The following is a 133,539-nucleotide window of genomic DNA, read 5'->3' as shown; positions in this document are numbered from 1 at the left end:
ACTTGCCGTTTCGCGAGACTAAAGCTACACCTTGCAACTGGACGAAAACCTGTGAAGCAGTTTCTACGTGATGTGCAGTCAACCATAAATTTGCCTAGAAAATGTTGTAGACGAAATAAGCTGTAGGCGATATGAGATCAGACCGCCATATTTATTTCCTTATTAACTCCCCCTTACAGTACTGGTACAACAATCAACGTGTTTTAAAAATATTTACAGAATAACGGAAATGTTGCGGAGTGCGGCCCAAAATTATACTCACTCACTCACTGCTTTCGATCAAGTCTGTGCCTTGGCTGTATAAGCAGCATATTTACCTGGGTTCATTACCTTTGGCTCACTTCCGGTCTCGCCATGTCACGGGCGACTGGTTTTCAGCGAATGCAGACAACTCTTTGCGAGAACGCGGGGAACAGTTGGGTGGTACAGGATTCTCTACTTCATGTAGTCTCCAGGTGTATTACATACGCTATTTCCTGTTCCTAGTAAATGCACACTTTTACCTATTCTGTTTTTTTTTATCAGTTTGTGTGTGTCAATCAAGCAGTGATTGTTCCCGTTGATCCCGCTAAGGTCCATGGAGTTTTTTTTATGAACATAGTGCAAGCTCTGTTTGTGCAAGGAATTGTTAAACTTGTTGTACATTCAAGTCAGCGGTAACACGTCAATAGCTAATGTGCAGTTATTTGTGACTGTGCTACTCCTTTGTCTGTGGTTTGATTAAACATACCCGAATAAAATTGTTATTACGTTTGTTCCACCCTTGTCCTGATTTCTGAAGTGTTTTACGTGTGTATTTTCCCACGTTCGTACTTACTTGGAAAGGCTTTGTGAACCCTTGACAATGATGAAGTCACTTCTATCAGTGTTGCAGATTATCAATAGACGTCAAATATATCAGAGCCTGTAATTCGATGCCAGCTGCACTCACAGTGTATTGACTAGAACTTAATACTCCGCACTGACTGCCGGATTAATTGCAGATAGGCATTCATCAAAAAGAATTATAAAGGTGTTCTTAGTATGTATATGTATATAGCACTTTGATATTTTTCTGCATTATTACAGCATTTGAATGAATTTAAATTTCAAATCGTTTAGTACATCATATGTTGATTTTTATCAGATATATAATGTATGATGTCATAACTGTGCCATGACGTCAAAGTGCATGTGACGTCACAATCACAGGAAGGGTACAGTATAAATGTAGTCGAAATCATGACCTGTTACATACCATTCTCTTCCCAAAGTGGTTACTTGTTACATCTTCCTACGCAACCTCTGTTCTAATACGACCCTTTCATGGTGCGAGTATTCAAGACTCGTGATTGGAGGCAGTCAGATTTAGTAGTGCAATCTCGACCTTGTTTCAAAAGTGATCGTTCGAAAGATCTCGGAAAGTTCCGGATGCATCATGAAAACTAGAACCTCTTCTCGAGCGCGATACTCAAATATTTCTCCTAGACAGAACTCAGTCATGTCATTTTTGTTTCTCAACATTGCTTGCATTTGTTAAGTTGAATCTAAGTCGATGTAACACGTGTTCTGATTTCACAGAAAAAAGGGAGAAAAATCTGCTGCCATTTTTGCCGCTATGGGCTTTTATGAGAACTGCGAAATATGGCCGTATTAGAACAGGGGTTTGTAGGAAGCTTTGACAAGTAACCTATGTGGGAAGAGAATGGTTACATACGTAATGATGATGAATTTACGATAGAGTGATCATTATGTAATTAACAGGTCAACGACACCTTAACGTTGTGTGTTAAAGATTGAAAGAAGTTTTATCCATACAAGATCTTGGTCATATATAACAACTTCTAAATGCCAACTGAAAGATATCACTGTTGGTTTGTCTACAGCATTGGTTGGATCAAAATTGCCAAATATATTGTGGACTTGCAATTCGCAGTTGTGTGTTCGGCTTATAATAGCCAAGCCTACCGGTCAGACACCCTTTTACTTGTTAACTGGAAAAAAGCCCAAAAGTATTTGCATATCTTTGCTTCAGAGTGTTATGTATATGATAACTTACTAAAACAGAAGCTAGATCCTCGTACAACTAGGGAAGTCGAGTTTAATGAGTGTATTTTCCTGCGGCAAAGGTCGTTTAGTGATGTAGACTTGTTGAGTACAAGGACGACCGACGAGGCCGTTCCAAGGCCGAAACAGATGACGAGAGTTCAGAAATAGGTCACAACAATGTACATGATCACAAGTGTCATGACACAGATGATGATGATGTACATAAAGATCTACGTGACGACAAGGTAGAAGGAACTGGTGACGTGGGTGATGCTAAGGTCGACGATAGACGAAGGTGTCCTTGTAGACTAGCGAACTTGCCAACACGCATAGATGACTATGTGATGAATGAATCTGTGAGGGAGCTTTGTCGGCCCCAGATGCAAAGAAGTGGAGAAACCTATTCATGATGAAATGGAATGTTTGGTACACAATGACACATTCTCAGACACCACATTACCAGGAAATAGTGAAACAGTAGGCGGACGCTGGGTATATGAATTGAAGGACAACTCAGATGGATCAGTCAGATGCAAGACCAGGCTAGCAGTTCTCTAAACGTTCAGAGTCCCAAGAACTTCTTAAACCCATTCTTAACATACTGGCTACGATCATAGTTAAGAATTCCTAGAGCTACAAACGTTTCGAGAATAAGTGTCCAGGGTTATAGTTAGAAAGAAGGTGTAGATTACCATGACACATTTGCACCAACCGCTAGGATGACCTCAGTTAGGGCGATCATACAATTGACTGTACAGTATGATTTGTCTGAACACCAGATGGATGTTAAAACATAAGGTCACAATGCACCTGTACATGGAACAGCCAGGCGGTGGAAAGTCTGTGTTAGAAGTGTTTGACGCAGCAATTTTTAAAAGAGTATCTGTCAGACTTTGATGTCTTATGCTTTAATGAAACACGTTTGAATCTAGATGTTCATATGTTAATCTTCAGTGAAACAACTATCATTCGCCAATTCCTAAAAAACAGAAATTGTTTTGGATGTGGAGAAATCGTTTATGCGACCAAGAAATTAACTTTTAAAAGAATTATCCGCCCAGACAATTCATATGACGAATCAAGTTGGTGAAAGATATTTCTTCCACAAAAGACAAAGTGGTGTCAAAGTCAGTATTTTCTGTAGCCTCTGTTAGCAGCAAGTACTGCTCAACCCTGCATCTCCACAGAGTGGATAAGTCGACAAAGTCACTCTTCCACACTCTTGATGCAATGTGATGGTCACATGTGGAAGTACCCGGTGTAACTAAACACGCCAATCGAGTTCATACTTTAGTTCAGTCGAGTTCAGATCTGGTGATCATGGCAATTAATGAAGGTTATAACTGGCAAGGTATCGGACCGTGACGCGTGCTACATACCTTCAAACATGGGCGACAGCTGGAATTCTTGGTCGAATTCCACTTCACACAATGAATTCCTGACAGTTTAGTCGGGATTTGTTTTCAAACCAGGGATGAGTTGTGCAGTCTCCACAATTGTGGCAGGATGATGATGCAGTCCTGGCGTTGGGTGGTAACTCGTGCACGATCGCTTTTGGGGCGTTCCTGGCCGGAGTTAGTGTTCAATAAATGTTCCCAAAGGCAAGATATGGTGCTCTGATGGACATTGAAATGTGGAGCAACAACAGACTCCCAGCCTGTGGCGATGTTTAGACTGACAGCACTCAGTCGTGGCATAATGACAACATTAAAGACAAAGTTTGCATTTTTACAGTGATCGATGTTTTGGTGGTGACGTTTTGGAGAATTTTTTGTGCAATCGCCGCATTTTGGCTCAGACCTTGTGAACAATCACGTAATCACGTTTTGAAAAGTATGGATGAGAGTATTTTATTTTCAACATCACCCACTCACGCAGTCGATTCCTTACAGTTGAGTCGAACATTCTTTCCAAATCAGGGTGGCATATCAAATACTTGTTTCGCCTCCAGTACCCCTGCCGGTGTCCGATTCAACGGAGTGAAGGAACAAGAAAAAGCAAAAATTAAAAAGAAATGCCATATTGCCTAATGTTACCATGGAACTGTCGTTATTGTTAGACGTTTGGTTAAACACACCACTCTTGAATAAAAGCAATGGGGATAACTCCGCAAGAACCTATTTTTTGCGGACATGGGATTCACAAGTATCTTTTCTGTTCCTTTTCTCATTCGTCAACACTCTCCCCGTTCCATAAACACCACGGAGACTCGTTCCCTTTTAAGGATGTTGGTTATGTGCGAAAATACGACTAACCAAACAGAACGCTGTTATAATGATCACGACTACTTATGGTTATGGCTTTGTGTTATTGTTTTAAAAATCCTGAAAATATATTTTGTCATATAAGAACGTAGCTAATATAATTGCGCCTTCTAACGTGAAGCTTTTAATAAGAATGATGTGATTGATGGTAAAAGATTCAAACACACGAACGTGCGAATGTTGAGATAACGTCCCTCATGGGTATAACTGACCCTATTTCTGACGATCTTGCGGGTCTGCTTTGTAGATTGTATGTGCGTTTCCAACATTTTAGGCAATGTAATTATTAAACGGATTGCCCGTTTTCAAAATAAGGATACTATAATTACAATAAATCTATATGCAACTAATAACCTTTTCTCATTAACACCAGGGTTATATTTCACATCTTTGGGGATACTTCAGTCTGACGTTTTGGGTGTCTTTCATATTTGTTTCAGCGAGAGCATGGTTATACGAGTGTTGAGTTGAGATATATTTTAAAGTCATTCTGGATTATACCTGAAAAATAGATTTGCATTTTCATTAAAACAATTATTTGCTGACGTAGCACCTCTACACATGCGGTTATCCTTGTTTGGCCATCTGCCACCTGTGCATGAAAACATGTGAATAGTTCAGTTTGAATAGTTTATAATAGCATAGTTTGTTACGAAACTAACTCTTGGCTGTATACTAAAACATATTTCGAGGGGCAACATGTCCATGTTGTGTCAGCACTAGCTGATTGTGTTGACTAACACAATTATAATCTTTTGCATATGTGAGTGGGTTCTCAAACGCATTTATCAAAGCAAGTTAAAGTAGCATAATGAGAAAGAAGCCCCGCATTTCAAATAATCAAACACCCATAACGACGTTGGTTAGATAAAGGCTAAAGCATGGAATAATCCGAGGTCTCAAAGAGACTTAAATGATCGCACAAATATCGAGATTAACGATTACAATAAAGTGTATGGGTAATGAGTTATTCTTAATACAGTTACGGGAGACACAAAACGATTCTATTATAGATGTATGTACATGAATAAAATACAAAGAACGAAAGTTTAACACAGCATTCCTGCAACCCAAGCACTGAAATGGACGAAACCGAATGAAAGTCAACAGAATTCTAAATATCGCAAACTTTGAGAGGGAGGGAGTGAGCAAGTGAGCCGAGCTGAGCTGAGTTGAATGGAGTAAATATTAACGTAGAAACAGCTGGAAATTTTACATACATAACTAAGTGCGGAGCTGCCAGAATACACCAGACAAATATTGAACATATCCCCCAGTAACACTCAATTTAAGCCTTCATCACATTCTCTACTGCATGCTGATAGGTCTATCGCGTTGCTAAAGTTGAACAGTTACTGTCTATGCACATAATACCAAACATAATTGTGATTCATAGAGTCAGGACACAGGACCAAAAGCCGGATACCACACCGTTGCAAATGTAAATACAGAAGGAAATACACGCTATGGTCGGGTTTACGTATGTTTGCAGATGTTCCTGACCTTGAACTGTCGTAACTGGGGTTTGGATGTTAGTAAACCCTATTACCAGTTACGATGGCCGTTCTGCATTGTCGTGGGTGATGTAAGCTCTGGTTGCATACTCGCTTAGTTCGTCCGGGCTGCTACATCCAGGAATGAGTGGTCTGAAGATCGGGACTCCTAACTGACACATAGCTGGCATACACACCCTGGCATACAATGAACAACTCAACACAAGGTTCTATACACACATAGGTTTACTCGATCCCTCTCTTCATGACAAGCTGACGTGGCCTGGACAGGGTAGGGCAAGCTCTGAAAAATAGTTTTTATCGTGTAGTTTTTATTGTTTGTTCGGTTAAAGTGACGAGTGAGTGAGTTAATATTTAACGTCGACAGAAATAATAATAACTACTGTCATAAACCAATGCGCTCAACATTGTCAAATGCTTTCTGAAAATCAAAATAGCCATAGGCCTGATCTGAACAAGGGAACATATATCGTGTGAGGATGGCTTCTCCGACAGGGAGATTTACAGCAATGTAAAACCAAACTCAGTCACTCAAAACTGAAAACAACTTTGTCACCATTTATCCTTCAGTTTTTATGTTAGTGACATGATCTGCACACTGACAATTTAAAACATGTATATAAATAATAATTTCTGCAATGTTTACCTATTTATTTAGCAATGTTTAGTTTCTATTCCCTGGAAATTCTGTACGAAGGTGCATTTCACTCTTTCACCCAATAACAGTAAAGCACACAGACAATAAGTTTGGGTACAAACTATATTCCATGATATTAGGACGCTAAAATGATTAAGATAATTAAATGTATAACTTGGGTAGGTGCTCTTTGACTTGTAGAATAGCATGGGTGATTGTATATAAAATAAACATTGTACAAATTTCTTTTTCTGATAATTTTGTTGGTAACATATAGGATTTTCAAACTGTCGTATCTCTTTATTTCGGTTATGTATCTGAATCACGTTTCTCTGTGTAATGATATAAAAAGAGAATGGTATACATTTGATGGGATGAACATACAAACCGGTGTAAAGCTACAATGCAATAATTTATCAATATTGATGTATTCTTTGCTTAGTTTTGCAATGGTTTCACAAAACATGTTACATGCGATGGCAACGAACAAAACCAATATCCGGTTTTCATGACTGATTCTGTGGTGATTGAAGCGTGGCGTTAATAGTGAATTTCCCCCAAGTGTCTACTGATACAAAATATATCAACACGAGTTAGTAAAGTAACAAATACCCGAATTCTGCCGAGGATATTTTTACCTTTATTGACGAGTGTTGATATATTTGATATCAGTAGACACGTGGGTGAGTTTCTGTTTATCATCCAAAAACATTCTTCATTCCTCTATTTCATTGTCAGTCCACCAACAAAAAGTCAGAAATATTTCAAAAGTCCTGATGAACCCGATGAGATTTTGGTTCCCCCTTTTCAGGACATTTTCTGTTAATAATAAAATAAATAAAGATGTAATATAATTATATACAGTTGTGACCCAAGACTGGCGTTCCAGAGGTAACATATCTGTCACATGGTAAAATCGTCGGTCTGTTTTCGAGAGCGTGCATCATTAATGGTACGTGACGATATGGGCTTATCCTACCCTAAAACGAAACAAATTATTGAAATCGCAACTTTTGGACTTCGGCTTTGTTTAGCAAAGTTTTCAAGAATTCCCACTGGCGTTAGCCGATGTTCTATTCAGTCCAGAAATCCTGGTCAAAAACTGTTCATCTTATTTCCTCCACAACTGAAGATTACAAGGGTACAGTTATATTGGTTACGACAAATTTAATGTACGGGAAGGATACTACACAAATAGATGTAGTTCAATTATAAAGAAAAAAACATCTACAAGGAACATTATTTGTACCTGATATCAAAATCAATGTCATCAGTACATTCTGAAAAACCACCAAGAAGAAATGTGATCACAATGTCATCATCGTTTATCCATAAACAGGCAAAGTGTGGTGTCTCATTGACCTCTAAAAGACGGGTGCTCCGTTTTAACCTATTTTACAATCTTTTATATTTTGTTTTGTGTTTTATTATGCCATTTCTGCTATGTATTTGTATGAGCATGTGACATCGAAATAAAATATTTTTCTTTACCTCCGTAACTAGAAAGTAGTACAGCGTTTAAATATGCACACATGGATAGGGTGTCCATCAGTTTCTCCAAGGACAATTCTTTTCGGTGTAGACATTCGCAAACCAAGGGACCTTCTTACGTATACAAAGTAGTATCCTTTCCATGCAATCTTGTTTTTGAAAGCCTCATAATTCTGACTCGTTTAAAGACATTTTATTACATATATGCTAATACAACCGAACTTCACTGCACTGTTGTATTCATGCCTGTAATGACATCTCTGTACCACAAATTGACTTTATGATGAAGTAATGACCTCTGTTGCAGATTATCAACATGAGTCAAAGAGATCGGAACATGTAACTCGATGCTAACTGAAATTATAGTGTCTTTAATAGAACTTTATACCTCCCTTTGACTGCTAGGTTCATTACATATGAGTGCCCATGAAATGTTCAGGTTTCAATTTGTTGATACACATCGATTCATATGAAAGCCAGTCTCTAAACTGTAAGCCATAACAGGTTGATTTTCCCCACCTAAACCTGGCAGCCGTGGCGAGCCACCTCCTCGTGGTGGGTGCTGGGTAACGCTAAGAGTTTGCCAGCCCCCGTGTGGACCCGGGTCAGCAAGGTCCATTGCACCCCATTGCTGGTCGCAAGGAGCGGTCGAATTGGGCAACCCGTTTGCGTCCCGTGTCAGTGGAGGACGGGATCCTGGTGGTTGAGGGCAACTGGACCTTTAACCACGTTCTGTTTACCTAACACACCACTCCGGCCCTTACTTCACATAGACGGGTGGTTGAATGGGCCCGATTCAACCAATCTGCTGGTCATGCAAAGCCCTGTGCATGGATTATATATGTGTCATTGAACAAATTTTATTTGGACTTCTAATTTCGGTCTTGGCTGAATCATGCATCAATGTTTCTGGTTTTGGAATGTATGTTTGAATTTCTGAACTTTTGCCTAGAGTCTTATGCCCAGAAGGCGGTGGTTCATGGACCAATCTCGGGCATTAATTATTTATAATTCTCCTGCTGGAGTATACCATCAGGGTATCCTTGGTGCTGCAAGCCGGAGGCCCGCTTGCTTTAGCATTGTCCTCGTGATACTCCGTTGTGGGTGGGGAGCTCGGCTGATGAAACCTAAATAACTCACCATGGCTTACGAAAACCTCAGTAAAAAGAGCAAACATCCTCTTGAAAATGACCCCGTTGATGACCTCAGATCGTCCAGACACGTTGACTACTGGCCACGTTTTATTGTGATTGAGACCAACGATAATACACCTTTAAAGTTAAACCCTTTTGCGGTGATTGTGACAGTAATGTCACAAAATGCACCAGCTGCGCACCCATCTGGAATCACCCATCTTACTCTAAGCACTGTCCTGTATGGAAACAGCAAATGGCAATCAATAAAATAAAATTCACGCAAACATTAGTTTTGCAGAGTCCAAGTAGCTAGTACACAGCTCAGACCAGACAGCAAACCAACAGCTGATGCTTCAGCAAGTTGTCAGACAAATTTGACCTGGATCGAAACAGATTCTCCTGCACTTTTCTCGGTCGCTACATCTACCCAAACAGGTGACTCCCGTCCTGATACATCTGGAATACAATCAGAGAAATCCCGTGATCACGACCTTCCTTCTCAGTTATCAGCAAAGTCACAACAAGATCTTGTTAAGGTAACCAAAAGTAAAAAGGTGGATTCTTAAAAAAAGATCAGTGGCAGAGTCCAAAAAGGGTCAGAAAATAGAATTCAGTTATTCAACAGATACGGATCTCTTTAGGATATGGACGTATCCGAAAACGTCCGTTGTAGGGCACACAGCTTGTCGCCCACCTAAAAAGTCCGGGGTAAATCCCCAATAACCCCAATAATATTGCAGAAGACTAAGGACTCATTTTAACGAATTGCAGTATTTAATCCAGGATTTTACGCCGTCAGCAATCTGTCTGCAGGAAGCATTTTTAAAACAGACAGATACTCTTGACCTCCGTCATTTCAACGTGTATCAATATTTTTCACCTCCAGGTGCAGGGCAAGCGGAGGATCACCAATCTTGGTACGGCCATAACCCACTCTGGGGTGGTACTACTACAAACACCAAAGGTAAATTAATTGAGGATTTTCTTTCAAATAATGATCTCTGTATTTACAATGACGGGTCACATACATATTTGCATCCTGGCACAGGACCATATTCAGCTCTTGATTTATCAATTACTGACTCTAATCTTTTAAATGAATTTCAATGGTTGGTCAACGATGACCTATGTGGAAACGACCATTTCCCCACAATACTAAAGCCTGTGAACCCATCTGATGTACCCCCATCATCACGATGGAATTTTAAAAAGACCAACTGGACTATATATGAATCTCTCTGTATTGGCAAACTTAATCCTGAACGTTTTAGTACTGTTCCTGATTCTATTAAATGTTTTTCAGATGTACTCAGTGATATTGCTGACGAGTGTATCCCAAAGTCTTCTGCAGTTCAACACATACGAAAACCATGGTTCACTGATGAATGCAAACAGACTAGGAAGGCATGTAAGAAAGTTGAGCATTATTTTCGCCGCCATCCTATGGTGCATAATTTAAATAAATTTTAAATTTTAAATGCTAAAGCTCGGCGTACATTTAAACAGAATAAACGCCAATCTTGGAAAAATTATGTGTCCAAAATAAATTCTCGAACGCCTATGTCCAAGGTATGGGACATGGTCCAGAAAATCAAAGGTAAAGGTACTAAATCTAGCATCCAACATTTTAGACATGGAGATCAATTACTTACCGAGGAATCAGATATTGCAAATAAACTGGGTGAAACTCTGGCTGACCACCCTTCCTCTTCTAATTACGTGCCTAAATTCCAACAATATCAAAAACAACAAGAAAAGAAAACGTACATTATCAGCTCCTGAAGCATTTACCAGAATCCTGCATAGAAACTCTTCTAAATATTTTTGATGATATTTGGACATCGGGTAACTTTCCTCCCTCGTGGCGTGACACCATAGCAGCACCAATACCTAAACCTGGACGTGATCATATTATGGACCGATTTCATTAACTAACTGTGTTTGCAAGACCATGGAACTCGTGATAAATAACCGATTTGTTTGGTACTTGGAAACAAATAACCTTATACATATAATAGATATACAATGTGGTTTCCGTTAAAACACTTAGTCCGTTTGGAATCATTTGTGAAAAACGCGCTGATTAATAAACAACAAGCTGTGTCTATCTTTTTCGAACTTGAAAACGCATATGACACAACCTGGAAATATGGCATTTTAAGAGATTTACATGATTTCGGTTTGCGAGGTCGTTTGCCTGAATTCATAGCCACCTTTTTAAATAACAGACAATTTCAAGTTCGCATGGGTTCTACCCTGTCTGATCATTACAATCAGGATCAGGGTGTTCCACAAGGCAGTATGTTGTCTGTCACACTTTTTAGTATAAGGATAAATACTTTACCCACAGTTTTAAACGATTCAATTGATGGATCGTTATTTGTGGATGATTTTAATATTTCTTGCCGTGGTTAAAATATGCATACTATTAAACGGCAACTGCAGCTGTGTTGGAACAAAATAAATAAATGGTGTCTTGAAAACGGCTTTAAATTTTCTAAATCCAAAACTAATTGTATACATGTTTGCAGAAAATATAAGCCACATAAGTACTCAGAACTATCTCTAGATGGTACTCCCATCAAAGTTGTAAAGGAGGCCAAGTTCTTGGGCCTAATCTTTGACTCCCACTGAACATTTCTGCGTCATATTAAGTCCCTTAAAACTAAATGCCTGAAGGCTCTTGACCTCTTGAAAGTTGTATCCAACTCAAAGTGGGGAGGGGATCAAGCAACCCTCTTACACCTATATCGATCACTGGTCCGTCGATTATGGCTCTACGGTTTATGGTGGAGACTGCAAAAGCAACCTGAAACTTCTTGATTCTGTCCACCATCGGTCCACAACGTCGTATAAAATTGTCCTTACAATACATTACTAAACTATATTCTAATGAATCTAACCCTGCCTATAACCGTGTGTTCAATTCGCTTTATGAGAATGTGTATAACAAAAGGTCTTCTCTTCTTCCGCCTCTAGGACATAGAATTAAACCATTTATTTCTTCTGTCGGCATTGAGCTGGAAAGTATATCGCCTTCCCGTCTTCTTTCTTCTCCTCCTTGGCAATTGGTTAGGCCACAAGTTGACCTAACATTAACTACATTTACAAAATCAGAAACGAATGACTTACAGTATAAACAAGAATATCATCAATTAAAACATAAATATAGCAATTATAAATCCTTATTTACAGATGGGTCCAAGCACGGTGGCGCAGTGGCTTGTGCCACTGTCTTTGGATCCAGAACAATATCTTCTAGATTGCCGGACAACAGTTCTATTTTTACAGCTGAAGGTAACGCCATACTAACGGCTCTTAAATATATTCAAAGACACCCTAAACATAAACAGTATATAATATATTCCGACTCTCTTTCTTGCCTTTAGGCTATTAAAAATATTTCTTGTAAACATCCACTTTTAATTGACATTATTGAATTAGGAGATAAACATCATGTGTTGGCCAAGTTCCGGGTGTTATTGAGTATTTGAAGCACGAGAATGCATTTGGAACCGACAGCGTCAGCCGGAGGTTTCAAATGAAATATTCCCGTGCTTCAAATACTCAATAACACCCAGAAATTGGCCAACACATGGTGTTTATCGACTTTGTAAACAAAAAAGTAAACCAAAGGGGTTTTACTGTTTGCACTCGTTTACATCGAGTAGGGGTTCAGCAGTGAAGGGTCATCAGCTGACCGTTTCAGCTGGTTCCCATGGTAGCATCTGGAATTGCTCATTTGTGACGTCATTCTAACTTTACGTCACAATATGATTTGAATGACGTCACCACTGTTGATGACACAACAAAACAATTGTTTACGTGTCAATACGTAGTGAATTGTCTTGCAGTTTCCGGGAATCTAATACCATTTGATCATGTTTTTGTATAATAATCTTTCTACTGGCCAATACGACATCGTCTTCTGTTGGTTATCCAGCCACGTAGGCATTTCCGGTAATGCAATGGCCGATCTTGCTGCTAACGCAGCACTCAACAAATCAGTGACACCACTTCTTATTTCATACACTGATTATAAAGCTAGCATTAGAACTTACATCCGTGATCTGATGCAAAAGAAGTGGAACACCCATGTGGGCATAAATAAATTACATGAAATAAAACCGTATATTGGTTACACCTACTTGGGCTGTCAGTCCAGATTTGAAGAGGTTATTTTACGACGATGTCGTATTGGCCATACAAGATATACTCATGCATACCCATTTAAAGGTGAGGATCCTCCGTTTCGTATCCCTTGTGATGAAAGAGTCACAGTCAAGCATATCCTGTTTGACTGCGTTGAGTATTCCATCTCAAGGGATCAGTATTTTAATTCACGAACTATGAAGGATCTTTTTAATAACACAAGTTCTCATTTAATCATTGCATTTTAAAAAGGATTAGGTTTATTAACTGAACTTTAAATAGATAAATATTTTGTTATTGGAAGTTTAAATTCATAATTATAACCGTGCTTGTTAGTGGCTGTATCCTCAAGGGGGGTTGAAGTACCGTAAAACTATTATCCTCCCGAGAGGGTACGTAAGGCCACAAACATTCAAAGTAAATTCTAAATTTCCAGGTTTTTATTCGTAGAATTGGTGTCTTTTTATTGTATGGCTACATTTCCCAAATTGCTGACGGCTGAGGGGATAATGTAAATCCAGCTAGGGTCCATGCAGGTAGCAAAAGTACTGTAAGTCCCAATGGTCCCTAGTATGGTGATCTACCTTCAGTTGTTAGCAATCTATAGCCCATTTTTATATTGCATTGTCCTCTATAGATAATGTTTAGGTATAGTTACTAGTTTTACATTCTTTTCTGTGACATTCTAGTTGTTTTACTGTCCTTTGTTGACAGGTTTTTATAATACACATGTATTCCATTTCAGTGTTTCGTTCCCGTCACGATATGGCTGCAATATTGCCGATATGACGTCAAGTATTAACTCACTCACTCACCCAACTAAACCTAATAAGTTCCCTAATTTAATTTAACGCATCTGTATACAGTCCCATTTTAGGACACATTTGCAGTGTAAAACAACATGGACATTTTTCTACTGGTAAAATGACACCTTATTCCATTTATTGCTTGCCAAAAGAAACCGGCTCACAAAATTTGATAACAATCTAAGACCCTATGAGTTAATGAGTTCACAGCCGTAAAATATTTTAATAAACATCCCATATATAATCAATATGTAATATATTAAGACTCAGGTTCTTGAGAGGCATTTAGAAGTCGGTATTTTAACATACGACAAGCTGTTATGGATGTCAACTTCTTATTTATTGTTTTCACAACGTTTCTGGGCTATTCCTTGCCCCTTCGTCAGGTGGATCCTAACTAACAGTTAAACAGGGCACATATACACTAGTAATGTACATGAAACCAGAGTGATGATTATAAGCATGTATATACAATTAAAACATAAAAGCAGATAAAAAGAGATTTAAACCATACAGGGCTGACTTTAGATCTGATTTCTCTACTGAAGTTTTGTGCTCTTTCAGCCAAATGTCAATGAGGCGAGATGTCTCTCCTACATAGCTGCTGCCACAGTCACACATACGCTTGTAGATGTTTGTGAGTGGTCCTGGTTGGTTTACATCTGCCACTGGCCTTCAGAATGGTGTTCAGTGTATTGTCAGACCTGAAGGTCACATCTATACCGCGAGGTTTCTTGAACAGTCGACTGATGTGGTGGCTAATCTGACCTTGGTAGGGAATGTTAATTCTAACTGGAGAAGGCTCAGGTTTTGGTTGACGTTCTTGCTGTTGCAGGGTCGATGCTATGGTTCTGTCTACAAGTTGTTTCGGATAGCCGTTGAGGTTGATGAATGTAGTGTTTAGATGGTCTGTTTCAGTTTGGAGATGGTCAGAATCGCAGATGGATTTGGCTCGTCTGGTTAGGGTGGAGACAATTGCATGTTTGATGTGGGGGTGATGGTTGGAGAGGTAGTGAATATACTGGTCAGTGTGGGTGGGTTTTCCGTAGACGGAGAAGGTAATGTTGTTGAGGGAGTTCTGCAAGGACACATCTAGGAACAGTAGTTTCTGTTGGTCTTCTATTTCCACCGTGAAGTGGATGCGCAGGTGCTGCTTGTTGAGATGGTCGAGGAGGGTGGTGAAGGTGTTATCCACCTGCCTATATCATCAGAGTGGTAGGAAAGGGGATGTAGTCAGGGTTGTCTCTTCAGTGCTGGTCATGAAGATCTCGGTGATTAGCTGTGACAAAGGTGAACTCATGGGGAGCCCATGGATTTGCTGGTAGATGTTGTCTTGCCAGTTGAAGTAGGACGTCTGAAAACTGCTAGAAACTAATTTGAGGATGTTGTCTGCTGTGAGTCTTGCGTCCAGGCTACTGATACAAGAGTCAAGTTTGTGGAATGTTGGTGAACAGGTCATTAACGTCGTAGCTAACCATTGTGCCAGTAGCCTGGACACCAGACTCGCGTTGTACTCTTCATCACAAGGGATAAAACTTTACTGTAAAAATAGTTAAGGGTCTTTTTACCACCGGATCAATGTAGAAAGGTATAATACTTTAAAATACTTTAAAATGCCAATCAAACAGAACTGACCGGATTACTTGTGTTGTATGTAGTTGTATTTTAATGATTAGTAGGTAAGATTAGTAACTTCAGTTGTTAGTGGCTGTCTCCTCGAAGGTGGTAAAACTACTGTACAAATATTGTCCTCCTAATTCCTAACACTTTCAAAGTCTATTCAGCTTTAAACCCCTTTTTAATTGCAGAATTTTTGTGGTTTTATGATGGCTAACTATAAGTAAATCGCCAACGGTTAAAGGGCTGATATAGTTTCAGCTGGGCTCCAAGCAGGTAGCCAAAATACTGTAAGTCTCCATGGTCCCAAGAGTAGTGGACTCTTCAGTTGTTGGTGCTCCTCAGCCTTTTTATATTGCATAGTCCTAATTTCTTTTATTTCTTAATATTGTGATAGTCTAGTCGGTGTTACTGTACTTCGATGGCAGGTTTAAATAAATTACCGTAAATTACTATGTAAGACAATTAAATGTTCTCGTGATGATATGGATGAAATATTGCCGATGTGACGATAAATTGTAACTCACTCACTCACAAACCTGTATTCAAATAAGTCCAACCCTGCATATAAGTGTGCCTTCTATGAGGATATAAACAATGGGAAGTCTTGTTCAGCCTCTTGGACTAAGAGTGGACCCTTTTCATTCTGCAGGTGGCACTGAGCTGGAACATATGACTCCTTCCCACTTGCTTTCTTTTCCTCCTTGGACCCGAAACTAATGACTTACATTATAAACAAGAATATAATCAAATGCAAAGTTAATATAATACATACAAATCCTTATGGGTCCAAGATGGGTCCTGATCATTTGTCTTGTGGCTTGTGCCACTGTCATTGGACAATATCTTGGACAGCAGCTCTATTTTCACTGCAGAAGGAAACGACATATTAACAGCCTCAAACTATATTGAATATTAACACCATAAATATGAACAATATATCATCTATTCAGATCCTCCTTCGATCCTTCAGGCTGTTAAAGCATCTTGCAAACACATACTTTTAATAGAAATATAAATATATACTTATATTGCTACTGGCCATTACAACATCATCCCCTGTTGATTACCAACCCACGTTTGAATCTCTGGTAACACGCTGGCCGTTGTCGCTGCTAAGGTAAAACTCAACAAAAATCTGTGATACCATATCTTATTCCATACTCTGCTTGCAAAGCTGTAATTAGAACGTACATCCGTGATCTGATGGAGAAGTGGGACACCCAAGTAGGTATCAAGAAATCACATGCAATTAAGCTAACTATCAGTAGCACTCACTTAGGCTGACATGCCAGATTTGAAGAGGTCATCATGCGACGATGTTGAACTGGTCATACTATGTATACGTATAAGGATTTGTTAACAATGTTGATACTGCATGTTGTTAAATTATAATAGCATTTTTGACAAAGGATTCTATGCGTACTAAAGTATCAATAGTGCTTCTTCCGAAAACTACATTGAATATTTGTACGGCGGTTATTGATTTCCAGGTACCAACTTAACCTGTTTTTACCCTTCGTTTCGTGGGCCATACTGCGCAGAAAGTAAGTTCAAATAATTTAGAATCGCGTCGCCTTTTCAATTCTATAATACATGTTCTTTTATTTGCATGTTCATTCATATCAAGGTACAAACTATTTCCGCATCTTCAGCAAACCATTGTGCTTTTTGAACTAGCAAAATGTTTATGAAAATTACAGTTTAACGGTTCGATTTCTACCTTATTTCTTCTTCATCGGCGAGAGGCAAAGCAGCGAAGGTTTTGTTCCTAATTGCAGACAGATGGAAACATGGGGTGGGGAGGCACAAAGATCTGATTTCGTGGTGGTTCAGGGGGAATTTGACAACAAATCGACAGTTCACTTTCTTCTATTATGGATCGACAGAAGGAGTTGTTAACCAAGACACGCATGCCGGCGTTATACTCTCTGACAGGTTTAAATCAATGGAAAGGATATTAGATGCTTGCACTGGGATTAGATTCTTTGCCTACATAATATCAGGGAAAGGACTGAATCCATTCTTTGTATCTCCAAGGCTTTGTCTGAAACTGTTCCAGACAGTAGCTCTACCAAAGGACGAGACCTCCCAAAGACAACTAGGTAAGCTGTGTCTCCTGGTCTCCTGGGTTTACTACCACTGGAAGCAGAGATAGATAAAAAGGAACTCTTGTTTGCCGGAAACGTAATAAATATGAACACATCCTATAGTCTGGCAGCAAATGTTTCAGGACGGTGTTTGGTAACTTTACTTTAAAGCTATAAGTGCTATCCGTTTCCAATTTGGAATGAGGCTTTATAATTCTTCTACCATTGAGGATTTTAATTGTCATAATTTATCACTCGATAATAAGAAAGTTGTCTATAAGAGCTGTGATTATTTCAAGTCACAACAACACCTGACATGTCAAGGGTGTTGAGCTACTTACCGGAACAGTGACCCGGTCAAGCAAATAGGCAGGTCACATGTCACATTCTTACATTATGTTCGGCAGATCATGTCACGTGACTTAAAGCACGTGCATTTGCATTAGTTAACGGTGTCAATACCGGTGTAGGGCAGAAGGGGTCATGTCAAAATCAAATAATTTATATGATGTTTTCAAATTGCTATTGCAATGTCTTTCCATGCACATGTACATAACGGAGAATTTTGATTGTTTAGTTTCCATGAAAATATTTTGAGCTTGGAAGTAATTAGTGGACAGGTTTATTTTCTAGGCATTATTCACAGTCCGTTAATCATATTTCTGTGAAACTATGCATGTACACATTACTGAAGTGGGTCTTTGATTTGTATTATGAGGGTTGATCACTTACTTGTTTTCCTCGATTTTATCAAGATTTTCCAATCACAAAGCATCTCTTCTTCGGACTGATTCATCTCGAAGATGTATTAAGATTGGTGGGATGGCCTCTTCTCCAATACCATCTAGTTTCCAGTACTCATTTTCAACTGCCAATATATGTTTGACACACGCTTCCCACCGACTGATATCAATCTCCCCTTTTGCCGTGTGAACATTTGAATGTCGTGTTGTAGCGTGATACCTTCCCCTTGAAATCCCCCCATATCAGTTCAATTGGATTCAAATCGCAATGGTATGGCGGTAGTCGTAGAACCTCGTGACCAGCGTTCTTCAACATATTGTCGATATGTATAGTGGAAGGTGGCGATTTGTACTTTAACACAAACTCATACAACACCGGTTTTGTTGCTTTGTGAGGTCTTACGACGTTGTTTCTGTGAAGCCATTCAATTATCTCTGCCTTAGAGAATTGGATGTTGGACACCGATTGTCGGACTCATGGCAACTTTGGTATGAAGTGTTGTCCATGACTACCAAGAACTTTTCTGGAAGGGCTGTGATCAGTTGTTCTTCTACATACTGTGCAAAGACAACCCCGTTAATTTCCGTATGGCAGTCTCTCCCGTCGGTGGACTTAGATTTGAATACCAAATCACACCCAGGCAGAAATCCTTTGTGTGAGTCAGCATGCAGAATTATAAGTCTATGTCCCCTACCAGCTGGTAGCCTCCGCTTCGGCTCCTGTCTGTCAGGATGCTGCCATTGGTAAGATGTTGTATGGGAGGCATTTACCCATGTCGTGTCTAGGTACACCGGTTCGTAACCATCACCGCGTTTTTTTCCGAATTGTTCTCAAGTAATTTATTCTTGATTTTACGATGTCGTGCCGTTCACACATGGCAAGTTTTATCCCCTGATATGACCACTTTTATATTTGTAACCAAATTTCAGCAACAATTTGCAAATAGTATAACGAGAGACATCAAGCTGGAGGTCTTGAGCAAGGATTTGTTTCCATCGCCGTACCGACACATGCTCATTATCACGTGTTAGTTATCTAATTGTGTCCCTGACAAGCCTTTGATCAAAACTATCCAGTTTTAATTTCCTACCAACTTTTGAGATGGTCCCTGGAATGTCCGTAGACGACGCATGGATAATTCCACTCAACACGCCCTTTGAGAGATCCAAGGCATGTTGGGCCCGTTTGAAATACTTTTCAGGAGCAACAATTGGACGGCCCCTTTCACTTTCTCGTTTGAAATAATTATAGATTTTTCTAATAATGTCTTTTGCGTCAGCCGAGAAATAGGACATTTCCCTATGTGTAGATGTGTGTGCACTTCGTGAAATGCACGTGCTTTAAGTCACGTGACATGATCTGCCGAACATAATGTAAGAATGTGACATGTGACCTGCCTATTTGCATGACCGGGTCACTGTTCCGGTAAGTAGCTCAACACCCTTGACATATCAGGTGTTGTTGTGACTTGAAATAATGACAGCTCTTATAGACAACTTTCATATTATCAAGTGGTAAATTAAAATCCTCAATGGTAGAAGAATTATAAAGCCTCATTCCAAATTGGAAAGGAATAGCACTTACAGTTTTAAAGTAAAGTTACCAAACACCGTCCTGAAACATTTGCTGCCAGACTATATCTTCCACACCAGGTGTTTTTGACAAGACTTTTGTGCTTTGTTCATGGTACATGTACACAAACGGGAGGTTTCATTCCTTAACTGATCAGACTCCTCCAGAAGTATGAGTTGACAAGTGTGCTAGAAGACTACTTGTCATCTGGTATATTTTCACATAAGGCACCGCAGTAAGAAAGTGTGAAAGCCGATTTTAGGAAGTTTCATTCCATTTCTTGGATTAACAGGATAACAGCTGATCCAGATCTCCAGTTGATCAATCTGAGTGTTCATCCATCATGGACATTGTCTCGAGAAGACCACCTTCATCAGAGGCATTAAAGATGCCGTGAACCTGTTTGAAAAGTGTGGACGGAAATATAGTGATCTGTGTCTTCATGCAGTGTGATGCCTTGTACCAGTTGTGGTGTGAACTAATCAGTATTGGTCCTGTGGACTTCAGTGTATGGTTTCACAACTTGTTAGACAGTGAGATATTGTTTTGTCTTCTGTCATGCAGACTGCAGTATGGATGCGGAAGACCAAAGAAAATTCACCAGCATGGCAGAAAGATATATTTTATATTCATCTATAGTGCAGAGAAGTGCCACAACTCTAAGCAGTGCAGCCAACTTTTAGAGAGACTTTTTGTTACGTAACGATGTGACAGAGATGTATATATCACCTGTTGCCATGGGTACTTTATACTCTCTCAACTTAGAGGCTAAATAAAGAATATATGTGTATATCTAAATCTGTTCTTGAAACTTCTTTGCCCACACTGAAAGTCAGGTGCCGTAAATTGTGCCAAAGTGCATGTAAATTGCAATAACAGATGCGGTTAATTGTAATAAATTGTGGTAAATTGTAATACCATCTCTCATTTCTTCTATTCTCCAAAGAAAGTCGAATTCGAGCCTTTGTTCGTCTTCATCACGGTCACATCGCACCACTAACATGTATGCAAATGTCAGTCAGTAGTGTGTAATTTGAAAAGTGTGTAATTTGAAAACGGAAGAGCCCGCCTTTCACCCAGACTACACGACATACTGCTTATGAGTCTCCCAACAGCCTTTTGGGGGAGTCTGTTCCATTCATCCTGTAGTGCAAGGCCGAGCTCATCCAGCGTCTCCCTATTATGTCCCAGACGTGTTCGATGGGTGAAAGGTCAGGGCTCAATGCTGGTCATGCCATACCATAGATGTTGTGTTGCTCGAGGTGATCATTGACGATACTGTTATAAGGTGAAAATTGTATTCGTATACAAGAAAGGAATTATACATACATCATTGAGATTTGCGGTTAGTTCGGCATAGCACCAATGCTATTGCTACTGGGTAATAGATTAAGGGATAGAAAACAGGGCATAACCGTCCAGCAACAGAACAGAATAGATTCGTCAAGTAGCAATATAAGCTGAGTCACTGATTAGAATTAAGGGAGATTTCCAATCACGAGGTACGACATGAGACCAGGGAATGATGTAACTTCTAACGAATCAGAGAGATTGTAGAGGGTCATGTGATAAGGGTGGAGCAGGCTCGAACACCTTAAAAAGATACCGTCAGCACTAAAACGGGTGCGGTGCGGGTTGAAGAGTCAGCAGAGGGTTCACATCCCGATTGATCAGTAAAGAGCTTGCCCTACCCTGTCCAGACCAAGTCAGATTGTTATGAAGAGAGGGATCGAGTAAACCGATGTGAGTACAGAACCTTGTGTTGAGTTATTCATTGAATGCCATAGTGCCAGTACATGAATAGTATGTCTTAGTTAGAAGTCCCGGTCGTCAGACCACTCATTCCTAGATGTAGCAACCCGGACGGACCAAGCGAGTATGCCACCAGAGCTTACAATCCCCACCCCCACCCACCACTGTGACCCTTCCTTGCACAACATGAAGGGGGATTCGGTTAGTCATTGTGATACCACCCCTTAGCATTCGTGTGGTCTTGCGCTCATGTTAGTAAGGCGTTCATTTCTTCTTCGCCAGACCCGACCATGCCTGTCAAGGAGGTCCAAGGTGAATCTTGACACGTCTGAAAACATGCCACGTGACTAACGACGATTTCTCCAGTGTCTACGTGCCTACACTGCTTTCGTCTTTGAGCCATGTGACGATCAGTCAAGTGGGGTACAACACGGGGCCGTCGAACATGCAGATGAGTTGCATAGAGGCGGTTCCTAAACGTCTGACCAGAAACTCGAACACCAGTAGCCTGATTCAGATTGGCTGCAATTTGCTTTACCGTGTGAGCTCGATTCCTTAAAACCTGGTTACGAATGAAACGGTCGTGTATTCTTGTTGTTGACCTTGGACGATCTGACCGGGGTCCAAGGCTCCCACGTTGTGCACGTGTTTTCCATACATTGTGTTTGCGTGTGGTGATAACGTGAAATGATGCTGCATACACAAGAAGCATGTCATTGTAACGTTCCCCAGACTTCAAAGTTAAGGTTCGCTTACTTTTTTCTTTCCTTCATTTTTTTATGAGTATATAACACATAGTTCTAAAGATGAAATTTTGAAAATATGAGATATTACTACCATTTCGTGCACCTGTTATTACAATTTACCGCAGTGCATGCATTATGATATTTTACCGCAGTTTCGTACAATTTACAGCACCTGATTTTCAGTGTGGACTACAGAAATTTCAAAACAGTGGTGGGGTGTGACAGTGATGACGACCGCTGGAATTCGACTTTCTTTAGAGACTAAAAGGAATGAGAGATGTTATTAGATTTTACCGCAGTTTATTACAATTTACCACACCCTTTGTAACAATATGCCGCAGTTTCGCACAGCAGCGTGGAGTACAGAAATTTCTAAAGAACATTTTTGTTTCTCGTTTCTTATAACATGTCAATGATGAGATGTGACGTGATGAAGACGAACAGAGACTGGAATTCGACTTTCTTTGAAATGTAAAAGGAATGGGAGATGTTTTTACAATTTCCCACAGTTTGTTTCAATTTTCGGTTCCTGCCTCATAAGTGTGATATTATCACTGACCTGGTTGTGCTTTCTATAAAATCTTTTCTTCTCATATTTTAATATTGTGAATGTTTCCTTGCATAATAGGCAATTGAATGTATTTTATTCACTTTACCGCAGTAGTTATTACAATTTACCGCAGTTTCGGTTGTTAATATTTGCCGCAGTTTTATTCCAATTTACCGCGGGGCAGTTGTTACATTTTATCGCACTTTTTATTACAATTTACCGCGGTGTTTTTACTATTTGCCGCAGTTTATTACATTTACGGTCTTATTACAATTTACGTCGTAACAGTATTTCCTGTAAGGTGCGCTTTATTGTATCCCAAATGTGTAAGTCGATGTTCATGCTGTTGATCACTGGACTGTGTAGTCCAGACTCGATTATTTACAAAAAGCCGCCATTTAACTGGAATATTGCCGAGATACTCACTCACTCTAAATTTCACGCTGTTTACGTTACCACTACTTCGCTCTTTAAACAATTTGCTGCTACTTACCTGGAAACAATATTTTGTATCACGTAACATGAGTCGAAACAATATGAGCTTCCACTTTAGAGATTGAGAGGTTTCATGGTTATAAACAGATTCTAAAACTCTGTTGCTCTTGTATTTTCATGAGTTGTAATGATTTAACTTGAAAAGTAGACACTTATCTATTTACATAAATCAGAGCCTATTCCCCACCTTTCAGTGACTTAAACAGTCTGAGTTTTGCCACCGTATGACAAACTAAATTAAGCAGAGGAAGTTATAGGAGTGTCCATGTTTCACTGTGTTTACGACAAGGGTGCCAAAATGTTACTAATAGTATTTCCCGAGCAAGATCGAGTGTTGTAAAAATAGTATGACATGGAGTTGGCTATGATATCTGTTTATTGCCGAAGGAATATTTATCATAAACGCAAAACGAAAGGTCTGCTTACATAAGGCCGCATCACCCATAGCAGCGGCGGAAGATATATCAAAGTAATCAGACAAAGATCTCATGACAATAACCGTTCGCGTATGTAAAACAAGTGCACAATTTCATCAACAGTTACTTGTCAACCTTGAGTTTAAATAGCAAGAGAAAAATATATTCAGTCGTAAATATGTTTGTTCACAACGTTTTTTTCTTCCATAAATACTCATTTTGTTTGAAAGAGTAACTTTAAAACGTAGTGCAAAGTCATCACAAGACAGTCAGATTACCAGCCAGACGTGACAGTCTCATGGAGAACTTGAAGGTGGTCGTAGAGCTTGTTTCACACATGTCCATGTCCATGAAATGTCCATGAAGCTGGCCTTTTTGTTTTTTTACCTTGTTTACCGTCTGCAGATATATCTGTTGATGTAACACGTATGTAGATAAAAGTTAAACGAATTTTCCTTGTTTATGTATTTCATTGAAAGATATATTCAACTGAACAACTTTGTGTCAATATCAATAATATTGCAAGCGAATCTCGAGGTCACGTTACATGTAGATCTCTGAAATGCTAATCTGTAAAGCATAGTAAAAAGGTCCTGAATAACAACAAATAGTTCCCTTCAATATCTAGGCTTGCCACGGAACACTTCCTCGTAGAGTGATATTTGACCCAAGGGAATCGAGGGAAAATGTGTTAACCTTCGTAGGTAATAACAAGAGAAATGCCGAAGAAAAACCCTCAGATTTGACGCTTTCTCCCTAAATTACTCTGTGGTATCATAAAGCTTATTGTCTGTTTGCTGTCCTCAAGGGATGCTGAAGGATTTCACGCATATACCTCTTACAGCGGTACACATTGTAACATGGGGATGAGTACATTAAACGAAACACCGAGAACAAGTAGGGTTGGTCTAAGTTAACGCTCATCACGTTCCGCACGTGCATTTGTTTCACTGTTCCAACTACCACGCTTAGCTACTTCTAATACAAGCCGGTAATAGCGATTTGAAACCATGATCGTTCGTTAAACAACTTTTATCCTAAGTTGAAAAAATTCTGTGATTTAAACGTGCAACTGGCAAGGTAAAATTATGAAGATATGCAATTTTAATTTCACTTTATTTGATATACGTTTTTGTGAAAAGTGAAATTCATCGGTGCGTTAACAGGGCAAAGAGATTATAGCCTTGACATGTTCTCTCTTCTTCTGTTGGAACAGCATGCATCCTCGTAGTTGTTTCTGTACCTATATTAACCACATTTTGTCAAAGTAGCCTTGGTTGGATACAACCTTCGGGAAACTTCTGTAAGAGGTATGTACGTTGTGGATATACTTCGGCATCCTTTGAGGACTGAAATTTGTTCTGACAACAGCGACATATCTCCTATGCGTTGCTTAAACAGATCCAAAGTTACTTTTCACTTAAATGATGACAGTTCTGAATATCTGCATATCTCCTTGTACATTTTTCATGTCCTTTCCAGTACAGAAACATATGCAAATCAATCGAAATATAGAAATTCATCTTAAGCACCTTTCCAGACACGTGCATCAAATTGCCCACAAAGACCATCGTGTACCGACGAACTATCATTGGAGTGTACACACGCACCTGTTATGGCCTGGTTATGTGGCCTAGCAAAGTAGATGCTCATGCGGCTCTGATACAGACCGTGTTATCTAATCTGCCTTGATAAGCTGAGTACTGTTGCCTGTGGTGGAACAACTAACAACTCCTCATTCACTCATTCGTCTAGAAACAAGTTCCTTTTGGATGTTCTCCAACGTGTTCTGTATCTGCTGTAAATGGTCTTTAAAGTCATCATCCAGAGCATCGATTCTCTGAGTCAGCATCTGCTCAAGGGTCAGGTCGACTTTCTGTGTTAACCTAGGTTCCTTTACTTGTCTTCGTGGAACCTGCATATACCACAATTGCCCGTCTTTCTGTTCTACAAACCGTTTCATGTCATTGTCAAATTTGCCACGTCTTATAAGCGCTTTGTTGAAAAGTTTTGTCAAAAAAGGGACAGCTCTTTCAAGTTGAATCGAGCGTTTGAATGTTTCAATCCTTCGGGACAGCTTCAGATTTGTAAGAATGTCCGCGTATGATGTATTCATCATTGCAATGAGCAGGTTCAGCAGGATGATAGTAGCAAGAACGATATATGTTACGAAAAGGATGATTGGCAGAGCAAGAGAACCACCAGCTTTCTTTATGTTGGTGTCAAAGTTATTATCAAAAAGCTCACTCATTCCAAACATAAGTCTAAACACGAGGAACATTGTATGAAATGGGGTTGGATAGATCTGAACGATTGGTGTCGAGATCTGAAAAAGAACATGCAAGGCAAATGAAAAACTCAGAAGCACAAAGGCATACACGAACAAGATCTTGTAGACATCCACCATTATCATATGTAGGATCATCCGCCAAAAGAACCTGATAGGCTTGAGTCCTTGAGTGAAACTAAGAGTTGTCAGCCATCCAATCAGCAATGTTATAGACAGTGTGTTACGCATACTGTACAGTTCCAGAGTATAGTATTGGTAAAGCATTGCAGTAACCAAAAGAGAATATATGACATGATGAATTATGGAGAAACACTCCATGAGAAATGTGCCCGTTGCCTGAAATTTTGACCCAGACCATGGGTGCTTTGAGCAATGGAACCTATGTACCAACTCTATGATGAAGCACACAGGCTCGATAGGTGTCACGCCGTAGAAGATGATGGTAGTAATGTCCATGGAATGGTCATTTGGTGATGTCCTCAGCTTGTCCATGAGGACTGTGCTGGAATAGCTAAACACCGACATGTAGACGGTATGGAGGAAGATGAGTATAAAGTAAATGAGTGTCGTGGTTGAAGTGTAAACTTTCTCAATTTTCCTCATGGGTTCTATGTCAAGAACCTGCGCTATGGTTTCATGGGAGTTGTTATCAAGTAGCAGCTCAAGGCATGACCCTCTTGATTTATCTGATCCTTTAGTAATGGGTGTGATGTCTGTAATGTCGTATTGTTCCAGTGAAGGATGTTTCATGTTGGTCGTTCCCTGGATAAATAAAAGCTTCTTAATTACTTCAACTGCTCCCACCTCAAACGCAAGAGACATGGGACTTTCTTGATTTTCATTTTTTGTCCATCTGATGAGACTGTAAACTGCTTGTCTCCTGTGTTCTTCAAGGTCATGGTGGGTACTTCCCATCAAGTACCACTTAGTCCATTTGTCAAGCAATATATCGAAAACTTGTCCATCTTTCTCGTCCTGTCCCTGGATGACAGCTGTTGCTCTTATAAAACAATGCAACCCTGAATCCCCAACACTGTTCTGAAGACGGGGATTTGCTCTCTCGTTTAGCAAGGCGATTATGGTATCATGGTGTCTTTCCCTGCACGCCACGTGGAGGGCAGTATCACCTTCCCTGTTCTGCACATTGATGTCTAAATGTTGACTGAACTTCACTATGACTTCTTCCCGGTCCGCCTTTGCTGCATAGTGGAACGCGGTATTCCCACCTTCGTCGCAAACATTCAGGCTTGGTTTGAATTTCAAGAAGACTTCAATTTTGTCAATCAAACCAAGGGTAGCTGCTTTGGCAAAAGCGGATGCAATGGCCTTTGCTACCTGGCTTGTTTGATCCTCTGCTGAAACGTTCTTTGTGGCATGGAGGAGTGTTTCCAAAACACTGATCTGACCTTGAGTTGTAACAGCAATGTGGAACACATCTTCTTCTTCGCTATTGATATGACAAACATTAGACTGTTTGCCCATTAGGAATATCATTATTTCACTGTGTCCACATCTTGCTGCAATCATGAGAGCTGTATCGCCATGTTCGTCCGGTTCATTGATATCAGCATTTTCATCTACTAGCCTCTGCAGTGCGGATAGGTTGCCCGTCCTTGCATGTCTGTGGAGGGGACGTTCAACGACAGAAACACCGTGTTTGTATTTCGGCGCCGTCACATCGAGTGTCATATCAAAGGAAGGATTTTCCACTGCCATTGTAGAAATTGTGTATATTCTGAAAAGAGATCACTAAATGAAACAGTGTGTTAAAGAAGAGTGGTTAATGAGCGTTTATTCCATGTCAAACGTGAACATTATTCAAGCTATATATTTTGTTTCGTTGCTGTTTAACGTCGCTCTCAGCAATATTCCCGGTGTATGTTTGCCTTGTGATAACAAACCAGTGACTAACGTCATGATCATCTACCCACAAAGTGCAAGCTTTGGGGGAATGGATATTTTCAAATGGAAACTTTCTTTTGTCTAGCTGTTCACGTTATCTCATCTTACTCATATTAATTGAGGCAAAGATGGTGCAACGAGAAAGCATCATCACCCAAGGCCTAGATTTTCGAAGCTCTCTTAGCGCTTTGATGGTCGTAAGTTAAAGTTGATGTGTGGCACTTACGACTTTCTTACCGCTAAGAATGCCTCGAAAATCTGGGCCTTGCATGTAAGTGTGTTATCTTTGGGGCCTCGTGAGATCAGCTGCTTTACCTTCTTATGGAAGAACTTTTTCTGTCTGGTCCAGGCTCGATGTACAGTTACATGTCTGAAATATTGCTGACTGCAACTCATTAATCTACTCACAATATATAAGGTTGCATAAAAATAATTAAATGTTTCTCGAGCATATTTTTTTTCAAAAGTGACGAGGGTTTTTTTTACCAAAAATATTTCATGGCAAAAAGTGACGATGGAGGAACACATATGTATTTTTGTTCTCTCAGAAATAGAGCTTGGGGCGTTTAGCACGTGTTAATAATGAGTTGTAGATTCAGGCACACTCGTTGTTATAGACACTCAGTCTTATAGTGGACAAATGGATGCTCGGGACGCGGCCAAATCAAATTATATTGTATATAATTTATCTATATTTAAATGGCAGCGAAAAATTGTTACGCGCACAAATGAAAGTGACACGCCCATGTCCGAGAATCGTTTCACGTTGTACTTTTTTATTTAGCCTAACGGCATAACGGATGGTGATCTAGGTTGTTTATATCTCAGTGTGACGAACAACATTTATGCATACTTAATCAACAGGCTTGTATATCAGACACATAACAATCCACCCATTGACGACATTACTAAAGCTTATGATCTGATTGAAAATTTATGAATACTGATCCGTCAGAATGTACTTCGAGCAAATATGTGTTGACCTACCTTCAACACCAGTCTGGCTGCAAGTAACTGTCACGAGGGTCTTGATGTAAGCTGATAACTGCGTTGACATCCTAGGACTTTGCTATTTACTATCCAGATAACGTACAAAGCAAAGGTTGATCTGCCCTTGTATTCAGGGTTTTGATTGCTTTGTTATGGCACCCGGTAAGGGAAGTGTACAGCGTGGAAAAGCCGTCCTGTTGGTAGAGGGCCTGCTATCCGCTGACGTCGTATTTCATATCCGGGTATTGCAAATATCGTAATGTTGATAACAATAGCTGACATATTTCGGTTGTTGTGGACTGGTATTGTGGAGGGTTTGAGGTGGAGATAGCTGAGGGATTCTGTTTGTGTCGAAGGGACTGTATAGAGGCGAGAATACATTGGCGTTGTAGTTGAGACATGTCGATGATGTTGAGTGGAAATGTTGTAGTTTTGGGGGTATAGTTGTGTGTGGTGTGTATATGTGATATGATGGTGGTTTATGGATATGGTTGTGTTATGTGATATGGTGATGGTGTGTGGATACGGTGGTTATGTTATGTGATATGTTTGTAGTGTAGGGATATGGTGGTGAGGCGTTGTTATGGTTGTGGTATGTGGATATGGTGGTGCTATGTGATATATGGTGGTGGTGTGTGGATATGGTGATGGCGTTATGTGATATGGTGGTGGAGCGGGGATATTGGCGTTGTTGTTATGTTTCTATGGTGGTGGCGTGTGGATATGGCGTCGGTGTTATGTGATATGGTGGTGTTATGTAATATGGTGGTGTTATGTAACATAGTGGCGTTATGTGATATGGTGGTGGTGTGGGGATATGGTGGTTTTGTCTTCGTATGGTGGTGGTGTGTGGGTATATGGTGGTTTAGGTGACATAGTGGCCTTTTGTGGATGCGGTAGTGGTGTGCGGATATGGAGGTGGTGTGTAATACGGTAGTGGTTTGTGGATATGGAGGTGGTGTGTGATACGGTGGTGGTTTGTGGACATGTTGGTGGTGTGTAATACGGTGGTGTAATGCGGATATGGTGGCGTTGTGTGGATACAATGGTGGTGTGTGGATATGGATTTGGTGTGTAATACGGTGATGGCGTGTGAATATGGTGGTGTTATGTAATATAGTGGTGTTACGTGATGCTGTGGTGGTGTGTGGATATGGTGGTTATGTTATGTGATGTTGTGGTGGTGTTATGTGATATGGAGGTGATGTGTGATACGTTGGTGTTATGTGATATGGTGGTGTTATGTGATATGGTGGTGGTGTGGGGATATGGTGGTTTTGTCTTCGTATGGCGGTGGTGTGTGGGTATACGGTGGTTTATGTGATTATGTGATATTATTATGTGATATGGTGTGACATAGTGTTGTTATGTGATATGGTGATGTTCTCTGTTATGGTGATGTTATGTGATATGGTGTTATGTGATAGGGTGGTGTTATGCGATATAGTGGTGTTATGTGATATGGTGGCGCTGTGTGGATACGGTGCTGCTTTGTGGATATGGAGGTGATGTGTGATACGGTGGTGTTACGTGATATGGTGGTGTTATGTGATTTGGTGGTGTTTCGTGATATAGTGGTGTTATGCGATATGCTGGTGGTGTTATGTGATATGTTGTGTTGTGTGATGCAGTGGTGGTGTGTGGATATGGAGGTGATGTGTGATATGTTGGTGTTGTGTGATACGGTGGTGGTGTGTGGATATGGAGGTGATGTGTGATATGTTGGTGTTGTGTGATATGTTGGTGTTGTGTGATATGTTGGTGTTGTGTGATACGGTGGTGGTGTGTGGATATGGAGGTGATGTGTGATATGTTGGTGTTGTGTGATACGGTGGTGGTGTGTGGATATGGAGGTGATGTGTGATGCGGTGGTGGTGTGTGGATATGGAGGTGATGTGTGATATGTAGGTGTTGTGTGACACGGTGGTGGTGTGTGGATATGGAGGTGATGTGTGATATGTTGGTGTTGTGTGATATGTTAGTGTTGTGTGATATGGTGGTGGTGTGTGGATATGGAGGTGATGTGTGATATGTTGGTGTTGTGTGATACGGTGGTGGTGTGTGGATATGGAGGTGATGTGTGATATGTTGGTGTTGTGTGATATGTTAGTGTTGTGTGATATGGTGGTGGTGTGTGGATATGGAGGTGATGTGTGATATGTTGATGTTGTGTGATACGGTGGTGGTGTGTGGATATGGAGGTGTTGTGTGATATGTTGGTGTTGTGTGATATGTTGGTGTTGTGTGATACGGTGGTGGTGTGTGGATATGGAGGTGATGTGTGATATGTTGGTGTTGTGTGATACGGTGGTGGTGTGTGGATATGGAGGTGTTGTGTGATACGGTGGTGTTGTGTGATACGGTGGTGGTGTGTGGATATGGAGGTGATGTGTGATATGTTGGTGTTGTGTGATATGTTAGTGTTGTGTGATATGGTGGTGGTGTGTGGATATGGAGGTGATGTGTGATATGTTGATGTTGTGTGATACGGTGGTGGTGTGTGGATATGGAGGTGATGTGTGATATGTTGGTGTTGTGTGATATGTTAGTGTTGTGTGATATGGTGGTGGTGTGTGGATATGGAGGTGATGTGTGATAAAGGTTGGTGTTGTGTGATACGGTGGTGGTGTGTGGATATGGAGGTGATGTGTGATATGTTGGTGTTGTGTGATATGTTAGTGTTGTGTGATATGGTGGTGGTGTGTGGATATGGAGGTGATGTGTGATATGTTGATGTTGTGTGATACGGTGGTGGTGTGTGGATATGGAGGTGATGTGTGATATGTTGGTGTTGTGTGATATGTTGGTGTTGTGTGATACGGTGGTGGTGTGTGGATATGGAGGTGATGTGTGATATGTTGGTGTTGTGTGATACGGTGGTGGTGTGTGGATATGGAGGTGTTGTGTGATACGGTGGTGTTGTGTGATACGGTGGTGGTGTGTGGATATGGAGGTGATGTGTGATATGTTGGTGTTGTGTGATGCGGTGGTGGTGTGTGTATGGTGGTGGTGTCGAGGGAAATAATCGTCGCAATCTACCTTCCGCCCTGTTGTGATGCTTTGTAACAGACATTACCAGCACCACATTAGCTGCAGTGGTGGATCGCAGAAAACTATATCCGATCTTTATGGGGGATACACGCTTTTTCTTGGAAAATAAATGTTGATGTTTGTATTAAACATATATAAGCATAAAAACACGCCCCAGGACACCAACAGCATTTCATCTGACACTGATGCACTGATTCCCGGTATCCAAATATCTGCTTGTTCTGTAAACTCTTCCGTTTGGACGAATGGTATTGAGATCGTTATTTAATCAAGAGCCAAGTCCAGGAAGCCGATAATCCAGTCTGCTATACGGATGTATTCCATCAACAGGAAGTAAATCATTTCATGATCGATAAACAGGCTGAACTTGTTGAATAACCTCAACAGGTTAAACAATGAGGTGTGCATTCCAAGGTTCATGTCACCATTAGTTGGGGGTAAGAGAGAAGTAAGTCAGCACAGTAAGTATATGCAGGCCCTCGTGTCGTTGTGCAAGGATTAAAGATTTCTTGACGCTTCGGAGTACCTCACCCGCCTGCTTTCCCGACCGCAACGCTGATGTGGCATGCAAGCGATTAAAACTTTATTTAAACATAATCGTGGGTGGATGGCCTACCGATCACCACTCATGAACCTACCAGTTCTTTATTGTTATTTCTACAATTCGACTGACAGCCGATTTTGACCCACAACTAAACGATCCTGACACAAATGGCGGACGATAACAAGGACGATAAGGACCATAAGGAGGTGTAGTCAAAGCAAGCCCTCTCACTGGTAGAGGCTTATGTGCCGTGAAATCTTCATTGCAACACTCATAGACATCAGTCACTTATCAGCATTCCATGGAATCCTGGCTGGTGGTAGGGGTGATATAGTTTTAGGGCGACTTGGACCAGAAGTAGGATCTTCTTCAGCCCATATCATTAAGTGAAGTTGAACTATTTGACGCTGACGCACACATACACACACACACTACCAAACTGTGGTACGGTTGCCAGTTATACGGTATTACCACAATACCAATTTGCAAATCGCTCTGTTGTGCCATTGAATATTTGTTTCCCATTAGTATGTGTTTTGTTTCTAAAGAAAGAATAAGTGAGAGTGTTCCCTTTAGGATTACATTGTTACAGTGTTGCTTCAGTCTTCATCGGTGGTATGTGCGTTCATTTGTTATGCTAAAAAGCATTTCATTTTCGAACGTCTTTACAGTCATTGAGACTGTTATGTTGATATATTTACGTTTTTGGATTTACTCGTTCAAGTTGGAGAAAAATCTTTATTGAATTAAATTCCTGAGTGTTCTTTGGGTTTTGTTAAACGCAAAGCAAACTAGATGCAAAAGCAATCACTCTTTCCGATGCAACCATCAATATCTATATAGAAGCGAATAGAAGCGATAAAACCCCTTATATTCCCATAACAGATATCTGCTTAACGCAGAGTCGATTGCACCATTGTGACTTTATCATAAGCATTCATTTCTTTCATCAGATTGCAGCTGCACGATGTTGCTTGTATACAAGTCGAATCTGAACCAGACAATCCAATGATTGTAACCACGCGATACGATTACAGAGCATGTGTTTATGATTCAGGGTGGCGTTGTACAAAACACCCTTTCGCTAACTTAAGTCTGTATTTAGCTACTGATGGAATCGGGTTGTCAGTGAGTGAGTTAAACATTAATTTTACGGCGCACTCAGCAATATTCCAGCTATATAGTGGCAGTCTGTAAATAATCGAGTCTGGACCACACAATCCAGTGATCAACATCATGATCATCTATCTGCGCAATTGGGAACCGATCACATGCGCCAACCAAGTAAGCAAGCCTCACCACCCGATCCCGTTAGTCGCCTCTTTCGAAAAGCATGGGTTGCTGAAGGCCTATTCTACCCCGTACCTTCATGGGTCTCGGGTTGTCAGGCTCACTGAGTGGGTTGGCACACATCATCGGTTTCCAATTGTGTAGATCGATGCTCATGCTGTTGATCACCGGATTGCCTTGTCCAGACCCGACCCGTCTCCATATAGATGGATTATTGCAGAGTGTGGATTTAACCTAAACTCACTCCCTCACGCACTCACGCACTCACGCACTCACGCACTTACGCACTCACTCATGCACTCACACACTCACTCACTCACTCACTCACTCAGTCACACACTCACTCACTCACTCACTCACTCACTCACGCACTCACTCACTCTGATAAGGTGTGGGAGTTACGTCCTCCCTGGTCCTAAGATTCAGGTTCACTGACTTGCTGGTGCATGTTATCGTATTCCATAGGCGGCCATAATGCCAATCACTGGATTGTCTGGACAGACTGGATTATAACAGAACATCGCTGAGGGCGGTGATAAACAAACATCCAGAGGTTCTTATACCTGGATATTGCTCAGAGGGGCGTACACAAGAAATCATTGGCTGTGTTTCTCATCCGTTACTTACATGTTCCCGTCGTTTTATAGAGGGGTATTTCCGATGTAACGTAAAATTTGACCCACTCACTCAGCCACCAAACCTCACTCACTCACTCACTCACTCACTCACTGGTACAATATGTCAGTGTATAATTGAGTAAACATTCGAGAACTGTTCACATTTCATTCATTTTATCTCAGTCCAGTCTATTGTGGACAGTATGTACATCCGGAACAGTCACGATGGCCAACCCGGAGTATCTGCGTCTTCAGAGGCACGTTGCACGGACCCGGTTCAACACAACTCACGTCAGGACACGATGCAAGCTGGTTATATAGAACATAAAAGGTTCATGTCACGCCATCTGTTCACCTCTCCCCTCCTGTGCACATAGTATCATCCACCACCCCTACAATCCCGACCCTCCGTTATAAATCTCTAATAACGGCATCCTGTTGTTTTAAGGCGATTTCTCATTACAGAGCAACCACGTTTTCTAACGTGGCCTGAGGAATACTCTACACATTTCTTTTTTTTCAAGTTTATTATTTAATGCCGCATTCAGCATTGTTCCAGCTACATGAAGGCGGTCTGTATAAACAATTCATCGAGTGTGATATAAATCACACTAAAGCAAATAAACTAAAAAAATCTGAGGGTGTCTTTCTAAAACATTTCAGCAAATAAACAACTGACAACATTTTCGCCATTACTTCCAGTTCAAACTAAATTTGCCTAGGAGACGATTAACGATTTTCACGAAATGGACTTTCTAAAGATTCTGAAGATTATTTTGTTTTACAGTTCCTTGACGGCAGGTTTTGATATCCTACTTATATTCTTTTTTCCTGTCATATTTGTTCTCGTCACAATATGGCTGAAATATTGTCTATGTGATATTTAAATCTTGCTCACTCTGAGGACGATCCAAATCTTCTAATTCCAATTCCAACGATGCAACAGTGTAAATTCATTTCTAAACTGTGTTACCTAAGGAAGTTTCATAAAATCATCAACCACCCCGACGACCATGCCGTCCAAGAACGAAACGATCTGAAAGCTGTCGATCAAGCCACCTAGCCTGACTCTCGGATGGGGTGTGTGGTGTGTGGAGGTGGAATCGAACCCTGTTCTTCAGCATGACGGGCGAACCCTTTAACCACTAACCTAACCAGCCGACCCCCATAGAGTAAGGTTTTGACTGCTTGGTTGGTTGAGGGGACTTACTAAGCCTTTGAGGTCACTGGGCTCTGATGGACAGTACGGGCATCCTGGACATGTGTGTGGTACTCCCTGCATGGTCACTTGGTGGACCGAGTAGGGCCTGTCACATGGGCCAGGGGCCAGACACTTGAACATGGGACACTGGTGGTGAATCTGGGGACAGAACAAATGCTCAAACCTTTCATAAACATTAAAATATTTGTTTGTATATTGTTTAACTCAGCAGTCACCGATATTCAAACTATATGGCGGTTAGCTGAAAAAGAATCCAGTCCAGACAATTGCGGGATAAAGAGCATGGACGTTGATCTATGTAACTGGAATACGATAAGATGTGTCAGCCAAGCAGGCTTGTCTGAAAAACCCAAATTCGTAGGTCGAATCTCATCAGGGATTGGTTGAAAATCAATTCTTACCCGGATTTTCACGGGAAGAATACTACCTGGAAAATATTGTTTATAAAATATCACGGCATGGTGAGTGAGTACGATTTTACTTCACTTTTCTTTTTGACAATTATGAGCAACGAAATTACAAATGAGCCCAATTTGTATATATGGGAACGCCCTCCAGAACATTCCATTTAATGCCCGATCTACCCCTTGTACCTATAGCAACCAAGTGTATTCGTCTACATTCCCTGCCCCGCCCACTTGTTACAGACGCGTTTACTGCGCAGGCAGTGCAGAAAGGGGCATACAGCTAGAAAGATCGTTTTAGAAAATATATATTTACATGATTTGGCAGATGTTTGTAATAAGTGTCAGAAGATATTTCAATATAGTAAGAGCAATACTGCCCGGATACAAGTCAGCTCACTCAGCTATTTCGTTGTCATTTTCTAATGTTGACAGTAATAAAAATACTATAATTAAACACACCCCTGCTTTATGATACATATTTTAAGAAACTAGAAGGAAATACTGGAAGAAACTTCGTAGGTCGAATCTTCCAATGTTAACTGTAATAAAGATACTATAGTTAAATACATTCCTGCTTTATGATACATATTATAACAAACTAGAAAGAAATACTGGAAGAAACTAAAAAATGATATGCTTGAGATATTATTAATACAGAAAACAGTAATGGTGTCAATCTTAAGCTAAGCATTTCAACTTTTCCTTGAAACTATTCTGATGATACAAGGTAAATTTCATACGTCATATTTAAAAACAAAACGTGACAAATCAAATAAACTAGAAGAGGAAATCCAAATGTTAGAGGATGAAATTCCAGAATACGTGTTAATAATACCTCTTTCTAACGAAGAGAAGGGCCTTTTGACTGATGGAAGAGATGTTCAAAATGAACAAAAACAAATCAATCACAAATTATATGCTGGAACTGATATTGAATCTGCTCAGGAAATTTTAGACACCATCAACACTCCTTCACTTCATAGTTCTTGACAAACCAATTGAAATAAAAGAGCTGTCGTTAACAGTTAATGCCAAGAAATGCAACAGGAGCCAAGGTCTAGATGGCTTTCATGTGGAATACTATATGGTTTTGGAGAGAGCTCAATTATTAGTTCTACAAATATGTTCAAGAAGCTTTTGATAATAACTAGTTATCTTTTACTATTAACAGAGGTGTCATAACATGTATTCCAAAACAAGATACAGACAGAAGGTATGTGAAAAACTAGCGACTTATTTCTCTCTTAAACACCATGTACAAAATGATACGCTCCTACATTGCAAGCAGACTGAAAAAGACATAAGATGTACTGATGGATTCTGATCAGACAGTATTTAGCCAAGCAGCCAAGCAGATGCATAAGTAACACTTCCACACTAATGCATGAGATCATGTATGAACTGAAAAGGAATAAACAAGCAGATCTTCCGATGCTGATCGATTTCAAGAAAGCTATTGGTAGTGTCTCAAAAACATTTAATACATGAGTTCAAAACAGAATTCGCTTTGGGCCCAATATGATAAAGTGGATAAATATACTCATGGACAACGCGTCCTCGTGTGGTTTTCAAAATGGCTATCTCTTCTCATTTTTCCTACTGCTCACTGTTGTTGACAGGGGCACCAAGTATTGCCATACGTTTTCATTTTTGTTACTGAAACTCTATGATAAGAGATGGGAAGATTAGTCTGGAAAACATTGGCATATTACTTTTGTTACCATCACCCCCAAAGGAATTTCTAAATCAACTGAACAATATTGTATATTATTTGATTTCGGATGGTAAGAAGGATAAATCAAGAAAACAACCATATATAGAAAACATGAAGAAAGTGGATTAAGAATGACATATATGAAATCATTTAAAAATGCCCTAAAGTTATCCTGCTTCAGGAGCTATGTGAAAAAAAACCCGCCACCTGACAATAATTCTTCACATATTCACAGTCATGCAAGGATTTATAACCAATTATGAAATTATGGTTTATTGATCTATTTGGTGTGAATATTGTTAACAACAAAAATACTATGATAAATACTTGTCACATTTTAGCTGAGCCTTTGTTATTGAATCATGAATTTAGAAATAGAAATCTCTTAATGGTAGGTTGGTTTAACAGAGGTACCATTGCAATACGAGATATATGAGGTGAAACTGTTCAAATTATTTTAAATATTCGCAAGTCTTTGGAAAATGCACTTTTATCTCAGCACTCAAAACTTCTCACTGCACTCGCCTCTTCTGAACATACTTTCTCAAATGAAGGGATATTAGACTAGATTAGACTGGATATTTATATAGCGCACATATCCACGCACCAGTGCATGCTCAAGGCGCTGGTATTTTTCCCTCGATCACCGGATGTCAATCTCAACAGCATATCGTATTTCAATCTCAACTCCCTGGGGAGTATACAACTCTTGCTGCCACTAGGCGCACCGAGTTTATTGTGGCTCTCTCATCCTATAGAAGTTTCTATGTTATGGAAAATGATACCCCACCGGCCGTTTGTGAGAAATAGCAGAATCAATTAAATACAGACATTTCATGGAATATTATGTTTAAAAAATATAGAAAGTGTAGAAAGTATGTAAGGTTTTTTTTGATTCATAAACAGAGCAATTTATACTAGAAAAGAGTTGGTGCAAATGAGGATAATGGAAACATATATTTGCTCTTTTTGTCAGTCTGAACCAGAAAACTTCCAGCATGTATTCATAAAATGTAAGCTTGTACATGAATTTTGGCGAACGGATGAAAATGTTATTAATCCTACACATTAAAGTGTTCCCATTTCTGAGCAAGACATTCTCTTTTGCATAGTTCAGTTAGTCTATTGACAACACATATCATCCTACTGGTCAAAACTATATTCATACTTCAAGTATGAAACTGATTGTCTGGTACATTGATTGTCTGGTTAATATCGTCAAAGGATGTGTACAACGTAAAAAGAACCATAGCGTGTAAGAATAAAGGTTCGCGTAAATTTCACTTCAAATGAAAACCTTTCGACAATGTTCCATAAATATAATGATCTCTTTATTAACATTTCAATTAATATTTATACTAATTTAATCAATTACTACTATACTAGTATATAAAAAGAATTTGAAAAATTATGCTAAGTATATTGCCACAGCAAGAGATTAGTATGGTTGAGCACCGATCGATTTTATCGAGTTTATCACTATGTCGATACCATAGTGATGTCTAAGCGTATAATTAACGTGAGATACCAAAGTTAAATAAAATAATCATCTTGAAAAGTTGGCAAATTGTTAATCGAAACGTTTTGTTTGGCTCATCTCATCCTATGATAGTGCAATTCAACGACAACTCAAGTAGCCGTATGTTTCCCAGTCGTCACAGAACATCTTATCGCCTGTTGTCTGAAGCCGAACCAATTTCCTATATGCCAAAGGTAGGTAAATAGACAAGTCTAAACAAGACACAGGAGCCATATATTTTGATCATATGGTTGGAATATTGCAGGAACTGAAAAAAATGATCATGTCTCGATGTAAATTTTTTATCATGTCTCAGGATGTAAATCGACATAATTCATATAACTGAGCAGTTAAAGAATGTCATTAAAAGCGTTATACTCACACATTCCTGGTCAGGACATGAATCTTTTCAGTAGCCGGTATTTATGGGAAAAGTAAGCGTGTGGCTTAAATCGGTGGTAAATAACTGAGACCGAGGTGACTCGGGAATATTTTGATAACGTGCCATGATATAGCTTGGATATTGTAAAATACGGTGATAAACTTAACTCATGCATTTTCACAATCGGAAATGTGATGGACACTTCTACTCATAAAGTCCGGATTAACGAGTGAGTGAGTCTGGTGTTAAGCCGTTTTAGCAATCCTTCAGCAATATCACGGTGGGGGACAGCGGAAATGCACTTCACACATTGTACACGCCAGAGTAATCAAACCCGGATCTTCGGCGCAAAGAGCAAACGCTTTAACCGTAAGAGTACCCTACCATCCAATTAAAAAGGAAGTACCAGGGAGTTGGGAGCCTGTGAAAATCTATACTTACTTCATTTTTAGGTTAAGCTTTGCAGAAACGGCGGAAGGGAAAATAATGTGGTTCAGGAAATGTGAGACAGTCAAGGACCAAGCCATAGCCTCGATACAACCTTAACTTCGTTATAACGGGTTTATTGCTCCTTCCACTGGGGATTCGAACACGTGTTTTCTGTCTAACGAGTGAACATTAACCACTAGGCTACCCCAGCGCCCACCGGTTTAGTTGTTCATTGTACTAATGATCATTCCATGTCATGCCTGACCTGCGAGGGTTCGAGTAAGAATATTGGTCTTCACTAACTCACGCTTGTCGTAACGGGCGACAAACGGGATCGGGTTGTCAGGCTTGCTGCCTTAGATGACACGTCACTGGTTCCCAATTCACAATGATGCCCATGCTGTTGATCATGGGATTGTCTGGTCCAGACTCGATTTTTTCAGACCGCCTCCATAAAGCTGTAATATTGCTTATTGCGGCGTAAAAGTAAACTCACTCAGTCAGTCAACATGTCCTACCTGCCTGGTAGCCACCTTGGATATGTTCCAGTAGACACACATCTGACACCCTTTGCACACTTTGCCCTCATACTTGAAATGAGTCCATTCAAACCGGGCACAATTCGGGAAAGGGGGTGGGCAGGGTAGGTGCGGACAAGTTGGACCCGTCTGAAAATATGAGAAATATCAAGGTTTCTGTAAAAGAATAATACATGCACTCTCGTTTTCATTCTTTCATTCATTCAGGCGCTGGTAGTTTTCCCTCGATCAGTGGATGTCATTCTCAACGAAACATCGGGTTATCATCTCAACTCCCAAGGGATCATAAACTATTGCTGCCACAAGGCGCACTGAGTTACTGTACCTTTCCATCCTTACGAGGTACCCATTCACATACGAGTACACTTGGACAGTCCAAGTTTACTGCATGTTGCTGTACCCGCAACTCTGTGTTTGCCCGTATTCATATGGCCACCATCTGGTCATATACCAAAGGATTCGTGCGTTCTTAAAGCGCAGATATCAACGCACTAGTGCATACAGTACACTACGGGTTGTGACGTCACTGAAAGACTCTGCACAAAAAGCTGACTCCAAGGTTTTTTATCTCGTCACCTCATGCCCACTGAATCACTAGCCTGGCTCCTTAAACACCTCACCACGCCACTAACATATACAAAACCAATGAAACCAAACAGATTGAAAATCAACTCGCTCCCACTGATTGTGACAACCCAGTTTGTTTTTTAGTGGTTCAGCTCTATTGAAGGATGCCCTTCACTGCATCATTGACCATGAATTCTCATTAACATCCCTCCTGGTTGAAACATCATGTCCTCAGACACCAATGGGCGACAGATACTTCGTATCATTATTTCCACCAATGCTGGTCACGATCTTTAATTCTGATTTCAATGTGGTCAGGATATCAGCCATATTGAAGCGTCGACTAGTATAGCCAAAGTGAGGCCATGTGGTTACTGCGAATAAAGTGGCTTTATAATAGTTTGGTCTGTTCTGGGTTTTTTCCGCCATTTTTTTCGGCATTGTTATTAACCTTAATCTTGTTTGGCATAGTTCTCTGAAATCAGAGCCGCCATATAGCTGGAATGTTGCTGGGTGCGGTGTAAAAGTAAACTCACTCACTCACTCTGAAATCAGTTGAACGTTCGACTGTTTCCTGTCTGTATTTATTTGTGTGTCTTTGAACGCATATGTCTGTGTGTATTTTTGTGCCAGTGTGTGCCTGCGTGCATGTGTCCACGTGTCTGTGGAATGCATGTGTCTGTGTGTGCATGTATCTACGTGTGTCTCCGTGTATGAATGCATACGCATGGGTCTGTGTGTACATGCATGTGTGTCTGTAAATGCACGTGTCTGTGTGGGCATGTGTCTGTCTATAAATGCATGTGTCTGTGTACGTGTCTGAGTGTACATGCATCTGCGTGTCAGTGGGTGCACGTATTAACTTGTATCTGTGTCTGCACTTACATGCATCTGTGTTTTTGTGAGCGAATGCATCTGCGTGAGTCTGTCTGTGTCTCCTTGTATGTTTGTCAGCATGTACACACGGGAGTACAACGTAGGCTAACATTACAGAACTTGAACACAAATACAAATAGATTCAAGATTCTAATTTCACCAGCTTTCAGCCTCTGGCATAGAAACAAAGATTTCATAGAAACAGATACGGTTTCTTACAACTGTGTTTGCTTTCTTATGAACTCAAAACCCACTTTTTCCATTTCACTTTAGTTTTTAGCTTCAGAAACCGGAACACCGACATCCTAATGGAGTTTTCCTGTCCTTAGGCTTTCACTTTGATGTCAACAGACTGGCTGAGGGTTGACAACAATTTTCACATCAAACCGTTCCCCTTTTTTGATGTCTTGGAATGAAGACATCTTGCCTCAGAGTGTTATTATGTTGTCAGTGATAGCCAACCTCCCTTTTTAAGGAATTGATCTAATCGCTTACGGTGTAAATGTAATTATTTCCGATGGTGGGTCTGCCATTTTTTTTCTGAGTAAACGAAGCGTTTTGTTAGTTAGTCCTTTTAAACATTCATTCTGAGTGTGGCTTGTTATCATCGTGGAAGAAAAAACGGAAGTCTTCGTAATATAACAAACAAAGGGTTCTAAAGGTTAAATCTTTGGAATTTGGAAGATCATAGAATGATATGACTTATTGTTGTTTGAAATGTTTTCTTTTCAATTACAACTGAGATGGCGAGTGAGTAAAGTTTTGCGCCGCGTTTACCAACATCCCTGCAACGTCACGACAGTGACGCCAGAAATCACACATTCACACGTTTTACTCCTATGGAATATGGAACAAGTTTCTTCGGCGTGACACGCAAGGCAGCCCAAGCTGAGATGAAGTGGTAAAGGGTTTTGCGTTGCAAACAAGAACACGTCACTAGTACAGCAACATGCATGTGCGCATGTCTGTTTGTACTACTCCGATACTTACGTCAGTGACGGCATCGTCTGATGCCGTGCCGGTGACGTTGACACAGTACTGACATCCCTTGCAGAGTTTCCCGTGGTACCAGAAATGACTCCACACCTTGTGGGTGCAGTTGCCAGGAAACGGACAAGGAAGATGCGGACATTTCACATCCTGCAATGTATTTGCAACATGGAACTTAACTAAACAATGTGAAGTAACGTGTTTATGCAAGTAATTCTCCCGCACGTTTACACAGGCGCGACCAGATTCAGCTTCTATCTAAGGCTTTTTACCGTGTTGGGGTCTTCTGTTAAGCCTCACACGAAGATGTTTGCAACATGGAACTTAAAGGTCACATGCAACCAAAAAATGAAACATAATTAAAACACATTTATCACTTATTCATGACATATAATATACATTGCTGCTTTTAAAAAACAAATAAACACAATTATAAGCGTATAATCGCGATTCAAAAGTGCAATATTTTGTACTTGGGCTTACCTCCCCCGAAACGAAGCCCCCGGGAGACCGAACCCAGTCATAGCGAGTGGATATGCACTCAAGTGTAACGACGGTTTCCGATTGGCTGTTTCATTTGCTGATATGCTGAGGGTTCATTGTGTGTACAGAAAGATGATCTGTTTGATGGGCATTTTAGAAGTATAGCCAGTCACAAGAAAGTAAGATTCTTTATGGATAACAACTTCTTTTTGTGTACTTGATGCGTCGTTTCAATATGGATTCATATACTGTTCATATACACTAGAAGAAGTCGTTATCCATGAAGAATGTATATAGAGATGTTGGGTTTGGAAAATATCTGTTCTCTGAATTTGTGCTCGATCCAATCAAAAATCATGTCAGTAAAGATGGTAAACTACTGGGTGGCTGGAATCTGTCATTCGTCCAAGTACAAAGCAGGACTTGAAACTGACAAGAGTTTGCACCGGTTTCCGTCAGATCCAGTCATCCGAAAAAAATGAATGTAGTTTGTTTGCAACCAACAGACATAAAAACATGTCATGTGTATCACACGTGCCTAATTACATAATGTGGCAGACACGGGACTCGGGTGCACGAGTCATAAATCAACATATTTTCTTTATGTCGTATAGTTCGATAGGTGTTAAGTTCAAATTGCACGTGGTCAGTGATTGAAGCTGTGTATTGCATGTTGTGTTTAGCAGACATGCAGGTGTGAATAAACCAGACACTGAGCTTTCTCTGTGACAGAGACTGCTTACCACAATCAACAAGTTTGTTTACGCTACAAGTAGATTATTTACTTGTTTGTGTACACAACCAAGACTAGACTACTGCTCACGACCTCAGACGCTGGGCATGCATATTGTTTCAAGCTCCGCGAACCTATTCACTGCGCATGCGTTATGGTCGCAGCGCAGCGCAGCTGTTGAAACCAGTTTTCCCCCCAGCGCTGGGGGGAATTTAGTGAAACGTTTGAACTCCGATTTCGCGGGCTTATTTTTCATCTCGTTTTTTTTCAACTTTATAGGTTGAATTGGCATTTTTTATGATTTGTTTCGGTAAGTGCACACCGAAAGGTACCAGAATCTGCAAAGTTGTGTTTTACGTTGCATGTGACCTTTAACTAAACAATGTGAAGTAACGTGTTTATGCAAGTAATTCTCCCGCACGTTTACACAGGCGCGACCAGATTCAGCTTCTATCTAAGGCTTTAAACCGTGTTGGGGTCGTCTGTTAAGCCTCACACAAAGATGTTTGAACTTAAACCACAAACGGCTCATAGTTTTATTGTATCTTTTGCAAAGTCTGTTTGTTGTTTAACGCTATGCTCAACTCAACACTATTCCAGTTAATAATCTGTAATTAATAACGTCTGGACCAGACAATCCACTGATCAACAACATGGACATCGATCGACGCAATTAGGATACAATGATAAGTCACCTGGCCTGATCGCTCATGTCGTTATTCGCTTCTTATGAAAAGCATGGCATAGTACGTCTTAATTTTGGTTGGAGAAACACGCCCTCTGGCAAATCTTCTACTAAGAAGAAAGTTTCATGTTGTTTCAACGCCCAATCAAGTCTATCAAGCCGACGTCCCGTTTCTCCAACAAAACAGGGTGAGACACAAAACGTAAACATTTGCTCTGACCATGGAAGACGCCAGTCGCTATAAAGAGGCTTAGCCATTCACTGCAAAAGATTCGAGTCAAGTGGCCAAGGAAATGGAACGTATCTATCAACGGAGCCCTTTGACGCGGCCTACCGAAATACAAGTCGATCCTGGACTCCCGAGTTCATGGACTCCGTCTCACAGCTGTTACCTAAACATGACGTCGAAGTCAGACGCAGGACGGTGGGAGTTCATCGCAGCCAGTCCATTGAGATATTCAGCAGTACCTTAGTTGAACGTTTGCTCGGGCACCAGTGCACCAAAGAAATAGCGACGCCCGAAAAACGATCGACGGAATGGGTGACTCGTTTATCCCGAGTGGTGTCAGCGATCGACGAAGAAGCAACGACACTCATTGATAAAACATACTGTCGCTGCCATTAAAATGAAATCCGTGACGGCTGAATCAACCGCACCGTCATAAAAGAGTGAAAAACCCAACAAGAAACTTTCGTGTCGGACCAGTGTGAGGTATTTGTACTAGTCCGGTGAACTCGATGGAAGGATCGACGTCGTGCCACGAGCCTCGTATGGTCTCTGAATGGTCCTCATCGATTGGGTGGATATGAAACAGGATGAACCCCATATGTAGTGCTTGAAAGACGGACCAGGTACAGGATTCGTGCGGGAAGAATTGCTCGTCGTACTCCGCCATGCGGTATTACCCGCAAATTCAAGACTTGAAACCTTTATATATATCGAAGGGCCCGATATTTACTCAGCCTGACGTCGAGTGATTAAAGGTCAGTTCACGACGAGCAAGTATTAGATGAGCCACGACCTGACAAATACCTCCAATTTGCATACATGGGAACGCCCTTTAGAACATTCCATTTTAAACAAGAGGGAATCTGGTTGTCGTCTAAATATTAAAAAGTTCAGTTTCCTTGTGTCGTGATGGTGTTTCACAAAACTACATCGCTCTACGAGATACGTGTTAAACAGTAGTGGTATTGATTTCACGCCACGGTCAGCATGTATTACACGTGCTTAATCGCCAATCTACCTGTAGCAACCAAGTGTATTTGTCCAGATTACTTGCCCCGCCTGCATGTCACAAACGCGTTCACTGCGCTGGCTCATCTAACACTTGTCAAGCAGTACTACTTTAAAAATAAATGTGCGGGGATGGAATAAAGCCATTAGGATACGCCGGTATTCGTACCCCACGACAAATACTACTCATTGCTTCTATTTCGTATCTTCACGGGTAGTGTTTTGCTTTTGAACGAGAACAGTTCAATCTTAACGGGGTCCCGTTATTCAACCTAACTGTGAATCTCACATTGCAAGGTTGATTACTTGTGACGTATGGAGAGACTTATCGAATCTGTCAATATCACAGACACATGCCTTTTGATTATAAGTTGACATAATCAGACGTATTTCAGACACTAGTATTAAAGCATCGGCGACCTAGAAGTACACATGTCGCAGTATATAAATTGCACTGAGCAACGCTCGAATCACCGGAGTTTCTGGTACATGTGATTATTTTTAAAGACTGTCGTCATTTAGTGAAGAGCGAGTAGTGGAAGAAGAGAGTAGTAGGTGGGAACACTTCACGTCCTATGCATTTGAGATGCAGAGACAGTCAAACATGTATCTGCAGTTCATTATTTAACAGAGCTACGGTGTCGCAAATGCCATATACAGTGGAAACTATCTAAGCCGGCACTCACCCGGACTGAAGAAATAGACCGGTTTAGACAACTTGCCGGATTGGACAGATGCCGGCTTTGACAATGCGAGTTTGGTATGCGACTGTAAACTTTAAGGTTTTTAGATGGGCATTTATAATGCGCTAAATTCCATTCACTAGGTGAATGCTAATAGCACTAGCAATCAAAGCACAGCACATTATTACCCCCGATAACCCAAGATGACGTTGGAAGGTTAATAGACGTTTTTCTGGCGGGGCAAAAGAGGCAATTGTGAACAAACTCACTTGTCTGATTTGAGACCACATATGTTATATATACTCATGGAAGAATTTAAGGGAACGCATGAAATAGTTGTGAATTTGAATCTTTGAGTCAGTAAGAGAAACGTTCATACAGATGAATAGGCTTATGTCAAGTGATGAAAACCAATATATGGTGTGTCCCCCATGTCTCTGGAGAACTGCTTGGCATCGTCGTGGCATGCTGCGAATGACTGTACGGGTGGTACCAATGGGAATTCTACGCCATTCTTCCTGGAGAGCCACGAAACGTTCATCAAAATTGTTGGGTTGAACAGGCCTCTCCCGAACATTGCGCCTAAGAACATCCCAAAGATGTTCGATGGGGTTATAGTCAGGACTTTTAGCCAGCCATTGGAACACCCGGACACCTGCAGCCGTCAGTCTGTCCCGACAAACATGAGCGATGTGAGGGCGGGCATTGTCATGCTGGAAGTCGAACATTTGACCTGCTGTACGCGCAAAGGGGATCACACTCGGGTTCAAGATCTCGTCACTATATCGTACACCTGTTATCCTGCCATCAACACGCACAAGATCTGTTTAGTGGTTAAAGGGAAACCCGCCCCACACTAAAACAGAGCCTTCCATAACGATCATGCTGTTTGATGGTGCAGGCACTGCGACGTTCCCCAACGTGTCGCGAATTCGAATTCGACCGTCATTATGGTCTAGTGTGTACCTGCTCTCATCACTACACAGGGTGTTTTTCCATTGACGTACGGTTCTTCCTCCATGGTTCCGTGCCCACTGCAGTCTCAAGCGCTTGTGTTGCTCAGTCATGTTGATTCCAACCAATGGACGGCGGCTTTTTAGACCAGTCGATTTAGGACGATTACGCACTGTACGTGTAGAAATTCTGACGTTTGTTCTTCGCCTGAATTCCGTATTGATTTTGGAGGAGGATTCAAACCTGTCTCACAGAGCAATAAAACGTAGGGTCCGGTCATCTCGTGGGGAGGTTTTCTTTTTCCGTCCCCGACCACGCCTCATAGTCGCTCTATAGAGATTCGAAAGTCTGGATATCACGCTAGCAGACTTGTGAAAAGTTGTTGCAACCTGTCGTAATGAGCTTCTACCATTAACCATGATGCCAATTGCCTCCCATTTCTGTGCCAGAGTTAAGTACTGTCTCACCATGTTAACAATGTTTTTAACCGTTGTGTTTGACAGTGCACATACATATAACGTGTAAATCTAAGTGCATGTAACTTCAGGAGCATGTAGTGCACGTGCATGGAAAGCATTATGGTGAGTTTGAGGAACTGCTCTTCACGAAAACGCTAATACACGGCTCTGAAGTTAGTAAACAGAAATTTTGAATTGCCTTAAGAAACATGCGTTCCCTTAAATTTTTCCATGAGTATATATTTCGTTGTGGGGCAGGAACAAAGTCATAAAAATTCTCAGGGGTCATGCTGCCAAACACGGTCACCCATACGTATGTTTTACTGGGTACGACATAGTCATTTAAGTACCTCTGACAAGCTGTCTCTGGGATCGGGTCCGTGACTGATGACGCAATACTGACAACCCTTGCAAAGCTTCCCCTGGTACCAGAAGAAGCTCCAAGCTGTGCGGGTACAGTTGGGGCGAGGTGGTGGGGGACAAGGAAGCCGAGGACACTTCACATCCTGTTACGCATGTTTATTCAGACGTTCACTATAAGTCTTTGGAAAGCATAACTGCACCTGTAATGTCTCAGAGTGTGGGGTGCACTGTCTAGTGTATGCATATTTGCCGAATAAAAGCAGCAAGTCTTCCACGTTGTTGGCATATACTTCATCCTAAATATCAGGTGCCTCTGTGGTGTAGTTATTCTATAGCTAAATAAATAGATAAAACAAGTCTGGACCATGCACACTGGTGATTATAGAAAACAGTCCTATCATACTGGGATGTCTTTTAGAGACAATCAGCTATTTTCTGGGGGCGCAGTCTTTACCTGATTGCCATAGTTAATCATTTTGTTAAGTGTGATATGTCATGAAATCATTGTTCAAATTTAACTCCAGGAGCTTGTGAACCATGCCGCACGTAATGGCGTACTCCTGTCCAGGTCAAGAATTGGTTTCACTTGAACAGTTTGAGTGACAGGCCGCAGTTATGAAGCTGTCATATGGTATCAGAAAGAGACAAAGATGCGAATCTTCACCAATCCAAATATGTAATTGCCTTCAAATGCAATCCCCATAAGGCCGCAGTTATTGTATTTCGGGATGAAACAGTGAGGGGTGGGATTATAGTTGAGGACAAGCAATTAATGTTCTGTAATACAGGGGCTTCATTATTTGGTTCGATTCATACATTCCTGTAGATTATCTGAGTGAGTGTTTAGTTTTACGTCGCTCTAAGAAACATTCCTGCTATATAGGTTCGATCTGTAAATAATCGAGTCTGGACCAGAAGCTCTAATGCTCAACAGCATGAACATCGATCTGCGAAGCTGGGTACCGTTGTCTGCGAGCCTGACCACCCGATCCCGATTGGTCCCTCTTACAAGCATTGTCGCTTTTTGTGGCAAGCATGGGTATCCTGAAGACCTATTCTATCCTCAGTTTCACGTGTCTGTAGATTGTCCGGATTTCTATGTTCATCGGCTGATTTACTGAAGCGAGCAACGTTTTCTTCAAAGAGGCATCATTCTATTGCCCTAAAGCGCTTTTCAACGTAATGTTTTAACCAAGGGTTATGTTCGACAGAATATGATACAAAGTGCTCGCACCATTGAAACTTAAGCACAGCTTCCACACTACTGAATGTTATTTTAACTATTTAACAAGTATTAAGAAAAATACCTTGAGGTCTTTCTTAAGAATCACGTGGTACGTTACCTCAAAAGGAACTCACCTCATCGGCACTCATATTTGTGCTGGTGGCGTTGACACAGTACTGACATCCCTTGCAGAGTTTCCCGTGGTACCAAAAATGACTCCATACCTTGTGGGTGCAGTTGCCAGGAAACGGACAAGGAAGATGCGGACATTTCACATCCTGAACATCCTGCAATGTAGCCTGAGATAGTTTTTTCGGATAAGGAAATTTGTTTGGTTATTTGTGATATAATGATAGGCTTATCAGTTTACGACCCTTCCTCCCGTTTGAAAATGACAAGACCATATAGAAGATTTTAATATTGTGTTGACGGAACAAGTGGTTCTGAGGGTTCGAATCTTCCGACTACTTGACCACTCGGCATCCCCACCCCCATCCCCACCCCGACTTTACTACACACACGTTCAACTGGATCCTCCCATGGTCGTAGTGTTGTTTTCTCCATCGGCAATATCTAAATTCTTATCGCAATGATAGCAGTTAATATGAAACCATTACTTCAGAAAATGATCAACTTCCCATCGACACTGTTTCCTTTGGGCGATACAATGAAACTGAATGGATCATTGAAGTCAGTGATGGCATGAAGTGTCCCGAAAGGGCAAACAGGTCTTGTCCATGTTACTCAATCATTGTAAGAATCTGAAATAATCATTCCCTTCAGAAAACCCGAGCTGGCATCAACTTGTGTCTCATTTGTAGAATCAATCAATCAGTGCACATCTACATAATGCCTAAAAGTTAATGGAGACATGCTCCAAACATTTTGCATGTGAGAGTGAAGGCATGAGTGGGTGAAACATGCTCTATAGGGATTAAACTTTCTCAGTAAATTCTAGCAATCTTTATTGTGTTGAATCACATCCTGGATTCGAACCGAGGCACCTAATTTTTATTGTGTTGAATCACATCCTGGATTAGAATCGAGGCACCTAATCGTCAGCATACAAAATCAGCTGTCTAACCCAATCAGCCATTGAGACAATATAACTTCAAATGTAGCATAATTATTATGTTATATTTGATCACTTTCATAATGCCATTAAGCATTCATCGTGAGTGAGTTCAGGTTGACGGCGGTTATGTCAGTATTCCATTCATATCACGGTGTTTCAGCATAATGTGAGAAAGAATGTCAGAACTGATGCAGGTCTCAGCCGTGTACCACCGTTGAATACTTTACATTAAACTAGAATAAGAAATTTTAGATTGACACCTTTTCTGCTGTAGTTTCTTCATTCGCCAGGCCCTCTGAAAATTCAGAAATGAACAATTTCAAAGTTATGCTCGTTGTTATTATCAAGTCAAATCACAAAGAAAGGAAAAAATAAAAATACATTTGACACTAAACAAAGACGAAGAATGACGATAATTGTATCACTTCTTCATTATGAGAAAATCAACCTTTCGACATAGATTCTATTGTCGTTGTCAAAAGACTCGTCAAAGAAATAGCCGAAGGTGATTACGAAATCAGAATTATCACTTTTTGTCTTTAATCGGATGGGTCAAGGGTTCTAATTTCCATGACACGGCTGTTTTTGTATCGCAGTCGTGGTTTAGTGTTCATGCTATCGATCACTGGATTATCTCTGCCACGTGTCGTTATTTAGAGACCGCTGTGAAATCGTTGAATTATTGGTGAGAATGGCGTTAAACATGGACTCAACTAAAGACGGTTCAATGTTAGATGTAGATTTCGGTAACGAAGTAAACGGTATTGTGTATGTCGTTTTCCTACTCAGAAAAGGGAAAAATCAATTCATTTGCAATCGGAATGATCGAGGATTTTCTTTATCAAGCAGTTTAGATTTAATCACGAACATGTCGGTTTTGGGCTCTGTCATCAGCGATCACTATCTTATATTCAGTGAACTATGGTTCACCCGAAGACACCGGTTCTGGTGAATTGCCAGTATTAATTCCGCACAATGATCTTTGTTTCATGCCGCATTCAACACCATTGCTGTCATTTTGTACGGCTGACCGTAAATAATTGAGGCTAGACAATAGAGTGGTTGACATCATGAGCATCAAGATAGCGAGAGAGTAAGTAAGTAAGTGAAGCTTTCTTCAATAATGGCTTAAGCTTTTAGCAATATTCCACGAATATCACAGTGGGGAAGACCAGAAATGGGCTTCACAAATTGTACCCATGTGGGGAATCGAACCCGTGTCTTCGGCGTGAAGAGGGGAGGCTTTGACCACTAGGCTACTCCACCGTCACTCATTACGACAGGGATACGACCACATTACTGAACATATACATTCCACCACCTTAAGAAGAGCATAGGTTAATCAGATCAAATTTTAATCGGGATCAACTCCATGTCACGAATATTGGCTATATGTATATAGTTATGTCAGTGTTAAATATAACTGTGTATAAAATAATTGTCTGTAAAAACGACTGTCCGGAATAACAGGAGTTTGAACTGATGTGGTTACATAGCAGTGAAACGTCGCGTCGCAGTAGAAGGTGAAGGAATGGACAAGGCAGGTCATGTCGTCGCTGGCGCTGACCTGCACACAGGTGTAGCCTCTCTTGATAAGAACACAAGTGATAGACATATGGTAAACTCCTGAAGAAAAGACATGCATCTGAAGTCGACATCTTTCCAATAATGTTTTGGACATAACCCATATCTGTTTGTTCTGAAGATTACTGAATCAGTATGTTTGGTTTGACAATACCTACCTGTGTGGTGAGCAGTTAACGAAAAGAAGATTACGGCCACCAAAACGCTATGGGACAACATCGTTGTCGGTGATAAAGTTAAATGACCTATTTGACGTGTTTAGCCAAGGGCAGATTACTCGTGTGTGTTTACTACATGATCCTGTAGGTAAATATTTGTTCGACGCTGTTACAAGGGATCATATTAAAGGAGTACGAACGAATGAACGTAACGATTGATAACCCTGACGAACTTACGGCTGCGTCGACGAAAAGTCTTGGTCCTTATCTGTCTCACAGTCCCTGAACCGCATTATTTTCCCTTCCGCCCAGCTGTGCCTGCTATGATGAAGCCCAACATGAAGCAAATCAATAGTCTGTTTGCGATGAATTTTATTTTAAACAAAAAATGTGAAAAAAAATGAAGAGAAATAAAGACTGCGAATCCTCATAATTTTAACTTGCCCTTTGAAATTCTCAGAATTTTATTCAATTTAAGGTAAAAGTTGATCCAAAAACGATCATAGATTCAAATCGTTATTATTGGTTTGTATTACAAGGGGGTAAGGCAGCAGTTGGAACAGTGAAACAAATGCATGTGCGGCACGTGGTGAGGCCAAGCCTACTTGTTCACGGTGTTTCATTTAATGTGCACGTCCTCTTGTAATACAAACAAATAACGCAATGTTAAATTATGATCGTTTGTTAAACAACTTTTATCCTATGCTGAATAATATTCTGAAACTTAAATGTTCAGTTGGCAAGGACGAATTATGAGGATTCCTAGTCTTAATTTCACTTTATTCGATTTACTTTTTTTGTTTAAAGTGAAATTCATCGGTAAATTTTCAATGCAAACAGACTATAAACTTCCAAATCCCTGAGAGTCCTGTATAATTTAACATGAGTTGTTAACATTTAGAGTGAGTAGGGCTTTAAGCCGCTTTTAAGCAATATTCCAACAATATCATGGCAGGGACATCCGAAGTAGGCTTCACATATTGCACCCATGTGAGAAATCTTTGGCGTGATGAACTAACGCTTTAACCAGTCGGCTATCAAATTGAAAAGGAGTCCAAGGTGAGAGCATGTGGAAATGTAAGCTTTGAAGAAACGACTGGGCGGAAGAGAAAATAATGTGGTTCAGGGACTATGAGACTGTTTACCCATGTGGGGGATTGAACCCAGGTCGTCGGCGTGATGAGGCAACGCTTTAAACACTAAGCTAGCCTACGGCTCCCAACTTTTAGACACTAAGCTGCAACCTAGCTTGGTCCATGCGTATCCCTTCAGTCGCCAGTTTTCGCCTGTGTCGAACCTTGGATAATTCGAAGTATACACGTAGCAACCTTCTACTTCTAAACAGTGGTGTTTATGAGTATGTGAGCAAGTGTGGGATATTTGAACATCACATTTGAAGACTGCATTGAGAAGACTTTCAGGAATATCACAGGCAGCGCTTTTCATATGTTTCTTCTTTCAGAATAGTATATCGTGATATGCAAATCTCCCTGTGTAGAACTCGCATATGTCGAATTCCCGTTTTCTCGCACTCGCATTCCACTTCCTGAGAGAACTACCCATATACATGTAGTTTCCTCACGACGGAAGACCCCGCCTGTTGCATGCCTATATGTTTCATCATATTAACGCGAAGCTGTGTTGAATTCGTGGTTGTCATCGACTCATTTAGTTCTCCAAAGTATTACACAAAAATAATTTAGTTACCATGTTTCGTTTCCGGAAATTTATTTTGATCTCTTAAACTTCAGAAAACTAACTCTTAAATGTTCAGTTGGCAAGGACGAATTATGAGGATTCCTAGTCTTAATTTCACTTTATTCGATTTACTTTTTTGTTTAAAAAGAAATTCATCGGTAAATTTTCAATGCAAACAGACTGTAAACTTCCAAATCCCTGAGAGTCCTGTATAATTTAACATGAGTTGTTAACATTTAGAGTGAGTAGGGGTTTACGCCACTTTTAAGCAATATTCCAACAATATCATGGCGAAAAACAAAATCTGCAATAAATGCATCACAAACTTCAGGAAACAAACATGCAAGAAACTTTTAGTGTTTTTGAGTCCGCATAACTCAAGCATTTATATTAAAGTGCGAGAAAACATTCTACCCTACAAAATGATTAAGAAATGAGGTTGTCCTTAACCCATCCCACCCCATCCGAACACCTCCACGACCCTCGAAATATTATACCACAATGTGTTGTGATGACTAACATCTCGTTAACCACATTGCCACATATATGAAATTTTAGATATGACTTTGCTAATGGTTCCTTAGAAATGAAATGGAAATGGCCGACTACTCTTGACCGATCCTCGTATTGGCATGTTTCACACAGTTTGTGAGAGTTGCCCAATATTTTCATTTACTGAGTTTCCTGGTGAACATTTGATAACTGTTTTTTTTTCTGAAATATCGAAATGTGGTCAACTTTCAACACCCCGACTGTGTGTTATATTAAAAGCAGAACAACGACGCTGCGAGCTACAACTTCCGGGAAGATCCGTGGTTAGTTTCCAACTACCTATGCATATCATAAGATAAGATCCGGCTTAAAACTGAGGCGAGTAAGGGGATCGGGTGGTCAGGTTCGCTGCCTTGGTTGACACGTCATCGTATCCCAATTGCGTAAATGGATGCAACGATCACTGCGTTGTCTGGTCTAGACTCGATTATCTACTCTTCTTAAAAAGCAGGGTTTGGATTGCAACTGACTAGAACCGCATATCCAATTCGGTTTCATTTCTCATTTCGCCAACCGATCTAACAATCTTGAAAGAAAATATGTATCCTAATTTAAAGGTTGGTCTTGTGATAATGATATGCGTTTATGGTATTTGCTTTAAAGGAATCATGTCCCAAGGGAACGTGCATGGAGAGCATTATGGTGAGTTTGAGGAACTGCTCTTCACGAAAACGCTAATACACGGCTCTGAAGTTAGTAAACAGAAATTTTGAATTGCCTTAAGAAACATGCGTTCCCTTAAATTTTTCCATGAGTATATATTTCGTTGTGGGGCAGGAACAAAGTCATAAAAATTCTCAGGGGTCATGCTGCCAAACACGGTCACCCATACGTATGTTTTACTGGGTACGACATAGTCATTTAAGTACCTCTGACAAGCTGTCTCTGGGATCGGGTCCGTGACTGATGACGCAATACTGACAACCCTTGCAAAGCTTCCCCTGGTACCAGAAGAAGCTCCAAGCTGTGCGGGTACAGTTGGGGCGAGGTGGTGGGGGACAAGGAAGCCGAGGACACTTCACATCCTGTTACGCATGTTTATTCAGACGTTCACTATAAGTCTTTGGAAAGCATAACTGCACCTGTAATGTCTCAGAGTGTGGGGTGCACTGTCTAGTGTATGCATATTTGCCGAATAAAAGCAGCAAGTCTTCCACGTTGTTGGCATATACTTCATCCTAAATATCAGGTGCCTCTGTGGTGTAGTTATTCTATAGCTAAATAAATAGATAAAACAAGTCTGGACCATGCACACTGGTGATTATAGAAAACAGTCCTATCATACTGGGATGTCTTTTAGAGACAATCAGCTATTTTCTGGGGGCGCAGTCTTTACCTGATTGCCATAGTTAATCATTTTGTTAAGTGTGATATGTCATGAAATCATTGTTCAAATTTAACTCCATGAGCTTGTGAACCATGCCGCACGTAATGGCGTACTCCTGTCCAGGTCAAGAATTGGTTTCACTTGAACAGTTTGAGTGACAGGCCGCAGTTATGAAGCTGTCATATGGTATCAGAAAGAGACAAAGATGCGAATCTTCACCAATCCAAATATGTAATTGCCTTCAAATGCAATCCCCATAAGGCCGCAGTTATTGTATTTCGGGATGAAACAGTGAGGGGTGGGATTATAGTTGAGGACAAGCAATTAATGTTCTGTAATACAGGGGCTTCATTATTTGGTTCGATTCATACATTCCTGTAGATTATCTGAGTGAGTGTTTAGTTTTACGTCGCTCTAAGAAACATTCCTGCTATATAGGTTCGATCTGTAAATAATCGAGTCTGGACCAGAAGCTCTAATGCTCAACAGCATGAACATCGATCTGCGAAGCTGGGTACCGTTGTCTGCGAGCCTGACCACCCGATCCCGATTGGTCCCTCTTACAAGCATTGTCGCTTTTTGTGGCAAGCATGGGTATCCTGAAGACCTATTCTATCCTCAGTTTCACGTGTCTGTAGATTGTCCGGATTTCTATGTTCATCGGCTGATCTACTGAAGCGAGCAACGTTTTCTTCAAAGAGGCATCATTCTATTGCCCTAAAGCGCTTTTCAACGTAATGTTTTAACCAAGGGTTATGTTCGACAGAATATGATACAAAGTGCTCGCACCATTGAAACTTAAGCACAGCTTCCACACTACTGAATGTTATTTTAACTATTTAACAAGTATTAAGAAAAATACCTTGAGGTCTTTCTTAAGAATCACGTGGTACGTTACCTCAAAAGGAACTCACCTCATCGGCACTCATATTTGTGCTGGTGGCGTTGACACAGTACTGACATCCCTTGCAGAGTTTCCCGTGGTACCAAAAATGACTCCATACCTTGTGGGTGCAGTTGCCAGGAAACGGACAAGGAAGATGCGGACATTTCACATCCTGAACATCCTGCAATGTAGCCTGAGATAGTTTTTTCGGATAAGGAAATTTGTTTGGTTATTTGTGATATAATGATAGGCTTATCAGTTTACGACCCTTCCTCCCGTTTGAAAATGACAAGACCATATAGAAGATTTTAATATTGTGTTGACGGAACAAGTGGTTCTGAGGGTTCGAATCTTCCGACTACTTGACCACTCGGCATCCCCACCCCCATCCCCACCCCGACTTTACTACACACACGTTCAACTGGATCCTCCCATGGTCGTAGTGTTGTTTTCTCCATCGGCAATATCTAAATTCTTATCGCAATGATAGCAGTTAATATGAAACCATTACTTCAGAAAATGATCAACTTCCCATCGACACTGTTTCCTTTGGGCGATACAATGAAACTGAATGGATCATTGAAGTCAGTGATGGCATGAAGTGTCCCGAAAGGGCAAACAGGTCTTGTCCATGTTACTCAATCATTGTAAGAATCTGAAATAATCATTCCCTTCAGAAAACCCGAGCTGGCATCAACTTGTGTCTCATTTGTAGAATCAATCAATCAGTGCACATCTACATAATGCCTAAAAGTTAATGGAGACATGCTCCAAACATTTTGCATGTGAGAGTGAAGGCATGAGTGGGTGAAACATGCTCTATAGGGATTAAACTTTCTCAGTAAATTCTAGCAATCTTTATTGTGTTGAATCACATCCTGGATTCGAACCGAGGCACCTAATTTTTATTGTGTTGAATCACATCCTGGATTAGAATCGAGGCACCTAATCGTCAGCATACAAAATCAGCTGTTTAACCCAATCAGCCATTGAGACAATATAACTTCAAATGTAGCATAATTATTATGTTATATTTGATCACTTTCATAATGCCATTAAGCATTCATCGTGAGTGAGTTCAGGTTGACGGCGGTTATGTCAGTATTCCATTCATATCACGGTGTTTCAGCATAATGTGAGAAAGAATGTCAGAACTGATGCAGGTCTCAGCCGTGTACCACCGTTGAATACTTTACATTAAACTAGAATAAGAAATTTTAGATTGACACCTTTTCTGCTGTAGTTTCTTCATTCGCCAGGCCCTCTGAAAATTCAGAAATGAACAATTTCAAAGTTATGCTCGTTGTTATTATCAAGTCAAATCACAAAGAAAGGAAAAAATAAAAATACATTTGACACTAAACAAAGACGAAGAATGACGATAATTGTATCACTTCTTCATTATGAGAAAATCAACCTTTCGACATAGATTCTATTGTCGTTGTCAAAAGACTCGTCAAAGAAATAGCCGAAGGTGATTACGAAATCAGAATTATCACTTTTTGTCTTTAATCGGATGGGTCAAGGGTTCTAATTTCCATGACACGGCTGTTTTTGTATCGCAGTCGTGGTTTAGTGTTCATGCTATCGATCACTGGATTATCTCTGCCACGTGTCGTTATTTAGAGACCGCTGTGAAATCGTTGAATTATTGGTGAGAATGGCGTTAAACATGGACTCAACTAAAGACGGTTCAATGTTAGATGTAGATTTCGGTAACGAAGTAAACGGTATTGTGTATGTCGTTTTCCTACTCAGAAAAGGGAAAAATCAATTCATTTGCAATCGGAATGATCGAGGATTTTCTTTATCAAGCAGTTTAGATTTAATCACGAACATGTCGGTTTTGGGCTCTGTCATCAGCGATCACTATCTTATATTCAGTGAACTATGGTTCACCCGAAGACACCGGTTCTGGTGAATTGCCAGTATTAATTCCGCACAATGATCTTTGTTTCATGCCGCATTCAACACCATTGCTGTCATTTTGTACGGCTGACCGTAAATAATTGAGGCTAGACAATAGAGTGGTTGACATCATGTGCATCAAGATAGCGAGAGAGTAAGTAAGTAAGTGAAGCTTTCTTCAATAATGGCTTAAGCTTTTAGCAATATTCCACGAATATCACAGTGGGGAAGACCAGAAATGGGCTTCACAAATTGTACCCATGTGGGGAATCGAACCCGTGTCTTCGGCGTGAAGAGGGGAGGCTTTGACCACTAGGCTACTCCACCGTCACTCATTACGACAGGGATACGACCACATTACTGAACATATACATTCCACCACCTTAAGAAGAGCATAGGTTAATCAGATCAAATTTTAATCGGGATCAACTCCATGTCACGAATATTGGCTATATGTATATAGTTATGTCAGTGTTAAATATAACTGTGTATAAAATAATTGTCTGTAAAAACGACTGTCCGGAATAACAGGAGTTTGAACTGATGTGGTTACATAGCAGTGAAACGTCGCGTCGCAGTAGAAGGTGAAGGAATGGACAAGGCAGGTCATGTCGTCGCTGGCGCTGACCTGCACACAGGTGTAGCCTCTCTTGATAAGAACACAAGTGATAGACATATGGTAAACTCCTGAAGAAAAGACATGCATCTGAAGTCGACATCTTTCCAATAATGTTTTGGACATAACCCATATCTGTTTGTTCTGAAGATTACTGAATCAGTATGTTTGGTTTGACAATACCTACCTGTGTGGTGAGCAGTTAACGAAAAGAAGATTACGGCCACCAAAACGCTATGGGACAACATCGTTGTCGGTGATAAAGTTAAATGACCTATTTGACGTGTTTAGCCAAGGGCAGATTACTCGTGTGTGTTTACTACATGATCCTGTAGGTAAATATTTGTTCGACGCTGTTACAAGGGATCATATTAAAGGAGTACGAACGAATGAACGTAACGATTGATAACCCTGACGAACTTACGGCTGCGTCGACGAAAAGTCTTGGTCCTTATCTGTCTCACAGTCCCTGAACCGCATTATTTTCCCTTCCGCCCAGCTGTGCCTGCTATGATGAAGCCCAACATGAAGCAAATCAATAGTCTGTTTGCGATGAATTTTATTTTAAACAAAAAATGTGAAAAAAAATGAAGAGAAATAAAGACTGCGAATCCTCATAATTTTAACTTGCCCTTTGAAATTCTCAGAATTTTATTCAATTTAAGGTAAAAGTTGATCCAAAAACGATCATAGATTCAAATCGTTATTATTGGTTTGTATTACAAGGGGGTAAGGCAGCAGTTGGAACAGTGAAACAAATGCATGTGCGGCACGTGGTGAGGCCAAGCCTACTTGTTCACGGTGTTTCATTTAATGTGCACGTCCTCTTGTAATACAAACAAATAACGCAATGTTAAATTATGATCGTTTGTTAAACAACTTTTATCCTATGCTGAATAATATTCTGAAACTTAAATGTTCAGTTGGCAAGGACGAATTATGAGGATTCCTAGTCTTAATTTCACTTTATTCGATTTACTTTTTTTGTTTAAAGTGAAATTCATCGGTAAATTTTCAATGCAAACAGACTATAAACTTCCAAATCCCTGAGAGTCCTGTATAATTTAACATGAGTTGTTAACATTTAGAGTGAGTAGGGCTTTAAGCCGCTTTTAAGCAATATTCCAACAATATCATGGCAGGGACATCCGAAGTAGGCTTCACATATTGCACCCATGTGAGAAATCTTTGGCGTGATGAACTAACGCTTTAACCAGTCGGCTATCAAATTGAAAAGGAGTCCAAGGTGAGAGCATGTGGAAATGTAAGCTTTGAAGAAACGACTGGGCGGAAGAGAAAATAATGTGGTTCAGGGACTATGAGACTGTTTACCCATGTGGGGGATTGAACCCAGGTCGTCGGCGTGATGAGGCAACGCTTTAAACACTAAGCTAGCCTACGGCTCCCAACTTTTAGACACTAAGCTGCAACCTAGCTTGGTCCATGCGTATCCCTTCAGTCGCCAGTTTTCGCCTGTGTCGAACCTTGGATAATTCGAAGTATACACGTAGCAACCTTCTACTTCTAAACAGTGGTGTTTATGAGTATGTGAGCAAGTGTGGGATATTTGAACATCACATTTGAAGACTGCATTGAGAAGACTTTCAGGAATATCACAGGCAGCGCTTTTCATATGTTTCTTCTTTCAGAATAGTATATCGTGATATGCAAATCTCCCTGTGTAGAACTCGCATATGTCGAATTCCCGTTTTCTCGCACTCGCATTCCACTTCCTGAGAGAACTACCCATATACATGTAGTTTCCTCACGACGGAAGACCCCGCCTGTTGCATGCCTATATGTTTCATCATATTAACGCGAAGCTGTGTTGAATCCGTGGTTGTCATCGACTCATTTAGTTCTCCAAAGTATTACACAAAAATAATTTAGTTACCATGTTTCGTTTCCGGAAATTTATTTTGATCTCTTAAACTTCAGAAAACTAACTCTTAAATGTTCAGTTGGCAAGGACGAATTATGAGGATTCCTAGTCTTAATTTCACTTTATTCGATTTACTTTTTTGTTTAAAAAGAAATTCATCGGTAAATTTTCAATGCAAACAGACTGTAAACTTCCAAATCCCTGAGAGTCCTGTATAATTTAACATGAGTTGTTAACATTTAGAGTGAGTAGGGGTTTACGCCACTTTTAAGCAATATTCCAACAATATCATGGCGAAAAACAAAATCTGCAATAAATGCATCACAAACTTCAGGAAACAAACATGCAAGAAACTTTTAGTGTTTTTGAGTCCGCATAACTCAAGCATTTATATTAAAGTGCGAGAAAACATTCTACCCTACAAAATGATTAAGAAATGAGGTTGTCCTTAACCCATCCCACCCCATCCGAACACCTCCACGACCCTCGAAATATTATACCACAATGTGTTGTGATGACTAACATCTCGTTAACCACATTGCCACATATATGAAATTTTAGATATGACTTTGCTAATGGTTCCTTAGAAATGAAATGGAAATGGCCGACTACTCTTGACCGATCCTCGTATTGGCATGTTTCACACAGTTTGTGAGAGTTGCCCAATATTTTCATTTACTGAGTTTCCTGGTGAACATTTGATAACTGTTTTTTTTTCTGAAATATCGAAATGTGGTCAACTTTCAACACCCCGACTGTATGTTATATTAAAAGCAGAACAACGACGCTGCGAGCTACAACTTCCGGGAAGATCCGTGGTTAGTTTCCAACTACCTATGCATATCATAAGATAAGATCCGGCTTAAAACTGAGGCGAGTAAGGGGATCGGGTGGTCAGGTTCGCTGCTTTGGTTGACACGTCATCGTATCCCAATTGCGTAAATGGATGCAACGATCACTGCGTTGTCTGGTCTAGACTCGATTATCTACTCTTCTTAAGAAGCAGGGTTTGGATTGCAACTGACTAGAACCGCATATCCAATTCGGTTTCATTTTTCATTTCGCCAACCGATCTAACAATCTTGAAAGAAAATATGTATCCTAATTTAAAGGTTGGTCTTGTGATAATGATATGCGTTTATGGTATTTGCTTTAAAGGAATCATGTCCCAAGGGAATGGTTTCTATGTCTGATGTCTGACTATTATGACTCGGATATTTAGGTAGTGTTAAATTAGGTATCTCTCTGCCCTCTGAATTTGCACCGTGAATATAATATTATATTTCAAACTGAATAGATTGCTGGGCTGATTTTGGAACAGTGTGACTGGTTCGTTGTTTAATACAACACCCTGCAACATTCCAGCTATATAACTGAAAACAACTGACGATAAATAATCAAGATCGGACCAGACAATCTATTGATCAACTGCCTGAACATCGATCTACGTAACTGTGATATGATGACATGTGCCAACCAAAATCAGCGACCCTAACCATCCGATCCCGTTAGTCGCCTCTGACCACAAACAAGGGCTACTGAAGACCAATTGTAACCCGGATCTTTCCATAATGTCTCCTGAGAACGGGTAACAAAGTCGGCAACAGCTTTTATGTATAGTATATGTGTAATATCGTTGTTATCTGTAAATCTTTGAGACCTATTGATCTAACAGTGAAAATAGATATGTTCATGATTGTTCAGAACAGAGCTGTTCACTGTCAGTTGATCCACGAGGCCTAATTTACCAGGAGGTGTTCAGATACTGTGGTTCATGTAACACATATATGTCATATGTAGGGTTGTAATTTGTTGGTAAAATGCATATGCTAGCACTTTTGTTGCTTTGAGTCGGGAAGCCGCAGTGGCTAAGAGGGCTAGACGGCCGACTTTGTGTGCTGGCATTTAGGTGCCAGAGTCTGAGTCTAAGAGTGGGTTGGGATGCCAAATGGGACTCAACCCAACAAAAATTTTGAGTCTGTACATTACTGAGAAAGTGCGATCCCAGATATACTATGTTTTACTTTTGACCACTTTCTAAATGTTTTTGACTATTATGTTGTTACTAGGCGATCGAGGAAAGTGAGATGTCCAGTTTTGTATTATTCTTCATATGATCTGCTGGTTGTGAATCACGTTGTCTTCTACATATTTCGGAATATTCATTAATACCCGTATTTAAGTAATTCAACACATTCCACATAAAATGACGTTAAACTAAAGGAATACGATTCAGCTCTCAAGTCACAATAAATGCCAAAATGTCACAATACATCGAAACATGATAGAATTAATTTGCGGATTATTATCACTCGGTATTTGAAGAGCGACCAACACTCCTGGACTCGGATAGCCACCTTTGTGCATGTTTAGCATTTAGATGCATTTGAATACACCATGAACCAGTTTGGTAAAATATCTCGAAAGTAATTACCAGTCATCTGATGTGATAGTAATATTGACATGTAGCCAAAGAAAGTGTTTGAAAGGTGACCTGTGCAAATTGGCACTGTGGAACAGAATGCCAGTTTAATTAAACCGATTTATATGTTGTTAATCTTGCACATGACTCTGTCTTTTACTACAGGCACATTACACTTGATCATTGAACAAGATGCCTACAATGATCTTTGGAGTTATTCAGTCAGCAGGATGTTTATTTACAGTAGTATCTGAGAACTTCACAGGCACATGCCTACAGCGCTATTAATGCCAGTGAGCGAAAGTAATCCCATTAGAAGTGAAGTTGGCGAGGTCGAGAAACTCAACCAGTAGTAGTGACGTGGGCTTTGTCAGCAGCTTAGTCTTTAGCAAACAATGAGAGGCGACTAACGGGATCAGGTGGTCTGACTCGCTGACTTGCTTGACTCATCGTTTCCAGTTGTGTAAATCGATGCTCATGCTGTTGATCACTCACCCATTAACATGTCATATTTTCGGATGCTTTGGTGTACTAGGAGCAAGGATACAATCGTTTCGATGAATAGAAACTTAACCTATTTCCCCAAATAGTAAGGTCGGTCTTTTCACGAGTGCTGTAGCTTACGTATAAGTGGTTCTGACAAAAATGTCCTTTCTCTTTATATAAACTATCAAACAGATACATAAGCCTATGTCACGCGAGGAACGAACTCGCGTAGATCGGCGTCAGAATTCGTCTAACTCTGTCAAGCGAGTTTGTACTTATCTGAGTAACCATGACACTTGGAGTTTTGCCTTTTTATGCCGGACTTCTTTATGCCATATTCTAGCTGTATGACAGTTGCGAGTGAATAGCCAATTCGTTAACGATTAACTTAACTTAGAACCGGTCGAAAGTAGTGGTTCCGTTAAACAAAGCCACATTTACTTATTTTATCCCCTTTTTATCACACATATGGGGTAGAATTGGTCTTCAGCAGCCCGTGCTGAAAGAACTAACGGGATGGGGTGGCCAGGGTCGTTGACAAATGTCAGTGCATCTCATTTGTGTAGGTCTGTGCTATTGATCACCGGTTGCTCTGGTACGGACTGGATTATTAACAGATTGTTGCCATATTGCTAAATGCTGCGTTAAACAACACGCAAACCTACTCAGCCCCCAGCCCCTACTCATGAATATTCCACAGCATACTTTTCCACACTACCTTCATATACTTGCCAAAACGATTTTCTACCTCTAAATGTCAAAATGTAAATCAATATATTAATACAACACCATGTGGATGTCACAAACCGGTGAATCACACAGTTTGGGATCTGACCATTTTCTGGACCCAATTGCTTCCGCACAATTTATCCTCTCAGAAGCATTCACACCGCGGTGGTACAAGTTTGACGCTGAATGCCCTGGAAACGGCGATGTTTAATAGTCCACTTGCGAGGTGCCCACATGTTGGGAAGGCTAAAACATATCCGTGAATGCGTCTCTCACTGAATTACTGAATATTAGACTAGGACATTAAAGTGACTTTTAGCTTAGAAAGAAAACTTAAGCATTACCAATACCCAAAAAGAATCAAAACTGGAACCTCTTAGAAAGTCGGTTTGCACAGTATTTCACATATACCATGGGCTTCGTGTATTTCCTCTCTCCAACCTCATGTAACAAAACCCGTGAACTGATGAAGGAGTAAGTATATACATGAAGTTCACGTCCATAACAACCTTGTCTTCTGGCAGCAATCAATTTAGCTATGACAAAGTTAATGTACATGAAAACTTAGTCAAACACGATCTAGATCTTGTCATTAATGAACGTTTACAATTTTGCATCATGAAAATGATATCCTTATGTACTCTTCAGTCATATGTATACATAGTACCAAAAGACTCTATAAATGTATGTAATTACCGGGTTCCCTATCCAAAAAACGTTCGTAGTGCTTGGACATTCGTAAGACAGGTCGTAACGTTATGATTACTTTGCATGTCATTCGTGAGCCTATGGTAAACTGTAGAGTTATGACAGGTCGCAATGTTACCGACGCTGGGCAATAAATACATATTCTGCGACCAAATGAGACGTATAATTCAAGCGTTGGTCCTAGAAGCCTCGGATGACACATTTACGTCCTGACATGTTATGGTTAAATTTCATCATCATTCATGATGTCGATCAAGCGCCTTTACTTCCGAAAGACTTTTTGTATGCATAAGATGTAGAAGTTAATTCCTCGGTTTTTATGAGTCTGCAGGGTAAGAGCTGTGTTATCACATCAGGGCATACACGTCTACAACGGCGGAAATTTAAGATAAAGAACGTTGAGATAAAATCACAGCGGGAGATGATGAACAGAAAAATATCGAACGCCTAAACCCCACGGACACAGGGTAATATTCTAAATCGACGTTGATCAGCAGTTCATACTATAATATGGTATCATTAAGTTCATGGGTGAGTGAGTGAGTTTAGTTTTACTCCACGTCTAGAAAATAAAGCATTATCAAGGCGGGGGACACTAACAATGGCGTTTACACATTGTACCTATGTGGGGAATAGAACCTGGGCCCTCGGCGTGGCGAACAAACTCTTTAACCACTAGGCTACCCAACCGCCTCAGTTTCATTGTGCATATATATAGCTGTACGTGTACGTGTTTATAATAGTGGATATAGCGTCTGTCCTGTGACACTGGGATTCGATTCCAAAGGTCTGGTCCGCAAAACATGGTACGTGTTGTTACCCTGCCTGAAGCTCGACATGAAGGGAATAAATTAAGGATTGTATACTGTCTTTTAGAGAGGCAGTTTGTCACTTGTTTTCTGATATTGTTAATCAGCTAAGTGATGTTCGTGCTGTCAATCACTAGATCTGGAGAGTTACTGAAGTTACAGACCGCCGTCATGGAATATAGATAAATGTAGCGTTAAACAACCAACCATCCATCCATCCATGCATCCATCCATCCATCAACGGAGGGAGATGGTGTAAAATTGGTGGATAAAGTGTTTACTCGTCACGGCGACGACTAGAGCGCCACCCTCCACGTGTGAACGTGGTAATCCTGGATTACAGCTCAAAGCGGCGTGAAACCATATTCATTTATTCACCAACTCATTCTTTGTGAATCCTTTACTATCAAAGAGTGAATGATTTTACACCGCTTTAAGCAACATCCCAACGGGAGACACCAGAAATAACGTTTCACAAATTATGTCCAAATGTGGAACTGAACCGGGTCTTCAGCTTGACGAACAAACGCCTTAACAACTATGATATCTCAACGCCACTTAATATCAAAGAGTGTACAAAACGTTTTCCAGAAATGTTGTGTTTACAGGAAAAAGTGCATTGGCTGGACGAACTACAGATCATCGTTGAAACAGATTTATTTGTGTTTGCCATAACTGAACTGAACAACGCGTGAATGTAAGAACTTTCACACGTTGGATAAGGTGGCTGTTAGAGATCACATGTTTGACTGTGTTAATGTCTTCGGGAACAGACAGGCACAAGGATTACTTTGTCAATTTTCGAACTCGTATGAGATCGTGAGATGAAGTCAGTCTGTCAATTTCAATGTACTTCTCTAATTTGACCAGACTTTTTAGCAAATGAAAGACGAAGGGGCGGAAGAACTTTAACTTTATGGTGTGGACAAAATTGAAAAAAATGGACTTGCTGTAATGTTGTAATAGGTAAAACTCTATTCCCGATCGCCTGCAATAACTGTGTGGCATAAAATCACTATAACTCTCTCCGGATTTCATATTAGCTATATTAGCTAAAAGGAAAACAGTGGCTCACTTACTTTCGGCTGTCATTGACTGTGGCGTATCTCCGTGTCGTATAAAACAAACTGGATGTTTCTGTACCAGCGATGCTAAAAAAGTCAAGTCATTGACAGGAATTCAAACTGATTACTCCCGGAGTTGTTTTTGGGAGTATTTTTCTCCGCGGATGTCTGAACCCTGCAGCAACTCTTCCCGTCTCCTGGATTGCCTCATCAAACTCGCTCAGCTGAGAATTGCATCTTATTCCCACCATGATTGCTTTCTGTGTCGTTACAAGCTGAATTCAGATTTGGCATTGGGTGTAACTCCTTTGGAAAGGGATAATAACAATCACCATTCGAGCACATAGATTTCACTGAACAGTCGTTAAATTTGGCACATATACGTTATTGGCTTGAATGCAGTCGTGCAGTCCTATATTGTATTTCTTTACTGACCTGTGACGGATCCCCGGAAGACTCCGGCTGGAGTTCGTCTTCAGCAGTCTTTGATTGTGGTAAGAAGCCACTAACAGGATCAGAGATGAACAAGTTTGCTGACTTAGCTCACGCATATCAATGTATCTCTGAAAATTAATCTCTCTCTTAGTATTTTTTCCTGTTCAAAATCTTTTGGATTCTCAGTAGCGTTGACAAATGTAATGCTGCCTTACGATGTAATGTTGCCTTAAGCTTGTTACAGTTGCTCTTTAGGTCCTGAAGGGGCTAGTACTTCGTATCGTATGCCAGGGGGTTGTTTACAGTTGTTGATGGAGTCTACAGTTAGGAGGGGTTTGCAGTACGTCACAAATATTTAAGAACTGCCTTATGACGTGGCTTAGCATGTCATAGCGCTAAGAGGATTTCAGAAAATGTCTCCCTGTATTGTAGATCAATCCTCATGATATCAACCACTTATTGTAAAAATGCAAAAATATGGAGTGCGGCGGTAAAGGCACCATTTCACACCCCATTTATCTGAAAATACATAATTCTTTTCACTCAATAATACAACCTATCAAACCCCCAGGAAGATTCCATACAATCTGTTGTTTAAAAAAAAGTGACACTTTCTAGATTACAATAGTAAATTAAAGAGATTGAATGAAATCATGCAACGTTGCATTAAATCGACTTTACCGGCCTGAGGCTATTTATGACAATAGTAATAAATTCATATTAATACACTCTATTTACGCTAGAGTTTTACAACTGAAATTATCAGTAATATGGTGAGAGAAGTGTGGACTTACAAATGTCAATTGTGTCAGAGCTTTTATTGGCACATGGGGGAGAGTTTCAAACCACATGTACCGAGTACGAGAGAGATCGGTATCCAAAGGATTTAAGTTTGTAGGATGGGATGAAGTGTAGATTTCATGTGTTTGAGCTCAAGTTGTGTGCGGGGACATACGGTTGTAGAAGTTCAGACAAGTAGGAGGGAGCCAAATCATTGAGGCACTTGTATGTCAGAGAAAGGATCTCAAAGTCAATTTTGTCCCAAATCGGTAGCCAATGCAATTCTGTCAACACGGGTCTTAGTCTTTGTACCAATGAGAACTGGTTCTGTTTTTTTGTGGCATCTGTAGGAAGTTATTTAGAGAGTGCGTATGCCCACCAAATCTATAATATAGGCCAACAGTGGGAAAGTTGGTAAATTGTGCCTTTACCAACATCCCAAGGACTCAGAGGCGAAAAAACTGACCTTTACAAAATGTTATTGCTGCACATAGAAGACGGTCATACGGGAAGAGTTGAGTTCCTTATCTTTCAATGCACAATGTAATCACCACTTACAGCAACCTAAACACAGCCTGAGAAACGTGGTCATTTTGAATGAAATAAATATAGAAAGGGAGACCCTTCTCACATGCGATCGATGACACTACAATATTTTTTGCACTTGGTTAACACATTCTACTTGGTGGAAGGACTAAAGCGCCTATATCATTTCAGACATTCCCAACTGATGCAGACAAATGATTTTAACCAGCGGAAGTCGGCGTATTGTGCTTCTGTAAAAAGTCTCTGTGAAAGGCAATGTTAGAAGAAAACATATTCTGCCCAAGTCTACAATTTCTTATTTAGGAGCCCAAGCCTAGTTTAGGAGCATCATTGATCATCTAATATATTGATTTCCATTGTTGTTCGACATATGTTTGGACAATTCGTCGCCGTGGATTTCTTTTGGACACAACATTGACGACAAGTGTAAGAACAGGACATGTCGTTGTTCCTCCATCGTTGAATCAGATGGCGACTGCTGCCCTACTTCATTCATTTTGTTGAATGTGAGTGAGCTGAGTCACACCGGCAATATTTCAGCCATATCGTGATAAACCATGTTTTTTACTTCATCAAAAACACATGGAAATCACAAAAACACTGTCAAAGGAAGTAAAATATCCCAGACGCAAAACATAAAACAAGAATCTGTCTCTAAGTGACAAAATTAGGACAATGCAATATAAAACGAGCTATAGATGGCCAACAACCGAAGGTAGATCACCATACTAGTCACCATAGGGACTGATAGTAACTTTGCCACCTGCATGGACCCTGGCTGAATTTATGCTTCCCTTCTGGGGCTGGCGATTGTAGGAAAGTTGAGACACAACTTATTATCAAACAAATGATACGTTTAAACTTCTGATAGGTCGTCTTGTTAAGAGGTCGTCTTGTTAGTTTCAAATACAGGTTCGAATGTCTTGCATCATAAAGACTCCCGGGTCTGTCTTAAAACTGCTAATATATAAGGAAAATGAATTTTTTTATCGGTCTGCTGATGTTATTAATCTCTCTCATAAAAATGCATCTCAGAATGCGGCATGGTATCTAGTGAGCTAGCATGTTATAACCAGCTTAAGTCTGTGATAGTAAAGGCAGTCACACATACACATCCATTCACGTTCTCATATAAGGGAAACATATTTAAGTGTGACGAAAGCCCCATTTTGCCTCACCTCTTAGAACGAATAACAAAGTCTCAACAACAGATTGTGGATAACAGCATGTTTAACAGCATGTTATTACCGTCGTTATCTGTAAACATTTGCATACCGTTCAAACGCACATGTATAATAAATATTTTCTTCGTTTTGCAGAATGAGTTGCTCACTGTCAGTGGACTCATTAGGCCTAATTTACCAGGAGTTGTCCAAATACTGTGGTTGGTGTAACACAGGTTATATTTACGTTCTCAGGAAAGTACAAATTGGAGTACAATGTACTTCTGGGTTGAGCAATATCCGGTACTCCATGGTGGCTGAGTGGGCTAGACGGCCAGTTTCTGGGAGGCTCGAGTTAAGTGCCTGAGTCTTAGAGTGGACCTCAGCCCAACAAAAGAATTTAAAAAGAGAAACTTTTGACCACTTTCTAAATGGCATTGTGTATTTACTGTGGGTAATCTATGAAAGTGATATGCTCAATTTTGTATCACACTTCATGAGTTCTGCTGATTGGGAATCTTCTAGCTACATATTTCTGAATATTCATTGATACCCATATTGGAGTAATTCAACACATTCCGCATAAAAGGACGTTAAACTAAAGGAATAATATTCAGGTCTCAAGAGACAATTAAGTTTCGAAAAGTCACAATACATCGAAACATGATGGAATTAATTCGCAGATTACTATCACGACATTTGAAGAGCGACCAACGCTCCTCGATTCGGATAGCCACCTTTGTGCATGTTTAGCATTTAGATGTATTTGAATACACCATGAACCAGTTCGGTAAAATATCTCGATAGTAATTACCAGTCATCTGATGTGATAGTAATATTGATATGTTATAGCTGAAGAAAGTGGTTGAAAGGTGACCTGTGCAAACTGGTACTGTGGAACAGGTTGTCAATTTAATTAAACTGACTTGTATGTCACCATCGTTAATCTTACACATGGCTCTTATACTAGAGGTACATTACACTTGACCATTGATCAGTTGCTCAGTCAGCATAAATTGTATTTACAGTAACATTCTAGAAGTTAAGTTCATGCCCTACAGCGGTATTAATACCAGTCAAAAACAAAAACAAAACAAAAAAACAAAAACAAACAAAACAACAACGATGATTCCATTACCAGTGACGTTGGCGAGGTTGAAGAAAATCAACCAGCTGTAGTGATATAGACTTTGTCTTTAGCAAACAATGAGAGGCAACTAATGGGATCAGGTGATCAGACTCGCTGACTTGGTTGTCAACGTATTCCAGTTGTGAAAGTTGATACTCATTCTGTTGATCACAGGATCATTTGGCCCAGACTGGATTATGTACACATAGCCCCCAACTAGCTGGAATATTGCTAAAAACGCCAAAGAACTAACATTAATATCGTTCGTTGAATTAAACGCAACGATATAATCATTGCAATGAACAGAAACTTAACCTATTTCCCCAAATAGTAAGGTCGGTCTTTTCACCAGTGCTGTACGTATCTTACGTATAAGTGGTACTTTAAAAAAAAATATCCTCTCTGTTTATATAAACTATCAAACAGACAGATGAGCCGATTCCTTGCGAGGAACTTGAACGTGCGTAGACAGAATTCGTCTCTGTCATGCCAACATGCACTGACCTGCGCAAACATGACATTTAAAGTTTCGCCTTGTTTCATACCGCACTAGGTAATATTCCAGCTTTATGACAGTTGTGAGTGGATAGCCAATACGTTAACGACTAACTTTTATAACCAATTAAAACTAGTATTAGAGGTTGAACAAACCCACATTTACGTATTTGATATCATATTCATCCTGTTAGAATTGGTCTTCAGGAACGGGTGCTTGTCGTGAAAAAGGGAATAACAGGATGGAGTGGTCTGGGTCTTTCACTTGGTTGTATTTGTATCGCAGTTGTGTAGGTTTGTGCTCATGATGTTGATCACTGGATTATTTACAGAACGCCTCCATATAGCTAAATGCGGCGTTAAACAACCAGCAAACCTTCCTAGCCTCCTGCATCTGGTCCCCAGTCCCCAGTCCCCAGTCCCCAGTCCCCCCGACGGATATTCCACCGCTTCCTTTTCCCTTCCCCACGTACGTTTATCTAAAGGAGTTTCTACTTCCGAAAGTTAACTCTGAGATGGAGTTGACGTGTGGTTAAAGTGTTCGCTCGTCACAACGAATATTCAGGCACCATTTCCTGAACGTGTTCCTTGAATATTGCCAAAAGCAACGTCTTCACTAACTCATTTTTAAAATGCAAATCCTCTACTATCAATGAGTGAATGAATGATTGTTACCTTCTTTTAAGCAGCATATATGCAATATCACGGCTGGGGACTCCAGAAATAAAGTTTCATAAACTATGCCCAAATGTGGAACTGAAACAGGTCATCGACTTGACGAACGAAAGACTTAACAACTAGAATGTCCCACCGGCAATTGCTATCAAAGAGTGGACAAAAAGTTTACAGAAATGTTGTGTTTACAGGTAAAAGTACATTGACTGGACGAACTACAGAACATCGCTGAAACAGATTTATTTTTGTTTGTCACAACTGAACTGAAGAACGCGTGAACGTGAGAACTTTCACATGTTTCACTGTGTTAATGTCTTCGAGAACAGACAGGCACAAGGATTACTTTGTCAATTTTCGAACTCGAATGAGATCGTGACCTGAAGTCAATGTGTACATTTCAGTTTACTTCTCTAATGTATTTGAGTGGCATTTTAGAAGGTGGGAAGTACAAGATTGACAAACTTTATGGATAACACTACTTACTTCTCTAATTTGAACAGACGTTTTAGCAAATGAAAGACGAAGGGGCGGAAGAACTTTAGTTTTATGGTGTGGACAAAATTGAAAAATGGACTTGCTGTAATGTTGCAATTGGTAAAACTCTATTCCCGATCGCCTACAGAAACTGTGTGGCATAAAAACACTATAACTCTCTCCGGAATTCGTATTTGTTATTTTAGCTGAAAGGAAAACAACGGCTCACTTACTTTCGGCTGTCATTGACTGTGGCGTATCTCAGTGTCGTATAAAACAAACTGGATGTTTCTGTACCAGCGATGCTAAAAAAGTCAAGTCATTGACAGGAATTCAAACTGATTACTCCCGGAGTTGTTTTTGAGAGTATTTTTCTCCGCGGATGTCTGAACCCTGCAGCAACTCTTCCCGTCTCCTGGATTGCCTCATCAAATTCGCTCAGCTGAGAATTGCATCTTATTCCCACCATGATTGCATTCTGTGTCATTTCAAGTTGAATTCAGATTTGGCATTGAGTATAACTCCTTTGGAAAGGGATAATAACAATCACCCTTCGAGCACATAGATTTCACTGAACAGTCAACAAATTGGCACATATACGTTATTGGCTTGAATTTTGTAAAATGTGCAGTCCTATATTGTATTTCTTTACCGACCTGTGACGGAAATAATCTTGCAGGCAACGTAAAATCCCATTCACTTTATTTCAGTTGGGGTAGGCAAGTAGTCAAAGCGTTCACTCGTCACGCCGAAGACCCAAGTTCGATTCCCCACATGGGTACAGTGTGTGAGGCCCATGTCAGGTGTTCCCGTTATGATATTGCTTGAAAATTGCTAAAAGCGTCGTAAGACTAAATTAAACTCACTCACTCAGTATGACCATTCCATTTCCCTGAGGTATTATGAAGCTGGCTCTGTCTCACTGATTGTTACAGCCACTGATATTTGTCGTGAGTCATGACTTGATTGTTGTTTTGCTGTTTGTTGTAATAGGACCCTCACGGGATCAGGTGGGCAAACTCACTGACTTGCTCGATGCGTCATATCTACACAAATGTAGATCGATGTTCGTGAGGTCAATGATTATATGGTTAAGGTTCGATGCTTTCCACCTCGCCGTCATATAGCTGAATAATTAACATTACCCGGCAACCAACTTATGTATCTCAGCGAATTGCGTTTTCTGATGGCATTAGTAAGCTCAGTATAATGAATATTTCTTGAAACAAGATTTTGTATTGATTCGAGCAGATACAGGCCAGTCAGTGAATCAAGCAGTCTATATCACCGTACGCCTTGAAGAAATCTATGGGTATTGGCAACGGTATTGCTTCCATTATAAACATGTCTGTGTGTGATAATTTCATCAATTTCATACAGTGAGCTGCAGACATCCTTGAAGACAACTGCCGTATGGAGAATTCAATCTGTACGACTTACATGAAGGAATGTTGCAAAAACGTTGGTTCATAACACCCCCTTCCTTTATAGTATAGTTCGGCAAATGTTTGTATCTATCGTCTAACAAAGGCTCTTCGATTCAGAATCTTTATAAAAACCAACTATCCCGATTTTTTAATAACAGTTACAAAGTATCGCTGGTGTCGCTTTCCAAAAAGATTTCTGTTTTGTAAATAAGTATATTACTGACTTGTCCAAGTGATCACTGATTTAATTGGACGACGACATTTCATCATGAGTTTAGTTTTATGCCGTGGTCTGTAAAAATCATGTCTGGACCAGACAATCCAGTGATCAACAGCATACGATTCAATCTGCATAAGTGGCAACCGATGACATGCGTCAACCAAGTCAGCGAGCCTGACCACCCAATCCCGTTAGTCGTCTCTTAGGACAAGTATAGTCGTCTTTTTGGAAACCATGAGTTGGTGAAGGCCTGTTCTACCTGGTCCTTCACGGGTCACTTATGACATGAAGATAGTTGTAAAGACATCGGTCTCATCGCGCTACTCATTCTGGGAACTACAGTCTGTTTGGCTCAAAAGCGGACCGACGAATTGCTAATCTAACTAAAAACTAATAAACATATAATACTCAGTGAAACGCTTATCATAATCAAAACATCACACCAACTCTGAGAAGATTTTGCAGACTGCATGTCCTAAAACTTAGAAAAAACTTTTTAACAGTCAGTATAATGTGTCTGAATGATATTCGTGCTTAACTGTGGCATGGTATTTCAGTGAGCTGGCACTACAAAACCAACTGAAGTCTGATCTAGCCACACATACACACACCGGTGACACGTGTCAACCAAGTCAGCGAGCCTAACCACCTGATCCCGTTAGTCGCCTCTCACGACGAAGGCCTATTCTCCCCCGGGACCTTCACGGGTATCGTACATTGGAGATTCATTACTAAGGATAGTGAAAGGTTACACATAGGTAAATCGAGAATCGGACATTATACCAATAATAACCACTAAGAGACATTCTCTGGTTGACTCAGCTGATCTAGAATTTCACGACCCCAATCGAATCTTTTGCGTATGTATAATTATGTAATGGATAAAGATTCAGCTTAAGATATACCACACCTACCCCCTACACCCAACCCCATACCATCACCTTCCCCAAACTATCAGGAAGACCCCAATGCCATGATAACTTGCCTGCGTGAAAAGGATTATTTCAGATGCAGTCGTTACTGAGTCACATTTTACGCCGTCTTCAACAATATTCCAGCACTATAACGTCGGGGAGTCCGGATTTGGGCTTCTCTCATTGTACCTATGTGGGGAATCAACCCTGGTCTTTAGCGTGGCACGCGGGCGCTTTTTCCTCTAGGAGATCCCTGCAAGTAAGCAAGTCCTTTTTACAGAAGAACATGTACTTGCTCGGAGGGTAACCTACGAAGCTCTATTGAAGCTTTCTGAATCTTACGGACTTAATGACATTTCCAAATTTAACAAATAAATTACTCAAATGCTGTAAACTTCAGTTACCTGTTTTGACTTTAAACTGACCGGCCTCTGCATGTGTTTCTGACAGCTTTGGAAGGTACGTCTTCACGAACATCCGGTATCGCCAGCAGTGAACACTGACTCGGAAAGTAAGTAAGTAAGTCGGATTACCGGATTAAGTCGGATCACTGAACTCTGAAGTCTTTCCCGAAACTTCATGATATTACTGATATGGTTTTCTTGCTTATATCCTTACAACAAAAGGTTTGTATGACTTGGCGATACTTGTTTCGGAATTTCATATGTGTATCAAATGTTGCGACTTTATATTAGAAACTCTGAAAACTCTTATATTAGAAAATGTCTGAAAACGTATCGTCACGAGTCCAATTCGTGATCGTATAAAATTGAAATGTGTATGTTTGGAACATAATATTAAAATTCGAAACAGAATCTTATAAAACAGTCATAGAACGCAGTAGACTTTGTGATCGAATTCCATTTAACGCCGCTGTAAGCAATATCCCAGTTGATTTCAGCAGTAAATAGCAAATATTAAACTTGTAAATATCTTCAGTCGGTTCGTAAGTGAAGGAAAGGGACAGTCGGTTGTGTGAGATAGGATGTCACAGCACAGGTTAATGAATCAATAACTTTGTCGGCACTTGAGCATATGCTTTTCTAACACCTGACTGTCCCTTTCTCTGCACTCCTCCTCTGAAACAAATAGTGAACTGTGTCAATATTTAATCATTTTAATCACATGCATTCTGCAAAATCTTCTCAGAGTTTTTGTGATGTTTTGATTATGATAAGCGTTTCACTGAGTATTATATGTTTATTAGTTTTTAGTTAGATTAGCAATTCGTCGGTCCGCTTTTGAGCCAAACAGACTGTAGTTCCCAGAATGAGTAGCGCGATGAGACCCATATCTTTACAACTATGTTCATGTCATAAGTGACCCGTGAAGGACCAGGTAGAACAGGCCTTCACCAACTCATGGTTTCCAAAAAGACGACTATACTTGTCCTAAGAGACGACTAACGGGATCGGGTGGTCAGGCTCGCTGACTTGGTTGACGCATGTCATCGGTTGCCACTTATGCAGATTGAATCGTATGCTGTTGATCACTGGATTGTCTGGTCCAGACATAATTTTTACAGACCACGGCAAAAAACTAAACTCATGATGAAATGTCGTCGTCCAATTAAATCAGTGAATCAGCTCGAATCAATACAAAATCTTGTTTCAAGAAATATTCATCATACTGAGCTTACTAATGCCATCAGAAAACGCAATTCGCTGAGATACATAAGTTGGTTGCCGGGTAATGTTAATTATTCAGCTATATGACGGCGAGGTGGAAAGCATCGAACCTTAACCATATAATCATTGACCTCACGAACATCGATCTACATTTGTGTAGATATGACGCATCGAGCAAGTCAGTGAGTTTGCCCACCTGATCCCGTGAGGGTCCTATTACAACAAACAGCAAAACAACAATCAAGTCATGACTCACGACAAATATCAGTGGCTGTAACAATCAGTGAGACAGAGCCAGCTTCATAATACCTCAGGGAAATGGAATGGTCATACTGAGTGAGTGAGTTTAATTTAGTCTTACGACGCTTTTAGCAATTTTCAAGCAATATCATAACGGGAACACCTGACATGGGCCTCACACACTGTACCCATGTGGGGAATCGAACTTGGGTCTTCGGCGTGACGAGTGAACGCTTTGACTACTTGCCTACCCCAACTGAAATAAAGTGAATGGGATTTTACGTTGCCTGCAAGATTATTTCCGTCACAGGTCGGTAAAGAAATACAATATAGGACTGCACATTTTACAAAATTCAAGCCAATAACGTATATGTGCCAATTTGTTGACTGTTCAGTGAAATCTATGTGCTCGAAGGGTGATTGTTATTATCCCTTTCCAAAGGAGTTATACTCAATGCCAAATCTGAATTCAACTTGAAATGACACAGAATGCAATCATGGTGGGAATAAGGTGCAATTCTCAGCTGAGCGAGTTTGATGAGGCAATCCAGGAGACGGGAAGAGTTGCTGCAGGGTTCAGACATCCGCGGAGAAAAATACTCCCAGGAACAACTCCGGGAGTAATCAGTTTGAATTCCTGTCAATGACTTGACTTTTTTAGCATCGCTGGTACAGAAACATCCAGTTTGTTTTATACGACACGGAGATACGCCAGAGTCAATGACAGCCGAAAGTAAGTGAGCCGTTGTTTTCCTTTCAGCTAAGATAACAAATACGAATTCCGGAGAGAGTTATAGTGTTTTTATGCCACACAGTTACTGTAGGCGATCGGGAATAGAGTTTTACTAATTGCAACATTACAGCAAGTCCATTTTTCAATTTTGTCCACACCATAAAGCTAAAGTTCTTCCGCCCCTTCGTCTTTCATTTGCTAAAACGTCTGTTCAAATTAGTGAAGTAAACTGAAATTGACAGACTGACTTCATCTCACGATCTCATACGAGTTCGAAAATTGACAAAATAATCCTTGTGCCTGTCTGTTCCCGAAGACATTAACACAGTCAAACATGTGATCTCTAACAGCCACCTTATCCAATGTGCGAAAGTTGTTACATTCACGCGTTGTTCAGTTCAGTTATGGCAAACACAAATATATCTGTTTCAACGATGATCTGTAGTTCGTCCAGCCAATGTACTTTTACCTGTAAACACAACATTTCTGGTAAACGTTTCGTCCACCCTTTGATATTAAGTGGCGTTGAGATATGATAGTGGTTAAGGCGTTTGTTCGGAATGCCAAAGACCCGGTTCAGTTCCACATTTGGACATAATTTGTGAAACTTTATTTCTGGTGTCTCCCGCTGGGATGTTGCATAAAGTGGCGTAAAATCTTTTACTCATTTGATAGTAAAGGATTCACAAAGAATGAGTTGGTGAATAAATGAATATAGTTTCACGCCACTTTTAGCGGTAATCCAGGATAACCACGTTCACACGTGTTGGGTGGGGCTCTGATCTTCGCCGTGACGAGTAAACACTTTATCCACAAGTTTACACCATTTCCCTGCATTGATGGATGGATGGATGCATGGATGGATGGATGGTTGGTTGTTTAACACTACATTTATCTATATTCCATGACGGCGGTCTGTAACTTCAGTAACTCTCCAGATCTAGTGATCGACAGCACGAACATCACTTAGCTGATTGACAATAACAGATCACATGTGACAAACTGCCTCTCTAAAAGACAGTATACAGTCCTTAATTTATTCCTTTCATGTCGAGCTTCAGGCAGGGTAACAACACGTACCATGTTTTACGGACCAGACCTTTGGAATGGCATCCCAATGTCACAGGACAGACGCTATATCCACTATTATAAATACGTACACGTACAGCTATATATATGCACAATGAAACTGAGGCGGTTGGGTAGCCTAGTGGTTAAAGAGTTTGTTCGCCACGCCGAGGGCCCAGGTTCTATTCCCCACATGGGTACAATTGTTAGTGTCCCCCGCCTTGATAATGCTTTATTTTCTAGAAGTGGCGTAAAACTAAACTCACTCACTCACCCACGAACTTAATGATACCATGTTACAGTATGAACTTCTGGTCAATGTCGATTTAGAATATTACCCTGTGTCCGTGGGGTTTATGCGCGTCCTATTCTTCAAAACCAAGACCTCTCACGAGGCTTTCGATATTTTTCTGTTCATCATCTCCCGCTGTGATTTTATCTCAACGTTCTTTATCTTAAATTTCCGCCATTGTAGACGTGTATGCCCTGATGTGATAACACAGCTCTTACCCTGCAGACTCATAAAAAACCGAGGTTAATTCTTCTACATCTTATGCATACAAAAAGTCTTTCGGAAGTAAAGGCGCTTGATCGACATCATGAATGAGGGAACAGTATTTCCTAAATTTAACCGTAAATGTGTCATCCGGGGCTTCTGGGACCAACGTTTGAATTATACGTCTCATTTGGTCGCAGAATATGTATTTATTGCCCAGCGTCGGTAACATTGCGACCTGTCATTACTCTACTGTTTACCATAGGCTTACGAATGACATGCAAAGTAGTCATAACGTTACGACCTGTCTTACGAATGTCGAAGCGCTACGAACTTTTTTTTGGATAGGGAACCCGGTAATTATATACATTTTGGTACACATGTGACTGAAGAGTACATAAGGATATCATTTTCATGATGCAAAATTGTAAACGTTCATTAATGACAAGATCTAGATCGTGTTTGACTAAGTTTTCAGGTACATTAACTTTGTCATAGCTAAATTGATTGCTGCCAGAAGACAAGGTTGTTATGGACGTGAACTTCATGTATATACTTACTCCTTCATCATTTCACGGGTTTTGTTACATGAGGTTGGAGAGAGGAAATACACAAAGCCCATGGTATATGTGAAATACTGTGCAAACCGACTTTCTAAGAGGTTCCGGTTTTGATTCTTTTTGGGTATTGGTAATGCTTAAGTTTTCTTTCTAAGCTAAAAGTCACTTTAATGTCCTAGTCTAATATTCAGTAATTCAGTGAGAGACGCATTCACGGATATGTTTCAGCCTTCTCAACATGTGGGCACCTCGAAAGTGGACAATTAAACATCGCCGTTTCCAGGGCATTCAGCGTCAAACTTGTACCACCACGGTGTGAATGCTTCTGAGAGGATAAATTGTGCGGAAGCAATTGGGTCCAGAAAATGGTCAGATCCCACACTGTGTGATTCACCGGGTTGTGGCATCCACATGGTGTTTTATTAATATATCGATTTACATTTTGACATTTAGAGGTAGAAAATCGTTTTGGCAAGTATATGAAGGTAGTGTGGAAAAGTATGCTGTGGAATATTCATTAGTAGGGACTGGGGGCTGAGTAGGTTTGCGTGTTGTTTAACACCGCATTTAGCAATATGGCAACAATCTGTTAATAATCCAGTCCGGACCAGAGCAACCGGTGATCAATAGCACAGACCTACACAACTGAGACGCACTGACATTTGACAACGACCCTGGCCACCTCATCCTGTTAGTTCTTTCAGCACGGGCTGCTGAAGACCAGTTCTACCCCATATGTGTGATAAAAAGGGGATAAAATAAGTAAATGTGGCTTTGTTTAACGCAGTGATCAACAGCATGAGCATCGATTTACACAACTGGAAACGATGAGTCAAGCAAGTCAGCGAGTCCGACCACCTGATCCCGTTAGTCGCCTCTCATTGTTTGCTAAAGACTAAGCTACAGACAAAGTTCATGTCACTACAACTGGTTGAGTTTCTCGAACCTCGCCAACTTCACTTGTAATGGGATTACTTTCGCTCACTGTCATTAATAACGCTGTAGGGCATGTGCCTGTGAAGTTCTCAGATGCTACTGTAAATAAACATCCTGCTGACTGAGTAACTCCAAAGATGATTGTAGGCATCTTGTTCAATGATCAAGGGTAATGTGCCTGTAGTAAAAGACAGAGTCATGTGCAAGATTAACAACATATAAATCGGTTTAATTAAACTGGCATTCTGTTCCACAGTGCCAATTTGCACAGGTCACCTTTCAAACACTTTCTTTGGCTACATGTCAATATTACTATCACATCAGATGACTGGTAATTACTTTCGAGATATTTTACCAAACTGGTTCATGGTGTATTCAAATGCATCTAAATGCTAAACATGCACAAAGGTGGCTATCCGAGTCCAGGAGCGTTGGTCGCTCTTCAAATACCGAGTGATAATAATCCGCAAATTAATTCCATCATGTTTCAATGTATTGTGACATTTTGACATTTATTGTGACTTGAGAACTGAATCGTATTCCTTTAGTTTAACGTCATTTTATGTGGAATGTGTTGAATTACTTAAATACGGGTATTAATGAATATTCCGAAATATGTAGAAGACAACGTGATTCACAACCAGCAGATCATATGATGAATAATACAAAACTGGACATCTTACTTTCCTCGATCACCTAGTAACAACATAATAGTCAATACCATTTAGAAAGTGGTCAAAAGTAAAACATAGTATATCTGGGATTGCACTTTCTCAGTAATGTACAGACTCAAGATTTTTGTTGGGTTGAGTCCCATTTGGCATCCCAAACCACTCTTAGACTCAGACTCTGGCACCTAAATGCCAGCACACAACGTCGGCTGTCTAGCCCACTTAGCCACTGCGGCTTCTCGACTCAAAGCAACAAAAGTGCTAGCATATGCATTTTACCAGCAAATTACAACCCTACATATGACATGTATGTGTTACATGAACCACAATATCTGAACACCTCCTGGTAAATTAGGCCTCGTGGATCAACTGACAGTGAACAGCTCTGTTCTGAACAATCATGAACATATCTATTTTCACTGTTAGATCGATAGGTCTCAAAGATTTACAGATAACAACTATATTACACATATATTATACATAAAAGCTGTTGCCGACTTTGTTACCCGTTCTCAGGAGACATTATGGAAAGATCCGGGTTACAATTGGTCTTCAGTAGCCCTTGTTTGTGGTCAGAGGCGACTAACGGGATCAGATGGTCAGGGTCGCTGATTTTGGTTGGCACATGTCATCATATCACAGTTACGTAGATCGATGTTCATGCAGTTGATCAATACATTGTCTGGTCCGATCTTGATTATTTACAGTCTGTTGTTGTCAGTTATATAGCTGGAATGTTGCAGAGTGTTGTATTAAACAACGAACCAGTCACACTGTTCCAAAATCAGCCCAGCAATCTATTCAGTTTGAAATATAATATTATATTCACGGTGCAAATTCAGAGGGCAGAGAGATACCTAATTTAAAACTACCTAAATATCCGAGTCATAATACTCAGACATCTGACATAGAAACCATTCTCTTGGGACATGATTCCTTTAAAGCAAATACCATAAACGCATATCATTATCAAAAGACCAACCTTTAAATTAGGATACATATTTTCTTTCAAGATTGTTAGATCGGTTGGCGAAATGAAAAGTGAAACCGAATTGGATATGCGGTTCTAGTCACTTGCAATCCAAACCCTGCTTCTTAAGAAGAGTCTGTAGATAATCGAGTCTAGACCAGACAACGCAGTGATCGTTGCATCCATTTACGCAATTGGGATACGATGACGTGTCAACCAAGTCAGCGAACCTGACCACCCGATCCCCTTACTCGCCTCAATTGTAAGCCAGATCTTATCTTACGATATGCATAGGTTGTTGAAAACTAACCTCGGATCTTCCCGGAAGTTGTAGCTGGCAGCATCGTTGTTCTGCTTTTATTATAACACACAGTCGGTGTGTCGAAAGTTGACCACATTTCGATATTTCAGGAAAAAAAACAGTTATCAAGTGTTCACCAGGAAACTCAGTAAATGAAAATATTGGGCAACTCTCACAAACTGTGTGAAACATGCCAATACGAGGATCGGTCAAGAGTAGTCGGCCATTTCCATTTCATTTCTAAGGAACCATTAGCAAAGTCATATCTAAAATTGCATATATGTGGCAATGTGGTTAACGAGATGTTAGTCATCACAACACATTGTGGTATAATATTTCGAGGGTCGTGGAGGTGTTCGGATGGGGTGGGATGGGTTAAGGACAACCCCATTTCTTAATCATTTTGTAGGGAAGAATGTTTTCTCGCACTTTAATATAAATGCTTGAGTCATGCGGACTCAAAAACAAAAGTTTCTTGCACGTTTGTTTCCTGAAGTTTGTGATGCATTTATTGCAGATTTTGTTTTTCGCCATGATATTGTTGGAATATTGCTTAAAAGCGGCGTAAAACCCTACTCACTCTAAATGTTAACAACTCATGTTAAATTATAAAGGACTCTCAGGGATTTGGAAGTTTATAGTCTGTTTGCATTGAAAATTTACCGATGAATTTCACTTTAAACAAAAATGTAAATCGAATAAAGTGAAATTAAGACTAAGAATCCTCATAATTCGTCCTTGCCAACTGAACATTTAAGTTTCAGAATATTATTCAGCATAGGATAAAAGTTGTTTAACAAACGATCATAATTTAACATTGCGTTATTTGTTTGTATTACAAGGGGACGTGCACATTAAATGAAACACCGTGAACAAGTAGGCTTGGCCTCACCACGTGCCGCACATGCATTTGTTTCACTGTTCCAACTGCTGCCTTACCCCCTTGTAATACAAACCAATAATAACGATTTGAATCTATGATCGTTTTTGGATCAACTTTTACCTTAAGTTGAATAAAATTCTGAGAATTTCAAAGGGCAAGTTAAAATTATGAGGATTCGCAGTCTTTATTTCTCTTCATTTTTTTTCACAATTTTTGTTTAAAATAAAATTCATCGCAAACAGACTATTGATTTGCTTCATGTTGGGCTTCATCATAGCAGGCACAGCTGGGCGGAAGGGAAAATAATGCGGTTCAGGGACTGTGAGACAGATAAGGACCAAGACTTTCCGTCGATGCAGCCGTAAGTTCGTCAGGGTTATCAGTCGTTACATTCATTCGTTCCTACGCCTTTAATATGATCCCTTGTAATAGCGTCGAACAAATATGTACATACAGGATCATGTAGCATAAACACACACGAGTAATCTGCCCTTGGCTAAACACGTCAAATAGGTCATTTAACTTTATCACCGACAACGATGTTGTCCCATAGCGTTTTGGTGGCCGTAATCTTCTTTTCGTTAACTGCTCACCACACAGGTAGGTATTGTCAAACCAAACATACTGATTCAGTAATCTCCAGAACAAACAGATATGTGTTATGTCCAAAACATTATTGGAAAAGCGCTGAGACTTAAATACCTCAGGATATTGGCTGGGTATAATTTGACGAAGACGTGACTATCTATATGACATATGAATGTTATTTTTGTATCAAATCTGGGTTGGATCCATCTCCTTGTTGCATGAGAATGTCGATGGCACGTGAAATTACCCACGCGTCATACACATTTCGTATAATACTCAACATTCTGGATGTGGAGTGGTAGAATCACATTTCTGATATAGGGTTTGTGACCATGGAGAGGTCAATTTGAAACCCCTAATTTGGTTATGAACATTTTTTGTGTCTTTGAATTGTAAAGAGTAACGTTTCAGAGGACTTTGACTTGGTAGTGTGCCATTTTGTCATTTTGATCTTGTTATTGAAAAAAATGTTGCTTTTTCAAGGTCAAGATTATTCATTTTCAAAATAAATGGTGACGCTTATTACACAGAGATGATGTCATGACCGTCAAGATTGTTGAGGTGTGCATAGATGTCAGGTCACAAATTAATTGATATTAAGCAACATTGAGCGCGAAAGGTCCCACCTAAGGATTTCTAGGACTTCAGTCCTGTCCCACGACGAGACATACGTCATACATGTGGTCTCACTTTAGACAAGTGAGTTTGTTCAAAATTGCCTCTGTCCTCCCAAAAGACAATGGGTACCCTGTGGGATATGTATATTAACCTTCCAATGCCACACTAACAGCTTGGGGTATATACTAGGCACTAAAAGAAACCGTGCATACAAAACAATTTATCAAACTTTATCAAGATTTAAACTCAGAGATTAGTGACATTTATCCAGCATGCATGCACGTGCAATGCTCGACAACGACAAGTTGCTGCACATTTCCACTGCCACCGGAACACCTTTTCTGCACTGGTGAGACACTACCAGAACACAAATGACGTCATCGATCGGCCTCGTTCTGGATGTGCACGTGTGACAGGACAGATGGATAAGGACGATCCATCTTCGCCACAGGTTTCAGACTGCCGTGAAGACTGAGGGACCATCCCGACTTCGACGTATTCACCCAAACACAGTTCAACAACGTTTACGTCATCTTGGGATCAGACCACGACGTCCCGCCATACGACCTATCCTGACACAACGTCATCGACAAGCTCGCCGAATGTGGTGCCGAAATCATGTCCGCAGACCCTTGTTTGGTGGAGAAATGTTGTTTTTTACAGATGAGTCCATGTTTTACATTTCCATTAGTGATGGACATCAACGTACCTATAGACTTTATGCAGAGCCCCGTGTCTTGGAGAGAAATCCCTTTGGTGGTGATTCCACTGGTGTGGGCTACAAGGATCAGATTCTTCGACCTCTGGCAGCTCGCTTTTTGCAACGTCATGGCCCTGGGTTAACATTCCAACAGGACAATGCCCGTCCTCATACGGAAAGGGTTGCCATGAATTTCTTGCAACACCACAACGGTGACTTACTGCATCAGCCTGAAACTTCACCGGATCTCTCCCCGATAGCGCATGTTTGGGACGAGAGGGGTCGACGTCTGCGCCGTCTTCCTCATCCGCCAGATAACATCCTTGACCTTGCAACAGAACTTAAGAGAATCCGTGACATCCCACAAGCCTTCCCTGCATGTTTCACAGGCTCTATGCATTTTCGATGCACTGCTGTTCTCAATGCCGATGGTGGGTATACCCGTTATTGAGCTTGTGATATCGTCGTTAGGCCCCTGTCTCGCTTGTGGACTCGTGACGCCATTGTGATTGACTTTTCAACTGAAATTCTCCCGACTTGTTATGGTCTCATGATCCCAATATTAAACATTAGAATCATGTACCTTTGACATTGTTATCGTACTTATCAACTGGGATAATATATTGACAATGCGGTTTTTTATGTGGCTAGAAAATGTTTTAATAATAATATGGCAATAAATAGCTTATGTATTATTCGTTAATATAGTGATTCATGTAAGGATTGGTCTTCGGAAACACGCAAGTCTAAACAGGCGTTAACCTGATGGATTGGTTATCAAACCTGTGACACACGCGAACAGTCAGACGTGGCGCCACCGATATGACGGAGACATGAAGTGTGCTACATAAATAGAAATAATGAATTATAAATAATAGAATAAATAGAATGAAAAAATCCCCAAAGAAAAAAACTACGAAGACAGGAGACAGACTGATCAGGAGAGAGGTGAATTAAGAATTACGGTATATTCGAGTGAATCCTACAAAGTGTGGACACAGATAGCGGGTTTAAAGCCACTGTCAATGCTTAATCGAAAAACATTTCGGTTCACCAATTCGGCCATTCTCATACCTAAAGCTATTTTCCACAAAATGTTCACTCAGTTAATTTCGAGAAATTTCCTGAATATCCCATACCTCGATTCGTTTAATTCCACAGACAGATAGATTGTCATGGTTTCAGTTCTGTGGCGTTTCCTTGCGGTCGTTTCCAGCTTCATTTTCTCGCAGAAAACTGGCAATGTCTGAATTTTCTACATGAACGATTCTTTGATATTCCTAGAGATGTCTTGATCAGGTGCACACTGCGACACAGCTTTAGACCTAGACGGTGCCAGTGAGACGTCTCCGGTAGAATTAAATTGTAGTAACTGTATTTCTTAAGAAATATTTCATCGCATGCATGAAATGTATTTGAAGGTTGAAACACAAATTAGATTTACTTTCCTTCCAAACTGCAGTTTACTTCCACCAAATCGTTTACATTTGTTGCCAGAATTGGTACATGTGGCATCTCTGTCCACAAATTCTTACGGATGACAATCAGACTACCAATTGTCCAGAGAGAAAGGGTTCTCATACGATATTCCTCCAGAGGTCTGGAGCTTCGGCAAAGGGATTTTCCACTAACCAGGTTTCGAGAATGAAATTTAATGGGCAAGTTGCAAGTCACATTCAACGGAAAACCTGCACCGTGAGAAACGTCAACAGCATTAGCTTCGAGGTCTAAAAATTGAGCATTGTCTCCAGGTAAAAGCTTGGTTTCTGTGTATTAACTCTTTAATCTTCATTTTGCGTTTCTGTCACACATTGTATATCTAGAAGTATTTACGTACTCGCTGACTCGCTGCGTTGATGGATGCTCACGATGTTGACCACTGGATTGTCTGGTCCAGACTCGAACATTTAAAGACCGACTACATAGAGCAGGAATATTGCTGAGTGCGGCGTAAAACAACAATCAAATCAGAGATACTGATTAAAGACATACTTTAGGCAGGCCATCTGTGATAAAGGGTGATCTGCCGAAAGCATTAGTTGCTACATTTGGCCTACTTTATACCAAGTGAAAAATACAGAAAAAAATGAAAATTATTTCAGACATGAACATCGTTGATAGTTGATGATTTACATGTCTATTTCAATAGCGAAACGATAGGGCGACAGAAACTTTTGATATTGGCGCCTGTTAATGGAGAATGAATGATCAAGGTAACTATTATTAACATGGAACATTGGCGTCAGTTAGTAGAGAATGGCCGGGGTGTTCAAGAGAACGGTTATTAACCTGGAACAGGAGAACATTCCTGCAGCAAAACTGCAACGACATTCATGTGGGTAGGTGGGTTTGAAATCAAAGCGAGTGAGCGTGTTTAGTTTTACATTGCACTGAGCAATAATCTTGCTACATGACGGCGTACTGTAAATTATAGTTTGGACTCATCAACAGCGTGAGGATCGATTATTGGGATACGATGTCATGTATCAAGCAAGTCAGCGACCCCGATCCCGTTAGCTACCTCTTACGACAAGCTGTCAAACAGGCCTAGACTGCATATACTGGTGCAAGCAAATACCTTCACACATGCTCTGGTGACCCTCGAAGATCCAAGTTAAAATTTGCCTTCAGCAGCCCATACGACTAGGGGGCGACTAACGGGGTCGGGTGGTAAGGCTCGCTGACTTAGTTGACAGTTCATCGCACCCCAGTTGCGTGGATCACCGGATTGTCTGACCCAGACTCCCTTATTTACACACTGTTGTCATATAGCTGGAATATTGCTGAATACGTTAAACAACAAACCTACACGCTCTGGTCTTGATGTAATGTGAAATGACAGGGCTGGCCACTGGAATTTCATGTAGCTGTTCTTGACGATATTAAATTACGATTGAGTATAAAGAGGCGTTGGGAAAGCTTTCGCTCGTCAAACAGACGGAGCGGATTCGATTCCCCACATGGGTACAATGTGTGAAGCACATTTCTGGTGACCCCATCCGTGATATTGCTGAAAACCGTACTCACTCACACATAGAGTATACCAATATAGTCACTCTCACAACCAACCCTAACGAAGGACAATAAATTTTGTTTACTAATGACAACTGAAATTTATCAAAATTAATGCATTTTATTACCATACAATGAAATGAAGATCAGATATTTGACGATTACATTTGTAGTTACTATCCGATTCAGCCACGTCAGACAATACTATACAACGTAGTGATTTTTAGCATGCACCTACAGACATGTACGAGAACCACTACACACATGCAGACTAACGTCCTAAAACAGCAATTACACAGGTTCCATGATGTATATTTGACGTTTATGACCTGAGGATAACTTGGAGTAATTTGTACCTGGGCCTCATTTCACAAAGCATTAAGATGATCGTAAGTCACTAAGATGATGGTAAGTCACTGAGTTGATCGTAAGTGACTAAGGTAACATCAACTAATGTTAAAGAGTTTGACTTTAGGTAGACAGTAGCAAACGTTGTTTCCTAAAAGGAGACCCCTGTTAGATTCAGACGTCAAAAGGAATGACATTTAACTCAGTCAAAAAGTCAAAAAGAGGGTGAAAAATGAAATTCTAGTCTGGGTAGGTTGGTTTAGCAAATGTACACAAATTTAAAAAGGATTATACTCCAAGCATACACCACATTCACGTTAACCTAAGTGATAATACACCCTTTAAAACAACTGATGAAGCACCCTGAACAAAAATTGATAAGAAAACGTACTCGATGCATACAACACATTCCTTTCAAAACAACTGATGAAGCACTTTAACCAAAAATTGATAAGAAAACGAATTCCATGCACACAACACATATACCTTAATACAACCGAAACGGCAATTAGAAGAATTATTCAATTCACGCATTACAATAGGTACCCAGAAAGACGAAGGACTCTCAAAAAGTCAAATGTTAGAAAGTGTAACTATGGCACCAACATAAGTGTTCTCGGAATATGATGAGAATATGTATATACAATACGTTTATTAAATAGATGGCATTTCATTTATATGTAAGACTCGAAAAAATTGAGTTGTTCATATAATTCCGTTTTATCAGAACCACTTCGAATATTACTTACAAGGTTTTCGGTTCCTGTGTACTACCCACATCGATTTTCCTACACACCACGCATCATTATAATAGGATAGTGATTCATACACACGTTTTTAGCACAGTCGGGTTGACGTTCGTACGACGGATTCTGATTCTAACACAGGTTCTAGTGATTATGGAAGCGACTAGTGTCACTGGCAGTATCAAACAAAGGTAATTAGTGATGAAAGTAGATGGATCAGTATGATTGCTGCCAGGCTTTGGGAGAAGAAAACCTGTCATGCCACAAAGAAGGGACAAGGTGAAGAAATTATCATGCATTATCAGCGCGTATATTTTGGCAGGATTGGTTGTATTTGTTTTATCAAATGCCACACTCAGCAATTTTCCAGCTATAATGATAATAATAATGTGTAGGTGCAGACATCGGAATCTATTCCAATCAGAAGGGGAATATTTCAGGGGGACTCCTTCAGTCATTTGCTTTTTTGTCTGTCTTTAAATCCTTTGAGTTTTCTGCTGAGTAGGGAGGGGAGGTTACCATCCCGGACCTCCTCAGCACAGATCCCCAACACCTCTTACTCATCTCCTCTACATGGATGACATCGAGCTCCTTTCCAAAGGAGATACCAATTTGAAAGAACAAGTTCTCCTTGTCGAGTCCTTTTCTAATGATATTGGCATGACATTTGGACTCGACAAATGTAATACTCTTCATTTGAAACGGGGCAAGGTAACTAATGGTGAATCAGTCAAGTTACAAGGGAGAGGAGTTATTGAACATCTTGTGGAAGATCAGGCATACACCTATCTTGGAATGCAAGTTTGAAACAAGCTCCAGAATGGCCATATTCAGGACAAAATTCTGGCCGAGTATAAATCTCGTTTAAAGAAAGTCTGGAGTTCAGGGCTAAATGCGCGAAACAAGGTCAAAGCCACCAATACTTTTGCTGTGCCAGCCATCTCCTATTCCTTTGGAGTAGTTGATTGGGCAAAACAAGACATCCAGCGTATTGACCGCTGTCCAGAAAGAATCATGTCTGATAACAGAGCACACCACCCTCGTTCCTCTCTTAATCGTTTAGGTATGCCAGTCAGTTCTGGAGGTCGGGGTTTGAATAATGTGGAGGTTCTTCATGATAGAATTTTATTGTGTACTTTCGTACATATTTACTTGGTGATCCAATCACTTGGTGATCCTCTGGTGATGCATGTCAAGACTCACGATGAAAGCAAGGAATTCCACATCTATTTTAAGCATGCCAAGGTTGTTGGACACAATCTGAAATTTGACGTTGATTTTGTTGATGGTGATGTACTGCTGGACGGTACAGCGATGGGAGTAAACCAGGTGAAGTCCTTTACCAAGCCTCCCCAGAGTCGGTCCTTTGTGGAGACGCTTAATCAAAATGTCAACATGAAATGTCGACTATGCAATGAATTTACACAGACTGCCCAACACCTTGTCAGTGGATACCCTTCACTGGCAGAAACAGCATATCTTAAAAGACGTGGATACGGTGACGTAGGACGAGGGGAACATGAACAAACAACGAGGGTACGTGGATACGGTGACGTAGGACGAGGGGAACATGAACAAACAACGAGGGTACATCAACCTATGGGCCCTGAGGGACCAGTGAACAACGTATTTATCTTACCGAACACATCAATGTTAATTTTGAACTGTTTTAAGCACGGGTATCGGATCGTACACTTCAACAAACCTGCGTGAATGAAACAATTTGAATCTAGCATCTTGCTGTTTTTCCCGCAAGTATTGTCTTAGTAAAGTCGCTGGGGTGTAATTTCTCTTCGTACTATTAACATGGACTACATTTGAACGTTTTGTCAAAATTTATTTATTGTAGTGAAAGAAGATTTTTTTCGAAGCCATCTCTAGATTTTGCAGACGACACAAGAAAAAACAACAAATTTAGAGTTATCTCCCTTCCATCGATTTCCATTCGCAAAGCATCCGTAATTTCTGTACATCAGACGTCAGTCAATTAATGTTATTATAGATAACGAAGTACAACCACGAAGTACTTAATAGGTTGCCATTGGCAGCGGGGTGCATTGCAATACACCTCACTTGTAAGCAGGGAACACTGACAATAATAGAAGAGCGCTCAGTGAATCAGAAAACGGCATATATGTGTGAGGTAAGATGACACACAATGCTGCTGTAATTACTCTAGATTAGATTACAATGTACAGATGTAGAAGATATTCATGAAATCTACACGAATGTCACGGTCAGTGTGCGAGATAGCCACTGGCCAGCTAGCTCTTAGCTAATAATAAAAATCCAGTCAAGCCAGTAAATGTCAACAGTCACTGGTCCGAATGGCTAGTGAATTTTCTTGGGATAATTTTGTTAAAATATCACTCTCTCCGACTTGATAAGTAATAATACACTTTCCAAATATTAGATTATGTATGTTCAATAATTTAATTAGAGAGATTTGGAAAACGGCAAAATCTCCTGGGGTAAAGACTTCGCCGATAACCCCCGTTGTTTTCCGACTTGTTTAGTGATAATACTCTCTCCAAATATTATATTACAATATGTTCTATAAGACAACGTGACAGCATTGAATCTAGTTGTCGGTCAGGTCAGAGGAGTTCCAACTCAACCAAGAAATCTTACTTGCACTAGCATCCTGCTTGGACAACTGAACTTCCTGACAATATAGATATAAATACATAAAAGACAACATTGGACAAACAATTATCAAGGATAGACAATTTTCAATTTGGCATGATGTCAATGATAGATTAGTCATTTTACATTCCTCAAGTTGTGAATGGTAGGACGTATTTAAAACTTCTCAACATTTATCGTAATCCTAATTAAATGTTTATTTAGCCATAACAAACAAGCTTAAGTTCCAATGACATTCTTTGTGATTAAAACACAAATTAACCTTTGAATATTTGGTGTTAAAAACTTTAAAATCCACATACTGTCAACATTAATGACCTAAAGATGGAAGGGCAAGGACTAACGTGCTCCCAAACGTAAATGTCTTTAAACCTTCATCAACTATTTTTTTATGAGGAAAACTACTTGATGGACAATAGAACGCGGAATCTAGTCAGACTGAATTTGGGTTGCAAAACACAGGTTTCTGTTCCCCCATTTTGTAAGTGAGAATGGTTGGGCATTAGTCTGCTTTTAGCAATATTCCAACAGTATCAAAGCGGGGAACATATGCAATGGGATCCACACACTGGGGAATCGAACCCGGGTTTTCAGCGTGACGAGCGAACGCTTCAACCACTGACCTTAGCCATCGCCCCTTGAGAAATGTAAGGTTTGTGGAATGAGCTGTACCAGCTCTTGGTAACGGTTCTCCTTACGACATGTGCTTCTTATATCTGATGATTTTTATTGAGTCATTTAAGTTCAACGGACTATAATCAGCCCATTCTCAGAGAACTAGGGAAAATTGAAAGTTGATCTTTATCTCGTAAATGAATGCGGAAAGATATATTGAAGCGAAGATTGACAATTGAAATCCGTATGCCTTATTGAACAAGGCATCGTAAATGTAGATTACATTGTTTAATTATCCACACTTCAAAGAACGAAACGCGCGATCTATTTTTAGAAGAACGTATTGCTTAAGTTTAAGAGCAATAATTTCGTGACTGTAATTTTAATGCTTAAAGGGTGAAACTGACCATGGGTATACACAAAGGATTCGCCAACACAAGACCAGTCTGTCTTTTGTTTCTCTTAACACAAAGATGGCTTCAAGTACCTTGAAAGGTTACAATTAGCAGCAGTCACTGCTCTGCACCGTCTCGGAACAGACTTGATAAGTGGACAAAGTCGCTGAATTCTTCTCCACTCTTGCTGCAATGCGGTGGCCACTTGTAACAAGTGTCTCGGACGTGTTTTGACGTTGACGCACACGTCGACCGAGTTAATGCTATGCGTGTTCTGTCGGGTTTAGATCTAAATTTAGTTATCGGGAAGGCCTATGGCCGACTATGGCGCGTGCTATAGCTTGAAGTAGCCTTGTCATGCTGGATTAGCTCCCTCTGCCAGTCCATAATCGGAAGCATGTCACGTGCAAGGACTTCGTTGGTGTACCGATTTGCTGTCCAATCGTCCTGAACCACTACTAAATCAGATCTTTGTATGTTGGATCTGGGATCCTACATCATGACACTGTTTCAACGAATCTGTCGACCTGTCGAATTCGATTATGGGTAAAACTTTCATTTCCCCGATGTTCATTTCTCCAACGGCTGTCTTCCATCTGTGAAGAAGGAAGCGTGATTCATCAGGTTCACCTCCAGTTTCTAAGGGTCCACTTCCGGACTCGCCGCAAGCGATTACACTGACATAACCCCTGAAACCAGGAGCGACAAGCACTTTATCCAATCGCATCCAGACAAAAACGAATGACAAAATTAAACCTTTTGCCTTTTCACACTGATCAACAACGCATTCGTTTTCCGCTTACTTGCACGTGTATTTTTCATGTTTTCTCGGTGACGTTTTGGCGAATATTTCTTCATGCAATACTACAAGAAGGGAAAGTTAATATAGACGCGTTTCGGCACAACCATGCAAAAATGACGTTTTTGAAAGAACTAGTGTATTTGTATTGTTTTGTCGCAGCTACATGACTTCAGTATTTTCAGATCACCTACACGCTTGTTTTACTGAAGAGTGTACACCACACATCACATGAAAACGTTGTAAATAGCATCCCACTCCTCCCTGTATTACAGTTTTAACAGATTCCGGGCTGCTATTTCAGAAATACCTCATTAGTGTGTTCTTTGGATTATCCGCGAGAATAAAAAGTCCAATATCGGTCATAAAGTAGATAAACTTGCACTGTTTTGACCTGAAATGCATGATTTCAATCCTGTGCATGGAATGAGTGGTCGATCTTAATTAAGATCGCACAGCAATGATTAGTCAATACGATTTGACGTATCAGTAGTGAATACCTACCTCGCACTGTGAATAAACTGTTTCACTTCTTGTAGTAGCCACAAGTTCTGCAAACCAGATTCATGCATTGATTTGACGTTGTCTACGAATGGCAACATACATGGCGATGTGGCAGTAAAATTTGAATTCGAACACACATTCATTCATTCATTCATTCATTCATTCATTCTCAACTGTGAGGTACACTTTTTTCTACAGAAATTCCTGGCGAATTTTTTTTCTGCAGAAGTTTCTGACAGGAGTATTTTTCCTGCAGAAATTTCTGGCAGAATTTTTTATTTCACAACCAGAATTATCTTAAATTAACAAAATTAAAGACTATAATTAGTGATACTCCTCTGTGAGTGGTAGTTTCATGTGTATTAATAAGCACTGTCGCTTTCCCCTGTTTAAAGCCTATTAGTACCAGACAACTGAGTATTTTACCGTGTGAATATGACCGTATTTCATTATAGCTTTTACAATTTAAAAGGCTTATGCATTATTCCCATCCGTGTGATTATATAAGACAGGGTGGGAATTGTCAGGGTGGGAATTGTCCTGCTCCCTTTACAGACGGCCGTCACGTAACGGGGATGTTGTTGACTGCGGCGTTACAAAAGAACTAAATAAACATCACTTGTCAAATCTTATTCCAACGATAATGCTATATTGTGATTATGATTGAATGAGTAAGTCACTGAAAGTTTCCAGTACTATAACGAAAGACAGAACAATGCACTTCCTACAACATACCTTCGGTGACTTGTGGTAGCACTACTGTCGATCAGAGAGTGTTCTGCTTGTACGAAAGAGCATACCGCAGGCACCGCTGTATCACAGTCGAGTCGTGCTTAAGTAACCTACTCAGTCAACATTGCATTTCCTTTAATGTCACAGACTACTGTAGCATTCAAAGTATATCTCCGGTCAACTGTAAGAACCTTGTCTAAGTTCTTATAACTATCGTGAAGCCACACACTGACGTATTGGTCATAACTGGTGGATGGATGTCAGATCTCTTTATTTCTTTTCTCACCATAATCTCTCTCATTAACAATCTTCTTCACTTGTTCAAGTATGGTTCGCTGCTTAACTCCGCACTCAACAATATTCCAGATACACTGGTCTCTAATTGTTCGAGTCTGTACTAGATAATCCAGTGATCAACAACATAAGCATCCATCTACGCAATTGGGATACGATGACTTGTGTCAACCAAGTCAGCGAGTCTGACCTCCCAGTCCCGTTAGTCGACTCATACACCAAGCATGGGTTACTGAAGATCAACTTTAACCCGGATCTTCACGTGTGTTCAAATATTGAGCAAAGGCTGCCTCGTTAACAGCTGGGACAACACTTTTAAAAATCTGTATTATATGAGGTGATGAACTTGGTGACTGTGTTCAGCCCTACTTCGATAATGGTAGATTTCACAAAGAGAAAGAAACCTTATTCAATCTAAGCCACAACAAATATCGCTCACCTGTACAATCACCTGAACTACTGACTGAGTATGGTTTTACGCCACATTTAACAATATCCCAGCAACATCACGGTGAGGGACGCCAGAAATGGGCCTCACCGATTGTACCAATGTGGTGGAATCGAACCCTGGGCATGAGCGTGGTGAGCGAACGCTTTAACCACTAAGCTGTCACACCACCCTCTGTTAGTCTGCAGAAACGTGAGGTACGATTACAGAGAGCATTTCTCATAATACTCAAACATTCTGGCACACGTAGCGTATTAAATAATACGATATATAATGTCAGTCTATCAGCAAATGTCAGACATCTCGCAAATCCTTGTATCATTACTAGCAACTCTCACTTGATTCTTTTGTCCATCTGATTCCTACGTAAGAAAATCGTTACAATGATGCCCGCGTCGTTTTTCCAATCTCCAGATTACGGAAAAAGTCTCCGGTAAACAAACAGACAAGGAGATGACACAAAATGGTTCATATATAATATAGGGTTTCAAATCAAAACAAATAACTGTAAATGACCTGCCATTTTGAATGGACCTTTCAAATAGAGCATCAGTGCGACTGAAATGGCAGTTAAAAAGCAGCAATAAATACTCAGTTCGAAAAGAAACACCAATCACGTTTTATCTTGTTTGAGTGGCATTTTAGAAGTTGAGGTGTACAAATAGTACAAGTTGACATGGATAACGACTTCTTTATTGCATGATTGCGGCGTTTCGATACGGATTCTTGTACCGTTGTCAAGCAGGAATGATGAACAAGTTTTATGTCGCTTTTAGCAATATTCCTGCAATATCACGACAGGGGACACCAGAAATTGGCTTCACACATTTTATCCATGAGTCTTTAGCGTGACGGGCGAACGCTTTAACCACTAGACTACCCCACCGCTCCAATGTTTTATTCTGAACTAATTGTTTTATGGAAACAAGCAAAGGAAACAAGCCGAGTCCTTAAACCGAACAGAAAATAGTCTTTATCGTCATCAGAAGTTTTTTGGGATAGTGCCAGTCAGACAGGTAAACGTGGTAACGTCAGTTAAAACTTAGTGACAAAAGACGTTGTAGTAATTGGTATGACGTCAATTAGCAGTCATTTCAGGATCATCACAATACACAACCGATCAGTATCACTACCTGAATATCGAATACACCATTGTGTCTTATTTCATGAGTTTTCGTTTGTAATCATAAACTTTCTTTTTCTTTTGCCGTTCAGTAGAGTATCACCGCAGCAGCATAATGTGTTCACAACGTGGCTGCGGGTATGATTCGGTTGACTGAGGACTGGTTAATAGTTGTATAATTTCTTTTTACACCCTGACATACACTATAATGAGATAATAAATAAAACCAGAGCATAATGATTGATCTGACACGCAAATCATAGCATGATATACTTTAGATAAAGTAAAATAGAACAAATTTCATTTTCGTATAGCGTCCGTGTACGTAAATCTAATATTGGCATTACTACAAAATGCTGCCGTCATTACTTACATTAGCTTAGAATATACAGATGTAGCAGATATACATTAAATCTACACAAATCTCACGGTCAGTGCGCGAAACAGCCACCTGCCAGCTAGCTCGTAGCTAATAAAAATGCTGACGGGCCAGTAAACAACAATCACTGACCCGACTGTTTAGTGAAGTTTCTGGGGATAATTTTGTAAATGTATCACTCTCTCCGACTTGTGAAGTAATAATACACTTTCCAAATATTAGATTATGTATGTTCAATAAGGTACTTCGAGAGATTTGTAAAACGGAAAAAATATCCTGGGGTAAAGACTTAGCCGATAACCCCCGTTTTTAAGAACATTACTTTATATTTGACTCACTTGCATTGTACACGAAACCTCTTTTGTGAATTTGTGTATATTGGTCTTGTTCTCTGAATACATATGTCTTTGATGAACATGTTAAATACTTTCTTGAGCACCACTCGTGTCATGACTGTGGTGGGTTAGCTAACCAGGACATCTATCTCAATGAGGAAATATCTGAAGCAGAAATCAAAAGTGCAATTTCTAACCTCAAAAATGGGAAAGCACCTGATACAGATGGGGTACCTCCGGAACTTTACAAATTGTCATCGGAACTAATAATCCCATATCTGACACTGTTATTTAATAAGATCCTAGATGAGAGTATATTCCCATCACAGTGGAATATTGGAATGATCTTGCCTGTATTTAAGTCTGGAGATAAGACTGAACCATCAAATTACAGAGGAATTTCCCTACTAAATATCATGGGTAAAGTCTTTACAACAATAATCGAGTCACGACTTGGAAAATGGATTGAACTTAATGAATTAATATCTGAATGTCAAGCCGGATTCCGTCCAAAATATTCTACTATAGATCATATATTTACACTACAGGCATTGTGATCCAAATATTTGGGTAAAACAAAAGGTCGTTTCTACTGTGGATTCATTAACTTTAAAAAAGCATTTGATTTCGTAGGCATGCGATAAATTATTAGATGTGCTCGTGCAACGTGGATGTCATGGAAAGTTATTTATCTCACTCAAAAATATGTACGCATCGGTGAAGACCTGTGTTAAAGTCGGTAGTTCAAGAACAGTAGCGTTTGATACCTCCCGTGGAGTAAGACAAGGATGTATCTTATCTCTTTATTCTGTTTATTAATGAATTTGCCACCGAACAGTATAGGTCTTGTAACACTGGAGTGTTCGTTACTCAGGATATATGAGATCTACTGCTATTAATGTTTGCCGATGACATCGACCTTTTTGCCTCGAGTGTTACTGGTCTGCAACGACAACTACAGATCCTGGAGTCATTCTGTTTAAAATGGGAACTGGAATTGAACTTGAAAACAGTCAAATATCATCGTATTTCGAAATGGCGGAATTCTGACAAATTCGGAGAGATGGTTCTTTGGCAATCAGCCTATGAAGGTTGTTACTTACTATAAATATCATGGGATTGTGTTTTCATCAAGATTAATGTGGACAAAAGAGCGTGAAACGATAGCACAACAAGTAAAAATGCCTGTCTTTCATTGTTTAGAATAGAGGTCCATTAGCCTTAGAATCAATTCTCAAATCAAGAAAGAGTCAGGTAATATATTTTACTGCCGTATTTTTGCATAATATATTCCAAACAAGATTGGGGTCGTGTAATTCTAGATCAGCTGAGTCAACCAGAGAATGTCTCTTAGTGGTTATTATTGGTATAATGTCAGATTCTCGATTCACCTATGTGTAACCTTTCACTATCCTTAGTAATGAATCTCCAATGTACGATACCCGTGAAGGTCCCGGGGGAGAATAGGCCTTCGTCGTGAGAGGCGACTAACAGGATCAGGTGGTTAGCCTACCTGACTTGGTTGATACGTGTCATCGGTGTGTGTATGTGTGGCTAGACCAGACTTCAGTTGGTTTTGTAGTGCCAGCTCACTGAAATACCATGCCACAGTTAAGCACGAATATCATTCAGACACATTATACTGACTCCAAGCTGACCAGTGCTTGTCGTGCCCATTAATACCGGGCGCCAGGCAGGTACCAAAAAGTACCACATATAACGTCTTTTGATATGACACGCAGCGGATCGACCCCACCACCTTCCACCGCCGGTGTACGCTTTAAGAACTATATCACGGAGGCGATCAAGTCGTCAAGGTGGAAAGTTATGGGTGACATAAAGATATAATTATGTCTTTCACATACCGCTTTCTCACTGAACTTGCTTTCAATTAAATTGGTGGTATATTTGTTACCTTTTCACTGCATCGCTGACAGTTGTTTTTAATTATTTCCCCGTACTTCAAAAAACTTGTTTTAAAAATCCGAACTCACTCACTCCCACACCATACTGACTAGGTCTTTCCAATTTTAGAACTTTATTCCTGACTGCAAAAGCATCTAAGCAATGATACCCTACAGCATCCCTTCAGCTGTTAGCAATTTCGGCAAATTTAACCATGCTTTTAAAATAACAATTATCATCCTAAACTGTGTAACCTTAACCCAGTAAACGTTCCACAGGACATATTGCTAGTATGAGATAATACGGTGTTTCCTAAGAGAGATCGTTTTCGCAGTAGATTTTGTACAGTGCTCTGAGAATGCTGAACGCGAAGGCGTGATGGCATTCAAATCATATTGTGACGTAAAATCAGAATGAGCAGCTCCAGATGCTACCATGGGAATCAGCTGAAACGGCAATCTGATGACACTTCACTGCTGTACCCGTGCTCGATGTAAACGAGTGCATACAATAAAATCCTTTGGTTTACTTTTTGTTTACAATATCGATAAACATCATGTTTTGGCCAATTTCCGTCGGTTCCAGATGCATTCCCGTGCTTCAAATACTCAATAACACTCGGAAATTGGCCAACACATGATGTTTCTCGCCTAACTGAAAACTAATGAAGACTAATTTTGGATGATAAATAGAATCTCTCCTTCGTGTCTCCTGATATCAATTATATCAATACTCGTTGATAAAGGTATAGATATCCGTGTCTTGCCGAGGCTATTTTCACCTATGTAAACTAGTGTTGATGTAATTGAAATCAGTACACGCAGTGATGAGATTCTCTATATATACTACAATTAAAAATAGCAGTAGCTTTAAATTTACTCTAAATGTATTGGGACGTACGTGCCCGTATGGTGTGGGGAATATCTTGAAGGATTAAAGACCATAAAAGAAGTCAAGCGCATGGTTTTGCAATCTCGCATCCTTCACAATGTTATTGAGATATCAAGTCGTTGGTAGAAACGAAAAACTATCGATGCATCGACAGTATATGTGACTGTCGACAGTTAGTAATTGCCTTCTGTTGATAAGTGCGCAGCGCAAAAGTACAGGATGTTTGTGTGAAGAGTTGCGGGTTCATTCAGTTTATGCTTTAACTGTTTACTTCTTAGAACCTTTATATCTATGCCGGAAACTATACATTCATTCATTTGGGAATGAACTCAAATGAGCCTAGTGGGTATCCTAGTGGTTAAAGCATTAGCTCGATGCGCCGAAGGCCATTGTTCGACTCCCCAGATGGGTGCAATTAGTGACGCCCTTTTTCTGGTGTCCCCTTGCGTGATATTGCTAGAATATTTTGTTACGGTTAATAATTGGCTGTGACAAAACATACAAGAAATCCCACCAGAACCAGCAAAGTATGACACTGAGAAGATTTTCAGTAATATGGTTGTTAGACAGTTTAGACAGTTTATTTATTTGCGTAATATCGGCCTTGCGGCCTATAATACAGTTATTCAATCGATATACAGTGGTGACCTGGGTGCAGATCTTGTTTGGAATATATTATGCAAAAATACGGCTGTAAAATATATTACCTGACTGTTTCTTGCTTTGAGGATTGATTCTAAGGCTAATGGACCTCTATACACTTTTCGAAGTTGTAAGAAATACTTTTCACGCCAACATTCGTAATATTTACATTTCAAAAAGACATGATTCTCATCTTCAACTTCCAAGCCATTACATACTGTACACAAAACGTCTGTTATGGTGGCATCTTTCTTACATCGAAATGCGTTTATCTTCAGATTGTTGTTGGAAATTCGGAATCTGCAGTATACACGTATTAGGTATTTGTTTTTCAATTTCAGTGATATACGGTTCCAAGTGAAGGTTATATTTGAATTGTGAATAATGTTTTCAGAATTTTTGAGCTGCAAACATCATTATGCCAAGTCTGGTAGGCTCTATCTTTGATGCGTTTTTCGAAGGTTAGGATGAATAACTGTACGTCGCCCACGCCTTGGTTTAGCCATACATGTGAAAACCCGTTTCTGAATAAAATAGATCCTACACTCGACACCCAATTAATTTAGCCCAAATAGTCAAACACTTTGAGCATCTTATAACACTGTAAGGGATAACGCTGTGGATTCATGTTTAACAGTTTGAACCAAAACTTAATTACTTTGATCTGACTCAAGACATACACTGGATAACGTCCAAGTTCACCGAGGATTTCCTTCTTGGAGGCAAATTTTCCAATTATGAGAAGTCTTTTAAAATACATCATCTGAATCCTTTCAATTGAATCTCAATACTTGTGTCCCCAAATTTCAGCTCCATAGAGTAGTATTGGTGCTATCTTCGTGTCAAATATCATCCGTGCCGTAGAATATGTTATTTCCTGTTTTTTCCTAAAGATTCTAAACAATGAAAGACAGGCTTTTTTACTTGTTGTGCAATCGTTTCACGCGCTTTTGTCCATATTAATCTTGATGAAAACACAATCCCATGATATTTATAGTAAGTAACAACCTTCATAGGCTGATTACCAAAGAACCGTCTCTCCGAATTTGTCAGAATTCCGCCATTTCGAAATACGATGATATTTGACTGTTTTCAAGTTCAATTCCAGTTCCCATTTTAAACAGAATGACTCCAGGATCTGTAGTTGTCGTTGCAGACCAGTAACACTCGTGGTAAAAAGGACGATGTCATCGGCAAACATTAATAGCAGTAGATCTCATATATCCTGAGTAACGAACACTCCAGTGTTACAAGACCTACACTGTTCGGTGGCAAATTCATTAATAAATAGAATAAAGAGATAAGATGCATCCTTGTCTTACTCCACGGGAGGTATCAAACGCTACTGTTTTTGAATTACCGACTTTAACACAGGTCTTCACCGATGCGTACATACTTTTGAGTGAGATAAATAGCTTTCCATGACATCCACGTTGCACGAGCACATCTAATAATTTATCGCATGCCTACGAAGTCAAATGCTTTTTAAAGTCAATGAATCCACAGTAGAAACGACCTTTTGTTTTACCCAAATATTTGGAACACAATGCCTGTAGTGTAAGTAAATGATCTGTAGTAAAATGTTGTGGACGGAATCCGGCTTGACATTCAGATATTAATGCATTAAGTTCAATCCATTTTCCAAGTCGTGACTCGATTATTGTTGTAAAGACTTTACCCATGATATTTAGTAGGAAAATTCCTCTGTAATGTGATGGTTCAGTCTTATCTCCAGACTTAAATACAGGCAAGATCATTCCAATATTCCACTGTGATGGGAATATACTCTCATCTAGGATCTTATTAAATAACAGTGTCAGATATGGGATTATCAGTTCCGATGACAATTTGTAGAGTTCCGGAGGTACCCCATCTGTATCAGGTGCTTTCGCATTTTTGAGGTTAGAAATTGCACTTTTGATTTCTGCTTCAGATATTTCCTCATTGAGATAGATGTCCTGGTTAGCTAACCCACCACAGTCATGACACGAGTGGTGCTCAAGAAAGTATTTAACATGTTCATCAAAGACATATGTATTCAGAGAACAAGACCAATATACACAAATTCACAAAAGAGGTTTCGTGTACAATGCAAGTGAGTCAAATATAAAGTAATGTTCTTAAAAACGGGGGTTATCGGCTAAGTCCCCAAGAGATTTTGCCGTTTTCCAAATCTCTCTAAGTACCTTATTGAACATACATAATCTGGAAAGTGTATTATTACTTCACAAGTCGGAGGGAGTGATACATTTACAAAATTATCCCCAGAAACTTCACTAAACAGTCGGGTCAGTGATTGTTGTTTACTGGCCCGTCTGCATTTTTATTAGCTACGAGCTAGCTGGCAGGTGGCTGTTTCGCGCACTGACCGTGAGATTTGTGTAGATTTAATGAATACCTTCTACATCTGTATATTCTAAGCTAATGTACAGTAATGACAGCAGCATTGTGTAGTAATGCCAATATTAGATTTACGTACACGGACGCTATACGAAAATGAAATTTGTTCTATTTTACTTTTTCGAAAGTATATCATGCTATGATTTGCGTGTCAGATCAATGATTATGCTCTGGTTATATTTATTATCTCATTATAGTGTATGTCAGGGTGTAAAAAGAAATAATACAACTATTAACCAGTCCTCAGTCAACCGAATCATACCCGCAACCACGTTGTGAACACATTATGCTGCTGCTGGGGTGATACTCTACTGAACGCCAAAAGAAAAAGAAAGTTTAAAGCTCACATGCAACGTAAAACACAGCTTTGCAGATTCTGGTACATTTCGGTGTGCACATACCGAAACAAATCATAAAAAATGCCAATTCAACCTATAAAGTTGAAAAAAAACGCGATGAAAAAAAGCCCGCGAAATCGGAGTTCAAACGTTTCACTAAATTCCCCCCAGCGCTGGGGAGAAAACTGGTTTCAAAAGCTGCGCTGCGCTGCGTCCATAACGCATGCGCAGTGAATAGTTTCGCGGAGCTTGAAACAATATGCATGCCCAGCGTCTGAGGTCGTGAGCTGTAGTCTAGTCTTGGTTGTGTACACAAACAAGTAAATAATCTACTTGTTATGTAAAAGAAACTTGTTGATTGTGGTAAGCAGTCTCTGTCACAGAGAAAGCTCAGTGTCTGGTTTATTCACACCTATACGTCTGCCTGCCTGTCTGCTAAAGACAACATGCAATACACAGCTTCAATCACTGACCACGTGCAATTTGAACTTAACACCTATTAGACAATACGACATAAAGAAAATATGTTGATTTATGACTCGTGCACCAGAGTCCCGTGTCTGCCACATTATGTAATTAGGCACGTGTGATACACATGACATGTTTTTATGTCTGTTGGTTGCAAACATACTACATTCATTTTTTTTTTCGGATGACTGGATCTGACGGAAACTGGTGCAAACTCTTGTCAGCATTAAGTCCTGCTTTGTACTTGGACGAATGACAGATTCCAGCCACCCAGTAATTTACCATTTTTACTGACATGATTTTTGATTGGATCGAGCGCAAATTCAGAGAACAGATATTTTCCAAACCCAACATCTCTATATACATTCTTCATGGGTAACGACTTCTCTTAGTGTATATGATTTTGTTTGACAACAGTATATGAATCCATATTGAAACGACGCATCAAGTACACAAAAAGAAGCTGTTATCCATAAAGAATCTTACTTTCTTGTGACTGGCTATACTTCTAAAATGCCCATCAAACAGATCATCTTTCTGTACACACAATGAACCCTCGGCATATCAGCAAATGAAACAGCCAATCGGAAGCCGTCGTTACACTTGAGTGCATATCCACCCACTATGACTGGGTTCGGTCTCCCGAGGGCTTCGTTTCAGGGGAAGTGAGCCAAAGTACAAAATATTGCACTTTTGAATCGCAATTGTACGCTTATAATTGTGTTTATTTGGGTTTTTTTAAAAGCAGCAATGTATATTATATGTCATGAATAAGTGATAAATGTGTTTTAATTATGTTTCATTTTTTGGTTGCATGTGACCTTTAAGATTACAAACGAAAACTCATGAAATAAGACACAATGGTGTATTCGATATTCAGGTAGTGATACTGGTCGGTTGTGTAGTGTGATGATCCTGAAATGACTGTTAATTGACGATATACTAAATACTAGTGTACCGTTACCATGTTTACCTGTCTGACTGGCACTATCCCAAAAACCTTCTGATGACGATAAAGACTATTTTCTGTTCGGTTTAAGGACTCGGCTTGTTTCCTTTGCTTGTTTTCATAAAAAAATTAGTTCAGAATAAAACATTGGAGCGGTGGGGTAGCCTAGTGGTTAAAGCGTTCGCCTGTCACGCTAAAGACTCAGGTTAGATTCTCCTCATGGATACAATGTATGAAGCCAATTTCTGGTGTCCCCTGTCGTGATATTGCAGGAATATTGCTAGAAGCGGCATAAAACTTGTTCATCATTCCTGCTTGACAACGGTACAAGAATCTGTATCGAAACGTCGCAATCACGCAATAAAGAAGTCGTTATCCATGTCAACTTGTACTATGTGTACACCTCAACTTCTAAAATGCCACTCAAACAAGATAAAACGTGATTGGCGTTTCTTTTCGAACTGAGTATTTATTGCTACCTTTTAACTGCCATTTCAGTCGCACTGATGCTCTATTCGAAAGGCCATGGCAGGTCATTTACAGTTATTTGTTTTGATTTGAAACCCTATATTATATATGAACCATTTTGTGTCATCTCCTTGTCTGTTTGTTTACCGGAGACTTTTTTCCGTAATCTGGAGATTGGAAAATCGACGCGGGCATCATTGTAACGATTTTCTTACGTAGGAATCAGATGGACAAAAGAATCAAGTGAGAGTTGCTGGTAATGATACAAGAATTTGCGAGATGTCTGACATTTGCTGATAGACTGACATTATATATCGTATTATTTAATACGCTACGTGTGCCAGAATGTTTGAGTATTATGAGAAATGCTCTCTGTAATCGTACCTCACGTTTCTGCAGACTAACAGAGGGTGGTGTGACAGCTTAGTGGTTAAAGCGTTCGCTCACCACGCTCATGCCCAGGGGTCGATTCCACCACATTGGTACAATCGGTGAGGCCCATTTCTGGCGTCCCTCACCGTGATGTTGCTGGGATATTGTTAAATGTGGCGTAAAACCATACTCAGTCAGTAGTTCAGGTGATTGTACAGGTGAGCGATATTTGTTGTGGCTTAGATTGAATAAGGTTTCTTTCTCTTTGTGAAATCTACCATTATCGAAGTAGGGCTGAACACAGTCACCAAGTTCATCACCTCATATAATACAGATTTTTAAAAGTGTTGTCCCAGCTGTTAACGAGGCAGCCTTTGCTCAATATTTGAACACACGTGAAGATCCGGGTTAAAGTTGATCTTCAGTAACCCATGCTTGGTGTATGAGTCGACTAACGGGACTGGGAGGTCAGACTCGCTGACTTGGTTGACACAAGTCATCGTATCCCAATTGCGTAGATGGATGCTTATGTTGTTGATCACTGGATTATCTAGTACAGACTCAATTAGAGACCAGTGTATCTGGAATATTGTTGAGTGCGGAGTTAAGCAACGAACCATACTTGAACAAGTGAAGACGATTGTTAATGAGAGAGATTATGGTGAGAAAAGAAATAAAGAGATCTGACATCCATCCACCAGTTATGACCAATAAGTCAGCGTGTGGCTTCACGATAGTTATAAGAACTTAGACAAGGTTCTTACAGTTGACCGGAGATATACTTTGAATACTACAGTAGTCTGTGACATTAAAGGAAATGCAATTTGGACTGAGTAGGTTACTTAAGCACGATTCGACTGTGATACAGCGGTGCCTGTGGTATGCTCTTTCGTACAAGCAGAAAACTCCCTGATCGACAATAATGCTACCACAAGTCGCCGAAGGTATGTTGTAGGAAGTGCATTGTTCTGTCTTTATTTAATATAGTACTGGAAGTTACATAAACTTTCAGTGACTCACTCATTCAATCATAATCACAACATAGAAAAATCGTTGGAATAAGATTTGACAAGTGATGATTTGTTTCTTTTCTAACGCCGCAGTCAACAACATCCCCGCTACGTGATGGCCGTCTGTAAACACTCGGGACTGGAGCCGACACGATCTTTGATGCCTAATCCTGAATGAACGGTATATAGAGTTTAGCATGAAATGCATGTGGACCGGCTTGTTTTTTTTCGTAAATGTCTCTTCATCCAGTGATCCAATCGATTTCAAACTTAGTTTGCAAGTGAATGTTTTTGTCAGACAACCTAATCACATTGTAAATCACCGACGTTATGCATTTGTAATTACCCCACAGCCGCGTTGGCTGAGTGATTCTGAGAATGAATAAATGAATGAATGAATGAATGGATGGATGTGTGTTCGAATTCAAATTTTACTGCCACATCGCCATGTATGTTGCCATTCGTAGACAACGTCAAATCAATGCATGAATCATTTAGAAATCATGGTTTGCAGAACTTGTGGCTACTACAAGAAGTGAAACAGTTTATTCACAGTGCAAGGTAGGCATTCACTACTGATACGTCAAATCGTATTGACTAATCATTGTTGTGCGATCTTAATTAAGATCGACCACTCATTCCGTACACAGGATTGAAATTTCATGCATTTCAGGTCAAAACAGTGCAAGTTTATCTACTTTATGACCGATATTGGACTTTTTATTCTCGCGGATAATCCAAAGAACATACTAATCAGGTATTTCTGAAAAAGCAGCCCGGAATCTGTTCAAACTGTAATACAGGGAGAACTGGGATGCTATTTACAACGTTCTCATGTGATGTGTGGTGTACACTCTTCAGGAAAACAAGCGTATAGGTGATCTGAAAATACTGAAGTCATGTAGCTGCGACAAAACAATACAAATACACTAGTTTTTTCAAAAACGTCATTTTTGCATGGTTGTGCCGAAACGCGTCTATATTAACTTTCCCTTCTTTTAGTATTACATGAAGAAATATTCGCCAAAACGTCACCGAGGAAACATGAAAAGTACACGTGCAAGTAAGCGGAAAACGAATGCGTTGTTGATCACTGTGAAAAGGCAAAAGTTTTAATTTTGTCATTCGTTTTTGTCTGGATGCGATTGGGTAAAGTGGTTGTCGCTCCTCTTTTCAGGGGCTTATGTCAGTGTAATCGCTTGCGGCGAGTCCGGAAGTGGACCGGTAGAAACTGGAGGTGAACCTGATGAATCACGCTTCCTTCTTCACATATGGAAGACAGCCGTTGGAGAAATGAACATCGGAGAAATGAAAGTTTTACCCATAACTGAATTCGACAGGTCGACAGATTCGGTGCAACAGTGTCATGATGTAGGATCCCAGATCCAGCATACGAAGATCTGATTTAGTAGTTGTTAAGGGCAGCAAATCGGTACACCAACGAAGTCCTTGTACGTGACATGCTTCCGATTATGGACTGACAGAGGAAGCTAATCCAGCATGACAAGGCTACTTCAAACTATAGCACGCGCCATAGTGACCACTGGCCTTCTCGATAACTAAATTTAGATCTAAACCCGACAGAACACGCATAGCATTAACTCGGTCGACGTGTGCGTCAACGTCAAAACACGTCCGAGACACTTGTTACAAGTGGCCATCGCACTGCAGCAAGAGTGGAGAAGAATTCAGCGACTTCGTCCACTTATCAAATCTGTGCCGAGACGGTGTAGAGCAGTGACTGCTGCTAATCGTAACAAGGTTCAGGACGCCATCTTTGTGTAAACAGAAACACAAAAGACAGACTGCTGTTGTGTTGGCGAACTCTTTCTGTATACCCATGGGCAGTTTCACCCTTTAAACACTACACGAAATTGTTGCTCTTAAACAAAAGCAATACGTTCTTCTAGAAATGGATTGTGTGTTTCTTTCTTTGGACATTTACTGGCTTGACTGGGTTTTTATTAAAGGTGAAGGAACAAGTTTTGTGGATTATCAACTTCTTTATTTTCACAATGGCGACGTTTCGGTATGGATTCTTATACCGTTTTCAAGTATATGGGAGGTCAAGGTGCAACAGTTTATATACAGGTGCATGAGCTATAGCTGAGGAGATTAACAATAACAACAACATAACTGAGGAGATAACAAAAACATCAAAGGGTATAACTAGAGTTGTTGATATAACCAGTAACTAGTGTGAAGCCAGGGGTGGGGGTATACCACACCCTTAGGCTCTTGTTTCGTTGTGGAATGTTTCCTACCATTTCCCCTGATGATGGTTTTGATGGGTGTGGCTGTGGTGAAGTATGTGTCGATGCCTGCCTGTTGCTTGAGTATACGGCTAATGTGGTGTGATGTTTTGCCAGTGTAAGGAAGTGAGATGCGAACAGGGGCTGAGTCAGACTTGGTAGTTTTTGGGTTTAGGTGCGGGGTTGATAGTGGAGTTGATGATGCGGTCAACAAGTTTGGTCTTCAGGAACCGGTGCTTGTCGTGAAAAGGGAGTAACAGGATGGAGTGGTCAGGGTCATTCACTTGGTTGTCAAATGTTTTGTATCGCAGTTGTGTAGGTTTGTGCTCATGATGTTGATCACTGGATTGTCTGGTCCCGACTCACTCATTTACAAAACGCCTCCATAGAGCTAAATGCAGCGTTAAACAAAATGAAATGTTGTGTTTACAGGTAAACGTACATTGGGTGGACGAACTACAGAACATCGCTGAAACAGATTTATTTTTGTTTGTCACAACTGAACTGAAAAACGCGTGAACGTAAGAACTTTCACATGTTTGACTGTGTTATTGTCTTCGAGAACAGACAGGCACAAGGATTTAAATTTACTTTGTCAATTTTCGAACTCGTATGAGATCTTGACCTGAAATCAATGTGTATATTTCAATTTACTTCTCTAATGTATTTGAGTGGCATTTTAGAAGGTGGGAAGTACAAGATTGACAAACTTTATGGATAACACTACTTACTTCTCTAGTTTGAATAGACGTTTTAGCAAATGAGAGACGAAGGAGCGGAAGAACTTTAGCTTTATGGTGTGGACAAAATTGAAAAATGGACTTGCTGTAATGTTGCAATAGGTAAAACTCTATTCCTGATCGCCTACAGTAACTGTGTGGCATAAAAAACACTATAACTCTCTCCGGAATTCGTATTTGTTATCTTAGCTGAAAGGAAAACAACGGCTCACTTACTTTCGGCTGTCATTGACTCTGGCGTATCTCCGGGCCGTATAAAACAAAATGGATGTTTCTGTACCAGCGATGCTAAAAAAGTCAAGTCATTGACAGGAATTCAAACTGATTACTCCCGGAGTTGTTTTTTGGGAGTATTTTTCTCCGCAGATGTCTGAACCCTGCAGCAACTCTTCCCGTCTCCTGGATTGCCTCATCAAACTCGCTCAGCTGAGAATTGCATCTTATTCCCACCATGATTGCTTTCTGTGTCATTCTGAAGCTGAATTCAGATTTGGCATTGAGTGTAACTCCTTTGGAAAGGGATAATAACAATCACCCTTCGAGCACATAGATTTCACTGAACAGTCAACAAATTGGCACATGTACGTTATTGGCTTGAATTTTGTAAACGTGCAGTCATATATTGTATTTCTTTACTACGGAAGCGCTGAAGGGACATGAGTATGAGAATTTTTTTAATATATATTTCGTGCGCACGAGATACTAAAATGTGCGCACGATATAATATAGCGTGCACACGATTTACGAAAGCGTGCGCACGTTATACGAAAACGTGCGCACGATATAATATAGCGTGCGCACGATATACCAAAGCGTGCGCACGATATGATAAAGCGTGCGCACGATATAATAAAGCGTGCGCACTATATAACATAGCGTGCGCACAAAATGAAAGGAGACACGTATTTTTAAATGTTAAATCGTGCGCACGAGATACTATAGCGTGCGCACGCTTTGCTAAATCGTGCGCACGCTTTGTTAAATCGTGCGCACACTATACTATACCGTGCGCACGCTTTAGTATCTCGTGCGCACGATTTAACATTTAAAAATACGTGTCTCCTTTCATTTTGTGCGCACGCTATGTTATATAGTGCGCACGCTTTATTATATCGTGCGCACGCTTTATCATTTCGTGCGCACGCTTTGGTATATCGTGCGCACGCTATATTATATCGTGCGCACGTTTTCGTATAACGTGCGCACGCTTTCGTAAATCGTGTGCACGCTATATTATATCATGCGCACGCTATAGTATCTCGTGCGCACGAAATATATATTAACAAAAATTCTCATACTCATGTCCCTTCAGCGCTTCCGTACTTTACCGACCAGTGACGGAAATATCATTGAAGGCAACGTAAAATCCCATTCTTTTTATTTCAGTTGGGGTAGCCAAGTAGTCAAAGCGTTCGCTCGTCACGCCGTAGACCCAAGTTCGACTCCCCACATGGGTACAGTGTGTGAGGCCCATGTCAGGTGTTCCCGTTATGATGTTGCTTGAATATTGCTAAAAGCCTCGTAAGACTAAATTAAACTCACTCACTTAGTATGACCATTCCATTTCCCTGAGGTATTATGAAGCTGGCTCTGTCTCACTGATTGTTACAGCCACTGATATTTGTCGTGAGTCATGACTTGATTGTTGTTTTGCTGTTTGTCGTAATAGTAATCTGACGGGATCAGGTGGGCATACTCACTGACTTGCTCGATGTGTCATATCTAAAAAGACATTGATCGATGTTCGTGAGGTCAATGATTATATGGTTAAGGTTCTATGCTTTCCACCTCGCCGTCATATAGCTGAATAATTAACATTAAACGGCAACTAACTTATGTATCTCAGCGAATTGCGTTTACTGATGGCATTAGTAAGCTCAGTACGATGAATATTTCTTGAAACAAGATTTTGTATTAATTCGAGCATATACAGGCCAGTCAGTGAATCAAGCAGTCTATATCACCGTACGCCTTGAAGAAATCTATGGGTATAGGCAACGGTATTGCTTCCATTATAAACATGTCTGAGTGTGATACTTTCATCAAATTCATACAGTGAGCTGCAGATATCCTTGAAGACAACTGTCATATGGAGAATTTAATCTGCACGACTTACATGAAGGAATGTTGCAAAAACGTTGTTTCATAACACCCCCTTCCTTTATAGTATAGTTCGGCAAATGTTTGTATCTATCGTCTAACAAAGACTCTTCGATTCAGAATCTTTATAAAAACCAACTATCCCGATTTTTTAATAACAGTTACAATGTCCTGGTGTCGCTTTCCAGAAAGATTTCTGTTTTGTAAATAAGTATATTACTGACTTGTCCAAGTGATCACTGATTTAATTGGACGACGACATTTCATCACGAGTTTAGTTTTATGCTGCGGTCTCTAAAAATCATGTCTGGACCAGACAATCCAGTGATCAACAGCATAAGATTCAATCTGCGCAAGTGGCAACCGATGACATGAGTCAACCAAGTCAACGAGCCTGACCACCCGATCCCGTTAGTCGTCTCTTAGGACAAGTATAGTCGTCTTTTTGGAAACCATGAGTTGGTGAAGGCCTGTTCTACCCGGTTCTTCACGGGTCACTTATGACATGAACATACTTGTAAAGATATGGGTCTCATCGCGCTACTCATTCTGGGAACTACAGTCTGTTTGGCTCAAAAGCGGACCGACGAATTGCTAATCTAACTAAAAACTAATAAACATATAATACTCAGTGAAACGCTTATCATAATCAAAACATCACACCAACTCTGAGAAGATTTTGCATAATGCATGTCCTAAAACTTTGAAATTTTTTATTTAACAAACTATGATTAAAATATTGACACAGTTCACTATTTGTTTCAGAGGAGGAGTGCAGAGAAAGGGACAGTCAGGTGTTAGAAAAGCATGTGCTCAAGTACCGATAAAGTTATTGATTCATTAACCTGTGCTGTGACATCCTATCTCACACAACCGGCTGTCCTTTTCTTTTACTTATGAACCGACTTACTAGTTTAATATTTGCTATTTACTGCTGAAATCAACTGGGATATTGCCTACAGCGGCGTTAAATGGAATTCGATCACAAAGTCTACTGCGTTCTATGACTGTTTTATAAGATTCTGTTTCGAATTTTAATATTATGTTCCAAATATACACATTTCAATTTTATACGATCACGAAATGGACTCGTGACGATACGTTTTCAGACATTTTGAGTTTCTAATATAAAGTCGCAACATTTGATACACATATGAAATTCCGAAACAAGTATCGCCAAGTCATACAAACCTTTTGTTGTAAGGATATACGCAAGAAAACCATATCAGTAATATCATGAAGTTTCGGGATAGACTTCAGAGTTCAGTGATCCAACTTAATCCGGTATTCCGACTTACTTACTTACTATCCCAGTCAGTGTTCACTGCTGGCGATACCGGATGTTCGTGAAGACGTACCTTCCAAGGCTGTCAGAAACACATGCAGAGGCCGGTCAGTTTAAAGTCAAAACAGGTAACTGAAGTTTACAGCATTTGAGTAATTTATTTGTTAAATTTGGAAATGTCAGCAAGTCCGCAAGATTCAGAAAGCTTCACTAGAGCTTCGTAGGTTACCCTCCGAGCAAGTACAAGTTCTTCTGTTAAAAGGACTTGCTTACTTGCAGGGATCTCCTAGAGGATAAAGCGCCCGCGTGCCACGCTAAAGACCAGGGTTGATTCCCCACATAGGTACAATGAGAGAAGCCCATATCCAGACTCCCCGACGTTATAGTGCTGGAATATTGTTTAAGACGGCGTAAAATGTGACTCAGTAACGACTGCATCTGAAATAATCCTTTTCACGCAGGCAAGTTATCATGGCATTGGGGTCTTCCTGATAGTTTGGGGAGGGTGATGGTATGGGGTTGGGTGTAGGGGGTAGGGGTGGTATATCTTAAGCTGAATCTTTATCCATTACATAATTATACATACGCAAAAGATTCGATTGGGTTCGTGTAATTCTAGATCAGCTGAGTCAACCAGAGGTTGTCTCTTAGTGGTTATTGTTGGTATAATGTCAGATTCTCGATTCACCTATGTGTAACCTTTCACTATCCTTAGTAATGAATCTCCAATGTACGATACCCGTGAAGGTCCCGGGGGAGAAATGGCCTTCGCCGTGAAAGGCGACTAACGGGATCAGGTGGTTAGACTCGCTGACTTGGTTGACACGTGTCATCGGTGTGTGTATGTGTGGCTAGGCCAGACTTCAGTTGGTTTTGTAGTGCCAGCTCACTGAAATACCATGCCACAGTTAAGCACGAATATCATTCAGACACATTATACTGACTCCAAGCCGACCAGTGCTTGTCGTGCCCATTAATACCGGGCGCCAAACAGGTACCAAAAAGTACCACATATAACGTCTTTTGATATGACACGCAGCGGATCGACCCCGCGACCTTCCACCGCTGGTGTACGCTTTAAGAACTATACCATGGAGGCGGTCAAGTCATCAAGGTGGAAAGTTATCGGTGACATAAAGATATAATTATGTCTTTCACATACCGCTTTCTCACTGAACTTGCTTTCAATTAATTTTTTCATTAAGAAGATAAAAATTATCCAAAGACTTATCTCTTTCAAGAGACATTTCTGTAACAACCACGTTGTCTGTGCAGCGCACAGAGCACACTATTTAGGAGATAAACATCATGTGTTGGCCAATTTCCGTCGGTTCCAGATGCATTCCCGTGCTTCAAATAACTACTCAATAACACCCGGAAATTGGTCAACACATGATGTTTCTCGCCTAACTGAAAACTAATGGAGACTATTTTTGGATGATAAATAGAATCTCTCCTTCGTGTCTCCTGATATCAATTATATCAATACTCGTTGATAAAGGTACAAATATCCGTGTCTTGCCGAGGCTATTTTCACCTATATAAACTAGTGTTGATGTAATTGATATCAATACACGCAGTGATGAGATTCTCTATATATACTACAATTAAAAATAGTAGTAGCTTTAAATTTATTCTAAATGTATTGGGACGTACGTGCCCGTTGGTGTGGGGAATATCTTGAAGGATTAACGACCATAAAAGAAGACAAGCGCATGGTTTTGCCATCTCGCATCCTTCACGATGTTGTTGAGATATCAAGTCGTTGGTAGAAACGAAAAACTATCGATGCATCGACAGTATATGTGACTTCGGCAGTTAGTAATTGCCTTCTGTTGATAAGTGCGCAGCGCAAAAGTACAGGATGTTTGTGTGAAGAGTTGCAGGTTCATTCAGTTTATGCTTTAACTGTTTACTTCTTAGAACCTTTATATCTATGCCGGAAACTATACATTCATTCATTTGGGAATGAACTCAAATGAGCCTAGTGGGTATCCTAGTGGTTAAAGAATTAGCTCGATGCGCCGAACACCATTGTTCCACTCCCTAGATGGGTACAATTAGTGACGCCCTTTTTCTGGTGTCCCCTTGCGTGATATTGCTAGAATATTTTGTTACGGTTAATAAATGGCTGTGACAAAACATGCAAGAAATCCCACCAGAACCAGCAAAGTATGACACTGAGAAGATTTTCAGTAATATGGTTTTTAGACGGTTTAGGCAGTTTATTTACTTGCGTAATATCGGCCTTGCGGCCTATAATACAGTTATACAGTTATTCAATCGATATACAGTGGTGACCTGGGTGCAGATCTTGTTTGGAATATATTATGCAAAAATACGGCAGTAAAATATATTACCTGACTGTTTCTTGATTTGAGGATTGTTTCTAAGGCTAATGGACCTCTATACACTTTTCGAAGTTGTAAGAAATACTGTTCACGCCAACATTCGTAATGTTTACATTTGAAAAAGATATGATTCTCATCTTAAACTACCAAGGCATTACATACTGTACACAAAACATCTGTTATGGTGGCATCTTTCTTACATCGAAATGCGTTTATCTTCAGATTGTTGTGGGAAATTCGGAATTTGCAGTATGCACGTATTAGGTATTTGTTTTTCAATGTCAGTGATATACGGTTCCAAGTGAAGGTTATATTTCAATTGTGAATAATGTTTTCAGAAATGTTGAGCTGCAAACATCATTATGCCAAGTCTGGTAGGCTCTATCTTTGATGCGTTGTTCGAAGGTTAGGATGAATAACTGTACGTTGCTAACGCCTTGGTTTAGCCATACATGTGAAAACCCGTTTCTGAATAAAATAGATCTTACACTCGACACCCAATTAATTTAGCCCAAATAGTCAAACACTTTGAGCATCTTATAACACTGTAAGGGATAACGCTGTGGATTCATGTTTAACAGTTTGAACCAAAACTTAATTACTTTGATCTGACTGGATCACATTGGATAACGTCCAAATTCACCGATTTCCTTGTTGGAGGCAAATTGTCCAAGTCTTTTAAAATACATCATCTGAATCCTTTCAATTGAATCTGAATTCTTGTGTCCCCAAATTTCAGCTCTATAGAGTAGTATTGGTGCTAGCTTCGTGTCAAATATCATCCGTGCCGTAGAGTGTTATTTCCCGGTTTTACTACCAGATTCTAAACAATGAAAGTTGTGCTATCGTTTCACGCGCTTTTGTCCATATTAATCTTGATGAAAACACAATCCCAAGATATTTATAGTAAGTAACAACCTTCATAGGCTGATTACCAAAGAACCATCTCTCCGATTTTGTCAGAATTCCGCCATTTCGAAATACGATGATATTTGACTGTTTTTAAGTTCAATTTCAGTTCCCATTCTAAACAGAATGAGTCCAGGATCTGCAGTTGTCGTTGCAGACCAGTAACACTCGTGGCAAAAAGGACGATGTCGTCGGCAAACATTAGTGGCAGTAGATCTCATATATCCTGAGTAACGAACACTCCAGTGTTACAAGACCTATACTGTTCGATGGCAAATTCATTAATAAACAGAATAAAGAGATAACATACATCCTTGTCTTACTCCACGGGAGGTATCAAACGCTCCTGTTCTTGAATTACCGACTTTAACACAGGTCTTCACCAATGCGTACATACTTTTGAGTGAGATAAATAACTTTCCATGACATCCACGTTGCTCGAGCACATATAATAATTTATCCCTGCCTACGAAGTCAAATGCTTTTTTAAAGTCAATGAATCCAAAGTAGAAACGACCTTTTGTTTTACCCAAATATTTGGAACACAATGCCTGTAGTGTAAGTAAATGATCTGTAGTAGAATACTGTGGACGGAATCCGGCCTGACATTCAGATATTAATTCATTAAGTTCAATCCATTTTCTAAGTCGTGACTCGATTTCCCATGATATTTAGTAGGAAAATTCCTCTGTAATTTGATGGCTCAGTCAAGATCATTCCAATATTCCACTGTGATGGGAATATACCCTCATCTAGGATCTTATTAAATAACAGTGTCAGATATGGGATTATCAGTTCCGATGACAGATTGTAAAGTTCCGGAGGTACCCCATCTGTATCAGGTGCTTTCCCATTTTTGAGGTTAGAAATTGCACGTTTGATTTCTGCTTCAGATATTTCCTCATTGAGATAGATGTCCTGGTTAGCTAACCCACCACAGTCATGACACGAGTGGTGCTCAAGAAAGTATTTAACATGTTCATCAAAGACATATGTATTCAGAGAACAAGACCAATATACACAAATTCATAAAAGAGGTTTCGTGTACAATGCGAGTCAAATATAAAGTAATGTTCTTAAAAACGTGGGTTATCGGCTAAGCCTTTACCACTAGAGATTTTCCCGTTTTCCAAATCTCTCGAAGTACCTTATTGAACATACATAATCTAATATTTGAAAAGTGTATTATTACTTTACAAGTCGGAGAGAGTGATACATTTACAAAATTATCCCAAGAAACGTCACTAAACAGTCGGGTCAGTGATTGCTGTTTACTGGCCCGTCTGGATTTCTATTAGCTACGAGCTAGCTGGCAGGTGGCTGTTTCGCGCACTGACCGTGAGATTTGTGTAGATTAAATGTATATCCTCTACATCTGTATATTCTGAGCTAATGTACAGTAATGACAGCAGCATTGTGTAGTAATGCTAACATTAGATTTACCTACACGGACGCTATACGAAAATGAAATTTTGTCTATTTTACTTTATCTAAAGTCTATCATGCTATGATTTGCGTGTCAGATCAATGATTATGCTCTGGTTTTATTTATTATTTCATTATAGTGTATGTCAGGGTGTAAAAAGAAATAATACAACTATTAGCCAGTTGTCAGTCAACCGAATCATACCCGCAGCCACGTTGTGAACACATTATGCTGCTGCGGTGATACTCTACTGAACGGCAAAAGAAAAAGAAAGTTTATGATTACAAACGAAAACTCATGTAATAAGACACAATGGTGTATTCGATATTCAGGTAGTGATACTGGTCGGTTGTGTAGTGTGATGATCCTGAAATGACTGCTAATTGACGTCATACTAAATACTACAACGTATTTTGTCACTGAGTTTTAACTGACGTTACCATGTTTACCTGTCTGACTGGCACTATCCCCAAAAACTTCTGATGACGATAAAGACTATTTGCTGTTCGGTTTAAGGACTCGGCTTGTTTCCTTTGCTTGTTTCCATAAAAAAAATTAGTTCAGAATAAAACATTGGAGCAGTGGGGTAGTCTAGTGGTTAAAGCGTTCGCCTGTCACGCTGAAGACCCAGGTTCGATTCTCCTCATGGATACAATATGTGAAGCCAATTTCTGGTGTTCCCTGTCGTGATATTGCAGGAATATTGCTAAAGGCGGTATAAAACTTGTTCATCATTCCTGCTTGACAACGGTACAAGAATTTGTATCGAAACGTCGCAATCACGTAATAAAGAGTGAGTTAAGAGTGAGTTAACATTTAACGTCACATCGGCAGTATCTCAGCCATATCGTGACGAGAACATTTAATTCTGAAATGAACTATATGCCTATTATAAAACCTGTCAACGAAGGACAGTAAAACAACTAGAATATCACAGAGTAGAATATAAAACTAGTAACTATACCTAAAACAATTTATCTATAGAGGACAATACAAGATAAAAATGGGCTATAGATTGCTAACAACTGAAGGTAGATCACCATACTAGGGACCATGGGGACTTACAGTACCTTGGCTACCTGCATGGACCCTAGCTGGATTTACATCATCCCCTCAGGAGTCAGCAATTCGGGAAATCTAGCCATTCAGTAAAAAGACATTTATTCTACGATTAAAAACATGGAAAGTTTGAATTTACTTTGAATGTTTGTGGACTTACGTACCCTCTCAGGAGGACAATAGTTTTACAATACTTCAACCCCCTTTGAGGACACAGCCACCAACAAGCACAGTTACCAATTTAAACTTCCGATAATAAAAATTATCTATTTACAATTCATTTAATAAATCTAATTCTTTTAAAAATCCAATAATTAAATGAGAACTGATATTAGTAAAAAGGTCCTTCATACTTCGTGATTTAAAATAGGTATCCCTTGTGATGGAATATTCCACGCAGTCAAGCAAGACATGCTTGACCGTGATTCTTTCATCACAAGGGATACAAAACGGAGGATCCTCACCTTTCAAAAGGTATTTATGCGTATATCTGGTGTGACCAATACGACATCGTCGCATAACGACCTCTTCAAATCTGGACTGACAGCTCAAGTAGGTGTAACCAATATACGGTTTTATTTCATGTAATTTATTTATACCTACTTGGGTGTCCCACTTCTTTTGCATCAGATCACGTATATAAGTTCTAATATTCGCTTTGTAATCTGAGTATGGAAGGAGAAGTGGTGTCACAGATTTGTTGAGTGCTGCCTTGGCAGCAAGATCGGCCATTGTGTTCCCTGAAATGCCTACATGGCTGGGTAACCAACAGAAGACGATGTCGCATTGGCCAGTAGCAAGATTATTATACAATTCAATAATGTCAATTAAAAGTGGATGTTTACATGATAGATTTTTAATCGCCTGAAGACAAGAAAGAGAGTCTGAATAGATTATGTATTGTTTACGTTTAGGGTGCCTTTGAATATATTTAAGAGCTGTTAATATGGCGTTAGCTTCTGCTGTAAAAATAGAACTGTTATTTGGTAATCTAGAAGATATTGTTCTGGATCCAATGACAGTAGCACAAGCAACTGCGCCACCGTCCTTGGACCCATCTGTAAATAAGGATTTATAGTTGTTATATTTATGTTTCAATTGATTATATTCTTGTTTATACTGTAATTCATTCGTTTCTGATTTTTTAAATGTGGTTAATGTTAGGTCAACCTGTGGTCGAACCAATTGCCAAGGAGGAGAAGACAGAAGACGGGAAGGAGCTATATATTCCAGCTCAATGCCGGCTGAAGAAAGAAATGGTTTAATTCTTAAACCAAGAGGCGGAACAAGAGAAGATTTCTTTTTGTATACATCCTCATACAGAGAACTGAAAACACAGTTATATGCAGGGTTTGACTCACTAGAATATAATTTTGTTACATACTGTAAAGCTAGTTTTACACGTCGCTCCTCAAGAGATGGCTCATCAGCCTCAACGTACAGGCTGTCAACAGGTGAAGTTCGAAATGAGCCAAGACAAAGTCTTAGACCTTGGTGATGAACAGAATCTAAAAGTTTTAGGTTGCTTCTACAGGCTCCACCATATACAATGGAGCCATAATCAAGTTTTGACCGGATCAGTGATCGATGGAGCTGCAGGAGGGTAGCTTGATCCCCTCCCCATCTAGAATTTGAAACCACTTTCAACAAGTCAAGTGCCTTAGGGCAGTTAGTTTTGAGGGATTTGATATGTGGTAGAAACGTTAAATGCGAGTCAAAAATTATTCCCAAGAACTTGGCCTCCTTTACAACTTTTATGGGAGATCCATTTAGAAACAGTTCAGGATCTTTATGCGGCTTATATTTTCGACAAAAGTGTATACAATTAGTTTTGGATTTAGAAAATTTAAAGCCGTTTTCAAGACACCATTTATTTATTTTATTTAAGCACAGCTGCAGTTGCCGTTCAATAGTATGCATATTTTTACCACGACAAGAAATATTAAAATCATCCACAAATAACGATCCATCAATTGAATCGTTTAAAACTTTTGATAAACTATTCATCTTGATGCTAAAAAGTGTGACTGACAGAATACTGCCTTGTGGAACACCCTGATCCTGATTGTAATGATCAGACAGGGTAGAACCCACTTGAAACTGTCTGTTATTTTGAGGCAAACGACCTCGCAAGCCGAAGTCATGTAAGTCTCTTAAAATACCATATTTCCAGGTTGTGTCATATGCCTTCTCAAGATCAAAAAAGATAGACACAGCATGTTGTTTATTAATCAGTGCATTTTTAACAAATGATTCCAGTCGCACTAAGTGATCGACAGTACTTCTGTTTTTACGGAAACCACACTGTATATCAGTTATAAGGTTATTTGTTTCCAAGTACCAAACAAGTCGATTATTTATCATGCGTTCCATGGTCTTGCAAACACAGCTAGTTAACGAAATCGGACGATAATTGGATGGATCGGTATGCTCACGTCCAGGTTTAGGTACGGGTACCACTATGGCGTCACGCCATGATGAAGGAAAGTTACCCGATGTCCAAATATCATCAAAAATATTTAGGAGAGTTTCTAGGCAGGATTCTGGTAAGTGCTTCAGGAGTTGATAATGTATGTTATCAGCTCCTGTAGCTGTATCATGAGCTTGATCAAGAGCAGTATGGAGTTCATGAATAGAAAAAGTTTCATTATAATCTTCCCCATTATCTGAGTTGAAATTAATAGTTTTCTTTTCTTGTTGTTTTTGATACTGCTGGAATTTAGGTAAATAATTAGAAGAGGAAGAGTGTTTAGCAAGGGTTTCACCCAGTTTATTTGCGATATCTGATTTATCGGTAAGTACTTGATCTCCATGTTTAAGATGATTGACAGTAGATTTAGTACCTTTACCTTTAATTTTCTGGACCATATTCCATACCTTGGACATGGGTGTCCGAGAATTTATTTTAGATACATAATTTTGCCAAGATTGGCGTTTGTTCTGTTTAAAAGTACACCGTGCTTTAGCATTTACAATTTTAAATTTATTCAAATTATGCACCATAGGATGGCGACGGAAATAATGTTCTGCTTTTTTCCTTGCCTTCCTAGCTTGTTTGCAGTCATCGTTGAACCATGGTTTTCTTATGTGTGGAACTGCAGAGGACTTTGGTATACATTCATCAGCTATGGAGTTCAATTCATCAGAAAAACATTTAATAGCATCAGGAACGTCAATAAAACGTTCAGGTTTAAGCTTTTCAGCACACAGTGTTTCATATAAAGTCCAGTTAGCCTTTTTAAAATTCCGTCTTGATGATGGAGGAAAATCAGATGGAGTTACAGCTTTTAATATAGTAGGAAAATGGTCACATCCACATAGGTCATCGTGGACTGACCATTCGAATTCATTAAGTAGTTCTGAATTTGTGAGTGACAGGTCAAGAGCAAAATAGGTCCCTGTCCCAGGGTGTAAATACGTATTGGAGCCATCATTATAAATATATAAATCGTTGTCAGAACAAAAGTCCTCCAACAACTTACCTTTAGTGTTTATATTTACACTATCCCAGAGAGGGTTGTGCCCATTTAAATCTCCCATTATAATACAGGGCTTCGGGAGTTGGTCATAGAGAGCTTGCAGATCAGTTTTGGCAAACGTCGAAGACGGCGAAATATACAGCGAGCATAGCGTAAACGCTACATGTAAAGTAATTCTCACAGCAACAGCCTGCATATTAGTATTAGGTGATACAGGGCTTTGAATAACGTTTTGTCTGACTAGAACGGATGACCCGCCAGTGGCTCTATCACCCGGAGGTGAAAAAGAATGATATGCATTAAAATGACGAAGGTCAAATGTATCTGTTTGTTTTAAATATGTCTCTTGGAGACATATCGCTGAAGGTGTAAACTCTTGGACTAATAGCTGTAATTCATGTAAATTAGTCCTCAATCCTCTGCAGTTCCACTGTACAATATTATTGGAATAAACTATCTTTTGGGGGGATTTATTGGGGATCTACCCCGCACTCTTTTGGAGGGCGACAAGCTATGTGCCCTAGAATGGACGTTTTCAGAAACGTCCATGTCTTCAAAAGACCCATATTTATTAAGCAATTGAATTTTATTTTGTGACCCTTTAGGAGCTCTGCCACTTTGTTGTTTTGAAGCATCAGGCTTAGGCTTAGATTTACCTTTAGCAGTTTGTTGTCTATCGGCTGAAGATTGAGATTCAGTGCGTGACTGCGAAGATGATTTATGATCAGAAGAAGACTTTGAAGTTCCAGGAAGTGATTCCTCAGTCTGGGATGACATAGCTGGGTATAGAAGTTGTGGAGAGTCGCTGTTGACCCAAGTCAAGGTAGTTTGGCAGCTTGTAGATGATTTTGTTATTTTAGGGCTACGCACAGATGCGTTTGCTACTGTAGCGTAACTTTCTGTAAGGTCAGATCTCTTCACCAGTTTTTTTGCTTCAGAAAAAGAGATATTTTGTGTATACTTTATTCTGTTTATTTCCATTTGCTCTCTCCAGATTGGACACTGTTTCGATGAAGATGAATGGTCGCCTGAGCAGTTTGTGCATTTATTAAAATCACTGTCACAATCTTCTGTTGTGTGTGTCTTCTCACCACAGTGAGCACACACAACAGACAATGTACAGGTAGATACACCGTGTCCATATTTCTGGCATTTAAAACACTTAGAGGGTTGGGGATGTATGTCTCAACTTGGATGTTACAGTAACCTGCCTTCACTGACTTGGGAGCATTTGGAGAAGAAAAGGAAAACAGATAGGTATTTGTTTGGATTGTTTCATTACTTTTCCGTGTTGAAAAACGCTTTACATAAAGCACACCCTGATCTTTCATTTCGGATGCTATGTCAAGTTCTGACATATCAGCAAGCAACCGATCGCGATCTCTGACAATACCTTTACTTGTGTTCAGGGTCTTGTGAGCAGAGACCGTGACCGGAATGCCCACAAAAGAATCAATACCCATCAGATTGGTTGCTTGCTGCTTTTTCCCACACTCAACGAGCAGGGCACCCGAACGTAAGCGTCTAAGATTCTTCACATCTCCAGCAATACCTTGAATACCCTTAGATACTGCGAAAGGGTTCAATTTTAATGGTGTCTTGTCAGGAGTTTCGATTACAAGGAAACGTGACCAGTACTCAGTCGATAAAGACGGTCTATGGTCAGTATCAACAGGATCAATTTCAAGTTGACGTTTTGATTTCTTAAGGGGGATTTCATAAGCCATGGGTAATGTAAATTGGTTCATCATCCGAGCTCCCCACCCACCACGGAGTATCACAAAGGACAATGCTAAAGCAAGCGGGCCTCCAGCTTGCAACACCAAGGATACTCGGATGATATACTCAAGTAGAATAATCATAAAGTAATTACTCTACCAGATTGGCCCATGAGCCACCGCCTTCTGGGCATACGACTCTAGGCAAATTACAAAACAACATAATTCAAAATCAAAGATGTTTCAGAAGCCAATAAATCCAAGACCAAAATTTCAATTTCAAATCATATTTGTGCAATGATATATTTATAATCTATGCACAGGGCTTGGCATGACCAGCCGATTGGTTGAACCGGGCCCATTCAACCTCCCGTCTAGGTGAAGTAAGGGTCGAAGGGGTGTGTTGAGCAAAGGGAACGCAGTCACAGGTCCCCAGTGCCCTCAACCCCCAGACTCCCGTCCTCCACCGACACAGGGCCGCAACCCACGGCAAACGGGTTGGTGGAACAAATATCCCCCCGGGTCCACTACGGGGGTGTCGGCGAGCTCTTGGCGTTACCCAGCACCCACCACGAGGAGGTGGCTCGCAACGGGTGCCCGTAATAAAGAGGTCGTTATCCATGTCAACTTGTCCTATTTGTACATCTCAACTTCTAAAATGCCACTCAAACAAGATAAAACATGTTTTCGTGATTCGCGTTTCTTTACGAACTGAGTATTTATTGCTACTTTTTAACTGCCATTTCAGTCGCACTGATGCTCTATTCGAAAGGCCATGGTAGGTCATTTACAGTTACTTGTTTTGATTTGAAACCCTATATTATACGTGAACCATTTAGTGTCATCTCCTTGTCTGTTTGTTTACCGGAGACTTTTTCCGTATTCTGGAGATTGGAAAATCGACGCGGGCATCATTGTAACGATTTTCTTACGTAGGAATCAGATGGACAAAAGAATCAAGTGAGAGTTGCTGGTAATGATACAAGGGTTTGCGAGATGTCTGACATTTGCTGATAGACTGACATTATATATCGTATTATTTAATACGCTACGTGTGCCAGAATGTTTGAGTATTATGAGAAATGCTCTCTGTAGTCGTACCTCACGTTTCTGCAGACTAACAGGGGGTGGTGTGATAGCTTAGTGGTTAAAGCGTTCGCTCACCACACTCATGTCCAGGGGTCGATTCCACCACATTGGTACAATCGTCCCCCGCCGTGATGTTGCTGGAATATTGTTAAATGTGGCGTAAAACCATACTCAGTCAGTAGTTCAGGTGATTGTACAGGTGAGCGATATTTGTTGTGGCTTGGATAGAAAAAGGTTTCTTTCTCTTTGTGAAATCTACCATTATCGAAGTAGGACTGAACACACATTCACCATCTTCATCTTCTCATATAATACAGATTTTTTAAAAATGTTGTCCCAGCTGTTAACGAGGCAGCCTTTGCTCAATATTTGAACACACGTGAAGATCCGGGTTAAAGTTGATCTTCAGTAACCCATGCTTGGTGTATGAGTCGACTAACGGGACTGGGTGGTCAGACTCGCTGACTTGGTTGACACAAGTCATTGTATCCCAATTGCATAGATCGATGCTTATGTTGTTGATCACTGGATTGTCTAGTACAGACTCGAACATTTAGAGACCAATGTGTCTGGAATATTGTTGAGTGCGGAGTTAAACAACGAACCATACTTGAACAAGTGAAGACGATTGTTAATGTGAGAAATTATGGTGAGAAAAGAAATAAAGAGATCTGACATCCATCCACCAGTTATGACCAATAAGCCAGTGTGTGGCTTCACGATAGTTATAAGAACTTAGACAGGGTTCTTACTGTTGACCGGAGATATACTTTGAATACTACAGTAGTCTGTGACATTAAAGCATTAAAGGAAATGCAATTTTGACTGAGTAGATTACTTAAGCACGATTCGACTGTGATACAGCGGTGACTGCGGTGTGCTCTTTCGGACAAGCAGAAAACTCCCTGATCGACAGTAATGCTACCACAAGTCACCGAAGGTATGTTGTAGGAAGTACATTGTTCTGTCTTTATTTAATATAGTACTGGAAGTTACATAAACTTTCAGTGACTCACTGATTCAAACACAATCAGAACATAGAAAAATCGTTGGAAAAAGGTTTGACAAGTAATATTTATTTGGTTTTTTCTAACGCCGCAGTCAACAACATCCCCGCTACGTGACGGCCGTCTGTAACCACTCGGGACTGGAGCCGACACGATCTTTGATGTCTAATCCTGAATGAACGGTATATATAGTTTAGCATGAAATGCATGTGGACCCGGTCTTTTAGTAAATGTCTCTTCATCCAGTGATCCAATCGATTTCAAACTTAGTTTGCAAGTGAATGTTTTGTCAGACAACCTAATCACATTGTAAATCACCGATTTTATGCATTTCTAATTACCCTACAGCCGCTTTGGCCGAGTGATTCTGAGAATGAATGAATGAATGAATGAATGAATGAATGTGTGTTCGAATTAAAATTTTACTGCCACATCGCCATGTATGTTGCCATTCGTAGACAACGTCAAATCAATGCATGAATCATTTAGAAATCATGGTTTGCAGAACTTGTGGCTACTACAAGAAGTGAAACAGTTTATTCACAGTCCAAGGTAGGCATTCACGACTGATACGTCAAATCGTATTGACTAATCATTATTGTGCGATTTTAATTAAGATCGACCACTCACTCCATACACAGGATTGAAATCGTGTATTTCAGGTCAAAACAGCGCACGTTTATCTACTTTATGACCGATGTTGGACTTTTTCTTCTCGCGGATAATCCAAAGAACACACTAATGAGGTATTTCTGAAATAGCAGCCCGGAATCTGTTCAAACTGTAATACAGGGAGGAGTGGGATGCTACAACGTTTTCATGTGATGTGTGGTGTACACTCTTCAGTAAAACAAGCGTTTAGGTGATCTGAAAATATTGAAGTCATGTAGCTGCGACAAAAACAATACAAATACACTAGTTCTTTCAAAAACGTCATTTTTGCATGGTTGTGCCGAAACGCGTCGATCTTAACTTTCCCTTCTTGTTGTATTGCATGAAGAAATATTCGCCCAAACGTCACCGAGAAAACATGAAAAATACACGTGCAAGTAAGCGGAAAACGAATGCGTTATTGATCACTGTGAAAAGGCAAAAGTTTTAATTTTGTCATTCGTTTTTGTCTGGATGCGATTGGGTAAAGTGGTTGTCGCTCCTGGTTTCAGGGGCTTATGTCTGCGTAATGGCTTGCGGCGAGTCCGGAAGTGGACCCTTAGAAACTGGAGGTGAACCTGATGAATCACGCTTCCTTCTTCACATATGGAAGACAGCCGTTGGAGAAATGAACATCGGAGAAATGAAAGTTTTACCCATAACTGAATTCGACAGGTCGACAGATTCGGTGCAACAGTGTCATGATGTAGGATCCCAGATCCAGCATACGAAGATCTGATTTAGTAGTGGTTAAGGGCAGCAAATCGGTACACCAACGAAGTCCTTGCACGTGGGTAAAGTGGTTGTCGCTCCAGGTTTCAGGGGCTTATGTCTGCGTAATCGCTTGCGGCGAGTCCGGACGTGGACCCTTAGAAACTGGAGGCGACTTCGTCCACTTATCAAGTCTGTACCAAGACGGTGCAGAGCAGTGATTGCTGCTTATTGTAACCTTGCAAGGTTCAGGACGCCATCTTTGTGTAAACAGAAACACAAAAGACAGACTGCTGTTGTGTTGGCGAAGTCTTTGTGTATACCCACGGGAAGTTTCACCCTTTAACCATTGAAATTACACGAAACTGTTGCTCTTAAACTAAAGCAATACGTTCTTCTAAAAATGGATCGCGCGTTTCTTTCTTTGATAACTGGATAATTGAAGAATGTAATCTATATTTACGATGCCTTGTTCAAAAAGAAATACATATTTCAATTATCAATTTTCAGAGATCGTTCTTAATATATCTTTCTGCATTCATTTACGAGATAAGGATCAACTTTCAATTTTCCCTAGTTCTCTGAGCATGAGCTGATTATCTTCAGTTGAACTTAAATGACTCAATAAAAATCACCAGATATAAGAAGCACATGTCGTAAGGAGAACCGTTACCAAGAGCTGGTACAGCTCATTCCACAAACCTTACAAGGGGCGATGGCTAAGGTCAGCGGTTGAAGCGTTCGCTCGTCACGCTGAAAACCCGAGTTCGATTCCCCAGTGTGTGGATCCCATTACATATGTTCCCCGCTTTGATAGTGTTGGAATATTGCTAAAAGCAGACAAATGCGCAACCATTCTCACTTACAAAATGGGGAGACAGAAACCTGTGTTTTGCAACCCAAATTCAGTCTGACTAGATATCCCGTTCTATTGTCCATCAAGTAGTTTTCCATCTAAAAGAAATAGTTGATGAGGGTTTAAACACATTTACGTTCAGGAGCACGTTAGGCCTTGCCCTTCCATCTTTAGGTCATTAATGTTGACAGTATGTGGATTTTAAAGTTTTTAACACCAAATGTTCCAAAGGTTAAGTTGTGTTTTAATGACAAAGCATGTCACTGGAACTTAAGCTTGTTTGTTATGGCTAAATAAACATTTCATTAGAATTACGATAAATGTTGAGAAGTTTTAAATGCGTCCTACCATTCACAACTTGAGGAATGTAAAATGACTAATCTGTCATTGACAACATATATGCCAAATTGAAAATTGTCCATCCAAAGTTGTCTTTTATGTGGTTATATCAATATTGTCAGGAAGTTCGGTTGTCCAAGCAGGATACTAGTGCAAGCAAGATTTTTTGGTTGAGCTGGAAACTCCTCTGACCTGACCGACAACTAGATTCAATGCTGTTCATACATATTATAATATAATATTTGGAGAGTGTATTATCACTAAACAAGTCGGAAAGCAATGGGGGTTATCGGCGAAGTCTTTACCCCAGGAGATTTTGCCGTTTTCCAAATCTCCCTAATTAAATTATTGAACATACACAGTCTAATTTTTGGAAAGTATATTATTACTTATCTAGTCGGAGAGAGTGATATTTTTACAAAATTATCCCAAGAAAATTCACAAGCCAGTCGGACCAGTGACTGTTGACATTTACTGGCTTGACTGGATTTTTATTAAAGGTGAAGGAACAAGTTTTATGGATTATCAACTTCTTTACTTTCACAATGGCGACGTTTCGGTATGGATTCTTATACCGTTTTCAAGTATATGGGAGGTCAAGGTGTAACAGTTTATATACAGATACATGAGATATTGCTGAGGAGATTAACAATAACAGCAACATAATTGAGGAGATGAGATAACAAAAACATCAAAGGATATACAGGGGGATTACAGCGTTGAGGGGACCAATAAATGGAGGATTAGTGACGGAAGCCAGAGATTAATATTTGTTGATTAAAGTGTCAAATTGGTTAGGAAGAAATATACCCTGATCCCTGTTTATGGAAGGGTTGTCTCTGCGGATGTGAATAACTTCTGCCAATTTTGTAATCTGCTTGTAATCACGTTTGTTGCTGGAGAGTATTTTGATAGTGTTGCAATTGATTTTGTGGATTTTTTGTCTGCTTTGTTTGTTGATGTCTTGTGTTCTTTGATGCGAATGTTTAGTGGTCTGGATGTTTCCCCAATGTAGTTGCTGCCACAGGTGCAGCTAATGTTGTATACCACACCCTTAGGCTCTTGTTTTGTTGTGGAATGTTTCCTACCATTTGCCCTGATGATGGTTTGATGGGTGTGGCTGGGGTGAAGTATGTGTCGATGCCTGCCTGTTGCTTGAGTATACGGCTAATGTGGTGTGATGTTTTGCCAGTGTAAGGAAGTGAGATGCGAACAGGGGCTGAGTCAGACTTGGTAGTTTTGGGTTTAGGTGCGGGGTTGATAGTGGAGTTGATGATGTGGTCAACAAGTTTGGTCTTCAGGAACCGGTGCTTGTCGTGAAAAGGGAGTGACAGGATGGAGTGGTCAGGGTCATTCACTTGGTTGTCAAATGTATTTGTATCGCAGTTGTGTAGGTTTGTGCTCATGATGTTGATCACTGGATTGTCTGGTCCCGACTCACTCATTTACAAAATGCCTCCATAGAGCTAAATGCAGCGTTAAACAAAATGAAATGTTGTGTTTACAGGTAAAAGTACATTGGCTGGACGAACTACAGAACATCGCTGAAACAGATTTATTTTTGTTTGTCACAACTGAACTGAAAAACGCGTGAACGTAAGAACTTTCACATGTTTGACTGTGTTATTGTCTTCGAGAACAGACAGGCACAAGGATTTAAATTTACTTTTTCAATTTTCGAACTCGTATGAGATCTTGACCTGAAATCAATGTGTATATTTCAATTTACTTCTCTAATGTATTTGAGTGGCATTTTAGAAGGTGGGAAGTACAAGATTGACAAACTTTATGGATAACACTACTTGCTTCTCTAATTTGAATAGACGTTTTAGCAAATGAGAGACGAAGGGGCGGAAGAACTTTAGCTTTATGGTGTGGACAAAATTGAAAAATGGACTTGCTGTAATGTTGCAATAGGTAAAACTCTATTCTGTTACTCTATTCAGTAACTGTGTGGCATAAAAACACTATAACTCCCTCCGGAATTCGTATTTGTTATCTTAGCTGAAAGGAAAACAACGGCTCACTTACTTTCGGCTGTCATTGACTGTGGCGTATCCCCGTGTCGTATAAAACAAAATGGATGTTTCTGTACCAGCGATGCTAAAAAAGTCAAGTCATTGACAGTAAAGTGATTACTCCCGGAGTTGTTTTTGGGAGTATTTTTCTCCGCGGATGTCTGAACCCTGCAGCAACTCTTCCCGTCTCCTGGATTGCCTCATCAAACTCGCTCAGCTGAGAATTGCATCTTATTCCCACCATGATTGCATTCTGTGTCATTTCAAGCTGAATTCAGATTTGGCATTGAGTATAACTCCTTTGGAAAGGGATAATAACAATCACCCTTCGAGCACATAGATTTCACTGAACAGTCAACAAATTGGCACATATACGTTATTGGCTTGAATTTTGTAAAACGTGCAGTCCTATATTGTATTTCTTTACCGACCAGTGACGGAAATATCCTTGAAGGCAACGTAAAATCCCATTCACTTCATTTCAGTTGGGGTAGCCAAGTAGTCAAAGCGTTCGCTCGTCACGCCGAAGACCCAAGTTCAACTCCCCACATGGGTACAGTGTGTGAGGCCCATGTCAGGTGTTCACGTTATGATATTGCTTGAATATTGCTAAAAGCCTCATAAGACTAAATTAAACTCACTCACTCAGTATGACCATTCCATTTCCCTGAGGTATTATGAAGCTGGCTCTGTCTCACTGATTGTTACAGCCACTGATATTTGTAGTGAGTCATGACTTGATTGTTGTTTTGCTGTTTGTTGTATTAGTAATCTGACGGGATCAGGTGGGCAAACTCACTGACTTGCTCGATGTGTCATATCTAAACAAATGTAGATCGATGTTCGTGAGGTCAATGATTATATGGTTAAGGTTCGATGCTTTCCACCTCGCCGTCATATAGCTGAATAATTAACATTACCCGGCAACTAACTTATGTATCTCAGCAAACTGCGTGTACTGATGGCATTAGTAAGCTCAGTATGATGAATATTTCTTGAAACAAGATTTTGTATTG

At 40.1% G+C, this 133,539-nt stretch overlaps 2 protein-coding genes across 2 annotated transcripts; both read right to left on the bottom strand.

Moving 5' to 3' along the window:
* Positions 1–23,952: 23,952 nt before the first annotated feature.
* On the bottom strand, positions 23,953–29,249 carry LOC137255721 (transient receptor potential cation channel subfamily V member 5-like). The gene is made up of 2 exons (XM_067793220.1): positions 29,190–29,249; positions 23,953–28,035 (listed from the first exon to the last, which is right to left on the bottom strand). The coding sequence occupies exon 2, from the start codon at positions 28,014–28,016 to the stop codon at positions 25,746–25,748; it is 2,271 nt and encodes a 756-aa protein (XP_067649321.1). The 5' UTR covers positions 28,017–28,035; positions 29,190–29,249; the 3' UTR covers positions 23,953–25,745.
* Positions 29,250–34,846: 5,597 nt separating this feature from the next.
* On the bottom strand, positions 34,847–131,911 carry LOC137255496 (uncharacterized). Its single transcript, XM_067792932.1, has 11 exons — positions 131,594–131,911; positions 93,452–93,485; positions 60,152–60,238; positions 58,670–58,704; positions 57,469–57,621; positions 56,097–56,252; positions 50,295–50,438; positions 43,340–43,489; positions 40,886–41,035; positions 35,905–36,054; positions 34,847–35,003 (listed from the first exon to the last, which is right to left on the bottom strand). The coding sequence occupies exons 1-11, from the start codon at positions 131,909–131,911 to the stop codon at positions 34,884–34,886; spliced, it is 1,497 nt and encodes a 498-aa protein (XP_067649033.1). The 3' UTR covers positions 34,847–34,883.
* Positions 131,912–133,539: the final 1,628 nt, after the last annotated feature.

The sequence above is a fragment of the Haliotis asinina genome, chromosome 11 (genome assembly GCF_037392515.1).
Source record: "Haliotis asinina isolate JCU_RB_2024 chromosome 11, JCU_Hal_asi_v2, whole genome shotgun sequence".
NCBI lineage: Eukaryota > Metazoa > Mollusca > Gastropoda > Lepetellida > Haliotidae > Haliotis > Haliotis asinina.
The sequence above is the reverse complement of the archived record's forward strand: the minus strand, read 5'-3'. Positions and strand labels throughout refer to the sequence as shown.

Coding starts and splice junctions, on each gene's coding strand:
- LOC137255721 (XM_067793220.1), bottom strand. CDS start 28,016: ATGGCAGTGGAAAATCCTTCCTTTGATATGACACTCGATGTGACGGCG.
- LOC137255496 (XM_067792932.1), bottom strand. CDS start 131,911: ATGAGCACAAACCTACACAACTGCGATACAAATACATTTGACAACCAA. Junction 56,253..57,468: donor CAAATATGAGTGCCGATGAG/GTGAGTTCCTTT, acceptor CATGCGTAACAG/GATGTGAAGTGTCCTCGGCT. Junction 36,055..40,885: donor CCAAGGTGGCTACCAGGCAG/GTAGGACATGTT, acceptor TTCTGTCCCCAG/ATTCACCACCAGTGTCCCAT.